At 43.2% G+C, this 144,179-nt stretch overlaps 1 protein-coding gene across 1 annotated transcript; it reads left to right on the top strand.

The window, feature by feature from the left end:
- Positions 1-1,818: 1,818 nt before the first annotated feature.
- STAG2 (STAG2 cohesin complex component) lies at positions 1,819-106,297 on the top strand. Its single transcript, XM_073641087.1, has 35 exons — positions 1,819-2,070; positions 55,303-55,430; positions 61,009-61,065; positions 61,890-61,968; positions 63,068-63,214; positions 65,834-65,930; positions 67,686-67,762; positions 74,649-74,853; positions 74,938-75,089; positions 75,966-76,039; positions 76,972-77,095; positions 80,399-80,497; positions 80,585-80,664; positions 80,916-81,023; positions 82,369-82,480; positions 82,648-82,765; positions 85,138-85,241; positions 86,129-86,221; positions 86,363-86,452; positions 87,024-87,227; positions 87,807-87,877; positions 89,075-89,162; positions 89,249-89,329; positions 89,417-89,509; positions 91,271-91,445; positions 94,684-94,823; positions 95,174-95,275; positions 98,235-98,383; positions 99,251-99,379; positions 99,488-99,693; positions 99,785-99,974; positions 100,067-100,180; positions 100,988-101,114; positions 102,404-102,481; positions 104,364-106,297. The coding sequence occupies exons 2-35, from the start codon at positions 55,387-55,389 to the stop codon at positions 104,385-104,387; spliced, it is 3,831 nt and encodes a 1,276-aa protein (XP_073497188.1). The 5' UTR covers positions 1,819-2,070; positions 55,303-55,386; the 3' UTR covers positions 104,388-106,297.
- Positions 106,298-144,179: the final 37,882 nt, after the last annotated feature.

The following is a 144,179-nucleotide window of genomic DNA, read 5'->3' on the forward strand; positions in this document are numbered from 1 at the left end:
ATAAACACCTATGGGGGCTGTAATACACCTGTGTGCATGCTGGCTGGGTTCAAAAGTCCCGATAGTGCGGCACAGACAACTCCCGCATGCGTGCTATCGCGGTTCTGCAGTACAATCATTGGCGTGATGTTATTTTCCAGATTAAATACTTCTCAGAGGGAGAAATGATGAAACTGGAAAACCATACCAACTTGCAGCTTTAGTAAAATGCTGGATGAGAGCTGACTCCACGCTGGATATGATGGAGGAAATGATGTCTTACCCCATAGTGAGGGGATTGTAATGCGTTCATTGTGGATGCCATACACTCCCTGGTCGCTGCCTCAGATCCCATTGTAGTGTAAAAGTCACAGAAAATCTCTCCCTGCATATTACACCAGCAAATAATAGAACCGCAGGGGTCTGGTGTACACACAAACATGGGACCTCTCTGAATAACACTGGTTTTGAGCCTCCCATACCCATCAGACTATAAGCTGCACTTACACTGCAAGATAATTGCGAATGAGAGTTCTAAGAAAAAAAACAACCCACGATTTAACGATTATTTTGCTGCTGATCACTGGATGAAATAGCAAACCTCTCGTTTACTGAGTGAAATGATCTTTTGAGCACTTCAGAAAGTACCGTTCTCAGCAGTGCATGGTCCTGTGTAAGCGAGATTCGTGCTGCCGAGAACATGGGGGCTTAACTGCACGGAGCGGTCTATGATGGATCTAGTGCAAATCGCTTACCCTGGTCTGCCTGTACACACAGTTATTAGAGGACCACTGATCAGTAAAGGGATACTGATTGGCGGCTGTATCGTGCCCCTGGTCGGTCTGTGTAAACTGACCCTAACTTCAGCTGAACCCATTGATACCAACGGGTTTGGCCGTCACTCTGATGTGTATGGGGACCCGGGCAGATGATATTCGGGGGAGTTAAGAATGGGGCATGTGTGATTTGGGACTGCAGATTGCTTTGTTCTCTCGGAGATAAGCTGCCATCAGGGATGTCCTAGCAGTGACTCTCTCATAGAGAAGACCGAAGCTCTCGGCAAAGGTAGAGCTCCGTGTATGGGAGAGTTGGATGATCAGCCGTCTAAATTGTATGGAGGGGGGCGTTTTATGTACACAGGACCCCCACCCCATACCAGCCACATGTACGGTGATCTCAGTTTGGTTGTAATGACCCACAAGGCTTTTGTAGGATGACATGCAGTGATTATAGCTAGTGTTGAGCCAGTATATTCTGTTAACCCTTTCGCCGAGTACGCTCGGGCCGAGCTCCGAGTATTTATAGCTGCTTGGTGATATGTTTGAATCGCTCCCACGTGCATGATTTGCAACTGTTTGACAGTTTTATTACATGTGAGGAATGTCCATTTCTTACACATTCCTTACATGTAATAAAGCTGTCAAACAGTTGCAAATCATGCACACGGGAGCGATTCAAACATATCACCAAGCAGCTGTAAATACTCGGAGCTCGGCCTGAGCGTACTCGGACAGAACATACTCGCTCAACACTAATTATAGCTGTATGACTCCTGCAGTGATGGAACACTGGGATTATACGGACAGTTCTATTAGGTGATACATGGCTCAATGATAGGCCTGTAGCCTTCTGATTGCCAGGTACAGACGTGTGCTGCAGACATACTCCTATCTGGCTGAGCACATGGAGCTTGTAGACGCGGATTTCCTACAGCTCTTCATTTCCGCCTCCATGTCTCAGCTTTTACCAAAACTTTTCTTCCTCCTGGCACCTCTAGAGTTAAACTGAACGCATTCGTCTGCCCGGAAGGTGGCGCTGCGACCCAGCAAGAGCCGGCCGATCCCTTGTGACCACCAGGTGGCGCCTGCGCGCCTCATTCGACTTCGAGCTGCCGAGGAGCGAACAACTCGAGCCGAGCGCGAGCCGCGTCCAAAGCGCGTCCTATTTATTCTGTCGGCCTGGATCCGGGCTCCGGGGCTTCTCCTTCCGTGGTCTTCCGTCTAGGAGCCGCGCACGGCTCTTTTAGTTGGGATTAAGAGGCGGCGGTGGGACGAGGCCCTCCCCCGGGAGGCGCGCTGTGTGGGAGACGAGGTAAGTTGTAAAATGGCGGATACGTGTGTTGAAGTTTTCTCGCTGCGGCCTTGTTGTTGAGGAGCTGAGTTGCTGCGGCGCTTTTCTCCGCTTCCTCCTGGTTTGGTGGAGGCGCTCGGAGGTGGTGTTTGGGCCTGAGCAGAGAAGCGGCGGTGTCCGGGGGTGGGGGGAGGCGGAGAGAGCGGCGGGGGGAGTGTGGAGGACGCGGCCTTCCCTCCTGGGCTCTGCCCGGTTTCCCGCTGCCCTCAGACGTAAACACTGAGAGGCCTGTGGCGCTGAGCGACGCCCGGACCACCGAGCGGGAGCCGCATTTTGGCGCCAGGGAATGAGATGGTGGCGGCGGCCGGAGGGTTGAACTCGTGTGGGCAGGAAAGCGGCGGCGGTGCCCTCCTCTGCCCGTGTGCACAGCAGCTGCTCCGCCGCCAGCTCCCGGGAAGCCGTCCCCGGCGGCCGCTCCACCTCGTCAGCTAGAAGCTGTTAGGCGCAGCCGCATCATTCATTCTCCCGGACGCCTCAGTGCTGACCTCTGTTATGGTGGCCATATTGGCCAAGCCTCTGCCCGGATCAGTGTGGAGGCACCATGGAAGTTCTCACAAGTTGTTGCGGAGACGTGACCACTGAGTGCTGTGTGCGGCCGTTACCCGAGTGGTCAGGGGGCACTATCTTGTATACTGTGTTGTTACGTCTCAGTATGGTGCACTACTCTGTTACTGAATTTGTCTGGTGGGGGGCGCTTCACTGTGCCGTTACCGGAGTTGGGGCGAGGGGGGCGCTTCACTGTGCCGTTACCGGAGTTGGGGCGAGGGGGGCGCTTCACTGTGCCGTTGCCGGAGTTGGGGCGCTTCACTGTGCCGTTACCGGAGTTGGGGCGAGGGGGGCGCTTCACTGTGCCGTTGCCGGAGTTGGGGCGAGGGGGGCGCTTCACTGTGCCGTTGCCGGAGTTGGGGCGAGGGGGGCGCTTCACTGTGCCGTTGCCGGAGTTGGGGCGAGGGGGGCGCTTCACTGTGCCGTTGCCGGAGTTGGGGCGAGGGGGGCGCTTCACTGTGCCGTTGCCGGAGTTGGGGCGAGGGGGGCGCTTCACTGTGCCGTTGCCGGAGTTGGGGCGAGGGGGGCGCTTCACTGTGCCGTTGCCGGAGTTGGGGCGAGGGGGGCGCTTCACTGTGCCGTTGCCGGAGTTGGGGCGAGGGGGGCGCTTCACTGTGCCGGAGTTGGGGCGAGGGGGGCGCTTCACTGTGCCGTTGCCGGAGTTGGGGCGAGGGGGGCGCTTCACTGTGCCGTTGCCGGAGTTGGGGCGAGGGGGGCGCTTCACTGTGCCGTTGCCGGAGTTGGGGCGAGGGGGGCGCTTCACTGTGCCGTTGCCGGAGTTGGGGCGAGGGGGGCGCTTCACTGTGCCGTTGCCGGAGTTGGGGCGAGGGGGGGCGCTTCACTGTGCCGTTGCCGGAGTTGGGGCGAGGGGGGCGCTTCACTGTGCCGTTGCCGGAGTTGGGGCGAGGGGGGCGCTTCACTGTGCCGTTGCCGGAGTTGGGGCGAGGGGGGCGCTTCACTGTGCCGGAGTTGGGGCGAGGGGGGCGCTTCACTGTGCCGGAGTTGGGGCGAGGGGGGCGCTTCACTGTGCCGGAGTTGGGGCGAGGGGGGCGCTTCACTGTGCCGTTGCCGGAGTTGGGGCGAGGGGGGCGCTCTACCGTGCCGTTGCCGGAGTTGGGGCGAGGGGGGCGCTCTACCGTGCCGTTGCCGGAGTTGGGGCGAGGGGGGCGCTCTACCGTGCCGTTACCGGAGTTGTTGTTGGAGGGGCGTTCTACCGTGCCGTTACCGGAGTTGTAGTTGGAGGGGCGCTCTACCGTGCCGTTACCGGAGTTGTTGGAGGGGCGCTCTACCGTGCTGTTGTTGGGAGGGGAGGCTCTTCCGTGCCGTTAGTGCGGAGTCGTCGGGGGCGCTCTATTGTGCCGTTAGTGCGGAGTTGTCGGAGGACACTTTGGGCTGTCCTATATTTGGGTGACGTACCCTGTCCTTACACGATGTGTGGCTTTCCTTTCCTGTAATTGAGGCGGTGGCCTGTCGGATGCTCCTGTGGTCACACGGAGCAGTTATCTGCATCAGTGGCCTGTGGCTCGCACCTGTTGGGTGCAGCTGTCAGGACACGCTGGGAGTTGTAGGCTTCAGGTCGCTGCTGTAGATGCGCTCACAATATTATACACAGATCAGTGTAATCTTAATTATGCGGATCACTCCCTGATGTCACAGGATGGTCAGGAGGATCAATTTCACACATGTTGGATTTTCTATCAGTGTTTTCTGTTTGTGCAGAAGCCTGTGGCCTTGTTAGTTTATAAGGTGTTTTTTTTTTTTTTATGGGCTCAAACTTTGATTTTGCCTACCTGATTGCTGTGTTACGCTGGCCTTCGAATAAGTTGGTTCACATTCATTAAGGGGAACATCCCTCCCTGTAGCCGCACCTTACTGTTTACTATGTGTTGTGGTCACCTCCCTGTCTCATCCTATTGTTATGGGATTAATTAGCAGCCTATTAGATGTAAATCCTGTCCCATATAGAGAAGTCACAGGTTCCCTTCCTGATTGTTCTTTGTGTATATGGATGGGTAGGCTGCATGATAAGCGTCTCCATCGGTGCTGGTTTTTGCTGCCATGAGGCTCTGAACTCAATGTAGCTTCTGAAATGAAATATTGTTTTTTCCATTCACTTAGCATTACTTGCAGCTGACTGATGTTGTCAAAGGGAGGGGGAGATCGGGCAACCTAACTGCGTCACACCACCAGGGCCTTCAGGGATGGTCTGCTTGTTTGCTGCCACCCTCCTGTTTTGCTTGCTATTTGTTGGCTGTATTGGGTGGGTGCGGTTACAAGTTTGTGTCTCTTCCACTTACTGGCTGGGTCAGGTTTCCTGAAGATTTGCTTGTTTCCTTGCTGAAAAAAAACAACACATTTTAATCTGCATAGAGTATTCCGAATGAGGAGAATAACCTGTGACTGGAGAAAAATGAAGGCTTTGTATGTCATATAGGCAAGGAGTGTGTTACAACATGTCTAATCAGAAAGTGTCTACCAACAGCATATTGTGTAAAGGGCAGAAAATGTAATTGTAGGTCACAGCGCGGAGCTTTTCACTCCTCTGAATTGTTATCCACAATCTCAGCATGCACTGGCTGCTGTTGGCAATGAACAATCCAGTTAGTGGCCTAATAGATGATTAGCATTGTGGAGTCTGAGAGCCGTATCTGGAGAGGAACACATGGACTCATTTACCATATTTGCCAAGGTTACCGTCATTTTTCCTTTTGAACTAAGTACTGGTCAGATTGAAATTATGTTCTTTAAATGTCTGTTTATACAACAAAATAGTTACATTGAATAATTTTTTCACCCATGTTGCTTTTTATAAGCAAAGAATTTTTTTTGTTTGTATTTCTAGACGTCAGCAGTTTCCAGGGAAAATAGTTTAAACCAGGGCTGTGGCATCGGTAAGCCAAACCTCCGACTCCTTAATTTCCATGCCTCTGACTCCCTCATACATAAACCCGGGCTGTGGCGTTTGTAAGCCAAACCTCCGACTCCTTAATTTCCACGCCTCTGACTTCCTCATACATTGCCTCATGTTTAAGTGCTAAATTTACTGTAGCACAGATTCATCTCAGCTGAAAGTCTAGACCAGTATTTCCCAAACTCCAGTCCTCACGGACCTCACAGGTCATGTCTTCAGGATTTCCATAGTATTGCACAGGTGATTGAAGTATCATCAAGGCATCAGGAATTCTCTCACCTGTGCATTACTATGGAAATCCTGAAAACATGACTTGTGGGGTCCGTGAGGACTGGAGTTTGGGAAACACTGGTCTAGACCCTTAGATTAGGAATAGGACAGACATTTATAGGACATTTCATAACTTTCCCAAATTCTTATGAAAAAATATTCCCCACAAACTGCATTGAACTACTGTACCCAATTTATTATATATTTTTGGAGTCGGTCCATTTTATACCTGCTCTGACTCCACCACAATGGGCGACTCCACAGCCCTGGTTTAAACATATGCTAAGGAGCTGAAAATGCATGTATGAGCAATCATCTCAATCATTCACATTAGTAGGAAGTTGGGCCCTCATTTAGACTTTTTTTTTTTCGTGTCCTGTAAGAACTGACTAATTTTCATTTTAGGTCAGATTTTTGCCCATGTGATTTTCTCCCATGTGAAAAAACAAACACTGGTTATAGATTCTTGTGCTTCTCCTCGTTAACTTGAAAAACAGATGGCAAAAACATGCCATCAGTGTGCTGCTGACTGGGGTTTTCTTGGACCTATAAACTTGAATGGGTGAATTTGATTCAAAAATGGTAATCATAAAGGGGCAAGTCTCCACTTTTTTATTGCAGATACTTTTTCACAAAATCCGCACACGTGAGCAGCACCATAGACTATATGAATCCGTGTTAACACGGATGACACCTCCATGTCGTCTTTCCGTTTAAAGGGTGTATGCAATCAATATTAGATTAGTGGGGGTCCAACAGCACTCTTCTTATCTATCAACTGTTTGAAGGTGTCATGACGCTCTAGTGAGCCCCCATGTCACATTCATTGCTTCTTACTGAACAATGCTTTAATACTGTAATGCTTAGTAGTGCCTGTGCTTGCTATTGCAATTTTGTCCCATTCACTTCACTTAAATGATTTAACTTGGTGGAAGTAGTGCTGGGCGATTTTAAATAAATTTAACCATTAAAACTTGGCTTAATTATCATTTTTGCCAGAATCTAAATATTAATTTTATTACTGCCCCCTCTTCTCCCAGCAGAGCTGTTTCTTATTAGTGGGGCAGGCAATGTAGGAGGAAAATCAGATCAAATCTGAGAGGTAACTATGCAGGGAGAGTGAGCTAGGAGAAGCCTTATGTCCACTGGGAAGCTCAGTGCAGGAGGTGAGATGTGCCGGACATGTGATAGGCAGCCTAGGCCACACAGTCACTGCCTGTATCTGCTGGAGAACAGCGTGGACAGTTGTTTAAGTGCCGGGAGAACAGCAAATAAGTACGGTAGTTGCTGCTTCTCCATAAAATCTTCTTTGCACCCCACCTCCTCTGTTCCTATTGTCAGATTTGGTCATCCTCACCTTTCTGGGGTTTTTTTTGTGTTGTCTGTCATGTTCAGAAGGGAAGCTGAGGGTTAAATTATTTCTGATCTTTTTCTGTAACCTCCCCCTTCCACTGTTTGACCAGTTGTCTCAATCATGAAAAAAAAAATAGAATGAAATTGTCACAATCAGAAATCTATTCCACTTTATGCTAAAGTAGATTACTGCTATAATTTACACTGTTTTCTGCCATAGATTATAGTAAATTTGTTGGGTTGTGAATGGTCACACCCTTCGACTAAGTCTCACCCACAAAAAAACCCAGATAAAAATCGAAAATCGTCCTAATTTTTATTTTTTTTTTTTCAAATTTAAGATTAGCTGACCCAGACGTCTGGTATTCTCGTACGAGTGCTATCCGTGGTTTTCATGGATAGCGCTCGTCCCTTTAATAGTCTACGGGCCATTCACATGTCAATGATTTTTCACACACTGAGCCATCCACGCAAAATCGCAGAGCCACTTCTGATTTTTTTTTCCATCAGACTATTGGGAAATTGGGTCAGTGAAAAAGAGTACCACACTCAAATACTATCCGAGTGCGGTCTGATTTTCATGGCGTGTCAGAAAGGAAAAGGTGGAGATAAATATTTTTTTCTCGACATACGAGTAAAACTGATGAGACTTGGACTACAATCTGATCAAAATAATTGCTCTGTGTTTCTTGTACATGAGAACATTGGACGTCTGAATGAGGCCTAACTTCTAAGTGTTAAACTCTGATGCTTCAATGACATATTTAAGAAGACGTTCCTGTAGGGTGGTTCTGGTGTGTAGTGCTTAATATTTACAAAAAAGTGGTCCAAAAAGATACCTTATCCTGATTCTTCAGAAAAGTTACTGTACCAACAATTCCTTTAAAATGTAAGATGCCTAAACAGGATTTTACACGTTTTAAAAATGTAATAAAACCATTATTTATCTATCCCTTGAATTTGTTGAATCTCCAACCACACTATGGTCCAAGGCTGTCTTACAGTGGTGATGACTGTTGAGCGAGCACTAAAATGCTCGGGTGCTCGAAGCTCGGGCCGAGCTCGACGTGATACTCGGGTGCTCGACCCGAGCAACGAGCCCAATGTTAGTCTATGGGAGACCCGAGCATTTTTGCGGCGGCACCCATGGCAGTCTGTAGAAAGCCTAAAAAGTGCCCAAAACGATAGTGACAGTGCCCAAAAGACATGGGGACCGCATTTGCATCGCCCCAGGAAACATTTCTGACCCCCAGGTCACTGCTGTCAACAACGTGGTCAGAGGTATTAAGCCACTTTTACTGGCTCACAATAAAACGTTCAAAAACGAAACTGAAACTGTTTTCCTGTGAAATATGTTAAGGAACTTCCTTTCCAGGGTAAAGACTTGTGTATAAGGTAAAATAAATAACCAAAAACAAAAAATACTCCTCCACACCTTGGGCTATGTTCACAAGTAGCATTTTTCATGCGTTTTTGCACTTTTGTATTGCTTTCAACCGTGACTAATGCATTCACCGGGAAATGTCATTTTACAACCTTATCTGGCCATGTGCTGTGTGGCACATGCATACAGTGCTGAAAAGACATGGGAACAGCATGGGGAAGACCCCTGGAAGCATCTCTGACTCCCAGGTCACTGCCTAAAAGTGTGCCCATCAGAAGTGATCCTTGCCACATCAGAAGATGCAGACTTGCAACTATCCCCGTGCAAGTCCTTGTCCCAGGGCAGTGTTCAATTGTACCTCCCCCATTCCTTGCAATGCAAGCACAAATATGCAGCCAACCACCCACCCACCCACCCACAGGCTGCAATACCATACTGCTAGCTTTCACTTGAAATGGGGCCTTTTAGTTTGGAGGAGGCCGAAGCTGGCCACTACCTCATGGCTGCTTCGGCAGCGAGGTATCCATACTCAGTCCCCAGGCGGCCGGGTGTCCACGCTCGGTCCCCAGCTGCCAGGGGGCGGCCGGGTGTCCATAAACGGTCCGCCCCCATTTCTCAGCCGACCCAATTTCTCCTTGGAACATCCCCCCACACACTTTTCTTAGCCCGGCCTGCTTTAGGGCAGCATTGGACGAGCCCACCAGAGAACCAGACTCCTCCGGTGGGCCCTGGCTTCTCCATCAGGGGAGTTGAGAGTGTCAAGATGAGGAGCATGATGATGATAGAAGTTAGCGTCTGCTTTGTTTTCTTGGAATGCAAGCGCATGTATGCAGTAGCGGCTAGGCCTGAAGTGGTCAGCGTTTTGGCGCATATCCTACCTCCTCCGAGGATTGCTGGCTGTTTTCCTGCTACTATCCCAGTTCTATGACTCCCGTTAAAACAAAGCTTCAGGTGATAAATGATGGATGAGGTGGTGGCAAAGGAGAAAGAGCAGGAGGAACAGGGACCATTCACATCAATATCAGGCCAGTCAACCAGATATGTCTTGTAGGATATGTTTCTGTACCAAAAGGAGCGGTTCGGCTACACCGTTAAAGGGCATACAGTGAGTGCAATGCCTAACAAAAATTTTGAGGCACTCCAATGCCCCTTGGAAGTGACATGGAGGTCAGAGGGCCTTAACTAAACCCGTTTTTTCCATTTATACCAACTGGGTCTCCTGTGCACTGTAGGCCTAAGCAGTGAGGCTGGGTGCCCACGTAGCGTTTTTTAAGCGTTTATGCTGCGTAATTTCCGCAGCATAAATGCTTGTGAAACGCTAGGTAATCTGCACCCCATGGTCCCCAAGGGGATTCCGCATGTTCTATGCACATGCTGCGGATTTTTCCGCAGCGTTTATGCTGCGTACAAAAATCCGCAGCATGTCATTTAATTTTGCGGAAGCGCAGTGGAACTCCCGCCATTGACTTGCATTGAGACGCATAGAAACCGCGACTGTACATTTGTACAAGCGGCTTCTATGCGTCTCTATGTGCGGATGGTACCCAGTTCTGGAGGAGAGGAGACTCATCCAGACCTGGGTACCATTGTACCTGTAAAAAAAAGAATAAAATAACAAATAAAGTTTATACTCACCTTTCCGAAGGCTTCTCTCTGAATGCCGGCATCACTTGAGGACCTGCGGTGACGTCACAGTCATGTGACTGCAGGCCTTCACCGCTCTGTCTCGCGATATGCCGGCATCCAGGAACCAGCCAGGAAGCAGCGCTGCAGCCACGCCGGGCATCGGGGGTGAGTATAGATTTATTTGTTTTAATTTTTACGGTTCACACTGTATAAATCCATGCTGTTTGCATGGATTTATACAGTGTGACCTAGTTGTCAAGCACTTTCCAAGTGATGCTATCGCCTGGAAAGCGCTTGTCAATCTGCATGCGGAAACGCATGTGGATCCGCATGTATTCTGCAGGAAAAACGCATGCACAATCTGCATGCTTTTTTTCTGCCAGGGAGATGCAGAAATGCTGCAGAAATTTTCTGCTTCATTTCTGCCTCGTGGTCACATAGCCTGAATGGAAGGCTTTCCAAAAATTATGAGGAACTGCAATGCCCCTTGAAACAGACGTGGATTACAGCATACTAAAAACCTTCTACCCATTATTGGGGAGTGGGTCTCCCTTATTGTTCACCTATGCACTGAAAAGCAAAAGCTGACTAAAATTAGGAGGAAATGCAATGCCCGTTGGAAGAATGGTGGAGGTCGCAGTGGAATAAAAAGACAATATCAATGCCCCTTGGAGAAGTGGTGGAGGTCACAGTAGCTTAACAAGACAGTTTTAATGCCCCTTGGAGAAGTGGTGGAGGTCACAGTAGCTTAACAAGACTGTTTTAATGCCCCTTGGAAGAGAGGTGTAGGTCGCAGTGGAATAAAAAGACTATCTATGCCCCTGGGAAAAGTGGTGGAGGTCACAGTAGCTTAACAAGACGGTTTTAATGCCCCTTGGAAGAGTGGTGGAGGTCACAGTAGCTTAAAAACATTATTCCCATTATTGGGGAGTGGGTCTCCCATAGTCTTTGCCTATGCCTTCCAAGCAAAAGCTGCCAAAAATTAGGACGGAGGAACTTGCAATGTTGGCAACACAGACCAAGGTCATCCTGGTGGTATAGTGGTGGTGGAGGCTGAGGATAAGGAGAAGAGCAAAATACAGCTGAAATGAGGAAGCGTATACCCATGTGTGGGTGTGAAGCGCTGCATGGGAATACACCTCCCGAAATAACACAGTGGATTTGACTTTGTTACTCTGCTGTCATTTGGTGGTGATGAGAAGTCTGGCCCAATCCAGCCCTTGTTCATTTTGATAAGGGTCAGCTTGTCAGCATTGTCAGTTGACAGGCGAGTGCGCTTAACTGTTATAATTCCCCCAGCGGCACTAAAAACACGCTCCGATAACAATCTTGGTGTCCTCACCAAGATGACGACTGACCATGCTCTCGTCCTCCTCCTCCTCCCCCCTGTCCTCAGGCCACCCACTCTGAACCGACGGTATGACAGTTGTACAGGTACTACCCTCTACAGCGCATGATACCAGCTCTTGTTCTTCCTCCTCCTCCTCCTTCTCTCCCTCATTGTCCCCCAATGCCTGTTGGGATGAGATGAGGCTGGGCTGTGTTATCGCCCGCTACGGCTTCTTGATTCATCTCATCATACTCTGGCTGCAATGCCTCCTCTTTATTTCTCTGCAGAGAGCGTTGCAAAAGACTGACAAGTGGGATGCTGACGCTAATGATGGCGTCATCGCCACTCACCATCTTGGTGGACTCCTCAAAGTTCGTCAGGATGGTACATATGTCAGACATCCAGGTCCACTCCTGAGGTCTTATGTGTGGAGTCTGACCTGAATATCGACGGCCTTGTTGCAGCTGGTACTCCACAACTGCTCTCTTCTGCTCACAAATCCTTAGCAACATGTGGAGGGTAGAGTTCCAACGTGTGGGGACATCACACACCAGTCGGTGTGCCGGAAGCTGCAAACGCTGCTGCAACACAGCAAGGGCGGCGGAAGCTGCAGCCGACTTGCGAAAATGAGCTGACTGGCGGCGTACTTTGACGAGCAGATCTGGCAACTCTGGGTACGATTTAAGAAACCGCTGAACCATGAGGTTAAGCACATGAGCCAGGCATGGTACGTGTGTGATCTCGCCTCGCCTCAGAGCCGCCACCAGGTTACGGCCATTGTCACACACGACCATGCCTGGATGTAGGTTCAGCGGTCTCAGCCACAGATCTGCCTGTTCTTTCACAGTTGTCCACAACTCACAAGCAGTGTGAGGTTTCTCACCTAAGCTTATGAGTTTCAGCACAGCCTGTTGCCGCTTGGCTGAGGCAGTACGGCAGTGCTTCCAGCTTGTAACTGATGTTATTTCTGAGATGGAGGCTGAAGATAAGAAGTAGGATGATGATGATGTGCAGGAGCTGTACATGTGGGGGCAACTCTGACTGACATAGGGCCCGCAATCCTCGGTGTGGGGAGGATGTGTTCCTTCCCAAGGTCCGACTGGGTCCCGGCTTCCACTATGTTTACCCAGTGTGCCGTCAAGGAGATGTACCGTCCCTGACCACAAGCACTTGTCCACGTGTCCGTTGTCAGGTGGACTCTCCCAGTAACTGCGTTGTTGAGGGCACGGCAGATGTTTTGGGACACTTGCTTGTGTAGTGCGGGGATGGCACACCGGGCAAAATCGTTCGTGTCGGCTGGGGACCGAGTACCGAGGGACGGCCACCGCCATAAGGTTGCGGAAGGATTCGGTCTCCACCAGCCTAAAAGGCAGCATTTCCAACGCAAGGTTAATAAGACGTGTATTTGGATAGTCTGACTGAGGGGAAAAAAAAAAATATTGGATTTAGATGAAAAAAAAAAATTTTTCCTGACCCCTGAGACCGGGGGATAAGTCTAGCAATTTGACCAACAAGTACACACAGGACTGTGATGCAGCGTTTGCTGGTATAACCACTGCGTCTCCTATACAGCCTGCCTGCCTGATATCTGGGATGGATCTTGGTCCTGAGAAGGACTGTTTGTTTGATTTGACAGGCTTTAGAGACCCTACACCTAACTATTTCGGAGTATAAATCTCTCCCTAACTCATCAGCACTGACCCTACACTGGCTGATTCGGAGCGTCTGTGTCCAAGATGGCGGCGCCCGGTTTTAAATACTTGAGGTGACGCTGTGCGGCCAGCCAATCACTGTAATGCCTACAAACATCATGGCTGTGGCATTACAGTGACTGGCTGGCAATCCTTGCATGTTCATTGGCTCTGTAAATAGCGCAAACATGCAGGGCGGAGACCCGAGCTCCCGCTCGAGTAACCCGGAAATGCTCTGTGCTCGCCAAACATCCCGAGTAGTGAGATGCTCGAGCGAGTACCGAGCAGTGTCGTGCATGCTCGCTCAACACTAGTGATGACTTGTCCATTAGTCACCTGACCACTGCAGCCAATCATTGGCCTCGGCGGTGATGTTTTCATTTGCAAACGGAGTGGCTGTCAACAGTGGTTTCCTGCAATGTTGAGATGACTTACAATTTCCTACATCTCAGTCTGATCAAACATCTGTGTAATGTGCTGGATAAATAAGTCCATTCATGATGGCTCCACATGGCAGCAAAACTTGTCATTCCTGTAAGTTGCAAACTTCTCGTTCCATATACCATAGGACACGTCCAAAGGTTTTGAGAAGTCAGTGCCTTGACAGGTCTCAGCCGTTAAGGAGGCACAAGGGCACTACCACCAATAGTTTAGTTGTGACCAGTTATAAAGTAATGATGTATTACATAATTCTTGGGAGGTTAAAACTAGCTATCTAGTTGCTCAGATCATCACTTCAGGTCCAGTATTGTCTGGTCATGTTTCCTACACTTCTAGTCCCTCTTCTATTGCTAACTTACATATGTTAGGTAGTGTAACGTTAAACGGGTTGTCCCTAGTAGTGGACAATGGTAGTCCCACTACTAGGACAAACCCTTCTTTGATCTAAATGTTTGGCACTGATAAAATAAAGCTTATACTCCCGTGCTGGCGCCGTTCCATTGGTGTCTGCAGTTGAGGTCCCGGGGCTCCCGTGCTGTTATGACACGGGAGCCTGGCGGCCAATCAGCACTGGTGTTACTGTCCCGCCTTCAGACATATGGAACATCAAGAGGAAGTTGGAGAGCAGTCACAGCCCTGATGTAGCGCCGGCGTCCCTGCCCTCTGCTAGGCAGGGACGCTGTTCCCCTCACCTCTCTGCTCCGTGCCCGGCGTCCTCCTCCCGCTTTGCTGGCAGCGCGCGCTCCTTCCCGGCCACTGTGCTTAGGGCGCGCGCGCTCTCCCTCCCTCTTAAAGGGGCCGCGCGCGCCGTCCTAAGGAGTCCCCGGCCAATGGCCGGAGGACTTCACCATATATAAGGCACCTCCTCCAAAATGGAGGGGCCCGAGCAATGTTGTTGCACTGTTCACTACTCTGCTTCAGCCCTCAGGTCCCGTTGCCAGTTACCTGCCAGATTCCTGCCAGCTTGCGGTCTTATTCCTGCCTGATATTCTGCTACCTGCCTGCTAGCCTGAGGTCCGATGGTCTGCCTTACTACTCCTGTCAGTCTGTCTAAGGACCAGCTTGCCCGCTCACCTGGGAGCGCACATCAACTACCTGCCTGCTTGCCTGAGGTCCGACGGTCTGCCTTCCAACTCTTGTCAGTCTGTCTATGGACCAGCTTGCCCGCTCACCTGGGAGCGTACATCTGCTAGCCTACCTGGAGGCTCTGCCGTCACGTGCTGTGACCACCTGCCTGTCCAGTGACTCCTGCCCGCTCACCTGGGAGCGCTCATCTGCTGCCTGTCTGCTAGCCTACCTGGAGGCTCTGCCGTCACTTGCTGTGACCACCCGCCTGTCCAGAGACTTCTGCCCGCTCACCTGGGAGCGCTCATCTGCCGCCTGTCTGTTGGTCTTCCTGGAGGCTCCGCCGTCACATGCTGTGACCACCCGTTTATCCAGAGACTCTCGCCTGCTCACCTGGGAGCTCACGTCTACCATCAGCCGCCACAGGTCGTACCAACCCTTTACCCAGAGACTGCCCCGGTCACTTGCCGTGACCATCTGCCCGTTCACCCAGAGACTGCCCCGGTCACTTGCCGTGACCATCTGCCCGTTCATCCAGAGACTGCCCCGGTCACTTGCCGTGACCATCTGCCCGTTCATCCAGAGACTGCCCCGGTCACTTGCCGTGACCATCTGCCCGTTCATCCAGAGACTGCCCCGGTCACTTGCCGTGACCATCTGCCCGTTCATCCAGAGACTGCCCCGGTCACTTGCCGTGACCATCTGCCCGTTCATCCAGAGACTGCCCCGGTCACTTGCCGTGACCATCTGCCCGTTCATCCAGAGACTGCCCCGGTCACTTGCCGTGACCATCTGCCCGTTCATCCAGAGACTGCCCCGGTCACTTGCCGTGACCATCTGCCCGTTCATCCAGAGACTGCCCCGGTCACTTGCCGTGACCATCTGCCCGTTCATCCAGAGACTGCCCCGGTCACTTGCCGTGACCATCTGCCCGTTCATCCAGAGACTGCCCCGGTCACTTGCCGTGACCATCTGCCCGTTCATCCAGAGACTGCCCCGGTCACTTGCCGTGACCTCCTGCCTGTTCTTCTAGAGACTGTCCCGGTCACCTGCTGTGACTGCCTGCCTGGTCGCCACCCGCTCCCTTACAAGGACCGCCCCCTTGTATAGTAGCTCAGAGGTTCCGCCTCCCAGACCCGTTACAGTTTGCTCGGGCCATGGAACCCGGTGGCACCCAAGCTCCCTCGCTCTCGGACCTGTGTCATGAACTGTCCCGTCAGAGGTCCCAACAGGAGTCCATCCTGGGTCACCTGCGGAATGTCAATTCTCGCCTGGACACTCTGACTGCTCCGCCAGCAACCTCCGCCAGTGCCATGACTCGCAATCCGGCAGCTCCGCTGTCCACTAATACCATGGTATCCTACCCCGGACCCCGGCTTTCTGCACCTCCTCGCTTCGGAGGCGACTCCGCCCAGGCTCGGGGCTTCATAAATCAGTGCACCCTGCCCTTTGAACTCCTGTCCCACCAGTTTAACTCCGACCGGGCCAAAATTGCCTTCATCATGTCCCATCTCACCGGGGAGGCCCTGGCCTGGCTAAATCCTCTATGGGAGAGAGGAGACCCCCTGGTGTCCGACTTGCCTGCCTTTCTCATGGCTTTCCGGAAAGTCTTCGACGAACCCGGACGGAAGACCTCATCCGCATCATCACTGCTACGCCTCCGTCAGGGAAGTCTCACCGTGGGCCAATATGCCATACGGTTCCGTACCCTTGCCTCGGAGCTGGCCTGGGATAACGACGCTCTGGTATCCCCCTTCTGGGAGGGTCTGTCCGGCCGTATTAAAGATGAACTTGCCGGTCGGGACATTCCTACCACTCTCGATGACCTAATAACTCTTGCCACCCGGATTGACCTACGGTTCCAGGAGCGTGCCAAAGAGGTCACCCGTGAGAGGAGGTTTCCACGTGTAGCTCCTACTTTTCAGAAATCCGTCTCTCCCCAGGTACACTCTCCTGAGCCCATGCAGGTCGACCAGACCAAGATGGTCAAAACCCGTCAGGACTTACGCCGTGCCGAGGGGAGCTGCTTCTACTGTGGCAGTAAGGAGCACCGGATCGATGCCTGCCCGGAGAGGTCGGGAAACGCCTGTGTCTAGGTTCGCTCAGAGAGGTCGACCTAGACAAGAATAAATCCTCTCCATCTCTGCTGCTGTCAGTCTCAATTGTCTGCGGGGAGAACCGTTATTTCGAACTAGCCCAACTTGACTCTGGAGCAGCCGGGAATCTTATTTCACAGTCCCTGGTAGAGAAATACCGCATCCCCACCAAACCTCTGGCTGTACCCTTGTCTGTTGCTGCTGTGGATGGGGGTCTCTTACCACGCCCCATCCAACTCATCACCGAATCCATTACTCTGCAGGTGGGAATGCTGCATTCTGAGAGTATCTCCTTTCATGTTCTGCCTGGACTCTCTCACGCCCTCTTGCTAGGTCTACCTTGGCTCCAGAGACATGCACCCGTGCTTGACTGGCAGACCGGAGAAGTCCTTCGCTGGGGACAGGACTGCCATAAGACCTGTCTGGTTCCCGTCCGTCCTTCTCCTACCCCAGCTAATCTACCTGGACTTCCGATTCCTTATTGCTCTTATGCTGATGTCTTTAATAAAAAGGAGGCAGAGACACTACCCCCTCATAGACCATACGACTGCCCTATCGACCTGTTACCTGGTACTACTCCTCCCCGTGGGCGTATTTATCCATTATCCGCTGCTGAGACCCGGTCGATGTCCGAATATATTGAGGAGAATCTGGCCAGGGGATTCATCCGGAAATCTACCTCCCCGGCGGGAGCAGGCTTCTTTTTCGTCAAAAAGAAGGACGGCTCTCTCCGTCCCTGTATAGACTATAGAGGCCTTAACCAGATCACGGTGAAGAATAAGTACCCCCTTCCGCTCATTCCGGAGTTATTTGATCGTCTGAGGGGGGCTAGAATCTTCACCAAACTGGACCTCCGTGGGGCGTACAACCTGGTTCGTATCCGTCAGGGGGATGAATGGAAGACGGCATTCAACACCCGGGACGGCCACTATGAATACCTGGTAATGCCCTTTGGTCTCTGTAACGCTCCTGCCGTCTTTCAAGAGTTGGTCAATGACATCTTCCGGGACCTTCTCTACTCCTGCGTAGTGGTGTACCTGGACGACATCTTGGTCTTCTCTCCGGATCTCCAGACTCACCGGAGGGACGTTCGTCATGTCCTGCTCAGGCTCAGGCAGAATCACCTCTTCGCTAAATACGAGAAGTGCCTCTTTGAGCAGACCTCGCTTCCGTTTTTGGGCTACATTATTTCTCAGACCGGCCTACGAATGGATCCAGAGAAACTGTCTGCCATCGAGAAATGGCCTCAACCGGAGGGGTTGAAGGCCATTCAGCGGTTCCTGGGCTTCGCCAACTACTACCGCCTCTTCATACCGCACTTCTCTTCCCGGACTGCCCCAATTTCCGCGCTCACCCGTAAGGGTACTAATCCCAAAGAGTGGCCGCCCGAAGCAGAGGAGGCCTTTCTTTCCTTAAAACAGGCCTTCTCTTCCGCCCCGGTGCTGCATCGCCCGGACGGCAACAAGCAGTTCTTCCTGGAAGTTGACGCCTCCTCCTCTGGAGCCGGAGCGGTACTTACTCAAAAATCATCTTCCGGGAGGATGGTAACTTGCGGCTTCTTCTCTAAACTCTTCTCCTCCTCAGAGCGCAATTATTCCATAGGAGACCGAGAGTTATTGGCCATCAAACTGGCATTGGAGGAGTGGCGTTACCTGCTCGAGGGGGCTCTTCACCCGGTAATAATTTACACTGACCACAAGAACTTGGCTTACCTCCAGCATGCCCAGAGACTTAACCCGCGCCAAGCCCGGTGGTCCTTGTTTTTTGCTCGCTTTGATTTTGTTCTTCATTTTCGCCCGGCTGACAAAAACGTCAAGGCGGACGCCTTGTCTCGATCCTTTCTGGTATCTGATCTCGAGGAAGATCCGAAACACATCATCGATCCCGCCAGAGTAATGCAGGTGGCTCCCGTGAGTCTAAATCGTCTCCCTCCCGGAAAGACGTTCGTATCAGTACCTGATCGAGAGAAGATCCTTCACTGGGGTCACTCGTCTAAACTGGCTGGCCACGCCGGTCAGAAAAAGACCCTCCAGCTTATTACCCGGCACTACTGGTGGCCTACCCTGCACAAGGACGTAATAGACTTTGTTTCTGCCTGTGTGTCCTGCGCCCGCAACAAGGTTCCGAGACATCTGCCAGCCGGTCGCCTCCTTCCGCTTTCTGTACCTGCTTCCCCCTGGCAGCATATAGCAATGGACTTTATAACTGACCTCCCAGTCTCTGCCGGTTGTACGGTCATTTGGGTGGTCGCTGACCGCTTCTCCAAGATGGCTCATTTCGTTCCCCTGCCAGGCCTCCCGTCTGCACCCGAGCTAGCGAAAGACTTTATTCGTCACATCTTTCGTCTTCATGGCCTGCCCCTCCACATCGTGTCGGATCGTGGGGTACAGTTCACCTCATGATTGTGGAGAGCCACTTGTAAACTGCTAGACGTCACCCTGGACTTCTCTTCCGCTTACCACCCACAGTCCAATGGTCAAGTGGAGCGGATCAATCAGAACCTGACCAGTTACCTCCGGCACTTCGTTAATGCCCATCATTCAGACTGGGTGGATCTCCTACCATGGGCCGAGTTCTCTTATAACAATCACGAGAGCGAATCCTCCTCCAAATCCCCGTTTTTTGTAGTCTTCGGTCAGCATCCTCGGATTCCTTTTCCTGTCTCCACCTCTGTGGACAACCCGGCTGCGGAATCTCTCGTTAGCAAATTTTCCTCCATTTGGGAGAGTACCCGATCCGCACTCCTTCAGTCGTCCGAACGGATGAAAAGACACGCTGACAAAAAACGCCTGGATCCTCCACAATTTCGTCCTGGAGATAAAGTCTGGCTCTCATCTAAATATGTCCGACTCAAGATACCTTCTTACAAGTTAGGGCCTCGGTTCATCGGTCCTCTGGAGGTCATCAGTCAGATCAACCCGGTGGCCTATAAATTGAAACTCCCGGCCACCTTACGGATCCCTAACTCCTTCCATGTATCTCTCCTCAAACCTGTGGTACTTAACTCTTTTTCCAAGTCTACAGGTACGCCTCCTGCTCCGGTTTCTGCTGAGGACGAGTTTGAGGTAGAGAACATTCTTGCCACCAAAAGGGTAAGAGGAAAGACCTTTTTTCTAGTAGATTGGAAGGGGTTTGGTCCTGAGGAGAGAACGTGGGAGCCCCGGGAGAACATCCATGCCCCGCTCATCCTTGCTAAATTTCTGTCTGGCCTAAAAAAGTGGGGGGCCTAAAGGGGGGGGTACTGTAGCGCCGGCGTCCCTGCCCTCTGCTAGGCAGGGACGCTGTTCCCCTCACCTCTCTGCTCCGTGCCCGGCGTCCTCCTCCCGCTCTGCTGGCAGCGCGCGCTCCTTCCCGGCCACTGTGCTTAGGGCGCGCGCGCTCTCCCTCCCTCTTAAAGGGGCCGCGCGCGCTGTCCTAAGGAGTCCCCGGCCAATGGCCGGAGGACTTCACCATATATAAGGCACCTCCTCCAAAATGGAGGTGCCCAAGCAATGTTGTTGCACTGTTCACTACTCTGCTTCAGCCCTCAGGTCCCGTTGCCAGTTACCTGCCAGATTCCTGCCAGCTTGCTGTCTTATTCCTGCCTGATATTCTGCTACCTGCCTGCTAGCCTGAGGTCCGACGGTCTGCCTTACTACTCCTGTCAGTCTGTCTAAGGACCAGCTTGCCCGCTCACCTGGGAGCGCACATCTGCTACCTGCCTGCTAGCCTACCTGGAGGCTCTGCCGTCACGTGCTGTGACCACCTGCCTGTCCAGTGACTCCTGCCCGCTCACCTGGGAGCGCTCATCTGCTGCCTGTCTGCTAGCCTACCTGGAGGCTCTGCCGTCACGTGCTGTGACCACCCGCCTGTCCAGAGACTTCTGCCCGCTCACCTGGGAGCGCTCATCTGCCGCCTGTCTGTTGGTCTTCCTGGAGGCTCCGCCGTCACATGCTGTGACCACCCGTTTATCCAGAGACTCTCGCCTGCTCACCTGGGAGCTCACGTCTACCATCAGCCGCCACAGGTCGTACCAACCCTTTACCCAGAGACTGCCCCGGTCACTTGCCGTGACCATCTGCCCGTTCACCCAGAGACTGCCCCGGTCACTTGCCGTGACCATCTGCCCGTTCACCCAGAGACGGCCCGGTCACTTGCCGTGACCATCTGCCCGTTCACCCAGAGACTGCCCCGGTCACTTGCCGTGACCATCTGCCCGTTCACCCAGAGACTGCCCCGGTCACTTGCCGTGACCATCTGCCCGTTCACCCAGAGACTGCCCCGGTCACTTGCCGTGACCATCTGCCCGTTCACCCAGAGACTGCCCCGGTCACTTGCCGTGACCATCTGCCCGTTCACCCAGAGACTGCCCCGGTCACTTGCCGTGACCATCTGCCCGTTCACCCAGAGACTGCCCCGGTCACTTGCCGTGACCATCTGCCCGTTCACCCAGAGACTGCCCCGGTCACTTGCCGTGACCATCTGCCCGTTCACCCAGAGACTGCCCCGGTCACTTGCCGTGACCATCTGCCCGTTCATCCAGAGACTGCCCCGGTCACTTGCCGTGACCTCCTGCCCGTTCTTCTAGAGACTGTCCCGGTCACCTGCTGTGACTGCCTGCCTGGTCGCCACCCGCTCCCTTACAAGGACCGCCCCCTTGTATAGTAGCTCAGAGGTTCCGCCTCCCAGACCCGTTACACCTGATTTCCTCTGGATGCTTGATTTGTCCAGATGTTGGGACAGTGACACCAGCTCTGATTGGACTTTAGGATCACATGTCATGAGAACCATACGGGAGCCCCAGGAACACGAGTGCCAACAGTTCTGGCACGGGAGGTGAGTATAAGCTTTTGTTTTTTTTTTATCGAGGCCAAGCGTGGGGTATGAGAAGGTGTTGTCCTAGTAGTGGACAACTTTAAGAACCGCACTATAAAGTGTACCTGCAGGATTATACAACATATAATTTACTGTATAGTCTGTAACAATGGCAACCATAAATCTGCATAGGATATAGATTATATGATAGCGATATTAGTTATAACCTCTGTCAGCTGACATCTGCTATTTTCTCTAAATGGGGGGTTACTAGCAGAATTATTAAGCAGGTTATTGTACCATAGATTTATAAGAATCTCTGAAATTGAAGCTAGAAGCTAAATCGTGGTTAAAGTTCACAGTCAGATGTACCATCATATACAACCGAAAAAAGGTTTTTAACTATATCTAACCCAACAAGAACAGTTGCAGATATCGTATAAATATAGAAGTATTGCTAGGCAAGGGTGATAGAGATAGTAGTAACACAAAGGGGTTAACTAGAAAAGTGTAACATTTTATTAGATGAAAAATTTAAGAACAATTGAACATAAAAAAGGCTAGAATAGCATTGAGTAAGGGGAAAGGTAGAACTAGAAACCTGATATGGGAAAGGATGGAAAAATTCCCATATGAAAAAGAGACAACCAAATCTCTCATAATGTGAGCTCCTTACAAGGTAGCATGTCTCATAGCATATGATAAAATATAACAGTAGGGGGGGTGGGGAACCTATAAGAGTCAAAAGGCTATAAGTAAAGATGGCATGTAAATAGGCCCATAGTCACAAAACTATACTGCAGACAGCATTGATCAGTCATAATGAAAATTGTAGACCCTAGCCCTATAGGCCATTTTGAATAAATAGTGGGGTATCTTGAGACGTGTCAGATAATGCAGGCGTACACGAGGGATGGTGCAAAAGCCTCGATGCACATTTTACCTGCTTGGCTTCGTCAGGTTGTATATCTTGGTTCAGGGGGATGTTCCACTTTGTGTAGTGGAACTTTTTATAGGTTAAGATGTACCATCATGATGATGAATATCTGAGTTTTGAACAGCATTGACTCTTCCTTTCTTTCCCTACCTGTTTTATCCCTTTACAGTCTATTGTTTTAGTGCTCCAACTAATCCTTAAATTTAACTGCCACACCCCCAGGATACATTCCAAGCATCAATATGATCAGACAGAGACTCTTATGAGCACTTTGCCCAATCACTAAAGGGTTTGTCCAGCCTGGTGCTACAAGTCTGCAGTCACACTGTATAAGATTTGCATACTTACTACCACATTCTGACTAGACTTGTTCAGCCTTGCTGCGCACATCTAGTCGACACATGACCACATGCATCACATTTTTGCAGTGACAAGCTGGTATCGGAGAATCCTCACTGCTTGCAGTAAGCGCAATGTGAGAATTCACAGGTGTGCATACTTGAAGCCTAAGGCCAGAGAACCCTATTAAGGAAGTGGTCATTCTCATTGACAGTCTGCTATAATGCGCTAAAAAATTGTGTTGTATAAAATTAAAGTAAACCATAACTAATTCCTGTAATGTAAAAAAAAAAAACCAAAAAAAAAACATATGGTATTCTCCCTTCCCTGCTCCACTGCTGTTTTCCCACTGTTGCTGTGGTCTGTGTTTTGGTTTTCGCTCGCATCACTGCTGCAACCGATCGCTGAGCTCATAAGGTCTGCCAATGTAGATGGCACTAGCTACAGAGGTGATGTGAGCTGTCAACCAGGGCTGTGGAGTCGGTAAGCCAAACCTCCGACTCCTCAATTTCCGTGACACAGACTCCATCTCCGACTCCCTCATACATGGCTCACGTTTAAGTGATATGAATCTGTGCTGCAGTAAATTTCTCAGCTAAAAGTCTAGACCCTTAGATCAGGAATAGGACAGACGTTTATAGGACATTTCATAACTTTGCCAAATTCTTATGAAAAAATATTCCCCACAAACTGCATTGAACTACTGTACCCAATTTATTATATATTCTAGGAGTTGGAGTTGGTCCATTTTATACCGATTCCGACTCCACCAAAATGGACACGGACTCCAACTCCACAGCGCTGCTGTCAACGTGATGTTATATGGAGTCTGTCTCCTCATTTATCCACATTACAGTTCAATGGAGCAACAGCAGTCTTACAATCCCAGCACTATGGTATGCATCAGTGATTACACCAGAAATCTGCCGTAAAACACCTTGAAAAGTCAATTGTGATTTTTTTTTTTTTCGGCCAGCTGTACCAAAATAGATAGGACCTGGCGACACCCGCTAATTCTCTTTTAAGAGTCACCTGATTCACTAAGACGTGTGCGACTCTTAAAGGGAATCTGTCACCACACTTTACCTATCTAAACTATTAATATGGGCATACAGGTTCTAGACTGCTGAGGAGAGTCCTACCTGTATGCCTCATATCAGATGTTGAAAAATCATCTTTTATCACTTTATAAATTACCTCTTCCAGGCTATGGGGAGGATGCTGCCTGGAAGATAACTCTGCCTCCAGAGATTATATTAAACCTGTAAGCCCATATTAATAGTTTAGATAGGCCAAATGTGGTGACAAAGTCCCTTTTAATGATTCTGACACATCTCACTCTCAACACGTCCCCTCATCTAGACCTGCATGAATGGGGACAGTGCCGATAATGTCTGTAAATTGTCTGAATTGTAAAGCGCTGCAGAATATGTTGGCGCTGTATAAATGAAAAGATTATTAAAAGAATTTTGAAAGTATAGGACTCTGCCTAAACCGATATATTGCACAAACTAAGTAAGGGTATGTGCCCACGATGCATCCAGGTCTGCGGCCCCGACGCTGCAGAGGAGCCGCCAGCGGCGGGTTCTTCCGCTCATCTATGCAAGTGAGCGGCGCCATTTTTTTTTCACATGCTAACTTTCTTCATAAAAGTTAGGTCTATAGGGAAAGCCGCAAGAGAAATTGACATGCAGTCTGGAAAGACGAGCCGCATGTCAGTTTCCGCGGGTGTGCTGCAGATGCATAGTGGACATGGGATTTCTACAAATCCCATCCCCTATGCTGTAACATCAGGCCGCTGCGGGTTTGACGCTGCATAAGTCCACAGTGTCAAACCCACAGCGGCTCCGGATCGTGGGCACAAAGTCTAAGCGGGAGAAAGGAGTTGGTCAGCAGGAGTGATGCAGGCATAATTCCAGGCCTGAACCCTGTTAATCACCCTATTTGGGTATTAGGTTGTCCATAAGTGTCCTGGGCATGTTAGCACCTTGGGTATTTGTCATGTCCGGTTTTAATTAATAATAAAATTACGTTTTTTTGAGGCTATATGTTAGCTGAAGCTCCGAGTTGTGCCTAAATTTTGCGACTTTTGGCAGTTTCACGGCAATTTCTACCAGCTCTGACAAAATGGGGCTGATGCCACAACGCTTTTAATTCATAATGAGCTGTGGCTTTCTGTATGGCAGAAATATCACTCCAGTCGTTGACTACTGGACAACCCAACTTATTCATAGTGCCCAATTTTTGATGAAAATAATGGAAACTCTCCTCCCTGGAGTGGCGCCTTTCCAGCCATGTCTGCGCCCCAGTTCTTGGCAGACCAGTGCAACAATAAGCATCAGCCACTGATCGGCTGTAGGACGAAATGGTAAGGGCTCCAGCCAAGTGACACAACAATATCACATGCCCCTGAAGTGATAAAGCTAGGGTTATCCAGTAGTGGACAACCCCTTTAAGTAGCCCACCTATTTGATAGCGCATTGAACTTCTTAGTTATCCACTGTAAACAAGAAATTAGCTGATAAACTTCAGAAACAAACGAATGTTATGGCAAGCGTTCTTGTTTAGTGTTGTTCATTGCAGACAGCAGTGGTAAAGCTTGTGCAGCCAGTCCTCCAAAACAGAGCTGTGTGTGTACTTGCGTTAAAGCTGAAGCAGTTTGCGGTATATTGCTGGAGTCTTTGATACAATTCTTGGCACAGATCAATAAAGAACATTCAGCTAAACTGTGCGTGGGCTCTTTCACATGCAGGTCAAGTTGATGGTCAGACTGCATCTAAAGAAAACTCTATACACTTTTACAGCTATATTATGCAGTTGTAATTGACCGCACAATTTTAATATGTGAAATTTGCTTGTTTTATGTTTCACCTGTAAAAGCATGTGTCTTGATTGAAAAACCACATTAAGGCTGTGTGCCCACTGTGTGTTTTCCAGGCGTTTATGCTGCGGAATTTCCGCAGCATAAACGCTTGGAAAACGCTTGTTAATCTGCCCCCCATGGTCCCCAATGACAAGCCGCAATGTCAATGCCCATGCTGCGCTCAAAAATCCGCAGTATGTCCATTCATTTTGCGGACACGTGACGTAATCGCCGCCATTGACTTGCATTGCAGATGGTACCCCAAGTCTGGAGGAGAGGAGACTCTCATCCAGACCTGGGTACCATAGAAACTGTAAAAAAAGAATTTAAAATAAAAAATAAAGTTTATACTCCCCTTCCGATGTCCTCCCGATGTTTTGTCCGGTCTATTGCAATGCTCGCGCTGTTGTGGAGGACCTGCCATGACGTCATTGAGTCATGTGACCCATCACATGACTCAATGACGTCACCGCAGGTCCTTCACAACAGCGCGAGCCGCCCAACACACCGGACGCAGCAGAGAAATCACCGGGAGGACAACGGAAGGTAAGTATAAACTTTATTTTTTTTATTGTTTACCTTTCTTCTTCTTTTTTTTTTTTTTAACTATTCACTTCGTCACACTATATAAATCCATGCCGGTTGCATGGATTTATATAGTGTGAACAAGTTGTCAAGCACTTTCCAAGTGATGCTAAAATCGCTTGGAAAGCGCTTGATAACCCGCATGCAGAAATGCAAGTGAAGAATGCTTCACATCCGCTTGTCCCTGGCAGGAAACCGCATGTACAATCCGCATGTGTTTTTCCTGCCAGGGAGAAGCGTAAAAAATATGCAGCATTTCTGCATCGTGGGCACATAGCCTAAAATGGATGCCATCTCTGTGCTATCCTCCACCCCTCCCCCCACAGACCACTTCACTTGAGACTAGAGTAGAACATGTGCCCACATTTTTATGCAAACTTAAAAAGCAAAAAAATCCTAAAAAACAGAGATGTGAAAAGCCCCATAGAGTATAATTTGACTGTTTTGTCCATGGAAAAAAAGCAGCCAGAACCTGTATGGTAAACACTGATGCCTGAAAAAGCTTTACTGCAGTTTATCATCAAGCAGCCACTTATAGCAAATAGATGTGCTGTCTTCTGTAGATCTTCCCGTAAGCATTCACATTAAGATTGCCTGAGCCTGCATCCTAATGTTCTTATAGGCAGGAGGGGGAAGTGCAGCCACGCTGCTTCAGTACCACTTTATCTCAGGGACAATTGTGTAGAGAAATCCAACTAATATTTCCCTCTGAGAAGTTTAGGCAAAAGATGCCGGTTTTATAATATCAGCATTGGCCCAAGCGTGGTGATTTTTATTAGATTGAATCAAAATAATCTAATGTTTGACATTTTGTGGACCAAATTGCATCAATTTGTATATCAAGGTCCCCAAATACACCATATAAACAAACCTATTAGGACACCTACCCATTAAACCAACAGGAACTTTTATGACATCACATTATAAATCCATAGGCATTCATTTGGAGTTGGTTTCACCACCCCCTTGCAACTTAAACATCTGTCTTCAAGATTTTGGATATCTCCCCGTTCAGCCAGAAAAGCATCTTTGAGGAGAGACGAGGGCTGTGGAGTCTTAGTCTGTATAAAATGGACCAACTCCTAAAATATATAATAAATTGGTTCAGTAGTTCAATGATGGATGTGCTGTAAATAAGAATTTGGGAAAGTTATGAAATGTCCTATAAATGTCTGTTCTGTTCCTGATCTAAGGATCTCTGCTTTTAGTTGTGATAATAAATCTGTGCTGCACTTTATGTACATGCTCAGTAGTGACCAGTGCTGTGGAGCCGGTGGTTTGGCTTATCGACTCCATAGCCTTTGGTGAGTCACTGAATTTGGACCTGAGGTCCTAGCTTTGAATCTCCAGTCTAGTTTATCTGAAAGATGTTCAATAGAGTTGAGATAGTGCTCTGTGCAGCCAGTCAAGTTCTTCCACACCAAGCCATTCCCTTATGGACCTTGATTTCTGCACTAGGATACAGACATAGAAGAACATAAAAAGTTATCCCCAAATTCTCCAAGCATATATTTTTTTTCCGAAATTGTCTTTAGTATGTTGAAGCATTAAAAGGGGTTGTCCACTAATGGAAAACCCCAGCTTAATCACTTCTGGGCCGCGTGATAACTTTCTTCCCACACAGGTGCTGTTCCAGTGAAATCTGTGCTATACCCAGTGGATCATGTGATGTTGTGTCACTTGACCACTGCAGCCAGTCTGACCAATGATTGGCTGCAGCTTTCAAGTGATACAACAGTCACTGGCCCATGATCGGCTGTAGTTCATCAATATTCAATTAGAATGGATGTTTCCTGTGACAAAATGGTATATGCGAACAGTTTTTGTGCTGATGTTAATCAGGGATGTGGAGTTGGTAAGCCACACCTCCATTTCCCTGACTCCACAGCACTGGTCACTACTGAGCGTGTACATAAAGTGCAGCACAGATTCATCTCCACTAAAAGCAGAGATCTTTAGATCAGGAACAGAACAGACATTTATAGGACATTTCATAGCTTTCCCAAATGTTTATGAAAAAATTTACAGCACATCCTGCATTGAACTATTGTTCACAATTTATATATATTTTAGCAATCTGAGTCGGTCTATTTTATACCAACTCCGACTCCATAGCCCTTATGTTAAAGGGAATCTGTCACCCCCTGGGACTTTTCAGACCGCTAATATGGGCATACAGATGATAGAAATGTGAGTCTATACTTACCTGTATGGCCCATATTAGCGGTCTGGTTGCTGTGTAATAGCAGAAATAATTTAATAATAAAGCTAAGCTTCTCATCCCCCAGACACCAATAAATGCCCGCCTACTATCCCTATTTCCATACTCGCCCCACCTCCCCTGCACAGGGCCCTGTGACGTGCAGTCCCTGGCCGGGTCCCGCGCCTGCGCTGTTTCCTGCCGTCAGTGTAATGTTTTGCAGCAGGGAATTTGTGCGCAGGCGCTGGGAAGGCAGTGACTCACCGCTAATATGGGACTATACTGGTAAGTATAGATTCACATTTCTATCATCTGTATGCCCATATTAGTGGTCTGAAAAGTCTTGGGGTGACTGATTCCATTTAATGAGAGGGGTCTTGGTGCTCTGACGTTATAGATTCAGCAGAGCGCTGATGATTTTTATGCACAATACTTCTCAGCACTCTTATAGATGCATTGGCACCACATATACTGTATTTTTCGGATTATAAGACGCTCCAGACCATAAGACGCACATAGGTTTTAGAGGCGGAAAATAGAAAAAAATGTAAGCAAAAAATGTGGTCATGATACCCTGTTAAGGGGGAAGGGGGTCTGCTGCTGAAACTGTTATAGGGGTAATGTCCCCCATCCTGGTATATATGGCCCCCTCCTTCCTGTTGTACGTGGCCCTCATCCCAATCCTGGTATGTATGGCACCCTTCATCCTGTTATGTATGGCCCTCCTCACATCCATCCTGGTATGTATGGCACCTTCATCCCTCATCCCTGTATGTGTGGCCCCCTTTATCCCTTTATGTATGGCCCACCTCATGCCTCATCCCTTTATGTATGGCCCACCTCATGCCTCATCCCTTTATGTATGGCCCACCTCATGCCTCATCCCTTTATGTATGGCCCACCTCATGCCTCATCCCTGTATGTATGGCCCCCCTCATGCCTCATCCCTGTAGTATGCATGGTCCCTTTCATCCCTGTATGTATGACCCCTGATACCCCTCACGCTGCACAGAAAAAAAAAAAAAACTTGCTCATGGGCATGGGGAGCAGTGAATATTCATTTTCTTTAGTAGCCGGCACAGTGTAGGCTGCAGCAGGCGGCTGCTGACTCCTGTGCCCTGCTACTCTGCCACTGTCGCTTCCCCCACATCCCCCACCACCCGCAGTATTTTATGTATGTCGGACTATAAGAACCCCCCCCCCCCCCCCCCCCCACACACACACTTTCCTCTAAAATTTTGGAGGAAAAAAAAGTGTCTTATAATACCTTATCTATTTTTAATGGAGAAAAAGGAGGTAGTTTGAATTTTTTTTTAGACTTTATGTATATTTAAAAAAAAATGTTAACTTTATTTTCTAGTTCCCTTAGGGGACTTGAACCTGCACTTACTCTATATACTGTAACTCAAATTCCTATGAATGCCACCCACAAGCTTGTCATCACAGGAGTAGTAAGATGGCAAGCACCTACAGCAGACCCTGGCTACTATGGCAGCCCATTAGCTCCTGCGATTGCGTGGGTCAGCACCCCTTGCACCTCCCCTCCCCCATACGTCCTCCTGGATTTTGTGCTTTAAATGCAGCTGTTAGAGGTTAACAGCAGGGGAGGGAGCTCATCTGTGCTTGCTGCTTTTAGGGAATGTACTTATACAACCCCTGGCAAAAATGATGGAATCACCGGGCTCGGAGGATGCTCATTCAGTTGTTTTAATGTTGTTGAAAAAAAGCAGATCACAAACATGGCACAAAACTAAAGTCATTTCAAATGGCAACTTTATGGCTTTAAGAAACACTAAAAGAAATCAAGATAAAAAATGTGGCACTCAGTTTAAGGGTAACTTTTTTTCAGACCAAGCAGAGGAAAAAAAAAATGGAATCACTCAATTCTGAGGAAAAAATTATGGAATCATGAAAAACAAACACACAAAAGAACACTCCAATACATCACTAGTATTTTGTTGCACCACCTCTGCCTTTAATAACAGCTTGCAGTCTCTGAGGCATGGACTTAATGAGTGACAAACAGTACTCTTTATCAATCTGGCTCCAACTTTCTCTGATTGCTGTTGCCAGATCAGCTTTGCAGCTTGGAGCATTGTCATGGGCCATTTTCTTCAACTTCCACCAACTGTCCAAAATATCAATGTAAACTTGGGCATTTATTGAAGATGTAATGACAGCCATCTCCCCAGTGCCTTTACCTGATATGCAGCCCCATATCATCAATGACTGTGGAAATTTGCATGTTGTTTTCATGCAGTCATCTTTATAAATCTCATTGGAACGGCACCAAACAAAAGTTCCAGCATCATCACCTTGCCCAATGCAGATTCGCGATTCATCACTGAATATGACTTTCATCCAGTCATCCACAGTCCACGATTGCTTTTCCTTAGCCCATTGTAACCTTGTTTGTTTCTGTTTAGGTGTTAATGATGGCTTATGTTTAGCTTTTCTGTATGTAAATCCCATTTCCTTTAGGCGGTTTCTTACAGTTCGGTCACAGACATTGACTCCAGTTTCCTCCCATTCTTTCCTCATTTGTTTTGTTTTGCATTTCCTGTTTTGGAGACATATTGCTTTAAGTTTCCGGTCTTGACCCTTTGATGTCTTCCTTAGTCTACCAGTATGTTTGCCTTTAACAACCTTCCCATGTTGTTTGTATTTGGTCCAGATTTTAGACACAGCTGACTGTGAACAACCAACATCTTTTGCAACATTGCGTGATGATTTACCCTCTTTTAAGAGTTTGATAATCCTCTCCTTTCTTTCAATTGACATCTCTCGTGTTGGAGCCATGATTTATGTCAGTCCACTTGGTGCAACAGCTCTCCAAGGTGTGATCACTCCTTTTTAGATGCAGACTAACGAGCAGATCTAATTTGATGCAGGTGTTAGTTTTGGAAATGAAAATTTACAGGGTGATTCCATCATTTTTTCCCTCTGCTTGGTCTGAAAAAAATTACCTTTACTGAGTACCACATTTCTAATCTTGATTTCTTTTAGTGTTTCTTTAAAGCCCTAAAGTTGCCATTTGAAATTACTTTAGTTTTGTGCCATGTCTGTGATCTGCTTTTTTTCAACAACATTAAACAACTGAATGAACATCCTCCGAGCCCGGTGATTCCATCATTTTTGCCTGGAGTTGTAGAGTTTTATCTAGACCCGTGTTTGTTTTTTTATGCCAGTGTTGATGAGGAGGGGAGAAATGCAAGGTGCCTGATTGATTTTGAAGTGACGTGCACCTCTCCACAAAACCTACTCTAGTCTTTGACTGGAATAAGATTTGTGACATAAGGAAAACCATCGCTCATCGTGAATTTGAGTATGGGTCATCAAGCCCCTGCTCCGCCTACTGCCAGAGCTGGTCAAAGCCAAAAGCTTCAACAATTTTTGTTCAGCTTCACATCTTTTCAAAAGGTTTGACATCCGTTTTCTAGCATAAAAGTTGTGATGAATCGGGACCTGATTCTTTTTGTTGAGTTTTTGGAGGAAAACGCTCTAGTTTTTTGAGGAGCATTTGAAGACTTTCCGCTCCAAAAACTTCTCAAGAAACTCTGTGTGCATATATCCTTTGAGACTGATGATGCAGGCTCGGCTCTTAGCCTACATCAAAGAGAAGGACCCGAAATTGGATATACCAGTTTTGGTAATGGGTTAAAAGGGATTTTCTCATGCTCTGAATTAGGAGTGCACTTCTCTCCAGCCTCCTGGCTTCTTGCTTGCAGGTGACTGGTGCGCTCCTTCTTGGTTGACATTTCGAGAATCAGTGACATTGTTTTACCCCTTGCGTATCATCAGGTGTTTGGCCGGTGTCCGAATACTGTAGAATGGCATGGCACATGAAAAAAATAATTCTGTACGCTACATGGGCATCTAGTCTGAAGCTTCTGTTTAGCTTAATATGATGTCCGGGAATGGTGAAAACCAAGCCTTTTTTTTTTTCTTTTTATGTTTTTGAACCTTTTTTGTTTGGAGACGTATTGTATGAATCTTTTTGTTTTTTGTTAAACCGATGGGGAAAGGATGAACCAGAAAAAAATGTCCACATAGTCCACACTACTGTACACTTTCATCTGAATAAAAATACAAGATGGACTGTGAGTGTCCTTCCTTTCATGAATAGCTTTTTAGCTAGGTAAAGTAAAATCACATTCTGCTAAGGCTGTGTGCCCTCAATGAGTATAACGCTGCATATTTTCACTGTTCAAAAAAATTGCAGCATCTTACAGTTCCAGCAAAGTTGATGGGATTTACAAAAATCTCATGCCCGCTGTGTTTTTTTTCATTTTTTTTTTTTACTCTGCGTACATTGACATGCGGAGCATGCTTCAAATCTGCAACATGTCAACTTCTCTTGCGGGTATGCATAGGTTCATGTGCAGATTATCCCCATAGATTTGCATTAGGTGCAGAAAATCCACAGGTTGAAAACACACATGCTGCAGAAACGCATTTAAAACGTATGTAATCCTCACATGACTGTATCAAAGATTTAGCAAAGCCAAATACCAAGAAGTATCAAAAACAAAGTAGCTTTATTTAAAACATGTCATCCCAAGAAGAGAGAAAAGTGTGATTAAAGGTAATAAAAAAAAATTTAAAATTTTTTTCAAAGGGCAAGTAATACAATTTACATTATAGATGCCGAAAATCTGCAACATCAAAAACTCTCCAAATACTCATCATATAGGGAACAGAGCTTAAAGGGAATCTGTCACCCCCAGGGACTTTTCAGACCGCTACTATGGGCATACAGATGATCGAAATGGGAATCTATACTTACCTGTATGGCCCATATTAGCGGTCTGGTTTCCGTGTAATCATATTTAATAAAAAATGCCCATATTAGCGGTCTGAAAAGTCTCAGGGGGTGACCGATTCCCTTTAAGGGAAAAATCACCTTGTACAACGGTAGCCTTCTAATGTGTACAGTATTTTCTCCATCCTTCTGTACCAGTTATGTCCATGAAAGTTTCATTTTTATACTTTGTGACAAGCTGATTCTTTCAGAGAAGTTACTGTCTGGAATAAGCACATGGTTATTAAGTGGTTGAATCTGGCATCATATTTTGTACAATGACAGATTTTTAGTGAATGCCACTGATTAAGTAAAGGGGTTTTTAGTGCTTTGTATCCATGACAACTCAATGATTGGGACGTGTAGCACTTTCATGGCATTAGAAATGTCCCTGACCTCTTCAACTGTATTTTTCCTACAATACTATCTCTAACTGTAAATGTCAAGAACCTACTGAAAGTCAAGGAAAAATTAATGGAGGTAGTAGTATTATAATCTACCATATAATAAACCTGCTCTGCATCACTTTGTTTCTTTAATGGTTGTCTTTCTTTGGCTTGAGATGTATCATCTAATACATCCTCTTATCTTGGATATTTTGTTTTCCCTTTATTTCTTGCCAAAAATTTCACTGAATTCCAGTTGGGGAAATAAAAAGGAATCCCTAACCTCCTGTTACCATTTGGAATTTCATCTGGTTGGGTTAATGATAAACGTTTGAATTGCCCAATAAGCAGCTGTTAGGGGAGATGGTGATTGAACAGGTCCTTTTTTTTTTTTTTTTTTTTATAGTTTTGGTCAATTTTTTTGCCTGCCATAAAATTAGGTGTCCATCTAGTCATCTGTAAAGGGGTTGTCACATCTGGGACATTCATGGCATTGATAAGACCTACATCAATTTCAAGAATGGGACCACTTGTAGTACAACAATACCATCCAATTGCAGACATTTCTGCAGTAAAATATTTTTGCCAACAAGCGCAAAGATTTCATTCAGATGAGTGGGATAGTTGAGGAAATTTCTGCCGCAAGATCTGTGTGAATCCTCTTTGAAGCTTTTATCTATTGGAGATTGGTGGCACACCAGTATATTATTAATTTAGTGGTTTCTTAATGTCAGAATTATGGATTTATACAGGAGAAAGGTTTCAGGGTAAGCAATGTGTAGTCAGGAGTAATTGGAGGGTACTATATGCATTAGAACATGTGGGTAGGAAAACACTGGTAGGGTGAAAACAATTATAGCAGGAAAGCCCCTTTTGGTAAAGTTAGAAAGTAAACGATGTGTATGCTGTAACTATTCTTTTTCATTTTATAAAGCTGTGGTCACATTAGCAGCCTCCATTTAATTGATGGGTCAATGCATACCATCTTACCTTGATAATGAGCACTAGCATTATTTTGCAGGATTTTTGGAGTATGCTTGAAACAGAAATCCAACTCCAAAACTAAGCCCTAGTTACTACCAGGGCTGTGGAGTGGGTAAGCCAAACCTCCACTCCTCATTTTCCATGACATCGACTCCACGACTCCGACTCCCTCATACATGGCTCATGTTTAAGTGATAAATTTACTGCAGCACAGATTCATCTCAGCTAAAAGTCTAGACCCTTAGATCAGGAATAGGACAGACATTTTTAGGACATTTCATTACTTTCCCAAATTCTTATGAAAAAATATTCCTCCCAAACTGCATTGAACTACTGTACCCAATTTATTATATATTTTAGGAGTCTGAGTCTGTCCATTTTATACCGACTCCACCAAAATGGGCTCCGACAGCCCTGGTTACTACAGTCAGGACCGGTGTTTGGAGCGGAACTGGTCCATTGCCCAGAGACCCCACTCTGTTCGAGGTCACCAGCATTTCTATTCAGAGGTTAAAACTGCTCAAGGACCTTTGATGACATCATGATCATGTGTCCATGATGTCACCAAAGGTCCTCCAACTGCAGGAGTCTAGAGGAACTGAAGAGGAGACAGGCTGTTTTGTGCAATGTGTGTGTGATGACATGTCTATATTTGAATAAATGTTGATTTTTTTTTTTTTTTTTTGTTTGTTCATGGGAAAAAAATAAGACATCCCCTGCAAATAAGCCCAAACCCATCTTTCGGAGCAAAAAAATATTATAAGACCCTGTCTTATTTTCAAGGGAAACTCTGTATCTGTCACAGCATTAGAAATGGAAGTCATGATACTAGTGTAAATGTCCTAATCTGCAGCGGAGAATTAATTTAACAAGTGAAAGTCAATGTATAGCAGATGTGTAGGAGCGCCTACCTTACTAAATGCTGTTTTTGTTTTTTTCCTCCCACTTTTAAAAGCAAACTGCTTTTTTATTTCACACATTCTATTTCTGCATATATTGTGAAATAAGATTATAGGCAGATTCTCACGTAGCATGGTGTTCTTCTATATGAGATCTTGAAACTCGGGGCCAAATGTAATATGTTCATTACGACAGACGCGTCCAACTTTTTAGTGCTCCAAACTTGAGACCTTCCTGCCCGGGCCAGAATGGTGAGCAGTTCTGCAGGATGGGTGTTCAGGCTAGCTGACTCCAGCTGAACTTTTATCAGACTGGCAAATGTGTATCTGAATGTCTGCCATGTACTACATTTGCTGGTTCGAAGGAAATGCCTCTGGCTGTGGCTTTTCCCTGAAAAATCAGCTGTTTGCTGGTGATGTCCATTCCCTTATGATGTTAATGGCCTGGAGAGTATTAACAGAAAACTGTTGACATATCACGAATATTTATATAGGATTTAATAAGTAGTTATTTACCCAGGAACTGATGACCGGCACTTTTGCATAAAACTAATAATATATTGATCAAAAAAGTAAGGTGTCTAGCACATAGCCACTGAAGGATCCTCTGTCTTGTTGGAGGGTGGTGCAGGTCTCAGTGTTTCTGCTCTTCTGTTGTAGACTATGCAGTGGGGGATGCTCCTGAGACCAGAGATCGGTTTGTGAGAAGGAAGGAGCCTGTATAAATATCCCGGGACATATATAGAATTAAAAGGAGATCAGGATAATGAGGAATATCTGGATTTTTTTTTCCAAATTGTGCATTTTTCTGTTTTTCTTTCCCTATATTGTCTAAGTTCACTGGTCCTTGCTCTCCGTGTCCTTCACAAGGCTGTACACACCTCTGTTACATTAGGCTGCCAGTGTTTTTGTCGGCTCTCGGAGGTAATCGTAGTCTTTGGACACCGCATCAGTTGTTTCCATAGTAACAGATGTTAATATATTAGCAGCTATCATTTATAACAATTGTCTTGTTCAGTTTGTGAGCTCAGTTATAGAATAGTGATGTTTAATCCCTGCCCTGTCTTTGACTTCATAGGAATTTCTCTCCTAATCTGCTGGGATAGGTAGTGGTCTATCCATGGTCTGTAGGAAGGAGGCAGCCAATTGGTTTACTTATAAGAGCTATTAACCTTTTCCCTGCCAGAAGATTTCCTGCTTTTGCTACCTCAAAACCGGACTTAAATCATATTATACCACCAAACCCATATACTTTCTGAAAGTAAAAACCTGACAACATGTGGAAATGCCACCCAGCAGTTTACACTTAGAAGCACCTTCATGCAGTTTTGCACCAAAGTAGAACAGTATGAAAGTAAAGTTGTAAGTTTGTGGCTAATATTCTTGTCTACAGCAAAACCTGAGATGCCCAATGTATCCTAAAAATAAAGGTAAATGACGTGCAGGTTTCCGTTAAAAAAAACATAAGATGGATGAACTTATCTTCACGTAGTCACAAGAACTAATGAGACCAAAAAATGTTCATGATCCAGAAGCTGATTACCATTTGAGACACCAAGCTGACAAATGTTTTAATTAGGAGCAGTGGGTGATCAGATTTGCAATTGCTTGTCTTTTATTTTTTCTTTACTACAGAAAAGAGGCCTCCCCCTTCATAATTGTAAGAATCAGAGCACACACATTCCCTGAGTGGTAAGCAGGGTGACAATATGAAGAAATGTCTTTATATCTCCCTCTGCAGCATCTGCTGTACTACAGCCACAACTTGTGACTATACCATAGGGGTTTACTTGTATAGACACTTTTTATAGTGCTACTCATTGATCTGCATCTTCATTCCTAAAGAATATATGCGGTTGTATATGATGTGAATTCCAGTTGACATTTGATAGTTAAAAGTCAGTCTGTAGCGCCACAAAATTAATTTCACCGTAACCCAAAAGTGAGGATTAAAGGGGTATTCTAGTGAGTATAATTTATCTCCAATCCGCATTACCAGAACAGCAGACTCTTCAGCCCAAGACTATGGCTAGGGAAGACCTACATCCCCAATTCTAGTGATCAATGGCGTGTCCGCTTTGAGACCTATACCTATCTAACATTTATCACCTATTCAGTGGATAGGTAATCACTGTTAAAGACTGAAATACTACTTATTTCAGCTAAGTGTGTGTGTGTATAATATAATATTTGTATGTACAAAATATATTACATAACGTGTGTGTGTAAATATATAAAAAAAATATATATATATATAAATATATATATTTTTTTCTAATAATATTACATCCAGATTCGCAAACCCTTTTGTGTTTATGCAGTTGACCCTAGTTGTGTAATTATAGTTACTAATTCACTATTTCGGAACATGGTATAATGTTTGTGTTTTGAAACTTTTCTTAAAGGGTTTGTCTACTACTAGGACAACCCCCTTCTGAATCCGAATGTTTCCACTTATACTCTTCTCCAGTGCCGGCTTTGTTCCAGTGGTGTTGACACGGTCTCTCCTGGGGATCACGTGACATTATGTCACGTGATCACTTTGGCCAATCAGCGCTGGCTTTACCCTTACGTGTGTAGGAGAGAAGAGTGAAGCCAGCACTGATTAGGCCTCGGGGATGGCGTGACATAATGTCACATGATCCTTAGCCGAGAGACCGTGCCGACACCGGGCTCAAGAATAAGTGTTATTGTTTAGTAGGAGGGAAACAGGGATTCAGAAGGGGTTGTCCGAGTAGTGGACAACCCCTTTAACCATGTAGGTGATGCTTCTGCATAGACAGACGCTGTGTCAATGGTTAGACATTGCTGTAGATAGGATTACTCCTATATATTCTGCTCTCAGTAGACTTAAGTGCTCAAAAAAATGAAGGGAACATTGAAATCACACATCTGATCTGAATGATTGAGAGATTCAAGTTGAGAATATTTACTATGTCATTTGTGGTGTTTGTTGAAAACAAAATCCTAATCCAATAGAGGGCTCAATACCAACTCGTCCCAAAAATATAAGTTAAAATGGAAATCACGGGTGAATCCAATTTGCGTGAATTTCATCACAGCAAATCATAATGTGACTGCAGAGTGTATGGCCCCTACACACTTGTGTGCACCCCCGACATTGTCACACTGTAGTGCCTTGCTTAGTTCTTTAGATTTCTCCTATTGATGCATTATACAGACCAACCTCATTGCAGTAACAGCTTAACTCCTTCCCTACCATGTTCAATGACCTGTGAGTAAGGCACTTAAAGGCATATGCACAAACTCTCAGATAAGGCTGTGTTCACATGTCCACTAATCATCCTTTAGAACGGATCCAGCAGCAATCCGTTGACAAAACAGTTATGCAGACACAAATTTTTTGTCCGTCAAAAAAAAAAAAAAATGATTTAAACTGGATCTAGTTTTTTTTTTAATATTGAAGTCTGTGGAAAACTGAAATGTTTTTTTCTTTTATTTGAAAAGGATTCATTTTTTTCTTACTGGATCAGTTTCAAAAGGAGCTAAATGGATGGCTAGTTAATGGTTCTGTTTTCCATAGACTTAAATGTTAAAAAAAAAAAAAAAAACATCCAGTTGAAGTCAGGGTTTTATAGCCTGACAAGGAGGTAGTGTCTGCACAACTGTTGTCAGCGGTTTGCAGCTGGATTTGTTCTAATGATTAGTGGACATGTGAACGCAGCTTAGAATGCAGTAGATGATTTTCTTATGGCTTTCTCTGTCCAGGTGGCTGTTAAGAAAGAACAAAACGTGTTTTTTTTTTTTTTTTTTTTTCCATGAATGAAAACCTGATGATTTTTTTTTTTAATTAACATGAAAGTTACAGCTGTTCAAGAACTACTACTTTTGACAGTAATAGATATACAATTTTTGTTAAAAACCTATAAAGCTGCAGTAGCCTGTCTATACATTGCTCACATCTGGTTGCTAACAGAGCAGATATCTGCTGATCAGTGGGATTTCCACCCCCGTTGACCTCCTGCCGTAAGCATCATACATGCATACAATACAATATACATCAGTATGTTGTGCCAAATAATTATTTTTGCTGCTGATTTGTTCCTTTTTGATAAAGGTTGTTTTTTAAAGCTTTTATTTTGCTCCATTCTGTTGTTTTTACGTTTCAAAAATAGTCAAGCTTGCATTTAATTTTTTTTTTTACTTTTCATAAATCTTTGTCCCCGCCTATCCCATCAAGCATACATTAATGCCTTAGGACATTTTCATACTCCTCGAGTTCTGGCTGACACATCATTGCAGAACAAAATCCCCGGAGACGAGAAGCCATTTTACTAGATATTTGCTGCTGTTGCCTAAGGGTACTTTCCCAGATGAGCTTTTGTTGAGTCTTTGTTGTTGCAGAATCTCTGCACCTATTATTTAAATTAGGTTACTCCCGTTTTTTTATTGCGTTTTTTGTCTGCATTTTCTTAATGTGTTTTTTTTCGTGTTTTTGTCACTTGTTGGTATGTCATGCTACAAATAAAGCTGCTTTGTTTTTGTCTTCCTAGTTCCTACTTTTTTAATTGGTTTTGACAAATTTTTATTGACATAGGGGCGGATTACATGTGTTTTTGATGCTTTTCCGCTGTGGAAACACACTTAAGTCACATGTTTTTTACCTGCAGAATTTCTGTACCTAAGTCAAGTCTATGGGGAAATTCTGCACAGAAAACTTCAAGAAAACTGCAAGAGAAATTGACATATTGCAGATTTAAAACATGCACCACGGGTCTGTTTACGCTGCGTGAAAAAGAAGCAGCATGGGTGTAAGATTATCAATGATCATCATCCACTTATTGATTATCCATAATGATCATCATCCACTTATTGATTATCCATAATGATTATCATCCACTTTGCTGGAACAGTAAGACTTGATGCAGCAAAAATGCACCAAAAGCTCGTTGTGGGAACGTAGCCTAACAGTTTGGGTTCCTTCTTATTTTAAGCGCTATTAAAGTCTGACTACATCCTGCAGTGATGGAACTTGGTTGTAAAGTCTACAGTATATTTTCCGCTGCTGAGCTACTTTATTTTATACGCAGATTCAAAATATTTTATGTTTGTAAATGTGACTTTAAAAAAAAAAACCTTCATGTCACCCAGAGCCACTACCTTACTTTTTTTTTCTCCCATCAACCTAGCCGTATGAGGGTTAATTTTTGGCTGGATGAGTTGCAGTTGTGATTGACACCATTCATTAAACGATGATGTTCTGAAATGTGGGGGAAAATCCAAATGAAAAAATGAAGAGAAACAGAATTCCACCATAGTGTTTTGGTTATTACGGCATTTAATGAGCTGTAAAAAAAAAAAAAAAAAAAAAAATGCCCAGGTCAGTGTAATAATTACAGCAAAGCCAAACATATAGGTTTTTTTTTTCTTTTTAACTACTTCAGTGGCTTGAAAAATTCTGAACATTGTTTATTTTCCGAGACTCATTTTTTGTGCTAAGTGGTCAATTTTATTGGAGTGATTTTGGGGCACATATGTTTTTGATCCCTTTTTGTTGAATTTTTTTGTGGTTACAGTCCTCACGAAACATCAGTTCGGCATTTTCTGTATAGGTTGACCAATTTTACAGATGTGACAATACCGAATGTGTGTATTGATACATTTTTATTTTATAGCATTTTCTTTATATTTAACTTGGAAAAATGGGGTCATTCAAATATTTATTGTATAGCTTATTGTAAAATATATATATACATATATAGATATAGATATGAGAGAGAGAGAATATGTATTACACTACACTTAAAGGGGTATTCCCATCTCCAAGATCCTATCCCAAAATGTAGTAGGTTTAATAATAATATTAGAGATGTAGTATAGTTTGTCTGATTCGCTAGGTCTCTTTCCTCATGTGCAGGCATTGCAGGACCTTAGGTATCCATGGTTACAGCCACTAGCAACTAGCTAATTATCACTGTATCAGTGGTCGTAACCATGGATAACTAAGGGCCTACAAATGAGAAAAGAGACACAGCGAATCAGAAGAACTATACTACATTTCTAATTGGAGTTAATTGCCAATATTATTCTTATTACACCTACTACATATTTGGATAGGATCTTGGATATGGGAATACCCCTTTAAGAGCCTAAAGTGGACGATGGGCAAAGATTGATAGCAGAATTCAAGGCTTTAACTGCAGCATTTGTAACTAATCTCTTACATCTGCTGTTACAAGCAGATGCTAGTTGTGTACCACTGCTGGCATTGACTTGTGTGGAGCGGGCTCTGTTTTTGAGCCCGCTCCATACACCCCGTGCATGGAGTAATAGATGGTCAATGTGTTAAAGGGTTGGTCACTTTTTCTTGTAAGGGCACCTTACCTAACTTGCACTTCTGCCTATAAAGTGGCTGCTGGTGGTGGAGCATGTAACCAGACCTGTCCCTCAGCCTCCTCAATTGTAAATCTCCTCACATGGGAATGCTGCTTTTCTATTGGATGAGGATGGTTTCTCCTCCATTAGCAGCCATTGTATGGATACCAGTGTTAGTCAGTTTGTGAGGTAAGCTGTACTGATGATAAAGTGACCAACCCCTTTAAATTACTGTAATTAATAAAAATACATGCTAATATAAAAATCCTTGCTATGAAATCTGCTTCTACTCTGACTCCTGAATTCATCATTAACTCCTTCACCCTCGGGCAATCTTTTTCCCCGTTTTTTTTTTCCATCGCTTCTTCCAAGAGCCATAACTTTTTTAATTTCGTTTGAGGGCCTGTTTTTTCGAGGAAGAGTTGTACGTTTGAATGACACCATTAATTTTACCATATAGCTTACTGGAAAACTGAAATTTCAAGTGCGGTGAAATTGCAAAAAAATGTGAAATTCCAATTGTTTTTTTATTTTTTTATTTACCATGTTCACTATATGGTAAAACTGACCCGGTAATATGATTCCCCGGGTCAGTACAAGTACGCAAGTACCAAACATATATGGTATATTTTTTATTTAACTAGTGAAAAAAAATCCTGAAATTTGTGTGCAAAAAGTTTTTGTTTCCGTATTTTCCGAGACCCGTAACGTTCTCATCTTTCGGGATCTGGGTCTGGGTAATGGCTTATTTTTTGCGCCCCGAGCTAATGTTTTTATTGGTACCATTTTGGGGGAGAAACAATTTTTTGATCGCCTTTTAATGCAATATTGTGGCAACCCATAAACGTAATTGTGGCGTTTTTGATTTTTTTTCTCGTTACGCGGTTTACCGATCGGATTAATTTATATTTTTTGATTGGATATATCGGGGCGCAGCGACACCAAATGTGTATTTCTTTTTTTTAATTGTCTGATTTTTAATTAAGCAAGAACTTGTGGGTTTTTTGTAAAATATTTTTTACAACTTTTTTTGTTTTACTTTAATAGTCCCCTTAGAAGACTTGAAGCAGCGATTGCCTGTGCTACACATAAAGCCCTGCTTTGTATAGCAAAAATCACAATCTCCTATGAACGCCGGCCACAGGTCGGCGTTTACAGGAGGATCGTGATGACAGGCACGAGGGTCTTCTGCAGACCACCAGCTGTCATGACAACCCATCAGTATCCCGCGATGTGATGGGTGCCCATGGGCTGGACTTGTGACGCACTTCCAGCCGGTGTGTGTTCAATGCTGCGGTCAGTGACAGCGGCATTTAACTAGTTAATAGCAGCCACAGGTGGATCTGGGATCCACCCTCAGCTGTTGGAGACACTTGATGGCTGATTAAATCAGCCCTCAAGTGCAGGGGAAACGTGTGTGTGCTCAGCGCTGGAGCCCGCATAGACAAGGCAGAGACAAGTCCAATGATGTAAATATACGTCATCGGTCGTGAAGGGGTTAAAGAGTAACCGTTGTGTTAATTTTTATTTAAGAAATTCATAGATCACATGAAAATAAGCAACTTTGTATAGTATCTTATCAGGGAAATCTGCTTCTTTCTCTGCCAAAATTGATCAGCCATTATCAAATTGTCATTTCTGAGGTAAAATCTGTATTCAGTGGAGATAGACTTTTTCATTTACTGCGATAGGAGATGGTAGCTGCTACTTATACAATTCTACATAGGAGGGAGGAGCTAGAGACAGAGCTCCTCCCTCCTCTCATTTGTATCTAGATATAATCTTATCCGTAGCAGCTGCCATCGCCTGTCTCAGTAATGGGAAGGTCAGTCTCCACTGAGTACAGATTTTACCTGAGAATTGAGAAGGACTGATCAATTTTTTTCAGAGAGGCAGATTTCTCTCATAAAATATTTCACAAAGTTGCTTATTGTTGTGTACTTTTGATTTATGAAATAAAAATTAAAATGACTATTACTCTTTAACATTATAAAGATGCTAAAATCTATTTTGATGAAGACAAGATAGACTCCCAACTCCAGTGATGTGTTTGACTGCTGTCTCTATGAAATCTTTGAAGTTGGGATGGAGTACAACAGAGGAGCAGAGTGAGCAAGGACAGATCGGTGCTGATGCTTTTCTAGTATAGGTTTCTCTCTCCCCAGAGATGGATTCTCAGTTACACTGCCCAGTACTCCTTCAAAATATGCTCCAGAGAGACAGTAAAGTAAAAATCCCTCATTAATGTGTGTGCTGTGTATAGGCGATTTCATAGGTGTCTATCCACTAGCTCAGGAAACTGGAAAATTAGAGAGATCCTGTAACCAGTAGAAAATGCTACTCTTAAACCACCCTAGGTGATGGCACAAGCTTCACTCTAGAAGAAACTTATTCTGGGAGCCAGGAAAACACTTCATGCTTAAACATGATATACCAACTGTAACATTTGCCAAAATAGGATTGTTTTTTTTTTTTTTTTTTTTTTTCCTTCCTTAGTGTGCTGTGCACTTTAATTTAGTCAGTGTTCACATGTGCAGGTGCAGAAATTACTAATAATTTCTTCTCGAAGTCTCTCAAGTCTAGATGTGGCATTGCAATACAAAACACAGCCATGCACAGACATGGCGGTCTTCCTTAACATTCCGTTTAATGCTGCAGCATGTGATATTTTATAATGACAGCTCTCATATAGGATGTTAATCCAAAAAAAGCAGAAAAAATGAGTATATCAGATCATAAAATGTAACCTTTATTGAATAAAGTCATGACACAATAAAAAAAAAAAACTTAATAAAAAACACTAGTAGCTTCATATGCAAAAGGTGGGTATCGTCAGAATACAAATGAATCACATGTACCATGCAAATGGATCACAAGACACCGAAACAAGAGTGTGGGGCTGGAATATATACACTGCTCAAAAAAAAAAATAAAGGTAACACTTAAACAACAGAGCGCCGCTCCAACGTTCTTTTCGTCAGCCTTCCCTGAAGAGCGCTGACGAAACGTACGTCGGAGCGGCGGGTTGTCCGGTTTGTTTACCTCCCTATTCTACCAGGTAATGGACATCGGCAAAACTCTGTTCATGTGACCACATGTGGGTTAAGTTCAACCTGACCTACTAATGTGAGCTACCAACACCAATCTTATTATCCATACACATTTTTGTGCAACTTTATATTTTGGTCTGTTATAGCCACTGGATCTAATCTACAGGGTGGTCGAAAAGTAGGTGGACAGAAAGTGTAATAAGGTTATGAAGGGGGAGATTTATCAAACAAAATCCAGTAATTTTAGATAACATTATGTGTGGAGTGATGAAGCTTCTTTCAAATTCTCCGGCCATATTAACAGACATAATTGTATTTACTGGTATAATGAGAACGTGCATTTAACATTAGAGCAACAACTAAATGAGCCTGGTGTCAATGTTTGGGGTGGTATTTCAAGTTTTGGTGTTTTAGGACCAATATTTTTTGATGGAACAGTCACAGGAGATAAGTATCTCGAAATTCTAATGAATCAAGTTGTTCCCCAGTTACAGCAACAGCCTAATTCAAATGACCTTTATTTCCAACAAGATGGGGCCCCTCCACATTATTCAAGAGTAGTCCGCGAGTATCTTGATGAAACATTTCCTAATAAATGGATTGGCGGGCATGTTCACCAGACTTGACCCCAATTAATTTTTTCTTTTGGGGAGTACTCAAGGACAAAGTTTATAGTCGAAAACCAAAAAGTGTCAGTGATTTGAAAAATTACATAAGAGATGCATTTCAAGAAATTAATACCAAAAGCGTAAGAGGCGACTTCAAAGCTGTGCAAATTGTAATGGAAAACAGTTTGAGCCCCTGCGTTGATAAAATTTAAGGTCTTATTATTGTTCAGAATAAAATGTAATTGTCAATGTTATGCTTGTGTTAGTAAATTATAATTTTATATATAAATCAAAATAAATGTTGTTATTTTCTGGCCACCTACTTTTTTACCACCCTGTATATATTCCAGCCCCACACTCTTGTTTCAGTGTCCTGTGATCCATTTGCATGGTACATGTGATTCATTTGTATTCTGACGATACCCACCTTTTGCATATGAAGCTACTAGTGTTTTTTATTAAGTTTTTTTTTTATTGTGTCATGACTTTATTCAATAAAGGTTACATTTTATGATCTGATATACAAATTTTTCCAGCTTTTTTTTGAATTCACATCCTATATGAAAGCTGTCGTTACATATTGTTATTTTTTGTGATCATTATCACTACATATGGGATACCATTGTGGGACTTTGGTAAGCTAGCATGTAATATTTTGTTGGAAATGGTGTGCTTCCATGATGTGCCTGGCCAGGATAGTCTTTACTGGCACTGGTGGTTTCACTTTTTCTTGCCCCACCTATACTCATTCAGTTGGTCATATAAGACCGTAGTTTAGGTTCATATTCAGATTGTGTAAGAATCTAGAAGCTATTAAAAAAATTAAAAAAACGAAGCAAGAAAATGGTGATGTCTGAATTGATGGGCACATACCCTTATGGTACTGTACTTATGATGCGTACCAGCCTGTGGCCCAAGCGCTGCAGGAGAGCCGCCGGCGGCTTCCGCTCATCGATGCAATTGAGCGGCGCCATTTTTTTCCCCCACATGCGGACTTTCCTCAGAGGTTAGGTCTATAGGGAAAGCTCGCATGCGGACCTGCAAGAGAAATTGACATGCTGCGGTCTGAAAAGACATGCCACATGTCAGTTTCCGTGGGTGATCCGCAGGTGCATGGAGATGCATAGTGGACATGAGATTTCTGGAAATCCCATCCACTATGCTGTAACATCTGGCTGCTGTGGGTTTGACTCTGCATAAGTCCGCAGCGGCTCCGGATCGTGTGCACATACCTTTAGTATTAAAATTTTATACTAGCCAGCTGAAGGTTCTTTCTGCTCCATGGCCTGAAAAGTCTGTAAGCAAATACACATATATTCACAAGGGGGAACTCTGCATCATTTCTGTGGGGGGTCCCTTAAAATGGCTTACTGCAGATTTTAATACATAGAGATGTTTATGCAGCAAGTTCCCCTACTCCTGGCTGCAGGCAGATGTTGTCCAAATTATTTCAAATGGCCATACATTAGGGAATTTGATTACCATACTTACCTGGTACAGTCTAACCCATCTTTCCCTGCCCTGTAGTGATGATATTTGGCACTTTAGAAGCAGGGAAATATCCTGGTAAGTGTAAGTTGTTGCTATATCATCACATCCCTGCTTTCCAAACATTTAAAAAAAAATAATAATTTTGGAAACCCCTTTAACACTTTCCTGCTATGGCTAATGTCCGATTTGTGCTTTAAATTTTTCCTTCCTTTATTCCAAGGGTCATAACTTTTCCCTTGACGTAACTGTATGAGGGCTTCTCTTTTGTGGGATGAGTTGTAGTTTTGAATGACACCATAAATGTCTGACACCTCAGCACTGCTAACATGTCCCATCTCACCTTGGACACTTGCTTGTCGAGGGCAGCGTGGCACACACACTGCTTATGAACTCTCTTGTGACAGGCGTGGCACACGCACTGCTTATGAACTCTCTTGTGACAGGCCTGGCACACGCACTGCTTATGAACTCTCTTGTGACAGGCCTGGCACACGCACTGCTTATGAACTCTCTTGTGACAGGCGTGGCACACGCACTGCTTATGAACTCTCTTGTGACAGGCCTGGCACACGCACTGCTTATGAACTCTCTCGTGACAGGCGTGGCACACGCACTGCTTATGAACTCTCTTGTGACAGGCGTGGCACACGCACTGCTTATGAACTCTCCTGTGACAGGCGTGGCACACGCACTGCTTATGAACTCTCTTGTGACAGGCGTGGCACACGCACTGCTTATGAACTCTCTTGTGACAGGCGTGGCACACGCACTGCTTATGAACTCTCTTGTGACAGGCGTGGCACACGCACTGCTTATGAACTCTCTTGTGACAGGCGTGGCACACGCACTGCTTATGAACTCTCTTGTGACAGGCGTGGCACACGCACTGCTTATGAACTCTCTTGTGACAGGCGTGGCACACGCACTGCTTATGAACTCTCTTGTGACAGGCGTGGCACACGCACTGCTTATGAACTCTCTTGTGACAGGCCTGGCACACGCACTGCTTATGAACTCTCTTGTGACAGGCGTGGCACACGCACTGCTTATGAACTCTCTTGTGACAGGCGTGGCACACGCACTGCTTATGAACTCTCTTGTGACAGGCCTGGCACACGCACTGCTTATGAACTCTCTTGTGACAGGCCTGGCACACGCACTGCTTATGAACTCTCTTGTGACAGGCCTGGCACACGCACTGCTTATGAACTCTCTTGTGACAGGCCTGGCACACGCGCTGCTTATGAACTCTCTTGTGACAGGCCTGGCACACGCACTGCTTATGAACTCTCTTGTGACAGGCCTGGCACACGCACTGCTTATGAACTCTCTTGCGTTTTCTCTCCAAGACCACTATTTGCATTATTATCTGTGACATGAACAGGCCTTTTGGGATCTGATACTCCATGGTCATTGAGACCAGTAGTGATGATTACAGAAGGAACTTGTTTGGAGCAGTATAGGTATTGCACATAATCACCATAATTACATCATCTTCCGATATCCAATTGAGTGTGATCTGCTCTATTGCATTTTACACTCGTCATTTCATTGATGCACTAGACTGCTGTAATGTTAGATTCTTAGCACAAGGTCATTATTATGCATCATCTCTATAGCAGAATGCCAAAAGTAAAATTCACCTATTGCTAAGCAATTATTCCAACAGTGAACGTGTGTGTAGTGTGTATATATAATATATAGCTTATAAAAGGTTAGGCCTTCTTCACATATCTTGTCATTCGTGTTTCCTTTTTCACCATCCGTGTGTCATCCAGTTGTTTTTCTGGTATGGGTACAGAAAGAATTAAATTATAAAGCTTCTCCTATACTTTGCTGTACTTGTTTTTCATGGACCCAGAGACTTGTATTGGTCCTTGTCATCCGTACTGCCTGAAAAAACCCAGACATGTCTGTGTGTTTTGCGCAGACACACAGTCCATGTAAAAACACGGACATGTGTATAGCACCGTAGGTTATAATGAGTACGTGTGGTATTCATAAAAAGAAATGGATACTGCTCTTACTGGGAACACGGACGTGTGAAGGAGGCCTTTATAATGAGCAGTTTGTGGATTCAGCTAGTTTATCTCCAGCTCTTTCTTGGAGAGCCTGGTAGCGTCTCATCACTTCCTGGGATGTGCCCTCCGTTGTAGAGGAGGGGTGCGGGATGTGCCTTCCGTTGTAGAGGAGGGGTGCGGGATGTGCCTTCCGTTGTAGAGGAGGGGTGCGGGATGTGCCTTCCGTTGTAGAGGAGGGGTGCGGGATGTGCCTTCCGTTGTAGAGGAGGGGTGCGGGATGTGCCTTCCGTTGTAGAGGAGGGGTGCGGGATGTGCCCGCCGTTGTAGAGGAGGGGTGCGGGATGTGCCCTGTGAAGTTCATCCATGGGCTAACTCAATCGGACTACACATGGCATTGGGCATGTGCACCCCCAGCCTGTGTTCTGTTACAGCATTAGATGACATGAGGCATGTGTCTGGTTCACTACACAGGAGACATTCATGGATAAATTGAATTTGACTAATCCGGGGTGAAGTCACATGACCTGCATGTATCATGTGACCCAGCACATGTTTTCTATAATCTGCTCTGTAAATGTTGTGAATGATGCATTCCACTAAGCGAATAGGATTTTGTTAAAGGTTTTTGGTTATTGAGCCGCACATAGAAAAAAAATATTTTAACGAGCCACATTCCTTGCAGGATGAGATGACCTTTTTAGTGATACCATTTTTTTTCTATACACCTTCATTTTTTTTAAACATTTTTGACTTATTGAACTGTTGTAAATGGCATTAATTGTATGGGTTATAGTACAGTAATATAGCTTCGGTCAATACAGATGTGGCAATAACAAATGTGCACTTTTTTGTTTACTTTAGTTTGTACATAATACAGCCTTTTTAGTGGCAAAATATTTTTTTGTACTTTTTTATTTTGAATTTCTTGTCCCCATAAAATATTGTCTTACAATTAGCACCTTATGGTAATTTCGGCTAACATCTTGTAGTAAAATACTCCATCCTGGTCCTCATATTGTAATAATGTCCCCCATCCTAGTCCTTATATTGCAATAACATCCCCCATCCTGGTCCCCATCTTGTAGTTATGTCTCTATCGTGTAGTAATGCCCTCCATCCTGGTCCTCCTGTTGCAGTAATGTCCCCCATCCTGGTCCTCCTGTTGCAGTAATGTCCCCCATCCTGGTCCTCCTGTTGCAGTAATGTCCCCCATCCTGGTCCTCCTGTTGCAGTAATGTCCCCCATCCTGGTCCTCCTGTTGCAGTAATGTCCCCCATCCTGGTCTCCATATAGCAGCCATGATCCCCTTTGTTCCGCTTTTCAAAATACACATTAAAAAAATCCTTCTCACATGTTCTCCACTCCCTCAGTGGACAGTGTCCTCCTCTTCCACAGGGAGGACAGCGCATGGCAGTGATGTCATACACTGCTGGCATGCTGGCGTCATATGCTGGCCTTTGATTGGCCAGTGGCTGCTATTGGCATTGCAACACAGAGAGCTCGTCCTTGCGTTGCGATACATTTCAAATAAATGTGCATCCGAGGAGCCACATTCAATTGAAGAGAAGAGCTGGCACATGAAACAGCCTGAGGGTCCACATGGGGCCCGTGGCCCCTGATCTAAATGAACATACCATAGTTTTTTGTCAGGAAAAGAAATCTGTCACGAGGATTGTGATGGTGACCCTGACTCCAAGCTGTCAGTGGTGGGAGCTGCAGTGTGTGATTACAGTGGTATGCTACTTGTACATCACTTAAGTTAGTCCAACATTTTTTTTAAACTATTATTTACCCCCTTAGCAGTAATGTGCACGATGCATGTAAGTAAATACTTACCAATTGCTTCCTTCCTTGATTCCCATTGCGGTACTGAACCTCTTCTGCCCTAATTGATCACCATTCTGTCTAACCGGTTCATGCAGTGTCTTCTATTTGATCTTATGGAAGGCTGGTCCGCACTGAAGACTCAGTATCGGCCCTTTAGTCAGAATGGTGATCAATGGTTGCACAAGATCAGAAAGTTTCTGGGAACAACAGAAAGCAGCAATCAGTAAGTGTTTTAATACTTGCATTGTGCTTATTTTAACAGTGGCCAAGAAAAAGGAAAGTAAAAACAATTGCCAGAGTGCTACTTTAAAGAGGAGCTGTCACCAGGTCAAAAGTGGCTAGTTTTTGCTTTGATTTTAATTTTGCTGCTCTCAAGTAGTCAATTTTTTTATTTTTTATATTAAAAATCCATCATATGGATCCACCAGGGATATGACCCTTTAATTTGTATGGTCTTTAGCAAAGAAGGGGGTGCGGATAACAATGCAGAGCACCCCTCCAGAGAATCTTGTAAGACACGCCCGCTTGTAAAGACCATAGAAATTAGTACTAATTATACAGACCAATATCTCTTAGAAATATATGGCGGATTTAAGTAAAAAAAATTGAATATTCATGGGAGTAGCAGGAATCCACTAGGAGCATAAGCTGCTACTTTTCACCAAGTGACAAGTTCTCTTTAAGCAGACAACAACTCTCAGTCATAGATGTGTGTGTTTGTGTGTCTCCACAAGGCTGGTAAAATATATATTTGATTGCATTTTCATTCTGGGTTATATGTCTGAAAAATTCGCTCTGTATTGCAGTACCAGCCTTGTGGATGAGATTTGAAGAGTGTCATCCACACGCACCATCCATTGAACAGCGCTGTTTGTGACAATCTATTGCATTGTGATGGTTAAATTGGTGGTAAATCTTTAGTGGAAATCCGTGTTTGGTGATGTTTCTACCACTGCAGAGCTGGTGTGGATTCCTGTAGTGTGTTACTGAGGCTATGTTCACATATCATGTTTTTTTTTGGCGTCAATTTTCTGCAGCAAAATCTAATCTTTCAAGGGCAGTTTGTTCAGGATTTTTCTTGCAGTTTTGGTGATTTTTTTTGGTTCGTTTTTTTTCACTGTCCTTCTGTCTCTTTTTATGCATGTACATAAAGTTCAGTGAAAAAAAACCTCATTCTATTTTGGCATCAAAAATGCTGAAAAAACGCTACCTGCATTTTTGGTGTTTTTTTTCAGCATTTTTTCATCACACATTACTTCCTATGGGTGAAAAATTTTTGAAAGAAGTGACATGCTCTATTTTCCAAAAAAACCCACAAAATCCTGAACAAAAAAAAAAATCATGATGTGTGAACTACGAATTCTGGAATCTCATAGACTTTGGTGCAAAACTTAAAACACAGCTGAAAATTTGCATAGAAAACTTCCTAAAAACCCCCTGAAAAAAAACCATGTGTTAACATAGCCTAAGGGTATACGTTAAGTATTTTGTGCAGAAATTTCTGCAACATTTCCACATCTCTTGGCAGGAAAAATACAGCGACAAAAACGTGTTTTTTGTGCAGATTTTTCCCCACTCATTAGTATGGGTGAAATCTGCAGCAAAAACCCTGAAAAAATTGACATGCTGCAGCTTTAAATCTGCACCCAATCTGCAGGTCACAAATAAACGACGTGTGCATGAGACTTCAGAACGGTCATTCACTTTGCTGGCATCAGGAAAACCTTCAGGTTTTGTGACAAATCTGCACGGAATAAAGGCAGCAAAAATGCAATGTGCAGCCTTTGGCTATGTTCACACATGTTGGGTTTTTCAACGTTTTTTTGCTGCAGATTTTTATGCAAATTTGCAGCTTCGTTTTGCAGTACCAGCAAAGTCTATGAGAAACCAGATTTCTCTGTTCCCACATCTTGTTTTTTTTGTTGTTGCGTATTTTGTGTCTTTGTTGAGTTTTTGGAAAATAGAGCATGTCACTTCTTTCAGCGTTTTTTCACCCATAGGATGTAATTGGTGGTGGGAAAAAAAAAAAAGCGCTGAAAAAACGCACCAAAATTTGCATCAGTGTTTTTGATGGCAAAATAGAATGGAGTTATAAATATAAATAGAGGCAGAAGGACAGTGGGGAAAAAACGCACAGAAACTGCAATACAAATACGCAATAAAATTTTGCTGCAGATTTGTGATGTAAAAAAACCACATGTGTGAACATAGCTAAACACTTCTAAATTAGCATGGCATACACACATATCCTCATACATAATATACATATATCAAAATGAAGGAAGGAAATGCTGTATTGCTATGGGATGCTTCTCATTTGTAAAATTACTCCTACAGCATCAGTACAGACACTGCAATTTAATCTGTAAAGTAGAGGTCCTGTCAGTATTAAATAGGTCCGAAATTACTTTTTTTTTTTTTTTTTTTTTTTTTTTTTTTTAAATTGAGGACCCAGTTGTGTGTTTTTGTCCTGATTTATATTGGCTGAGTTTTTCTTGTTTCCTAGTTTTTAACAATGTTTAATTATAAGCTGGGTGCATTGAATAGTGAGAACTGCCCAGAAAAGAATGCGCTGGAGGAATAACTGGGTCAACCTCTGAATGACCTGTCTTCAGCTTAGGTTTCCTTGGACTAGAGCTCCACCTTGTGATATTTACATAGGACAAAATCTGAAAGCTGAGAGAACACATTTGTTTCCCATTCCTGATGACAGAAATGTTTTACATCATTTATAAATGATGTAACATTTTGTTTTCATCTTTATAACCGGGAGCAGCTCAGATATATAGCCTTATTACTGGCCGGTTATGTATGGATGCGCACATTCTGGCAATATTCTGTGGCTTCATGTCATGGTTTTCAGTTGACCAAGAAACCAAACCTATTACTAATTTATTTATTGTAATATTTTAAGTTTAGGGAAAGTTTGTAGAATGTGACTTTATTCAAAACTGTGGATGGATGTATCTGTGCTTTTATTTTTTCCATTTGTCCTGATTTGACATGCACCATTCACAGGCTTTGTGTACAATATAGTGTTGCAAAGTTCAGATCACATCGCTTCTTGTGAAAGTGGTTTCCTTTCATTATTAATTCACATTACAGTGTACGTAATTGGCTTTTTGTATGTAGCTACTTCTGATGGAGTCGACACTTTGGACTTAGCAGGGGCTTCCATAAAGCTGATGTGATGTGTTTTGTGGCTGTTCCCATTACACCTACAAACCCTTCTGGTGTGTAGACTTCAGAAATGTTCATAGTGCTGGTGTAGGAGGCGGTCATGGAAATGTCTACTAAGGTACCTGCTGCCTAGCTGGTAACCTTGTAGAAGAAATGGGGTCTCGTTTTGGCACAAAGAATGTGTGTGTGTGTATATATGTGTGTCTGTATGTATATATTTTTAATATAATGATTTTGACTGATTATGACGGTGTCAATCTTATGTTTTGTCGTTTTATTTTTTTACTTGTTTCCCTACTTTTGCACAACTAAAAATACATCTTTTTCTTAGAGTGATAAAACAAAAAAAAAAATTGCTTTTCTATTTTAAAAGGAAAAACTACCATACTTTCATGTTTTTTTGGGGGAAGGGTTAATTAAAAATAAAAAGCAGCACTTTTTATTTTTATTTTTTTACCTCTACTACTTCTGCAGTGGGGTGTATAATGCTTGTCAGGTATAAGAGGCTGACAGGCCTCCTATTAGGCTCTGCCTCTGGATGTCACAGTCAATAGCTCCCTCTGGTACCCGATCACCACCTATATAGTGTCCTCTGCCTGTTCGAACCCTGGTCCTGTCCAGTGCCCACCCTCTTCCAGCAGTTGCACCAAGTGGGATAAATGGAAGTCTTAAATTATGAAAACTGTATTTTTTTTTTCATGCAACTATAAAATACTTTAAAACAGATATTCACATCCTTTCAGGATTTTTGGTATTAAAATCGTTCATACTGCCAGCCCCTTGAAATTCTTTAGCTATATAAATTCTTCCAAGGTAATTTTTTTTTTTTAATAAACATAACTCAGAAGTAGAAGTGAAGCTTGGAAAGTGTATAATCTTTAGTTTGTTAGGTGGAGGTTCTAGAGGCAGCCCAGATATGCTGCTGCAAGTTCTCCGGAAGCTGCACTAACATTCACAATCTCACATTATATAAAGCGCTGACTTGTGATCTGAAGTATATAATTTTTTCTTCTGGTTGGACTGCTCATAGAGGCATTTGTGATGAGCACCTGCATTCTACAACAGTTTTGATACTGCACCTCCAATATACTATTTAAGGCTTACTCGCATCTCTTTAGTTGGAGTTCTCCGTATAGTCTAGATTATTGCTAATATATTGTATTTTTTACTCTTTTATAGGTGAACGGTAATTGCTCTTCACAGCTGGGCGGTGTATGAACCAGATATTTCCGAAGCATTTGTTTTTCAGAAGATGATAAAGAAATGATAGCAGCTCCAGAAATCCAAGCTGACTTCAATCTCCTCCAGTAAGTAACCACCAAATCCGGTTTCTCTTTTTCTCATTTAGGATGGATAGTCACGACAACTTTAACCGCAGCAAGTTGATGGGGCCGTATTGCGACTCCTAGGGTACCGCAGCAGTGACAAGCAAATGGCAAAAAGAATCTGACCAGGTTGGATCTTTTGTGACTTGCTTGTCACGGTACCCTAGGGTTCATAATATGACCCCATTCACTTGTATTGCTCTGTGATGTAGAAGTTACGCATTGTGATGTTTGACCTTGTGACTTGCGTTGCCCTGCACTTTGAATGGCTGGGACACACACTGTGCAGAGAAATGGCTAAAGGGTATTACCCCTTTCTTTTTAGGGATCATTGTAGTACCCAGAGGATGGACCTCCATTTTTCATGAACTTATGGTATATCCTATTGCTATATTCTCATTTCTTAAAGGGATTGTCTGGGCCAAATTAAACTTTGACATTGTGTGAACAATAACAAGTTCAGTCATGCTTTCCTGTCAGTACCCAGCTGGATCCAACAGCTCCAGGGTTGTCACAGAGCGAGGAAGCAAACATCCGCCAGACTATTGCAGGCTGTGATTAGCTGCAGAGGTCAGGTGACTCTGAGCAGCATACCATCATAAAACATCCAATGGCGCACTGCAACCAGTCACAGGCTACAGCTGTCTGGCGGCTAGTGGACATGACTTCTTCCTCTCTCTGTGCAGACCATGGAACGGCCTGCATTGGATCCAGGAGGGTGACAGTAGTGGAGTATTCTTAAGTTGCTATATTCTTTACATATTTCTTCTGCTGGGCAAAGTTTGTCTTCCTGGTCAACCCCTTTAACCACTTTACCCCCAAGGGTGGTTTGCACGTTAATGACCGGGCCAATTTGTCCAATTCTGACCACTGTCACTTTATGAGGTAATAACTCTGTAACGCTTCAACAGATCCCCTTGATTCTGAGACTGTTTTTTCGTGACATATTGTACTTCATGGTTGTGGTAAAATTTCTTCGATATCACTTGCGTTTATTTGTGAAAAAAAAAAACAAAAAAACAGAAATTTGGCGAAAATTTTGAAAATTCAGCAATTTTCAAAATTTTAATTTTTATGCCCTTAAATCGGAGAGATATGTCACACAAAATAATTAATAAATAACATTGCCCACATGTCTACTTTACATCAGCACAATTTTGGAACCAATTTTTTTTTTTTGATAGGGAGCTATAAGGGTGAAAAGTTGACCAGCGATTTCTACATTTTCCAACAAAATTTACAAAACCATTTTTTTAGGGACCACATCACATTTGAAGTGACCTTGAGAGGCCTTTATGACAGAAAATACCCAAAAGTGACATCATTCTAAAAACTGCACCCCTCTAGGTGCTCAAAACCACATTCAAGAAGTTTATTAACCCTTCAGGTGCTTCACAGGATTTTTTGGAATGTGGAAGAAAAAAAATGAACATTTAAACTTTTTTCACCAAAATGTTAATTTAGACCCCATTTTTTTTATTTTTGCAAGGGTAACAGGAAAAAATGGACCCCAAAATTTGTTGTGCAATTTCTCTTGAGCAAGCCAATACCCCATATGTGGGGGCAAACCACTGTTTGGGCGCACGGTAGGGCTCGAAAGGGAAGGAGCGCCATTTGACTTTTTGAATGTAAAATTTTCTTGAATAATTAGCGGACACCATTTTGCTTTTGGAGAGCCCCTGATGTGCCTAAACAGTGGAAACCCTCCACTAGTGACACCATTTTGGAAACTAGACCGCTCAGGGAACTTATCTAGATGTGTGGTGAGCACCTTGAACCCCCAGGTGCTTCACAGAAGTTTCAAACATTGAGCCGTAAAAATAAAATAGGAGAAATTGCACCATTCAATTTGTTGTGCAATTCCTCCTGAGCATGCCGATACCCCATATGTGGGGGGAAACCACTGTTTGGGCGCACTGCATTGTTCGGAAGGGAAGGAGCGCCATTTGACTTTTTGAATGTAAAATTTGCTTGAATAATTAGCGGACGCCATGTTGCTTTTGGAGAGCCCCTGATGCGCCTAAACAGTGGAAAACCCCCACAAGTGACCCCATTTTGGAAACTTAAGGATTTTCCTCAAGGATTTTATCAAGGGGTATAGTGAACATCATGAACCCAGAGGTACGACACAGAATTTTATAACAATAGGTCATCATATTGAATAAGTTGTCATTAGTCTTGAGTGCAAGTGCTCACTACTTGAGTTTGCATCGGGTGCTCGGGTATGCACCATGTATCGCGGGTGCTCAAGTGACATGCTCGAGTCCCCGCCCGCATGTTTTACGGTTATTACACCCAAAAAAACTTGTGGGGATCGCTCGTGCATGGCAGGCAATCCCCGCAAGGTTTTTTTGGCTGTATAACAGCTGCAAAACATTTGGGGAGGAGACTCGAGCATGTCACTCGAGCACCCGCCATACTCTGTGCATACCCGAGCACCCTAGGCAATATCAAGTAGCGAGCACTTGGGATCAACACTAGTCGCTATATTGTCATTTTTTTTTCTTTACTTTCGAAAAAATCCCAACCCTAACCCTAGCACAACCCTAACCCTAGAGTTTATTTTTTACGCCGTTCCTCGTGCTGTATAAGTGATTAGACGTCTTTATTCTTCGGGTCGGTGCGATTACAGCAATACAAGATTCATATCGGGTTTTTATTATTGACAGCTGTCACACACTAAAAGGCCCTTTTTTATTGTTGCAAAGACTAGTTTTTGCATCGCCATATTTTGAGAGCTATAATTTTTCCATATTTCGGCCAACAGTCATGTGACTGCTTGTTTTTTGCGGGACAAGTTGACGCTTTTATTGGTACCATTTTTGGGCACATGACATTTTTTGATCGCTTTCTATTACGATTTTTGGGAGTGAGAATAAAACAATTCCGGAATCTTTTTTTTTTTTTCGCGTGAGGTAAAATTGATAAGGCAGCGTTATACTTCGGGTCAGTATGATTACAGCGGTACTACATTTATATTTTTTTTATGTTTTGGCTCTTTTACACAATAAAAACAATTTTCTAGAAAAAATATTTTTTTTGTATCACTTTATTCTGAGAGCTATAACTTTTTTTATTTTTCAGATGATGGAGCTGTATGGCGGCTTTTTTTGCGGGATAAGATTACGTTTTCAGCGGTGCCATTTTTATTTGCATTAGTCTTTTTGATCATGTTTTATTGCATTTTTTGTTTGGCGGTATGATGATAAAGCATGTTTGTTTTTTTTTTTTCTTTCTTTCAACGGTGTTCACTAAAGGGGTTAACTAGTGGGACAGTTTTGTATATGGATACTTTTATTGTGTTTTTTTTTCCCCACAGTATTTATTTATGGGTACAATATATTTATATTTTTTATTTTTTTTTTATTTTTCTAAATATTTTTACAATTTTTTTTTTTTCCCCCCACATCATGATTCTTTTTTTTTACTTTTACACCTTGTCCCACTATGGGACTTTCACATTTTTATTTTCAGATTGCCTGTATAGCATAGAGAGCAGCAGAAGCTTCCTGTGCTATACAGGCTGTCACTGCTGCAGAGGGAGAAGATACTTTGGTCATGCACTGCGCATGACCAAAGTATCTTCCTGCTGTCTGGTGACCCGGATGTTGTCATGACTACATTGGGTCGTCATGGCAACATCCGGTAGCCGCGGCACACCGCCTCAGACGCTGGCAGGAGAGGTGAGTATCAGCGATCACCTCCCTTGCCCCCGCAATGCTGCGATTGACTTCGATCACAGCATTGAGGTGGTTAATGTGCAGGGAGCGGTGCAGGACCACTCCCTGCACATAGTACCAGGTGTCAGCTGTGACAATCAGCTGACACCTGGTGGCGATCGCCCCGTACCGCTTGTGTGCAGCCACGATCGCCATATGACCTAATAGTATGTCATTGGTCCTATCGGCCTAGGTCACCATGATGTACTATTAGGTCACACGTCAGAAAGAGGTTAAGGTGGGATCTTGTTTTGCTTACTTTCCTGTTTCCAACTGTTCCAGTTTCCTGTCGCTCTTAGAATTGATGAAGGTTCCATTTTTGACATGTAATATAAAGATAAGTCATGAAATATTATGGTCTCAAAACTATTTATTATTTAAATGTTGTTAAATTATGGTAACATTTAGGATGAGAGCACACAATGTAGTTTTGTGAGCAGAAACCAGCTAAGTAAATGAAATTTTCCATGCATAAATTAACTTGTAGGCTATTTGCCCACGATGCAGAAATGCTGCATATTTTTTCCGCTTCTCCTTGGCAGGAAAAACGCATGCGGATTTTACATGCATTTTTCCCGCCAGGTAGAAGCGTTTGTCAAGCGTTCTTCACATGCATTTCCGCATGCGGGTTATCAAGCGCTTTTCCAAGCGATTTTAGCATCACTTGGAAAAGTGCTTGACAACTTGTTCACAATATATAAATCCTTGCAACCGGCATGGATTTATAGTAGTGTGACCAAGTTAGTTTAAAAAAAAAGAATAAGAATGGTTAAAAAAAAAAGAAGATTATTCTTACCTTCTGATGTCCTCCCAGTGTTTTCTCCGCTGCATCCGGTGTCTTGGGCGGCTCGTGGTGGTGTGAAGGACCTGCGGTGATGTCATTGAGTCATGTGACAGGTCACATGACTCCATGACGTCATGGCAGGTCCTTCACAACACCGAGACCCATACAGCAGACCAGACGGAGGGGAGAAAACACCGGCAGGACATCAGAAGGTAAGTATAATCTTTATTTTTTATTTTAAATTCTTTTTTTAACAGGTTCTATTGTACCCAGGTCTGGAGGAGAGTCTCCTCTTCTACAAACCCGGGTACCATCTTCACATTGAACCGTGTGATATCCGCATGTACAGACGCAGTGATGCGGTTGTCACGCGGTCCAGTGCGAGTCAATTGCGGCAATTACACTGCGTGTCCGCAAAATTAATGGACATGCTGCGTATTTTTCCCCAATGATAATCCGCAGCGGAAATTTCCGCAGCATGTGCACAGCACATGCGGATTATCATTGGGGACCATGGGGCACTTATAACCAAGCATTTTTTAAGCGTTTTCACTGCGGAAATTCCGCAGCAAAAACGCTTGAAAAATGCATAGTGGGCACGCAGCCTAAGACGTTAAAATGTGAATGCACTGAAAATTGCTGCTGATTTTTAGCTCTGAAAATTTGCAGATTTTTTGTAGTACAACACCTGTGTATGGTGTCTTAGAAATGGGAGGGGGATATGCAGAATTGAACACTTGCTGAGGATTTTACATAGGTAAAGACTCTGCACCAAACTCTGGTATGAATTCTATGCAGGCTTGCTACAAAATCCTCAATGGAAAAAGTCTGCAGCTTGTGGATTTATACCGTGTCTGCAAATTGAGATTCTGATTTGGCTTTTATCCTAAGTCATATTGCACGACTCGTTAAAGGGTTGATTATGACTTGTAGGATTGCTACTTCCAATAGGTGGCGCTATTGAGTACAAGTCCTCTTTTTCTCTGAAGAGGCAATTTGCATATTGTACATTTTCAACTTTCTATCTTTTTTTTTTTTTTTTTTTTTTTTTACACAGACCCCTGGATCCTTCTCTCCATGATATGGGTCCACTGTCCTGCAATGCAGGACCAAGGTATGTTACCCTACCTCCTGACACTTTGTGAACTGATTAATTTTATGTTGATAAATGTTTCCAAGCTAAAAGAACCTTTACCTGTCCGTTTTGATCTCATGTAAAATTGCCGTGTTGGGAAGACACATTTACTATGAATTTTAATTTTCGAAGTTGCTAAATACATTTTAATTTGGTAAAGGAAACCTGTCACCAGAAAAAAATGCTATTAACCTGCAGATATGGAGTAAGTAGCGTTGCTTAAATGCTCGGCGCCTGCACTTAGCCAAACGCTTTGGGGAGAAAATGAACTTTATTTCCCCCGCCAGTGTTCCGGGTTCAGTCACCGTTGTGTGTATAGAGAGCGGCGGCTGTAACAGCGCCCCTAACTGATACTGGTTCTGCATTGGGGCTCAGCTGCCAGTTAATGCGGGGGGCACAGTAACAGCCGCTGCTCTGTATACTCGCGCCGGTCAGTCACCCCCGTGACTGAAACTGAATGCTGCAGGGGGGAATAAAGTAAATTTTCTCCCCGCAGCGCTAAGCTAAGTACAGGCGATGGTCAGGTTCGTAACGCTATTAACCCCATATCTGCAGGTTAATAGCGTTTTTTTCTGGTGACAGGTTCCCTTCAATGGAAAAGACATCATAATTTATCTTTATCATACAGATATCCTGAAACATAAGATTTATTTGCACTTTGACAAACATGGAAAGGTTTAGGGAAAGTATTTGACTGCAGTAATGTTATAATCTACACTATACAGAGATAAGTAAGGATGGCAGGCTTGTTTTCCTATGTGAATATAGTTCCTTGTATACAAATTTTCTCTTTAAAATTTTAGGGATACAGACACTCATTTCTCATCAGATACCGACTTTGATGACTCTGAAGGAAAAATCCCAAAACAAGGCAAAGGAAAGGTATGCCTTTTTTAGATTTAAAAATTGCTGAATGATCATTTATGACACTGTATAATAAATTACTGTATTTTTCGGACTATAGGATACATCTCTCTATAAAATGCACCCTAGTTTCAGACAGCATAAAATAATAATTAAAAACTTTTCTGGTGATGTAAAGAAGTGGAAGGATCAATATAGCTAATTAAAATGCACTAGGGTGGAATAGGGAGGGAATAGATTTATTGTTAGTGTTTCTCTGCAGCATGTATTATACACACAGATTTACAGCATGCACGTTATATGCACTTTGCAGAGCACGCATATACTTATCAAGGCTGCATGCACAGTACATTCACAATCCGCTCTGCCACACACACACTGCTCTGTTACTCAAGCACGTGCACCTCTGCTGCACAGCCATGAGCAGCTCTGTTACTTGCACAGGAACGCTTCTCTGCTACGCGCAGCTTTGCTACACAAACGCAGCTCGGCTGCGCGCACACAAGCGCAGCTCGGCTACGGGCAGCTTTGCTGCACACAGGCATGTGGTCAGTTTAACATTTTAACAATGGTGGAGGGTCCTATTTAAATTTAGTAGTGCTACTCTAATTGTCAGTAGCCCTGGCCTAAAGTTTATGTTCAAATGTCTCTTGACGTACGTTTAACATTGTTTTTTTCTGGCTGTATACTAATAGACTGCTAATAGTTAGCTTTTATAGTGCAATCCATACAGCAGCCAAACAGAAACCACAGAGGAGGCATTGGGAGAAGGGAGAGGGGTCTCTGAAATTGTGGCTAGATCATAGCCCCATACATATGGTGACAGCTGAAGACTAGCCACCTGCTAAGGTCCGTAATAGAAGTGATTGATTTAGAAAGAAAACTCAGCAGAGCAATAAAGCAAGAAGTGCCTTCAGCAGAGAGACCTTTTTATTTTTGGGCAGTAATGTTTTTGTAAATCCTGTAACAGTCTCTAAAGTTTTTCATACAGATATTTACAAATGTTGATATTGTATGTGCCTGTGTTAGATCTTTTAGGATGTCTTTAATCAGATTAATCTGATGTCTGAACGACGACAGTGTGGTAAATGACAAAAATTCCATTTTATCATAACAGAAGGGAAAGAAAGTGACTGCAGAAAGAAACAGAGGTGCTCCCTTGAGAGGCGGGGGTCCCAATTGGATGAATGGACACCATCAACAAAATGGAGTGGAAAACATGATGCTTTTTGAAGTTGTTAAAATGGGAAAAAGTGCAATGCAGGTGACTTGTCTATTTGTTGCACCTTACATAGTACTACTAGTAGGTTATATAGCTTGTAGGCCTAGAAAAAAGCACAAGTCATTCAGTTCAGCCAGTTAACCTGCAGGGATAATTCAGAGAATACACCAGTATTAGTTTGCAGCAGGGCTGTGTACTGTGCAAACCACGGCTCCAATTCCTGTTTTGCCATAATCTGATTCCTTCATAAGTGGCCTTTAACCCCTTCACGCCGTAGCCCTTTTCTGTTTTTGCGTTTTCATTTTTTGCTCCCTTTCTTCCCAGAGCCATAGCCTTTTTATTTTTCTGTCAATATGGCCATGTGAGGGCTTGTTTTTTGTGGGACGAGTTGTACTTTTGAACGCCACCATTTTTTTTACTTTATAGTGTACTGGAAAACGGGGAAAAAATCCAAGTGCGGTGAAATTGCAAAAAAAAGTGATTTTTTTATTTTATTTTAATTTTTTTTTAACCATGTTCACTAAATGCTAAAACTGACCTGCCATTATTATTCTCCAGGTCATTACGAGTTCATAGACACCAAACATGTATAAGTTCTTTTTTATTTGAGTGGTGAAAAAAAAAAATCCAAAGTTTTTTTTTAACCCCTTTACAGCCTGTGACGTATTAGTACGCACAGGCTGTAATCCCCCAGTTCAGTGAGGGCTCCGGCGGTGAGCCCGCACTGATCCGAGCACATGTCAGCTGATTCTTACAGCTGACATGTGCCTGCAACAGCCGCGGGTGGATCGCAATCCACCCGCGGCTGTTAACATGTTAAATGCCGCTGTCAATCTCCGACAGCGGCATTTAACGCACGCTTCCGGGAAGCGTGTCCTAAGCCCCGCCCATCGGCGACCCCCCCCATCACGTGATTGCGGGTCACCAATGGGCGGGCATGACAACCCAGGGTCTGCAGCAGACGCCTGCGGTCGTCATGAGCTGGTCGGCGCTCATAGCACAGGACCATTTCTGCTGCATACAGGGGATCTGCTGATCCCCTGTATGTAGCAGAGGCGATCGGACAGTTGCTGCTTCTAGTCTCCTATGGAGACTATAGAAGCATGCAAAAAGTGAAAAAAAAAAGTTTTTAAAAATATAAAAAAAATTAAAAAAATATAAAAGTTTTAAATCACCCCCCTTTCGCCCCATTCAAAATAAAATAATAATAAAAAAAGCCCTACATAGACATATTTGGTATCACTGCGTTCAGAATTGCCCGATATATATATATATATATTTTTTATTTATTTAACAAAGTTTAGAATTTTTTTTCACCACTTAAATAAAAAAGAGCCTATACCTCTTTGGTATCTACAAACTCGTAATGACCTGGAGAATAAGAATGGCAGGTCAGTTTTAGCATTCAGTGAACGTGGTAAAAATAAAAAATAAAAAACAACTGTGGTATTGCACTTTTTTTGCAATTTCACCCCACTTGGAATTTTTTTACCGGTTTCCTGTACACAATATGGTAAAACAAGTAATGGCGTTGAAAAGTACGACTCGTCCCGCAAAAAATAAGCCCTCACATGGCCATATTGACCAAAAAATAAAAACGCTATGGCTCTGGGAACAAGGGGAGCAAAAAACGAAAATGCAAAAACGTCAAAACCCAAGGTTGCGAAAGGGTTAAAACAAAAGGCACCGTTTTCCGAGACCTGTAGCGTCTCCATTTTATGGGACCTAGGGCTGAGTGAGGGCTTATTTTTTGCGTGCCAAGTTGACATTTTTATTGATACCATATTGGTTCAGATACGATCTTTTGATCGCCTGTTACTGCATTTTATTGCAGTGTTCTGGCGACAAAAAAAAACACGTAATTCTGGAGTTTAGATATTTTTTATCGCTACGCCATTTACCGATCTGATTAATTTTTTTTCTATATTGATAGATCGGGCAATTTTGAACGCGGCGATACCAAATATGTGTATGTTTGATTTTTTTATTGTTTTATTTTGAATGGGGCGAAAGGGGGGTGAGTTAAACTTTTTTTTAATATTTTTTTTAAAAACATTTTTTTTTCTACTTTTCACTTGCGTCAATAGTCTCCTTAGGAGACTTGAAGCTGCGATTGTCCGATCGCCTCTGTTACTTCAGCCCTGCTATGTGTAACAAAAGAGCTCATAGCAGATCGGCTATGACAACCAAACCGGTCTCATCCAGACCCCGGGTTGTCATGCCAACCCATCGGTGACCCGCGATCACGTGACGGGGTTGCCGATGGGCGGAGCCAACAACGCGCTTCCGCGAGTTAAATCCCGCTGTCAGTTTGACAGCGGCATTTAACTAGTTAACAGCCGTGGGTGGATCGCGGTTCCACCCGCGGCTGTTGTGGGCGCATATCATCTGTAAGAATCAGCTGACATGTGCCCGGTAAAGTGCGGGCTCAGCTCTGGAGCCCGCACCAAAGGAGGGGGGGAGGGGCGGGGGGGACATGGCATGCGCCGTACATGTACGGCGCATGTCTTGAAGGGGTTAAGTAGTATAAGACAATTTTACTGTATTAAAACATCAGTTTCTCTCACTTATTTTTTTCCTCTTTTTTTTTTTTTTTTTTCTCCCCCCTTAAACTCACGCTTTCCCTTTTTTAATTATTGTCTTTTTATTCTCTATTTTTAGTCTGTTGTAGATGACTGGATTGAAGCCTATAAACACAACAAAGATGTAGCTCTTCTTGATCTTATAAACTTTTTTATTCAGTGTTCAGGATGTAAAGGTAATTTATCAATACAGTGTTTATATGTGTCTGTTTACATTCTCTTTTTTTCTGATATATGCATCACATAGAAGACACTGGAGATGCTGGGGCTGGCACATATACATCACATAGGAGACACTGGGGCTGGTATACATTCATCACATAGGAGACACTGGAGATGCTAAAGCCTATACATAGGAGACACTGGCGCTCAAGCATATACACTACATGGTTGACCCTGAGACTGGAGCATATACACTACATGGTAGACACTGGGGCTGGAGCATATACACTACATGGTAGACACAGGGGCTGGAGCATATACACTACATGGTAGACACAGGGGCTGGAGCATATACACTACATGGTAGACACAGGGGCTGGAGCATATACACTACATGGTAGACACAGGGGCTGGAGCATATACACTACATGGTAGACACTGGGGCTGGAGCATATACACTACATGGTAGACACTGGGGCTGGAGCATATGCACTACATGGTAGACACTGGAGAGGCTGGAGCATATGCACTACATAGGAGACACTGGAGAGGCTGGAGCATATACACTACATAGGAGACACTGGAGAGGCTGGAGCATATACACTACATAGGAGACACTGGAGAGGCTGGAGCATATACACTACATAGGAGACACTGGAGAGGCTGGAGCATATACACTACATAGGAGACACTGGAGAGGCTGGAGCATATACACTACGTAGGAGAGGCTGGAGCATATACACTACATAGGAGACACTGGAGAGGCTGGAGCATATACATCACGTAGGAGACACTGGAGAGGCTGGAGCATATACACTATGTAGGAGACACTGGAGAGGCTGGAGCATATACATCACGTAGGAGAGGCTGGAGCATTTACATCACATAGGGAACACTGCGACTGCTACCTGGAATGGGACAAAAGCGCAGAGTGCACTAACTCCGCCTGCATAGAACATTGTGCCAGCATCACAATCGATTAGCTGCTGACGGTCCTGAATGTCAGACTTTCGGTCTGGGGGTGTAGTGCTGCTCTTCTGACTACCCATAAGCTCTGTGCTGTTCTAGTGCTGCAAGCAGCATAGAGTCCCTGAGTGGGGTCCAACCCCTTATTCCCCCCACCAATTTCTAGAATGGGCTCTGAAGAGCCCAGTGTGAACGTAGCGGAGATCGATTATGCGCAATTGCTGCTACATTCATTCTAATGGGACTGTCAAAGACCACCCAAGCGCAGCATTTAGCAATCTCTCGTGGTCCTAAGAATAAATGAAATGGCAGTACTCATGAACCACCACTCGATTCACACAGGGCTCCAGTTCTAATGATCTGTTGGGACCCAAGGGGTCGGACCCCTAGTGATCGGATAGGCGATAACGTTCAAACTTGAGAATACCCACTTAAGTGTGTGCTTATGCTATGGATTTTCAGTATCTGATCAGATCTAAGTTACTTCCCCTCTTTATCGGTGCCTCTTGAACACTTAACTTTTCCGTTATGCCAGTGAATGTTTTGCCATCTGTCTGTTTACACCTGATTATTATTATTATTTTTTGGGGGGTTAAAAACGTGCACACAACACAGCCTTGAGTTGAGGATGTTGCCGCCAAACTGATCTACTAGTATATAAATTGGGCAAAATTAAAGAGGACCTATCACCGCTTGTGACATGTCTGTTTCAGTAAATTCTTCTTTCCCTCAAAATATTCTGAGTCCGAATAACCATTATTGTTGAAGATATTGATTCTTTTTTTTTTTTTTTAAATCCCTAGGTGTCGTCTCTGGAGAAATGTTTCGGCACATGCAGAACTCTGAAATAATAAGGAGAATGACAGAAGAGTTTGATGAGGTATACATTTATTGCATCAGCTTAGTGTTTAGATTTTAGTAATACTTCATTGTGTATTTCCATGTTATAATGTTAAGCCATGTCTCTGGAATACGCCATAACTGTAGGATCAGTGTGGGGATGGGTGTCTAATATGTGGGACCTATGACGATCATAAAAAGAAAGGACCAAGGGCTGTCTCTCCGGCATTTTTCCATAAATTGGACCTGATGTGGTGCTACTATTTATACTTAATTTCTGGTGTGGCACATTTATACATAAAACAAAATAGATGCTTTTAACCCCTTCCCAACTGTTGACGTACCCATTCATCATGGCCTGATTGGGTTCGCAACCTTTGATATATTGGTACGTCATGGCGATCGCTTGGGGCACAGGAGCTGTGCCGGTGTGATCGCCGCCGGGATCTCTTCTTAGGTTAAAAATAAGACTCTGCTGTCACTCCCAGGAGCGGTGCCTGCACAGCCTCAGGCATTCTAACCCCTTAAATGCTGCGATCAATCATAACAGTTAGAAGGCTGGAAAAGGGAGGGGGCTCCCTTCCGATATGCGCCTGAGCGACATCATCGCAAGGACCCGATCAAGGCCATGGAAACTCGAGGTCATCATGACGACCTCCGGATCATCCAGCTATGATTCTGTTGCCTGTGTGAAAATGTAAAATCTGGGGTAAAACAAAATTTCTGTGGTAAAAATGTAATACTTTTTTTTTCACTGCTCAATGCTATGAAATTCTGTGACACACCTGTGGTGTCAATATGATTGCTTCGCCCTTAGATTAATTCATTGAGAGGTAGTTGTAAAATGGGGTCTGTTTTTTTTTTTTTTTTTTTCTGTTCTGGCACCTCAGGGGCTCTGCCAATTAGACATGGCACCCACAATCCATAACAACTAAATCTGCACTTCAATATGGCGCTCTTTCCATTCTGAGCTTTCCACTGTGCCTGAAAAGTATTTCCTGATTACATGTAGGGTATTGGCACACACAGGAGAAATTGCACAACAAACTAAGGTCCATTTTTTCCTATTAACCCTTATAAAAATTTAAAACTTGGGGCTAAACAACATTTTAGTGGTAAAAATGTAATTATTCTTTCTTCACTGCCCAATGGTATAAAATTCTGTGAGGCACATGTGTTGTCAATATGATCACTGCACCCCTAGATTAATTCATTGAGAGGTGTAGTATGTAAAATGGGGTTATGTATGGGGGGGGGGTTTCTGCTGTTTTGGCATGTCAGGGACTCTTCAAATGTGACATGGCATCTTCTATCTATTCCAGACAAAATTGTGCTGCAGAATTCAGTTGACACTCCTTCCATTCTGAGCCCTGCCGTCAACCAAACCGTAGTTTCCCACCACATATAGGATATTGGTGTACTCTGGAGAAATTGCATAATATATTTTGGGCACCATTTTCTCCTGTTACCTTTGTGAAAATGAAAAATTTGGGGCTAAAACAATATTTTTGTGGGAAAAATGTTTTTTATTTATTTTTTATTTTTACGGCTCAATGTCATTAACCCCTTTAACCCCTTTACCCCTGAGGGTGATTTGCACGTTAACGACCGGGCCAATTTTTACAATTCTGACCACTGTCACTTTGAGGTAATACCTCTGGAACACTTCAACTTATCCCGCTGATTCTGAGATTGTTTTTTCGTGACATATTGTACTTCATGATAGTGGTAAAATTTCTTCGATATCATTTGCTTTTATTTGTGAAAAAATCGGAAATTTGGCGAAAATTTTGCAATTTTCAAAATTTTAATTTTTATGTCCTTCAATCAGAGAGATATATCACACAAAAGAGTTAATAAATAACATTTCCCACATGTCTACTTTACGTCAGCACAATTTTGGATCCAATTTTTTTTTTTATTAGGGAGCTATAAGGGTTAAAAGTTGACCAGCGATTTTCTCATTTTTCCAACAAAATTTACAAAACCATTTTTTTAGGGACCACATCACATTTGAAGTGACTTTGAGGGGCCTTTATGACAGAAAATACCCAAAAGTGACACCATTCTAAAAACTGCACCCCTCAAGGTGCTCAAAACCACATTCAAGAAGTTTATTAACTCTTCAGGTGCTTCACAGGAATTTTTGGAATGGGGAAGAAAAAAATGAACATTTAACTTTTTTCACAAAAATGTGCTCCCTGCACACAGCACCCCCCCCCCCCCGCTTGTGTACGGGCGCGATCGCATTATGCGTAATAGTACGCAGGGCTGTGGAGTCGGTAAGCCAAACCTCCGACTCCTCATTTCCCTTGCACCGACTCCCACATTTATTGCTTACATTTAAATAGATAGATAGATGGTCATAGAGGGATAGATAGAGGGAGGGATAGATAGTGGGATAGATAGATAGAGGGAGGGATAGATAGTGGGATAGATGGAGGAATAGATAGATAGATAGATTAATAGAGGGATGGATAGGTAAATAGAGGGATGGATAGATGGAGAGATCGATAGATAGATACAGGGATGGATGGATAAATATATGGATAGATAGATGATAGATAGCCATATGGATGGATAGATGAAGGGATAGATGAAATGATGGATAGATAAAGTCATAGATAGATGGATAGTGGGATAGATGGAATAGATAGATTAATAGAGGGATGGAGAGATAGATAGATACAGGGATGGATGGATAAATATATGGATAGATGATAGATGGCCATATGAATGAACAGCTGGAGGGATAAATGAAAGGATGGATAGATGGAGGGATAGATGAATACATGGAGGGATAGATAGTGTGATAGACAGATGACAGCTACAGACAGCAAATAGTACATCGCACATATAGTTCACACATTGTACAGAGAGCACATAATAATCACCTACAATATTAGCATTAGTTACCTTCCTGTGACCGAGATGAGTAGTAGTACTTTCACTTTCTCCAGCTCGGGGGCCCAGGAATCGAATCCTGTGCAGGGCAGGCACCCCTCCCCCTCCTCTCTCTGGTGAAGACAGCAGAAGACAGGACAGAGGAGGGGAGATTGCCCCCTGCAGACTGGAGCCGGTGCAGGACAGGAGCACTGCAGCATACAAATGAGTTTTGATAGGTGCGTGCCCCTGCCTCTGGGGGGGGGGGGGCAGCTGCCCCCCCTGCCCCTCGCGGGCTACAGCCATGATTCACACACAGCGTTTTTGCGGATCCGTTTTTTGCAGTGACTCTGGGCATCCCAGCAAAGTCAATGGGTTTCAAGATATGACATTCAGACATCGTTTTGTGAGGATCCGTTTTTGGGCTCAGTTTGTGCGGCGTTTTTCTAATCTGCTTTTGCTATTAAAAACATTATCTATGAGCTCAAAAACCTTTCAGGTGATGCGGTTTTTTAAAAAGCTGATCTGCTTTTTCAGCTGACAAACTTATCCTCAAAAACCGCAGCAAAAACGCTGTGTGTGAATGTAGCCTTAGATCAGGAATAGAACAGCCATTTATAGGACATTTCATAACTTTCCCAAATTCCTATGAAAAAATACTCAGCACATTCTGCATTGAACTACTGTACCCAATTTATTATATATTTTCGGAGTCTGTCCATTTTATTCCAACTCCACCAAAATGAGCACCGACCACGACTCCGACTCCACAGCCCTGATAGTACGTAGCTGGTCCATAAGTCCCAGGGCACAGCTACATACTATTACTGACGTCGTCGGAAAGGGGTTAAATTCTGTGAAACACCTTCTCACCACACATCTAGGTAAGTTCTTTGAGGTGTCTGGTTTCCAAAATGGGTTCACTTGTGGGGGGTGTCCACGGTTTTAGGCACATCAGGGGCTCTCAAAACGCGACATGGTGTCCCACTTTCTAATCCAGCCAATTTTACGCAAAAGTCAAGTGGCGCTCCTTCCCTTCGGAGCCTTGCGCCGAAACTGTAGTTTTTTCCACCACATGTTGGACATCGGTGTGCTGAGGAGAAATTGTATGGTCCATTCTCTCCTGTGTACCCTTGTGAAAATGCAAATTTAGTACTAAATCAATATTTTGATGGGAAAAAGTAACATTTTAATTTTTTCCTTACATATTTGTTTTAATTCTGCTGAAGCCCCTAAAGTGTTAATAAACTTCTGGTGTCACATTTTGGGTATTTTCTGTCATATAGGCCCCTCAAAGTCACTTCAAACGTGATGTGATGTCCTCACAAAAATATTTTTTTGGAAAAATGAGAAATTGCTGATAAACGTTTAACCCTTCTAACTTCCTAACAAAAAAAATTGTTTCAAAACGTATGCTGATGTAAAGTAGACATGTGGGAACGGTTACTTATTAACTATTTTGTGTGGTATAATGATCTGGTTTAAGGGCATAGAAATTAAGTTTGCAACATTTTTTGACAAATTTGTAATATTTTCATAAATAAGCGAAAAAAATATCGACCAAAATTTACCACTACCACAAAGTACAATGTGTCATGATAAAACCTTCTCAGAATCAGCGGGATCCGTTGTAGCGTTCCAGAGTTATTATCTCATAAAGTGACAGTGATCAGAATTGAAATAATGGGGGTGAAGGGGTTAAAAACTGAAAAAGTTGAAAGTATTTAGGGGTTCTACTGGGACTGGACACCTTTCACTCCTATGTCCCCTAGAGCTGTGACCCTAGACACCATTTTGGCGTGATAGCTCCACCACCTGGCAAATTATACATATTTGTTAATAACACTGGACTAACGGGCGCTAATATATAATCCAGGCAGTGAACTTATAGACCTGTGTGCTGGTGGTCTTCTGTAAGTGATTGCATGAATGTACCTAGCCTTGGCTTGGTCGCCACATACCAGTACATGGGGATGTTGTATTTCTTATGTAAAATAGAATTTATAAGAAATTCTAGAAATCCTGCAGAAAATACAGCAGTTAGTCTCCTCTGATCTGCTCCATTTTTGGCTGTGTAACATTTAGGTGGCGAGGTTTAGCCAAAAGGACAGACTCCACGGTCTCTTTGTAAACTGTATAGTGGGGATGTAGACTATAGCTTACTCACGACTACTGATTGGTTACATAGAAGTGGATCAGCAGTCATCTAGTGGCCTATTTAGTCATGATCTTTTGTTCTCAGCAGCACATGTTCAGTTTACACAAGATGATGTGCTGCCGAGACCTATGATGTTTAACCCCTTACTGCCTAAACCTGACATGTCACTTTATGTGGAAATAGCTTTATGATAGTGGTAAATTTAGGTTGATCTGTTTTGCGCTTATTTATGAAAATATCTAAAAATTGCAATTTTTGAACTTTGAATTTTTTATTCTATTAAAACAGCTAGTCATACCACAGAAAATGCTTAATAACATTTACCACATGTCTACTTTGCATCAGCATTATTTTTTTTTGTTAGGATGTTAGAACAGTTATGTTTAGCAGCCATTTTTCTTTTTTTTTTTTCAATTCAATTTACAAAACTTTTTTTTCACTTATGAAGTTTCTCGTCTGTCAGAAAACCCACAAACAAGACCCCATTTTAAAAATTGCACACCTCAAAGTATTCAAAGCCGCATTCACAAAGTTTAACCCTTCAGGTGCGTCACAAGAATTAATGCGAAGTGGGGGAAAAAAGAAAAAAAACATTTTTTTAAACTAATATATTGCTTTAGCCTCAAATTCTTCATTTTCAGAAAGTAACAGGATAAAGTGGGCCCAACAATTTATTGTGTGGTTTCTCCTGAGTACTCCCACACCACATATGTGGTGGAAAACTACTGTTTGGGGAAGAGAAGGAGCACTATTTGACTTTTGGAGCACCATTTTTGCTGAAATAGATAGATGGACACCATGTCCCCTTAGGAAAGCCTGTGACATGGCAAACAGCAGAAACCCCCACAAGTGACCCCATTTTGGAAACTAAACCCTTCGAGGAATTTACCTAGGGGTGCTGTGAGCATTTTGAACCTAAGGGTGCTTCATGGAATTGTAGAACTTTAAGCTGTGTAAATGAAAAATTACATTTTTTTTAACCATGTTTTTCATTTTCAAAAGGTATATTAGGAGAAAACGGACACCCAAATTGTTACACAATTTCTCCTGAATACCATATGTTGTTACAAACTACTGTTGAGGCACAGTGCAAAGCTCAGAAGGGCAGGAGTGCCAAACTGGAGGGCAGATTTCACTGGCATGGTTTGTGGGTGCTATGTCACATAAGCAGAGCAGCTAGGGTGCAAGAGGGAGCCCCTTACCTCTCTCACAACCTTCTAAATGCCATTATTGCTATTGATCATGACATTTAAAGGGTTAAACAGCCAGTGACTGTGCTGGCAATGGCCCTGGCTGTTACAGCAGGAGCTCGACTATCAGTTAAGCTGAGCTCCTGTGATAATCGCCCCGGGCTCAGCTCCTGTGCCTTCCACAATCACTAGGACCGACTTCTACTTGTGAGGACTCCTACAAAATACAGAGGTACCAATACGTCCAACATTAGAAAGGACCTATTGGGTATTTTCTTTTATTTTGTCTGTAATTCTAATTTGAGAAAACCTCATATCAAAAAGGAAAGGTGGATTAGGGGAGAAATTGCTGTTTTTTTGGTGTTTTTTTTTTTAATGCATTGGCGTTACTCCATAGAGATGCTTTTTCCACCGTATTTCATTTGCCGATTCCCTGATCCTGATGATAATAGGATCTTCCAGCTATTTTAGTGCTGTGGCCTCTGCTCTGCGACTCTCTCCCCTGCTTTCTGTGTAGCAAACTGTGAAAACAGCTTCAACCAAGTGAATAAAAAATAAATCTAGGAAGCTGTCTTTAAATGCAACACTTTATTGATTATGCATTGGGCAATACATATCTGTAGATCTTCCAGTGTTTCACTTGCCTTTTGCAACATTTCACTTCCGGCTGTTAATCCAGTGTTTTGTTTTTGTAGGACAGTGGCGATTACCCTTTAACCATGGCTGGTCCACAATGGAAGAAATTTAAGTTCAGCTTTTGTGAGTTCATTGGTGTTTTAGTTCGCCAGTGCCAATACAGCATCATTTATGATGAGTACATGATGGACACGGTCATTTCTCTCCTCACGGGCCTTTCTGATTCACAAGTTAGAGCATTTCGACATACAAGCACATTGGCAGGTTAGTCCAGAATATGTTATTGGAAATATATGAATGGACATTTCTTTTTTTCATTGACTTTAGCTTTGTTTTTTTTTCTTTTAGCTATGAAATTGATGACTGCTTTGGTTAATGTTGCTCTTAACTTGAGCATCAACATGGACAACACACAACGGCAGTATGAAGCAGAAAGGAATAAGATGATTGGAAAACGAGCCAATGACAGACTGGAGCTTTTACTACAGAAGCGAAAAGAGGTTAGGATTGATATATTGTTGTAACACATCTTTGGTCTTTGTACCCTAATCTTCTAGCTTGTTTATGATGTCTGTATTCTATACATGAAGTTAACGGTGCCGATACAATGATGCCTACTAACATTTTGCAGAAGCTCCAGAGCTAAGCAGCACAGATAGGGTTTACCTACTGCCAGGTAACACGTACGGAAACATGGAATCGGCCATGATCTCTCCATTTAGGATATATCCTGCTGTTCTCTACTAGGATTAAATCCCAAAGTAGGTCATCAATATCAGATTGGTGGTGGTCTGGCACACAGGACTCCCACTGATCAGCTGTTAACAGGCTCCAGCAGTGGTCAGCAGTGTACTGAATGGCTCAGCTTAATGCAGAGTTTACATCATGTCACTGCTGGCGCTAATAACAGCTGATTGTTAAAGGTGCTGGGTGCCAGCCCCCATTTCATTTGATATTGAGGACCTCCCTTTTTGGTAGGTCATCAGTATTTGATGCCTTCTATTTCTATTTGGCCTTTGCAATGAAGCATGTTGAAAAGCTGTTTTACAAGTGGCGTAGTGAATGTGGCCAGGATCACCGTATATTTCTGCTTGTATTTAGATATTACAATTTGACTCATGGACCTTATATCAAACACAATCCTTGATGTCACAAGTAGGACCCCCACAGTTACAGCTCTTTTACCATTGTACTGTGCAGAGAAGTGTATACTGCCACATTGAGTAGAGCTGTGCTGCAGTTCCTGCACAATGCTGCTCCAAATACTCACACGCGTCTGCAGACTCCTGCTCTTACCTTATGGCTCTGTGGAAAGGTATGCATTTTGTATATACATTTGAGTGACTAATTGGGTCACATTTTTTGTCTCTTAATAGTTACAAGAAAATCAGGATGAAATAGAAAATATGATGAATGCAATATTTAAAGGTGTTTTTGTTCACCGATACAGGTATGATCATTTTTTTTAAATCTTTTTATCAAACTTTCTTTAGTGGTAACACAATTTCTTGTCATTTCTAGCTATGCGAATATATATGCCCATAAACTATTAACTCCTTCCTGCTGTGTGCTGTAAATTTACAGCAGTGGCCCAGGTCTGTATGTTTTTATAGGAGGCTGTAATTATGCCGGCTTAGTGGCTCAAAAATGACAGCCAACAACAACGGCTAGGATTGGAGAGAACTCTGATCCCAGCTAATAAACTCTTGAGATGCGGCAATTAATGATGATTAAGGCATAAACCGCTACCCCAAACATCAACATGGCGGCTGCTAAGACTATTCTGACATGCTTGGTATGGACCTACCTTGGCATTTTAGGCATCTGTGTATCAGCTTTTGTTCTTATGGGAAGCTATAATGCTATACCTGATTTGTCATAGTACAGATCCCAGTGTCGCTTGATTAACACCACAGACTTATAACAGAGGCCTTTTACAGTAAGACTAGTGCTGCACACTGTGAAGTTATAGCTTGAAAATCTAATGGATTTGCTGATGGAGGCTTCTAATGGAGACTTCACCAGCGGCTTGGACCGGGCCTTATGTGCACAGGCTAGTATGCAGTGCAAAGGATGAAGTCTGCATCATATTCACTTGCTACATATACAGAATTTGACACCGGTTTGATATGAATTTGCTGAGCTCGATCTGAGGCTGAAATCATGTAATTTTTGTGGCAGTATTTGAGGCTTAAAAAAAAAAGCCAAAACAAGTAATAAATAGTACAAAAAATATCAGCCTTTTCTTTATACTTTTCCTTTGACCATCCAAAGCTATTTTACAATCTGGTTCTAACAATGTTGAGCTATTTGCTACCCATTACCTCTGCCAGGAACTAAACGTTAAGTTTTCATTTTCTTTTTTTTTTTTTGATCTCTCAGGGATGCTATTGCAGAAATAAGAGCAATATGTATAGAAGAGATTGGCGTCTGGATGAAAATGTACAGTGATGCCTTCCTGAATGACAGCTATTTAAAATATGTGGGCTGGACAATGCACGACAAGGCAAGTAACAAAAATACTAAGTTATAGGTAACTTAATACCATAACAATTTTAGCATGAAAGAAATTTGATGGAATAAAATCAACAAGCTACCATATTTTTTTGGACTATAAGATACTTTTTAACAAGAGTTTTTCTTATTAAAAAATGCATGTGTCTTCCAGTCCAGAGGCAGCTTCCAGTGATGGAGGAAGACGCTGACAACTTATCTTTCCCGATCACAGAGAGGACTGCTCTCCTCCTGCCCCACACTGATTTGTGTGATCGGTGCAGGGCAGGAGAGGAAGCTTACGGGAACCTAAATGGAGGCAGTATGAGCTGAGCAGCTGAAGGACTCTTCCACACGAATAATTCTAGGACCTTTCAGGTCATGTGACTGATCACATAACCTGAAAGGTAATTGAATTAATTTTATGGAAGGTCCTTCAACTGGTCAGCTCCTGCAGCCTCCGTTCAGGTCCCGATCAGGAATGGCAAGATGTGGTAGTGTGTATGTGTGTATACCTGCATGTAGCAGAGCTGTGTGTGTGTCTGTGTTTATAATGTAGGGAAAGGAAAGAGGCAATAGGTATCTGATTGAAATATAGCTTTTATTTCTTACTTCTAAAATAATTTTTTTGCTTTGAATTATTAAAATGAATATTAAGGCATCATATTCTCAGTACTTGGACTGAATGTAGATTGGATTACTGTTGCAGGCTGATCAATTTTATTATTTGCTATGCAACTGTGAGCCACTAAAGCCCCAGTATGCACGTAACAGGGTATTGTATAGCTTGTATAAATGTTAGCTAAGGTCCCTTACATCATACACTGCCCAAAAAAATAAAGGGAACACTCAAATAACAAATCCTAGATCTGAATGAATGAAATATTCTCATTGAATACTTTGTTCTGTACAAAGTTGAATGTGCTGACAACAAAATCACACAAAAATCATCAATGGAAATCAAATTTATTAACCAATGGAGGCCTGGATTTGGAGTCACCCCCCAAAATTAAAGTGGAAAAACACACTACAGGCTGATCCAACTTTGATGTAATGTCCTTAAAACAAGTCAAAATGAGGCTCAGTATTGTGTGTGGCCTCCACGTGCCTGTATGACCTCCCTACAACACCTGGGCATGCTCCTGATGAGGTTGTGGATTGTCTCCTGTGGGATCTCCTCCCAGACCTGGACTAAAGCATCCGCCAACTGCTGGACAGTCTGTGGTGCAACGTGGTGCTCAATCGGATTCAGGTCTGGAGAACGGGCGGGCCAGTCCATAGCTTCAATGCTTTCATCTTGCAGGAACTGCTGACACACTCCAGCCACATGAGGTCTGGCATTGTCCTGCATTAGGAGGAACCCAGGGCCAACCGCACCAGCATATGGTCTCACAAGGGGTCTGAGGATCTCATCTCGGTACCTAATGGCAGTCAGGCTACCTCTGGCGAGCACATGGAGGGCTGTGCGGCCCTCCAAAGAAATGCCACCCCACACCATTACTGACCCACTGCCAAACTGGTCATGCTGAAGGATGTTGCAGGCAGCAGATCGCTCTCCATGGCCTCTCCAGACTCTGTCACGTCTGTCACATGTGCTCAGTGTGAACCTGCTTTCATCTGTGAAGAGCACAGGGCGCCAGTGGCGACTTTGCCAATCCTGGTGTTCTGTGGCAAATGCCAAGCATCCTGCACGGTGTTGGGCTGTGAGCACAACCCCCATCTGTGGACGTCGGGCCCTCATACCACCCTCATGGAGTCGGTTTCTAACCGTTTGTGCAGACACATGCACATTTGTGGCCTGCTGGAGGTCATTTTGCAGGGCTCTGGGAGTGCTCCTCCTGTGAACCACTCCTTTATTGAGTGTGTCTTGATAATTGGCAATAATTTCCATCTATTGTCTATTCCATTTGCACAACAGCATGTGAAATTGATTGTCAATCAGTGTTGCTTCCTAAGTGGACAGTTTGATTTCACAGAAGTTTGATTTACTTGAAGTTATATTCTGTTGTTTAAGCGTTCCCTTTATTTTTTTGAGCAGTGTATAATTGGCCAGAGGTTGGGGATCTTATTATTGTCAGCTTTAATAAGCAAGGCAGTAGTTGCTGCAGTGAATTTCATTATTAGACAGCGCTGCATATCCTGATTATACACTGTATCCAGCTCATTGTATATTACACACTGCAGAGAGACAATACCCATAGATTTATTACCTCCCTATTCTACCCTAGGACATTAAATTAGTGATAATGACCTCTCCACTTTATACTGCCAGGGAAGTTTTAATTAATAAGAAAATAGTTTTTCCTGTTTTCTGCTGTCTAAACTGGGGTACGTACTCTAGTCCAAAAAATATGATAATGCGAGCCCTTATGCTAGTAATATAATGGAAGTATCTAGCCTGCTGTTAAATCTGAAGGTACAGTTATTGGCCAGTTGTGGTCACCTAAGCTTTCTACTGGCGAGAAATCCCATTATTCGCTCAGTGAGGAGACCTGTCACAATAAATCTGGTGACATACTGTTGATGTCAACAGAGATTTTACAGTCCTGCCTCCCATAACATTAGTAAAGATGACAAATCCATTCAGTGACTGTTTAAGATATAGCAATTATCATGATGATTAATACTAAACAAAATGTAGAACAGAGAGGAAAACATTAACCCTTCTATATCACTGACTAATGTATAGTTGTGAAGAACCTGACACTCCTTTAGAAATGTAGTGGGTATCTTCATTCAATTAGCAATCCTGAATCACCAATACAACGTTTCAGTCTTATATTGTCAGACCTACATCAGATACAGATAGCAGAAAGAGAAAAGATGAAAGGCTGAAGTAAAGCTGGCGTTCTAGCCATAAACCAATGAAGAAATGCGCCAGTGAATGGTCATTCAGCCCTGCTTCTCACGGCTTTCCTTTCTCTCCTGCCCTGCACCAATCACACTGATCAGTGTCGGGCAGGGGGCAAGACATCAGTTCTGTCAGTGTCCTACTCTATCAGAAAAGGATGCCTCCCGACTTTTAAGACGCACACTTCTTAGGAAGATTTTTCCGCACAGTGTGTCAGCCGTACATAATAGCTGATACTCTCCTGCAACAGCTTTGATGAAGATAAACCACTCAGATTGAATTTATTTGAGACTGTGACTAATGGCCACAAAGTATGCTCAAATGGATAATATATGTAGAGAGTTGTACGGTTTGGGCAACTCATTTAAAATAGAGCAATCTTTTTCTCTGTTCCTTCTTCTATTCACTGCTAGTAAACAGAGAATATTGAATTAATACTACTTCATTGAATTAATCTGTTTCCAGCAAGGAGAGGTTCGCCTGAAATGTCTGACTGCTCTGCAAGGCCTGTATTACAACAGAGAGCTGAATTCCAAGTTGGAGCTGTTCACAAGTCGTTTCAAGGTATTTTTTTCCCTCTCTTCTAATGAAATAACATTTTAATTTACTTAAAGTGTCTTCTATAACTGAGGAGTTTCTTTCTCTTTCCAGGATAGAATTGTGTCAATGACTCTTGACAAGGAGTATGATGTAGCGGTTCAGGCAATAAAGCTCCTGACTCTGGTTTTACAGTGAGTAAAAAAAAAATCAGATTTTGTCTGACTTTAATATGTTTTTGGCTAAGCTAGCCATGTATTAGAGAAGGGCTTCAGCTAGACCTGTTGAAGTAAAGCACCCCCCCTTTTTTCCGCTTGACTTAACCCCCTACCAGAGCTGTATAATAAATAATCATGGAAAGGATGAGTTGAAGGACCCTTAAGGTCATTTTATTTTTGTCTAATGTTGCAAGTATATAAGTTTGTTTTGCTGATTTTTCTTGTAGAAGTAGCGATGAAGTTCTAACTGCTGAAGACTGTGAAAATGTGTATCACTTGGTGTATTCTGCCCATCGACCCGTAGCTGTTGCCGCTGGGGAGTTTCTTTATAAAAAGTAAGAAACCTCTCTTGACCTCTGTCTTGTGTTCTGTACATGCTGTGCTGGCTATAATCATTAGGCTTGTTGCCCTGTTTGTAACATAACAATATCTTGCATTTAACTTGTATATTGTTTCTACTGATTCTACTGTGCTTCTTCAGTTTGTACCAAACTTGTTCTATGGTTTAAATCAGGTTCCTATGTGAAAAGTATTTTTTTAATGCTGTTTTATGTATATATTTTTTTCTTAAATATATATAAACGCCTTCTAGTAGGACAATCCTATGTTAGGTGCTCAGCTGAAACCCGCACCAATACTCTGCAGATGTTGGCTGTCTTACACTGCCAGCATCTTCCTTTAAAGGGAAGCTATCGTCAGATATTGCTTTATCATTTAAATCAGGTTTTTATGTTTCAAGAGTGTACAAAAAAAATGGCATTTTTTTTTCATATCGCAATTTTTCTTTTAAAACCCCCAAAAATTGTAACCATGCAATTTCACGCTGGCCACAAGGGCATTTTTAGACAGTCATGGGAAAGTTTTCAGTAGACTCCTTATCATCAGAGGAAAGATCACAATTACTGGTTATAAGCTATATACGCAGCTGATAACACAGGAATCAATAATCACAGTGGGTGATATCACAGCAGACCCTACTCTCCACCTCCTCCCCTCTCACAGTGACCTTCGCATACACTCATTAGATTCCTCAGTACAAGAGAGGGTCACAGTCTGTTCATTTTGGCTAATTACTGTCCATGCGAATTCCTGAAACAGGAAGTGGAGTCTAAGAGAGTCCCAATGTAAAAATTGCAAGATTTCTTAAAAAAAAAATATAATACAGATTGGGATATAGAAAAAAAAGCATTGCCACAATTAAAAAAAGAAATGCATTTGACACACAAACCTTATTTAAACAATCAACCATAGGTTACTTTCTGATGATGGATTCCATTTAACAGCAATGATCAGCGCCGATCGCTGCTGTTTAACCCCTTACATTTCGCTGTCTGACAGTGGCATTTAAAGCATGCAATCTTTTTACTCCTTGTAACCCTTGAAAAATAAATGAAAAATATAAATCTGTTTGGTATTGCAGTGCTCAAAAAAAAAAAAAAAAAGTCTAGTCTATCAAAGTGTAAATGTGTTAACCCTACAATAAAAGCATCCATAAGAAAGAAAATCAAAACTCTAGAATTGAGGTTTTTCGATCACTCACCTCTCCCGAAAACCACTATAAACCGTGATCAAAACCTCATTTCTACCCCAAAATTGTACAATAAAAACATCACGCAATAAACAATCCATCACACAGCTCCATCATTGTAAATCTGTTTTGTGGTTTGTTTGTTTTTTTAGACTGTTCAGTTGTAGAGAGCCGGATGATGATGGAATTCTGAAGAGAAGAGGAAGGCTTAGCCCAAATGCCAACCTTGTCAAGACGTTGGTCTTTTTCTTTTTGGAGAGTGAGGTATAATAATTTGTTATATGGTGGAGTGTTTCAGAGGACGAAATGTCGAAAATATTAAAGGATTTTTCTGGTTTATTATAAAGATTCACAAGTGTTATGTGAATAGTTTTCATTTGATATATATATATATTCTTTGTCTCACTGTAGATTACTATTTTTCTTTCTAGTTGCATGAACATGCTGCGTATCTTGTAGACAGTATGTGGGACTGTGCTACAGAGTTACTGAAGGATTGGGAGTGTATGAATAGCTTGTTGTTGGATGATCCGCTGAATGGCGAGGAAGGTAAGTGCTCCACAGTGGATCTTCAGTTTTCCTAGTGTGTACTTCTGTAAAAAGGTTGTTTCATGCTTACGTGAGAAATAAGCAACTTTGTACTTCATCTTCTTTAAATGATCTTATTTTGTTTCTACATCTTGTGCACAGACCGATGTATCTCCATCGTAGCAAACTACACAAAAACCTTAGATAGTCTTGTAGTCCTATCCCCATCAATATGTCAGCTACATCTCGATATGTTCTGTAGGGTAGTGAGGAACACGGGACAGATGGAAGGGAGTCTTGCTGTCGGATCAGACTACATGTGATTTGTTTGTGGTCTTTTGTCATGGAGACAGGATTGTGTACGAGATGTAAACACTAAACTGTCTGAAATTTTCAGTGACAACTATTTCCAGAATTGATTCATATAAGGGCAGATGCAGATGAGGAGTGTGATCAGAGTGTGATCAGAGTGTGATCAGAGTGTGATCAGAGTGTGATCAGAGTGTGATCAGAGTGTGATCAGAGTGTGATCAGAGTGTGATCAGAGTGTGATCAGAGTGTGATCAGAGTGTGATCAGAGTGTGATCAGAGTGTGATCAGAGTGTGATCAGAGTGTGATCAGAGTGTGATCAGAGTGTGATCAGAGTGTGATCAGAGTGTGATCAGAGTGTGATCAGAGTGTGATCAGAGTGTGATCAGAGTGTGATCAGAGTGTGATCAGAGTGTGATCAGAGTGTGATCAGAGTGTGATCAGAGTGTGATCAGAGTGTGATCAGAGTGTGATCAGAGTGTGATCAGAGTGTGATCAGAGTGTGATCAGAGTCTCTTGGATGAGGAGAAAAAAAGTCTCCATTTCCTCCATTCTGTCAGTTTGTTGCAATCAGACTGCAGTAAGATGTCGTCCGACTGCAGTCCAATGGTTTCCATGTACTCATTGTCTTGCATGGTTGAGTGTGATCTGAATATCAGATCAGACTCTGGCATGCAGCTATTTTTTACTTGCACCGACTCTGTCCAAGGAAAATATCAGGCATGTTCACCCTAATATAATATTGGTCCAAGTGCGATCCAATTTTATTGGATCACATTCGGACCAAAAATCCGGTCATGTGCACGAGGACTTAGATGCATCTGCCAACTACAATATGGTTGGGAAGGTGTACACAGCCTACATATTGCCACTGAAGGTCCTGTCATATTTTTGCAGATATTTCACAATCTGTTCTATTAGTAATGTAAAATGAAATTGTGACCTTTAGCAAACGTGAATATTGGTGTTAGAGGGAATGTATCATTAGTAAATTACATAATTTTTCAGTTAAACATTTATTTTTATCAACATTAAAATAATGGTAGACAAACACATTCTGTTTTGTATAAATCCTATTTCTGCAGTCCTCTCATTATGACAAGCAGGATTACAGTGAAGGGTCTCACCTGTAAAGTAGGAGGCAGGTAATAGAGGGTTAGAGCACTGACCGCACGTCATAACCACAGTTTATTCTCTACCTCTCCCTCTGCATAGGTCACAGGGCAGGCGTACAGCAATTTACCATGGAAGTCAAGAGGCTACGACCATGTGGCTGCTGTGTAATTCTGTAAACTTCTGTTCACAGAGCAGCAACTTGAGCAAGATTGCTGCCTCCATAGTCATGTGCAGATATAATCAACAATCACAAAATCCCCAATCACACAAAGTTAACACTAGATAGAAAAAGAAAATGATTTCAGTATCTGGTATTTATTAGTTAAGTCAAGAAACACTGAGACAATACATTTAAATTTAATATCATTGTCTAAAAGCTGCAAAAGTCTGATTTAGATTGCTGGACATGTGATATATTAAATCTACTTTTACTTTTTTCAGCTTTGTACTTGAAATTAAGCAATTTAAAGTTTTGTACAAATTTCGAGGTCATAGTTTAGCTGGTTTCACCCTCCGTTACTGCCTCTTTGGCTATCTTGTTCAGGGGCTTCCATCTGAAGTCCTGCAAAACTGGATTAACAGCACCATTTAGTTTAATGAGGCAAATGGAACCCAAAGTTTATAACATTGTGATCCATTTGTTATTTAGGCAGTGTCAGTCTTTTATGCCTGATACAGCAGGTTGTGCTATTTTGTCCAGAGCAAAAGATGGGAACTGCCCAAAAAAATGTCAAAGGGAGCCCTATGTTGCAGACTTTGGCCTCCAATTGCCTCATTATACTGAATGGATATATCAGGGTTCTGTCCTGATTTTTTTTTGGGCTACAGATCGAAGCACCCATTGTTGACAGCAAAGCAGGCTCAAATGTAGTGTGAAAGAGGCCTAAACCAGATTTTCCCCTTTTTATTTAGGCCCTGTATGTAATTATATATTATGTGCAAGTAACATTTTTTTTTTGTCCTGCAGCACTTACAGACCGCCAGGAAAGTGCGCTGATTGAAATTTTGCTGTGCACAATACGCCAAGCTGCTGAATGCCACCCTCCAGTGGGCAGAGGAACAGGAAAAAGGGTAGACTATCACTTTTTTTCATAGCAGTTTATTTATACATAGCTTATTAATCCCTTCATGACTTTTGGCGTGCATGTATAGCAAAAGTCGTGTCTCTGACTTTGATGCGAGCTCGCACACCTTTAACAGCCGCGGGCGAAGCGGAGAATCATATTGTGGGGTCAGTTTTACCACATAGTGAACATGGTAAATTAAAAAAAAAACTAAAACCATTGTGGAATTGCACTTTTTTTTTGCAATTTCAACACACTTTGAAGTCCCGATATGGCTAAAATCACCTGGGATTGAAGGGGTTAAAAATTGCAGTAAATGTAAAGTCTTGTCTGTTCTGTACTTTCTGTGCAATTTGATATTTTTAGTTATGTGTCAGTAGCAACTTCAGGATGTTGGAAGGTTGGTACAGTAGTCGTGATTCTTAAAGGTGTTGTCCGCTGTTATGACATTGGTGGGGTCTGACACCCTGCACCCCCACTGATCCATTTCTTACCAGTCCCGGCAGTGGCCAGATGTAAACAGTGCGCAGAGGCGTCATTCTGTTTTATTGGCTATTTCCAGGTCCTGCCGGTCTGAAGTAAACCCCCACTGATCATTTTTTCCACTTCAAAGTTTTGGGAAACTCCAATTATTGGAATAGCTAACATGAAAATCCAAAATGTTTCCTTTTTTTCCCATTTAACAGAACCTCCATAAATATTAATATTTGTTTTTCACTAACTTAATCTGCACAGGAATAAACTTTATAGCGATATTTACGCACATTAGAGACAATTTCCTATATGGCCAATTAACTTGCCAGGATGTTTTTAGGAGTGATTTTTACCTATATTATTCTACAAAGTTCCTAAACTTTTAATTCTTGATGATATTTAGCGTCCTTGTGTTTTTAGGTGCTGACCGCTAAAGAAAAGAAGTCCCAGTTGGATGACAAGACTCGCCTTACAGAACTCTTTGCTGTGTCCCTACCACAGCTTTTAGCAAAAGTGTGTACTATCGTATTTATCCTGATTTGTTCGTGCCATAAATGCAAACAATGTTACAGTACAACATCCGTGTTCTGAATATGAATGTGGTGAGGAAAAAAAAGATTTAGCATTTACAATTTTGTGTTTTCTTTTACGTAGTATTCTGTTGATGCAGAGAAGGTGACTAATCTTCTGCAATTGCCACAGTATTTTGACCTGGAAATTTATACAACAGGGCGTCTAGAAAAGGTAACTATTTTTCACTTTGTTCAATCAGGAGTTTTGTTTGGCTGGATTGGTGGTATTTTACCGCAGCAAAATATCGGGACATGACATGAGAATATTAGTGGAGTGTTTAATGTTACACTTAATTTTCGCTGTGCTGAAATCTATTATGTTTTTCTTTATTCTTATCTTGCCGCTATATTAGTACGAGAATTGCAGCCGGTTAAGAAATAAAAGTCTTTCTTTTATGTTTAATTCTAATTGACTTTGGCTCCAAAACTTCCAGAAAAACTGCATGTATGATTTTTCACTTTTAGTGAAGTTACAAACCCAAAGCCTTTACAAGTAAGATATTTAGACTGAGTTGACGACATCAATGTCATTATTTGGCGTCATCACTTTTAGTCCTCCAAAGCAGCTTAACTGCTGAGCTCTGGACTTTGTGAGTGTATACATTAGTTTTTTGTGTGTATGAATAATACATGGGTATGTGTGGTGTAGCTTGGCTATAATAACATAAAAAACTTTTAAACTTTGTTGTGTTTTATCAGTGATATTTATTATAACAGTATTTTTGTTTTTATTTTAATTCTAGCATTTGGAAGCACTGCTTCGCCAGATACGCAGCATTGTAGAAAAACACACGGACACGGATGTCTTAGAAGTTTGCTCGAAAACCTATCATGCCCTCTGTAATGAGGAGTTCACAATATTTAACAGAGTCGACATCGCAAAGAGTCAGTTAATTGACGAACTGGTGGATAAATTTAATCGCCTCCTTGAGGATTTCCTGCAGGAGGTTTGTATTTAATATTAATTTTAGTAGTAAGGATTTCTTTGTGAGTGCTGTGGAGATAGTTGTGCGGAAGTTTTACAAAGAAATCTAAAAAGATATTCCCACGATAACCTTTATCATCTTCCACATTGTTTGTGATAAATGTTCGATCGCTAGGACTTACCCCACCAGTTATTAGAACGGGGTCTTCAATCCATTGTTCTTCACCTTACAACCAAGGAGAGGATGCTTTTGAGTGAAAATCCATTTTAAGCCTATGAGCCTGTCACACTTGAACTTTCCTGATGTTGAACCAGTTGCCTAGGTGTTTTTTAATATTTTATTTATTACTATACTAGGATAAATCCTAGCAACCCTGATTCACCTGAACACAAGGCGGATCTGTTTTATGCTTTTCGGTTTCAAAATACATTCAGTTTATAGGTCATGGAAATTTGCCATCAATTGGTCAGTCTATATTTTGATATAAAACCACCTGCCACAATACAGGGTATTTTTTTTAAATTACTATTTTTCACAGGTGTACTGAAATATCAATATGAAGAAATGAAAATAATTATTTTCTCTAATGATCATTTCTAGGAAGAAGAACCGGATGAGGACGACGCATATCAAGTGCTATCTACACTGAAAAGGATAACCGCTTTCCATAAGTATGTTTTCATCACTGTGCATTTTTATTCACATTTAAAGCATACACTTGGCAAATGCATGTTTGAGTTAAGTAGACCTCTCTGGGTGCCCTTCATCCTAGAAATGTTATCTGCAATCTTTGCTTACACTTCATAAACAAACCATTCATGTTACAAACTACAGTAAGACTTTACAGGAAGCCATCCCTGCGACTTTTAGCGACTAGTGGGACATACAAAACTTTCTGGACCTTGCTCCTCTAAGTATGCTCTGAAGCCTCTGATAGTTTTCAGGTAAACCGTCCTGTTCATGTGAAAAGCAGATGAAGTACAAGATTTAAGATCTTCTAATAGGAAAATTTCTAATCCTTTTGTATTTCTTTTACTATCTAATCTATAAAATACATGTAAGATCTCTGATCATCTACCAGCAAATTTGTCAACATGTTATGTACTCTATGCTGAAAATCTACCAAGGCTGATCTAGTCGGTTTTTACTTCTGGGGCTATGCTACCACAACATTAAGGAAATATTCTTGCATGGCCTCATATTTACAATGGTATATTACCTTTTTTGTGCTGTATGGACTGGCTGAATGCTATACTACTGATAGACAGGCGGGCCCTGATTTATCGCTGTGTTTTCACCAATTTCCTGGTGTAAAACTCCTTGAAATATCTGGAAATATTTGCACAACTCAAAGTTGGTGTTACCCCATTTCCTACCAGCTATGCCAAAGTGGGCAACGCTATGACAGGACAAGGGCCCGCATGGAAATGTCACCAAAATTTACAACACTTTATTGGTGTAAATGACACTGGGAATGTGATCCAGTCACTAACTGAGTAACATTTCTGGCAGAGGCGCACGGCAGGTGTAAGCTGCTGTTCCTAATTTGTGCGCCTCTTAATGAATTAGACGCTTTTTACTCCAGCGATCCCTTCATTAAGACTGGGGTATAAAATGCCAGTGTTAATGAATCGTGTCCACTGGGCTAGACTTTTCGTTACAACATGGCAGACATTTACAGAACACTTTCATGACAAGGTCCTCACTTCATACATACCAGCTTCACCCATTTTTCTGTTTTGATATCGGCACCTACGAACAAGTGATGATGAAGGTGTTTATTGGATACGTGGGGATTATGTGTTAAAGTTCTGAAAATTAATAAAAGTGAGATAGAAAACATTGACAAAACTTTCTTCATTTTTCAGCGCACACGATCTTTCCCGGTGGGACTTATTCAGCAGCAATTACAAGCTATTAAAAACTGGCATTGAAAATGGAGACATGCCAGAGCAGGTCAGTTTCTTACACTTCACTTTATGGTCATTTTTTTTTCTTTAGATTATTCTTTAGTAATCTCATCTTCTTCTCTTCTGTGTCAGATCGTCATCCATGCTTTACAGTGTACCCATTATATCATTCTTTGGCAACTGGCAAAGATATCAGAGACTGGCTCAACAAAGGTATTTCCTAATTTGTGCCCTCTCACCCCTGTCTTTTTTTTGCGTGTTTTCAGTGTTCTTTATTCTAATTTAATGACTTTCTTACAGGAGGAACTAATAACGTTAAAGAGACAAATGAGGGTATTTTGCCAAATTTGTCAACATTACCTTACCAATGTGCACACTGCTGTAAAAGAACAGGTTTGTAATCATTGGAATAAGATATTCTGTAGTTCTAGTCATTCACTTCAGTAAGAGAATACAAGTCCCTGATCCCCCTTAGGTTATGTCTGTAAATAATTATTCTCCAGTGGTTATTTTCCTACCTCCCTTTGATGTTCTACCTTGGTCTTTTGTCATAACAGATACTGGGTAAAAGGATAAAGCAATCAGAAAAATAAGTTGAGTCAATCGGTAGCATAACAAGGATACACGTAGAGCTTTACTGCTGTTTGCTGTGGGCAATAACGCGGACTTACAAGAGTTTACCGAAATATAATATAATATACGTTTTCCTAGGTTCATAAAAAAAAAAAAAAAAAAAAAAAATGCTTTTTTTTTTTTTTAAATATATAACAAATGTTAAACAAAGTTTTTTCTTCTTCTTTATTTAGTTAACTTTGTTTATATTTTTACCCACTTTTGCAAGCTAAATTTCACAAAGAGCACAAAACTGCTACTTCCATGTCTTTGAATACACAAACATACTTGATATGTGACTGTCTATATCAGTGTTCTAGCTGAGCTAGGGTATATTGTCATTAGGGAATCCATCAGTACCACCTTTTGGTCTCATTAAGAGACCCAGGTTCCTTTCCTTAAAGGGAATATCTCAGCAGATTTGTACTATACAATCCGATAGCAGCATGATGTAGGGATAGAGAGCCTAATTCCAGTGATATGTCACTAACTAGGCTGTGTTTAGCTGTTTAATCAGTATTTTATCAGCAGGAGATGATCACTACAGGACTAGGTGTCTCATGCCTCCTAAACAAATGCTCTTTTTAACTCCACCCCTACTACTAATTAGCTGCTTTCTGTCAATGTTCAGTGTACAGAGAAAGCTGCCAATCAGTGGTGGGGGCGGGGTTATACAGAGCTCAGCATTCAGAGGACTGCTAGATCTGCAGCAGAGAAAACTTGTGATTTTACTAAAATGACAGCATGCAGACCAGACATCATGCTGCTGACAGATTCCTTTTAAATATGTGAACAAAATAATTTGGTCAACAAGTAATGTTAAACATGAAGTCTAATAAGTGCTCTCAGTCCTCATATTAGTGAAACTACAAACTTTTTTGTTGGTTTGGCTACTATGAGTATAGATCTTTTAACTTTATTATGTTGTTCATTGTCTTAAAGAGGTATTCCTATCTCTAAACTCCTATCCCATTATGTAGTAGGTGTAGTAATATTCACAAATACCTCCAATTAGAAATGTAGTATATTTCTTCTGATTCGCTATGTCCCTCACCCCATTTGCAGGTCATTGCAGTAGCTTTAGGTATCCATGGTTACGACCACTAACTGCTAACTAACTAACCCTATATGAGTGGTCTTACCTAAGCTACTGAAATGTTGAGCATGGGGAAAGTGATATAGCAAATAAGGAGAACTATACTACATTTCTAATTGGAGGTATTCGCTAATATTTTTATTATTACACCTATTACTTCTTGAGATAGGATGTTGGAGATGGGAATACCCCTTTAATGATTTTACACTTCATGTCCTTAAAACCAAATGTGTGCTGTAAAGCAGGATGACTGAGCTAAGGCTAGGGACACACTGCATTTATGGCCAGTGTCAGGCACATGCGCCGATTAGCCGACTTTTGCATAATGCTGTATGCATGCTGTTGTAGCATGGTCTGATCGCAATTATTGCATATTATCTAATTGGACATGAACATTTTGAATATTTTATGCATTATTTTTTGTGTTAAAATGATTTCTATTTCAGGCGTTTACTATTCTCTCTGATGTGCTGATGATCTTTAGCCACCAGATTGTAGTTGGGGGCCGTGACAATTTAGAGCCACTTGTGTACTCCCCCGACTCTTCATTACAGTCGGAGTTATTAAGCTTTATTTTGGATCATGTCTTCATTGACCAAGATGACGATAACTGCAGTACAGGTAAGTGGCTACATAGTGCCCCAGATTACACAGCTAATGAGAATGTAATGGTAGCATGGAGCAGTCATGCATAAATGATGTCTTCAGTCGAAACGTTTCAGTTCCAGGGTAATAAACCTCATTTATCAAAACCGGAGAGCTTGCCTAGTTGCTAGTAGCAACCATTATGCCCAGCTTTATTAATCTTTTCTGAAAAAAATGAAAGATCCTGTGTTATTGGCAGCCAAGGACAACAGCGCCATTTCAGTATGCGTTACTGTCCTGTTTCTTTATATTCTTGTATACTATTAAAGAGAATGTGGCTGAAAAAAAGTTTTTTTAGCATCTGAAAGAAAGGTAAAGCATTAATGTGTTTTTAATTTTTTTAAATACATTTTTTTTTTATATTTTATACCATTAAAATGTATTTGAAAAGTTTTGATATTTTCAACTTTTAAACACTAGGGGACATCAGCTGCTGCCATTTACCATGAAAACCTAGTGTCCAGCTAGCAGGCATTACCTCTGCAGTAAATGTGGGTGGGATCTGCTCGTATGTGACTGATCTCTCCCCTCCCCTTCTGGGTGTTTGCAGATGGATAAGGGAGAATGAAGTTGAGGATCACAGTGCAGGGCCTTTTTTTTTTGGTAACTGCAATTTAATACTAGAATATGGACCGTGTCACCAAGGATTGCTAGCAGCCCTGATTCTGGTATTGCTACTCTGCTCATAGGTCTTTCAGAGATCTGAGCGGAGAAGTCATAGCATTGTGGCTGCAGCGCTGAGATCACAGCAATTACACCGTTCAGCAGTCAGTATTGCATACATGGCTCCACGGACTGTATCACGCATGAGAAGATTAGGTGCACAGCGCGTTATATCACATGATAGGATTCAGTTTACTGTATGACACATGATTAGATTACACAGCTCAGCGGACTGTATCACACATAAGATTAGAGACACAGACTGTATCACATGTGATAGGGTTAGATATATGGCTCAGCGGACTGTATCACACATAGGATTAGAGACACAGACTGTATCACATGTGATAGGGTTAGATATACGGCTCAGCGGACTGTATCACACGTAGGATTAGAGACACAGACTGTATCACATGTGATAGGGTTAGATATACGGCTCAGCGGACTGTATCACACGTAGGATTAGAGACACAGACTGTATCACATGTGATAGGGTTAGATATACGGCTCAGCGGACTGTATCACACATAGGATTAGAGACACAGACTGTATCACATGTGATAGGGTTAGATATACGGCTCAGCGGACTGTATCACACGTAGGATTAGAGACACAGACTGTATCACATGTGATAGGGTTAGATATACGGCTCAGCGGACTGTATCACACATGATAGAATTATATAACACTGCTCAGTGGCGTATATCACACATAATAGGATTCGGTACACCGCTGAGCAGACTGTATCACATAATAGGATTAGGAAAACAAAAACAGTAGGAGCGCCAATGGTGAAGAGCCTGAGGTTTGGAGGGGGGGGGGGGGGGTGAAGGGGGGAGATGTTGTGACCACTCACCTGGTCCTGTTGTGCAAAGGAGCCCCGCACAACAAGGGAAAACGCTTCCAGGTGGGAGTCTGTAAGATGACCGCAGCTTAGCAGGAACTGCTGTAGGGAGCTTCTGTCTGCTTCAGCGGTCACATGACCTGGACCGTGTGACCGAAGTGGGCTTTCCACAATGACATCACGGCAGGTCCTGTAGTAGGCTAGTTGTAAACAGAGCAGCTTCCACCGCTCTCCACAGGGGAGATCAGCAATCAAGAAAGAAGGAATTCTGCGGTAGATCTACCTGAGGAAGATAGCGTCTGCTATCGAAACGCGTCGTGGCGTTAGAGAGCGTACTAAACAATAAAAGGTTTGTGTGTTATAACCTAATCCCCTGTCTAGTTGTTCTAGCGCTTCACTAACACCGCAGAATTCCTTCTTTCTTGACATAATAGGATTAGGCATACGGCTCAGCGGACAATTACTATGATGTGAGTGCCACAGTTATGTCATTGCGGTGGTCACATCACAATAGTGAGTGGTCACCAGGTCCAGGCACCAGCACTGTGGCAGTGATTTCAACAAGTGACGTGTACTAACTGCGTTATGGGGTCCCCACCACAGCCCTGGTGCCCAGAGCTGATGAGCGCTCACGGTTATTGCTGTGATCTGAGCACAGCAGCTGCAATGACATTACTGCTACTCTCAGATCAGAGTTATTACCAGTGAGCGATCATCAGGGCTGGGCTCCAGGGCTGCGGTGAGGACCTCATCCAGTGGTGAGTGTACGTTTCTGGATGAAATCAGCGCCGCAACACTTTTTGCCTGGACCTAGTTAGTGTTCATCGGTAACTACTGGTAATATAAGCTCCACTCAGATTACAGCATTTAAAAGTGGCGGAGAGGAATTGTAAGCCTGTGCACAGTGCTGGTCTACAGTAAAGTGGCACCAGGTAGCACCTATAGCTGTAAACTAGACAGCCAGGAGGCGTGCCCAACTCACAGCTGATGTGCTCACAGTACCGGATTACCGGTTATTTCCACTATGCAATAGGTAGTAGCTAGCAAGTTTTGGTTAAGGAAGGAAAACTACAGTGTACTGGGCCCCAAGGCTCATTACTGTTCTCTTCTGGTCCGTTACCACAGAATAACAAATGTTGTTCAAATGTTAAGATAAAGGGCTTGTCTGATGAAAATTAATTACCTCTATCTTCAGGATAGGTGATGATTTATTGATCGATGGGGGTCTGACTGCTGGGACTTGAACCGATCAGCAAAATGGGGAATTTTTATCCCTGTTACGAAATGGAGTGGGAGGCTGGATGCTAGACTTCCATGCTATTCATTCTCTATAGGGCTGGCATAAAAAAAGCGCAGCCCCATTGGGAATAAGTGGAGTGGGAATCAAGTTTGTGCACTGCCACTCTATTCTACAACGGTCATAAAAGTGGCCCCTCCTTCCTGCCGTCGGTACAGGTTCCTGTGGTCGGGATGGGTCATAGCGTGTTTCCACTGGACAATCCCTGTAAAGTTAATGCTGACTATAATAGAAAGCTGTCAGCACACCTCGCATCACTGCTGGCTGTGTATGGGTCTACATACCGCCCCCTGCAATGGGCATACGAATATCCGTACTGGATTATAGAGCAATGAAAGTAGTCGCTCTCTGCTCTTTTGCTTACCCTTGATTTTTTTTTTCAATTCAATTTTTTCCCCATTTGTTTTTAGATGGCCAACAAGACGATGAAGCTAGTAAAATCGAAGCATTACACAAAAGGCGAAATCTTCTTGCAGCATACTGCAAGCTCATAGTGTATAATGTGGTTGAAATGAATACTGCAGCTGACATCTTCAAGCAGTACATGAGGGTACGTACATAAACCAATTAATACATTTTTGATCTTGTACTTTTGCATTTCTGTATATGTTCCCTTAAATTTAACCACAGTCAGACCAACAACCAGAAATAAATTGCAAGAATAATTAATTTGAGTTGGGGTGCCGTTATATTCCTGTACAAGCCAGGTGTTCAAAAACTGGTAAAACCGAATGATTCTTTGCTGCATAACGCAGACCATCATTATGTGGCTTTGCCCTGTTCGTGGCATCTATCCTTGTTTCCTTGCCAATGATTGTCATAATAATTCACAGCTCTAGTCATAAAGCTACTTTTCTATATTTGTATTGAGGATACTAATGCAATATTTTTTTCTCTTAGTATTATAATGACTATGGAGACATCATAAAAGAAACTATGAGTAAAACCCGACAGATCGATAAAATCCAATGCGCAAAGACACTCATCCTCAGTTTACAACAGGTATGCTGCATTTTCAGTCACTTGTCCCTTTAAGCTATTTAACTTTAATTTATTTTTTACCTACAATGTATCTATTTTACAGTTGGTATAGATGCATCTATTGTGAACTAAGAAGTGTGTTGGTTTAGTTGAGTCTGATGTTATACAGCATACATGTCAAACTGTCGTCCATGGGCCATATCTGGACCGCAGGGTGATTTATATTTGACCCGCGACCCAAGAACCACCAGCCCTATGTGGGGCCCATTATTCTGTATGGAGGACTATAGGGGGCCCATTATTCTGTATGAGGACTATGCAGGGCTCCTTATTCTGTATGGAGGACTGTGCGGGGCCCGTTATTCTGTATGGAGGACTGTGCGGGGCCCGTTATTCTGTATGGAGGACTGTGCGGGGCCCGTTATTCTGTATGGAGGACTGTGCGGGGCCCGTTATTCTGTATGGAGGACTATAGGGGGCCCGTTATTCTGTATGAGGACTATGCAGGGCTCCTTATTCTGTATGGAGGACTGTGCGGGGCCCGTTATTCTGTATGGAGGACTGTGCGGGGCCCGTTATTCTGTATGGAGGACTGTGCGGGGCCCGTTATTCTGTATGGAGGACTGTGCGGGGCCCGTTATTCTGTATGGAGGACTGTGCGGGGCCCGTTATTCTGTATGGAGGACTGTGCGGGGCCCGTTACTCTGTATGGAGGACTGTGCGGGGCCCGTTACTCTGTATGGAGGACTGTGCGGGGCCCGTTACTCTGTATGGCGGACTGTGCGGGGCCCGTTACTCTGTATGGCGGACTGTGCGGGGCCCGTTACTCTGTATGGCGGACTGTGCGGGGCCCGTTACTCTGTATGGCGGACTGTGCGGGGCCCGTTACTCTGTATGGCGGACTGTGCGGGGCCCGTTACTCTGTATGGCGGACTGTGCGGGGCCCGTTACTCTGTATGGCGGACTGTGCGGGGCCCGTTACTCTGTATGGCGGACTGTGCGGGGCCCGTTACTCTGTATGGCGGACTGTGCGGGGCCCGTTACTCTGTATGGCGGACTGTGCGGGGCCCGTTACTCTGTATGGCGGACTGTGCGGGGCCCGTTACTCTGTATGGCGGACTGTGCGGGGCCCGTTACTCTGTATGGCGGACTGTGCGGGGCCCGTTACTCTGTATGGAGGACTGTGCGGGGCCCGTTACTCTGTATGGAGGACTGTGCGGGGCCCGTTACTCTGTATGGAGGACTGTGTGGGGCCCGTTACTCTGTATGGAGGACTGTGCGGGGCCCGTTACTCTGTATACTGGTTGGCCTGTGACTTTGTCCAAGTTTTTCATTTTGGCCCTCTGTGTATTTGAGTTTAACATCCCTGTTAAACAGTCCTGGCTGAAAGTGTCCAGCCCATTTTGTTTTGCCTATTTTTGGGGTTTTATGTGAAGTTATGTCCAATTTGCCTTTTTTGTGTTGTTCCAATACACACAAAGGAAGTTAAACGTGTAGAACAAAACATGTGTAATTGCAATAATTTTCTGGGAGAAATGCTGTCTTTTCGGATTATAAACTTTTTGTCCCGGAGTTTGGGGGAAAATAGGAGGGTGCATTTTATAATCTGAATGTAGCTTACCTGCTGCCGTGGAGCGGGGTCCCAGGATTGCTGCCGCATGAAGCTTCTGGAAGCGATGGCAGTAGTGGGGCAATGCTGCGGGCCCCAGGCTGGTAGGAGGTAGTGTCCTGCGGATTTAGGACTGGAGTGATGCTGCGGGCCCCAGGCTGGTAGGAGGTAGTGTCCTGCGGATTTAGGACTGGAGTAATGCTGCGGGCCCCAGGCTGGTAGGTCATTCGTCATTGGAGGTGGCCATTTTTCCGGAGTTCACCACAGTCAAAAGCATGGAAAGTGCTGGTGCTCTGAGCTTTCAGAAAATGTTGTTAGCTCCCTACACTGCCGAACACCACCTCCTACCAGCCTGGGACCCGAAGCATCACTCCAGTCCTACCTCCGCAGAACACCACCTCCTACCAGCCTGGGACCCGCAGCATCACTCCAGTCCTACCTCCGCCGAACACCACCTCCTACCAGCCTGGGACCCGCAGCATCACTCCAGTCCTACCTCCGCCGAACACCACCTCCTACCAGCCTGGGACCCGCAGCATCACTCCAGTCCTACCTCCGCCGAACACCACCTCCTACCAGCCTGGGACCCACAGCATCACTCCAGTCCTACCTCCGCCGAACACCACCTCCTACCAGCCTGGGACCCGCAGCATCACTCCAGTCCTACCTCCACCGAACACCACCTCCTACCAGCCTGGGACCCGCAGCATCACTCCAGTCCTACCTCCGCCGATCACCACCTCCTACCAGCCTGGGGCCCACAGCATCTCCTGCCTCTGCCATCAGCTTCCTGCAGCGGTGACTGTCACCTGGGACCACTGCCGCTACTGTAAAAGCGGATTATAAGATGCACTGCCATTTTATTACATTTTTTCCCCCCTATTTTCCTCCCGACAATTTGGGGTGCGTCTTATAAACCGTAAAATACAGTAGTTTGTTTTCTGTAACAATTGCAAGGGTGGAAGAAAAGAAAGGGGATTTAAGTCCGCTCACCCACTGTAGAATCTAAGGCACGGAGCACCAGCAGTGTGCGGGAAAACCAATCGATAGCAGAATAGATAATTGCAAGGGTGCCAACATTTTTGGCTATGACTGTATGCTTAGAGCATGAGCTGTATTAAATAAATATCACAATTGTATAGTTTTATGGAAAAGGAAGATTTTTACAGCCTATGTCTATAACGTGGGTTCTGCATGAATAAACTTTGAAAATTAATAAGTATGCCAAATCTTAGCTTATTTGTGCATTGTTCATCATCATTTACTAAGCATCATCTTGTCCCTTGTTTAGTAGTGTAAAATCTGGAAAAGTAGACTGGATGATTATACAGCTTGTACTATTTTATTTGTATTTTTTTTTATCTTACACAGCTTTTCAATGAGATGATCCAGGAACATGGCTATAACTTTGACCGATCATCGCCAACATTCAGTGGCATAAAAGAGCTTGCGAGGCGCTTTGCTTTAACCTTTGGACTTGATCAGCTTAAAACCCGAGAAGCCATTGCAATGTTACACAAGTAATCACATCTTCATTTTACTTGTTTTATGTAAACCCTAGCTATTTGTGTCAGAATTTATACATGCTTATTAAGAGTGACCAGTCATGTGAGTGGAGGTTTTTTTTTTTTTTTTTTTTTTTTTTTTAATTCAACTAGTGTGGGGTCGGTTCATGGAGCGGGTAGACTCTAATTCTAGTTAGAGAGGACCTGGTCACAACTCTTTTTTTCTCAAAACTCTGCCGTTCCCAGTGCCGCTCTGGTCCTACACCGCCATCTTGTGACTGCAACTTCTGACTGACCGGAAGTTAGACGTAATGGTCACAAGCTCACAGCGTAAGTCTATGAGATCCTCGTTATGGCCGCGTTCTTTTGCTCATAGACTTACATTGAGAAATGACTGGACCAATCCGGCAGGTCACAAACTGCAGAAGACCGACCGGAGCAGCGCCAAAAACTGAATAAGACGGCGGCTGGTAACCATGATACTAGGAGCCGGGAACTTAGTTAAGTGACAGCACTCCAGCGGTAAAATAAAAAAGATGCTGGAGTGTTGCTGTAAATGCTATTGTCAGTGTTCAGAGTGAAGTCTAGACAAGACTTCAGATGGATCATGAGACAGTTACCCGACAGCCTCCTAATGACCTGACATGTTTCTGGATGTGTCGTGCTTTCAGTGTAATTTCTCAGTATGTGAGTTGCTGAGCTTTGTTGTGTACGGTAGTTTCCCAAGTTGATTGGTTTTCTACCCATCTCCCATTAGAGTTTTTTATATGTGCATTCAGGGTAAAAACCTTACTTTGCTGCTGAATAGAATTTACCTAACTTATTTGAGGCTTTGTTGAGCAACTATTTCTAATATGTAATCATATTTCACATATTTTATAGGGATGGTATAGAATTTGCCTTTAAAGAGCCAAGTCCACAAGGAGAGGTCCACCCCCCTCTAAACATGGCTTTCCTCGACATTCTCAGCGAGTTTTCATCCAAACTACTAAGACAAGACAAGAAAACTGTGTAAGTACTGCCTGGTATTGGCCATTTCTGTGTACACTGATATATGCTCAATATTAATGGATGTATGGCTATTGAAACAATGCAAATCTTGTTTTTTTTTTTCTGCAGATATGCCTACTTGGAAAAGTTTATGACATTTCAAATGTCTCTGAGAAGAGAGGATGTCTGGCTACCACTCATGTCTTACAGAAACTCTTTATTAGCTGGGGGAGATGATGACACTATGTCTGTAATGAGTGGAATGAGTGGCAGGGGCTCTTCAGTAAGGAGTAAAAAGGCAAAACCAGCTACAGGCAAACGGAAAATACCAGAAGGTATTTCACAGCTGCAAAGTCTATGAAATTCTGCTTTTTTTTGTTTAAGTATTGTGTTTTTAAATGTGCAAGTATATATGTTTTATCTTAGCGGAAGAGAGCAGTAGCAGCGATAGCATGTGGCTAAACCGGGAGCAGACAATGACTACACCAGTCATGATGCAAACTCCACAGCTAACATCCACCATCATGAGAGAACCCAAAAGGTTACGGCCAGAAGAAAGTTACATGCCAGTTTACCCCATGCAGCCTGAGCATCACCAACCTACCATGGACTATAAGTAAGTGTTTGTGACCACATTATTATTTCTGGATATATATTATTATGAAGCAAGAGTGATGCTAACATTATCACGTCTCAAATTGCGCTCAGTACACAGGTGACGTGGATGCTTGCCCAGCGACAGCAAGAAGAAGTAGCAAGACAACAACAAGAGAGAGCTGCAATGAACTATGTGAAACTGCGGACTAATCTGCAGCAAGCCATGTAAGAAACATTTTCTCACCCACTTTACCCAATTCTGTAGAAATATACGCTCTATCGTTGTGATACATTTTTGGACATTGCGGTGCATGCAGTGGAGGGCATGGGCACGAGCTGTGCCATCATAAGTAGATGTAAACTGACAGTTAAAGGCAATATCCCAGTGCAGCGGCCAGAACTGGAGATCTGTCACCGAAGGGGCATCTGTGTCTTAATTGGAGGAAACATATGCATTACCTGGGCGGTTGGAAATTGTCCTATTAAGCTCTGCTGCCTTTACTGCCTAAAAATAGAAAACCATAAAAAATAACAATGGCAGTATTGGGTTTATTATTATTTATTTATTTTTTACAGGGAATGTGTTATTAATATTTAAAAAAAATAAAATAACATTTTGCTGTTTTCTCACTGACCACTGTGTCTCATAGCAGGCTGGTACTTCCTCTTCTATTTGAGATCATTTTTCAACATTGTCAGTATCCTCACAGCCTGGATTACAATTACTGAAATCCTATATACAGTATGTGTGTATGTATATTTTATACACGATCAAATATTTAAAATAAATGATGGTCACCGCTCACTTCCTCATTCCTCCTGCCTAACAATCTGCAGAGGCCACAGAGCATGCCTCGAATATTCTCCCACACAAGTCAATTAGTCATTTCAGTTTTTAATCAGAAATTTCAATTGGATTAGAAAAAAAAATCACTATTTGGTTAAAATTGTTTGCAAATAGCCTCTTCTGAGAGGAGAAGGACTTGACCTCTAGCACCATAAAATTCATGTCATGACTTTTCTTTTATAAAGACGGCGTAACCCTGGGTTAATGGAAGATGATGAAGAACCAATCGTTGAAGACGTAATGATGTCATCTGAGGGCCGAATTGAGGATCTTAATGAGGGCATGGACTTTGACACAATGGACATAGACTTAGTAAGTTAGATTTATGGGTGTAGACATTTTTGGTTGTTGTACATGTATATTATTTTTATATTCTTTTAACAAGAATAGTTTTATCCATATAGTTATTTTTGTTTAAAAGAATGAACAAAAAGTTAATCTCCAATTAATTAGTTTCTACAAGGGTTGTTCAGGACTGTGATATTAATGACCTATGCCAACATCGCAGTCCTGTACAACCCCATTAATTTTGGGGAGGTAAGAAAGAGACATAGTAATACAAATTCTCCTTCCAATTATATTAGTGACATTTTCAGGATTGATTCTGAATGTGTCTTTTCGGGTCTGACAGCACCAGTGAAAATGACCCTTGTATATGTGTTGAAGATTCACCCTATAGGTTTTGTTTGATTTAAAATAAACTTTTATTTTTGCACACCTTGCTGTTAAGGTGAATAAAGAAAAGTGCAGAGTTCCCACTACTTGATGCACTGTTAGATCACGGTGATTGCATAGGCATTGCCAGTGTGTGCCCCTGCCATCCTTGACGTGCGTGTTAGTATGTCTATTTACATGCACAGTTTATCATAGTAAATTGTAAGAGAAAAAAAATTAGAGTAAATAAAAAGCATTAGAAAAAAACTAAACTACAAAATATAATCCCCACAATACAAAGAACAATTTAGAATTGTTATAGATGTCTCCTGCAGTGTAATTGCTGCCCCACTAAAATACACTGTAGCCCTGTAGCATACACTGTAGCATAGCTGTAGAACGCACTGTAAGAAAACTATATATACGAATATAATAAATATATATATATATATATATATATATATATATATAATTGGTCGTGGTCGCCGGCCGCAACTAATCAGCATTATTCGCGCCAAATTTAAACCCCGCTCTGCTGATTGGTCGCGACCAATCAGCGACATTGGCACCAAATTTAAACACCATTTTGCTGAGTGGTCGCGACTAATCAGCGATTTTATCGCCAAATTTAAACAAGCTCTCCGGTCCTCACTAACACAGTTCGCTGATTGGTCGCTTGTGGGGGCCGCGACCAATCACCGATATTGCCGCCAAATTTAAACAACGTTCTGCTGATTGCGCCCTGTCGGCCGCATACATATTCTAGAATACCCGATGCGTTAGAATTGGGCCACCATCTAGTGTGTGTGTGTGTGTGTGTATGTGTGTGTATGTGTATATATATGTGTATATGTGTATGTGATTTTCTGCCATTGCACAGTATGTATCATGTCATTTTAGTTTTGTAATCAAAATGCTTATTCTACTTGCTTTTTTTTTTTCTTTAGCCGCCATCTAAAAACAGACGAGAGAGAACAGAACTCAAGCCTGATTACTTTGATCCTGCTTCAATCATGGATGAATCTGTAAGCTTAAAATACATAATCCCTGCCATTCTAAAAATAATGAAATAAATGTGCTTTGTAAGTGAATGAAACGCACTTCATTCTGGGTACACCCAATGAAAACTACCTAGAGAATGAAGTCATTATACACAATCTGTTTAGCAAACCTTGTAGCCAATCATGTACAGCAATGTATTGTCGTTGTATATTTTGTATCTGTAATCGCTAACCAGAAAACTTTATTCTGTAGTGCAAATTTTATTTTTTTAGGATTTGACTGTTCTATAATGTTGCTCTGCTGTAACAGACTGGTCCGAGCAGGGTTGGCTAATGCTTGGAAGCTGCACATTTACCTACTGCCCCCTTAGGGCTCATTCAGATGCAAAATGTCTGCGTTTCATCCGTGGTTTAGATCACAGTTGGTCATATTTTCATGTTTTTCTCGGATGGAGGGAAAACAAAATTTCTATTGCTAAAAACAGATAATGCATGGATGGCATCACGTCAGAGTGCTGACCCTTAGACTTGCATTGGTAATTTTCAGCCAACACTCTAATCAATATTGGACAAGTCTCCATACTTTTGTGCTGAAATCTGTCCTCCCCCCCCAAAAAATCGGTCATGGGAATAACCCCATATACTATTATAGATATGAGTGCTATCTATGAAAAAAAAACAGCGTAAAAATGGACGTGTTAATGAGCCCTTAGAGTACTGACGTAAATGTAACAGAGGTATGATTTACACCATGTGTGGGACCTGAGGGGGTGGCTAGTACAAGTCGCAGGGATTTATGATCACCAGAGGGACTTCTATTCCCTTTCCAGAAGCATAATCCAATGTATCTTTTTTTGCCCTAAGCCTTTGTGTGATCCTGGGAAAATGTTTGCTTAGTGTAACTAGTAAACCGATCACTTTATTGAAAACGTAACTGCACTTTTCGAATACATGTCAGTAGTTCTATTGAAGTTCTATTGCAACTTAATTTTAAGCTTTTTTTTCAAAAATGTGGGTGAAGCTAATTATGTAAGAGTGAAGCCAACAACTGCCCAACAGATTTACTAATAACAATAATCTTTTTATTTATACTAGAAATTTCCACAATAGTTTGTGCCAGACTAAACTGGTGTGGATTTTAATTTGTGGGGAATTTACAGCCCAAAATTTTGGTGCGTCTTATTTCAGCCAACTTCTGTGTAAGACGGACCTGTGAAATGCCAGTTTTAGCAAATTGAGAAAATGAGCGCATCATGTGGCTGAGCCAGTCTGTCACCTCATTTTAGTGATTGCTGTGGATCTCACAGATTCGGGAGTGTTCCACAAGTTTTCTGAAAGTGCAGTTAAACCTACTTTGGTGGTCTAGGGTTTATGCCCCCACTGATGCCACCTCCTGACATGTATCAAGTGACACATAAAGTTCAGCTTAAAACATGGGTGCAGTTCAAGCAGATGGTGTGAGCTTGTGTGAGGCCAGTTCTGTCTTCATTGACTGACTAGGAAAGTATTTGTTTGAAGTAGTATCTTTTATTATTTTATGGGCTTTACATAAAATGTTACCGATTATAAACGCATATTAAGAGTCTCTACAAGTACATTGATCTACTTTACACAAGAAAAGTTTGTTAAACCACCTCACGTAAAATAACGCATATTTTCCCAAGTTGTAAGTGAAAAGACTTGAGGATGCTGTCATTCACTAAAATAGACAGACGATGGCAGCAGAACACCTCTTCACAAATATAGATTTCTTCATAACATTTCATTATTTATTTTTTTTTTTTTTGCCATCATTTTGCCACACACCAACGTAAAGCCTCTTTTTTATGTTTTAGTTTTCCATTTCTATCTATCTACATGTTTACATACTCCTAACTTCCATTTGTTTTTTTTTTCTTCTCTCTAGGTTCTTGGGGTATCAATGTTTTAATACCAGTTCATCTATCAACTCTGTGGTGAAGTTTTTTTTTTTTTTTTTTTTATAAATGGAAGAGAAAGTTTTTAATGACAGATTTGTGGTAGATTAAAATGAAATTCTGTACAGAATTTTCTCTAAGGAGAATTTGATATGCTTACCAAGATTAAGTGCATTGAGGGGCAGTTTTTGAATGCCTGAAAAAAAACTATAAAGGACAAGTAAACAGTTTGCAAATAAGCTACAATGTATAATTTTGGAAAATAAATCTTTTATTTATATATATTTAGGTCATCCAATTATGCCCTTTTCATTTATTTTTTTTCCTTGTTTTTCTGTCGATTTCTGGAAAATTAAAAAAAAAAAAAAACTGCCAGTGAGTAGTGTTGATCTTTTTAACACTATAAGGAAACTGAATGGAGTTTTCTTTTATCTATGATCTGTGGAGGTCCTAGATAATTTTCCTTTATATTTTGAACATCATGACATTTTTAATGGGTACTCGAGGTGTTGCGAACAGTTATTTTTTATTTTTTTTTTATCTTTTGTTTTAAATTGTATATGCCCATTTTTTTTATACTGTGTAAATGGAAAGGAGCCTTAGTGAAGCCTTTTCCATATCTTACTTTTGAGGGTTAACTGCCCAAAGGTATTGAAACCATAACCATGCTTTCTCATTAACCATCCTAAAAGTTTGCTTGTCCTTTTTAAGAAACCTGTAATGTTGTGAAAAATCCTTCCAGTAGTGCCACTGTATTTTGTCTCCAAATAAAAAGAAGCTTATTGTAGTATGTTTGCAGAAAAAAAAACGGAAAAAAAAAACAAAAAAACTTTAAACAGAAATTATACAGCTTATTAGAGTGTGGGAATAGGGTTCTAAATTTTAAATAAAATTATATATATATATAAATTGGTGCTGATTTTATAATTGCGCAGTTTGTTTAGTTTTTTTCTTACTTTTAAATTCCAAGTTAAAAAAAATAAATAAAAAAAAAATAAAAATGAGGTTTCAGAAATATATTGAAAGTTTTAACAATGTTTAAAATAGTTGAAGCGTGAATATTCGCTTTAAAAATGATTTTTAAATTTGTATTTTATATTGTTTTAATCTATTTGTCTTTGCAAGCAGTCTTCAGGTTAAGTATACTTCCAGCAGGTTACAGTACATTTCTTCTTCTATTTTTACATTTAGTTTTAAGAACACTCGGCTTTATTCTATGAAAGCTTCGTTCCACACATCATCCTTAGTTCACAACTAATAGTTCAATATTCACCATCTGACATCAACCCATTTTGCCAGGCTTAGGCAGCTAGACATTAAAGTAAATTTTTAACTTATATTTCATGTGTATATTTTTGTCAGTTGTCTTTTCATTTTCTGAAGTTTTTTTTTTTTTTAAAAAAAAAAAATCATTCCATGCCTTACGCTTGCAATACACAAACTTCTCTTGTGTACAAAAAAAAAAAAAAAAAACAAATTATAAAAAAAATGCTGTTAAAAAATTGTAACAATCACATTTAGGCTGTGGTAGCCAAAAACCATAAATTATCTATAGAATTTAAAATATAATTTTTTTTTTTTTTTTTTTTGGAACATCCTAGTTGTAACACAGAACCTGAAATGTCTACATTAGTACTCAGTGTCTGAAATGACTGCCTCCCCTACCGTCACACCACTGCATTTATTAGAACTGCTGAAAAGACTATGTATATACCATTTTAAAGTTCAGTTGATTTCTTTCTAACTCTGAGCAGAGTATATCTTTGTGAAAGCAGTTCCTACAGCTTTGTTTTCAACCAGCTAAAATGTTTTATATATTTACCTAACCTGTTGTCCTCCACATTCTATTGTCCTCTGTACCGTTTTCTGATTTGTATTTATGTCTTGAGACAGTAACTTTTTGAATAAAAATAAACCTACAGTATATCAAGTTTAATTCTATTTAATTTAATGTGTTACAAGTACAGTATTTCATTTACACGAAGCATGACTTTATTTTAGTATATCTTATTCAAGTGGATTTTTTTTTTTTTTTTTTTTAGAAGGGTCCTGCCACATGTTTCTCCATTCTTCTATGTCAAGCAAATAGTCTGCAATTCAATTTTGCCTACCTGTGCGCATTGGAGGTATTCCAAAGAATTAGCACCTGGGTGTACAGACGCTGCATACAATTCACTCTTTAATTTTAACATAAAAGTGAAAAATTTTCCTTTAAACATGCACTTAAAGGGATTTTTCTTAGGATAGGTTAGCATGGTGGCTCAGTTGTTAGCAATTCTGCTTTGCCGCGTTGGAGTCTTGGGTTCAAATCCCACCAAGGACAACATCTGCAAGGAGTTTGTATATTCTCCTTGTCTTTGCTTTGGTTTCCTCCATGACTTACTGATAGGGAATGTAAATTGTGAGCCCCACTGGGGTCAGTGATGATGTTGTCTGTAAAATGCTGTATAAACAAATAAGATAAGTGGGTCATCAATATCACATCAGTAGGGGTCCTACAATGTGGCACCTCCACCGATCAGCTGTCATTAGCTTCGATTGTGGCAATGAACTTGACTGGACAGCACTGCTTTGTTTAAAGGGAACCATTCATGAAAAAGCGCTATTAACCTGCAGATATGGGGTTAATCTGCAGGTTAATATTGTTCTAAAGCCATGCGCACTGACAGCCCAGCTTCTGGGAAGAAATGAACATTAACCCTTGGGCTTTCAGTAATTGAGGAGCGGCTTCAGTCACCGCTTAGTGCACAGTGACTGGCGGCTTAGCACTTATGCCCTGAAGAGCTGGCTGTCAGTCATTGTCAAGGCGTGGTTAAAGCTGTCGGTCACTATGCACTTAGCGGTGACTGAAGCCTTGCCTTCATGACTGAAAGCTTGAGGCTGCCTGGAGGATTAAAGTTAATTTCCTCCTGGCAGCGGGGCTTTCAGTGCGGAAGGTGCTCTGCTTCAGAATGCTATTAATTTGCATATTATCCCCATATCTGCAGATTAATAGCATTTTTTCCCATGGCGGGTTCCCTTTGTAGCGGCCAGGTGCTTCAGATCAATTACCGTTGGAGTAACAGATGATAAGTCTGATTTCTAGGGATGAGCAGGCCCGTGGAAGTTTGGGTTCTGGTACCCGACCGAACTGTAAATCCAAAGTTCGGTTCTGGTGCCAGAACTTTATCCGAACTTGAACATGAACCTGACCTTTATTGAAGTGTATGTCGACCCGAATTTTGAAGCGGGAAAACTCTCTTGGTCTGTTTCTCCCTCTCCTTCCGTAACTCCAAACATTAAAATGGACTTCCGAGAGAAGTCCTCGTTTGGAGTTCAGCACCAGGTACTAAGTGTCCGATACGAACCCCGAACTTTAAAACTCGGTCCCACATCTACTGATTACCACCAGTCTGATATTGAAGACCTATTCGATAGGTCATCAGTGCTTTATGTCTCAGCAACCCCCTTTTAATTCAATTGAGATTTTTTTTCTAATAGTTAATGCAATCAGTTTTCTTTAGTCAGCCAATGTTTTCTTAAGTCTCTGTAATTTTTGAGAGGTGGTAAAATTAGATTTTATTCTTCCTTTTAACCCGTTTACGACCTATGGTGTATAGGTATTTCATAGGTCACCTCCACCTGTTTGATGCAGGCTGCGGTGATGAACTTGCATCTTTTCCGGCACATAACAGCAGATTTCATCAGCTGACTTGTGCCCCTAACAGCCGCGGTTGGAGTCATGATCCATCCACAGCTATTAATGTTAAATGCCGCTGTCAAACTCTGACAGCGGCGATTAATATGGCCGTGCCAGAAGCGCGTCACTAGCTCCTTCCATCTGCGCCCCTTTCACATGATCGTGGGGCACCGATGGGTTGGCATGACAACCCGGGGTCTGCAGGAGACCCCTGTTGTTGTCATTGCCGATCTGCTATGAGCACAGCTCTGTGGCCGGTGCTCATAGCAGATGAGCATTTTTTGCTACACATAGCAGGGTTAAAGCCCTGCTATGTGTAGCACAAGCGATCAGATGATGACAAAAATAATCCCGCCTGAAGAAGGAGCCTCTGTGGTCTGAAAACTTTCAAATTATATATTTTGTTCTGGTTAGTCAATAAAGGTATCACTCCGAGAATACTTTTGTCTCAAAAAGTAGTTACATCGGTTTGTTAAACTTCACAATTTTTTTTTGTTATTTGTCCTGAATATTGTTTATCTTCTCCTGAAATCTTGCAATTTTCATACTGACCTCAGAATCAATAATCCGGCACTTGCTTTTCTATTGGGATTAGTTTTCAGCATTTATCTCATTATCATCTCAGGCAGGATTACACTGACAGGTAACACTTGTATGTAGCTAACACAGGATCACTTCATCCACAGCTTGATGGATACAGCTCTAATCATTGAATAATGGCTATTGCCCTGAAAACCCAATGGCCATCTCCAGTCTATTTATCCTGTGGTCCATGTAGCTTCTGGAAGGCGTATCTCGGAACGCTGTTAACGGCAACTCAAGCAAGATGACCACCGCCAAACAATATTTGCAGAGAATGGAATAAAAAAATGTACATTTTCTTACAACAGCTGCTGTGCCTGTACCGGGGTCTGTTTAGTCAGTGTTGTTTTTTTATGTCACTTGCCCTGCACTATAAATGTTAATGTTATGTTCTGCGGGTTACTACGATTACAGTGATAGCAATTTATATATACAGTACTGTGCAAAAGTTTTAGGCTGGTGTGAAAAAATGCAGCAAAGTAAGAATGTTTTCAAAACTAGAAGGAATGAACAAAAAATCAATATTTATTGTGACCACCGTTTGCCTTCAAATCCGCATCAATTCTTCTAGGTACACGTACACTGTCAGGAATTTTGTAGGATTTTAGTCAGGTTTTTGAGTAATGAATTCTTACAAACAGGTGATAATGATCATAATTTTCATATGTAGGTTGAAACACAGTTATTAACTGAAGCAGAAACAGCTGCATAGGAGGCTTAAACCTGGGTGAGTAACAGCCAAACTCTAATATAAGGGTGAGGTTGTGGAAGGCTTTCTCTTGTCGCAATTCATACACATGGCATGACTGAGCAGAGCAACATGACACAAGTTAGTAATACTGCATCATAAAGGTCTCTCCAAGGACAAACTTTCAAAGCAGACTCTGTGTTCAAGGTGTGCTGTTCAAGCCTTTTTGAAGAAACACCAAGAAATGGGCAACGTTGAAGACTCTGGGCACTGTTGGATAAGGAAATTTAGTGTAGAAGATAATAGACAAATCATGCTGAAGTACAAAGGTAACTATTTTTGACATATTGCAGAATATATAATCAGAAAGTAACCTATTGATAAATTGCATTTTAATATAAAAAAAAAAGAAAACAGAAAAATATGTGCAGGTAACTGAAGTTAAAAAATATATATATATACCTTTTTATTAATGCACCTTAAGATCAGATAAACATTTGACAAAAATGAATATCAGACAACCAATAATCAGAAAATTAGCTAAAGACGTCCATTACTTTTTCATTGTTGACATCTCCTTTAAAGGAGTTTTCATTTCATTTAATCAATAGATCTTGGAATAAAAATAATTTCCACAATTTGATGTGTTTAAAAAAAATGTTCCTGTGCTGAGATAATCTTATAAATGTTCCCCTGTTGTGTGCTGAGTAATGGCTGTGTCTGACCGTGCAGAGACATGCCACATCTCCTGGGCTGGGGAGTAGAAAAAAAGTATAAAGACAGAACAGCATGGGATTGGAAATGATTCTTTCTTTGAAGTAAAACATTGTTTAAAAACAGGTAGGGAAGTGTTTTAACTCATAGAATCAGCTGTGATCCCCTGTTGTCCTGTCTGTATACTCTTTTGCGTCCTCCCTGCCCAGGAGCTGTGGTATGATCAGACCATGTTTCTGCACGGTTAGTCGCAGCCATTACACAGTACACAGCAGGGGCACATTTATAAGATTATCTCAGCACAGGAACATTTCCTTTAAATACATCCAATTGTGGAAATTATTATTATTCCAAGATTTATCTATTCTTTAATCGCCTCATTGGGGGACACCAGTAACCATGGGTGTATGCTGCTGTCGCTAAGAGCCTGACACTAGGCTAAAAAAAAAAGATTTGGCTCCTCCGCAGTATACACCCAGGTCATGTAAGGTTTACCCAGTCTACCGGCATCTTCCACATCTCCGAGTGTTCCTCAGCAGGATTCGCAGGCACCCAGCTGCCGCTCTCACAAGGACAGATCAGGGACTAGACCCAAGAAGCGAACATGCACCCCTTCCTCATTTAGATCTCCGTCCACGTCCTCCAAGATGCTTTCGGTTTTGTCCTCCCCCCGAGATGTCCCCAGATCCGATTCAAAGTCTGACTCAGTCAGGTTCCGATAAGGACCAGAACTGCATACTTCAGGACATGGTTGATAGCCTCATTACTGCGGTTAATCAGACCCTCAATATCAAAGACTACGAGTGCTTCCCTCCAGATCACTGTGTCCTTCAAAAAGACTAATCTCCCCTGGACCAGCTCATTTCGGACGCCACTGGCAGTAAAAGCACCTCTCTTTCCCAGCCTAAGCCTGAACGTCCGTTCAACTCCAGATGATCTCTTCAGTTTCGCCCCTTTTCCTCTACCAGGACCCCACCTCAGCGGGACCGATCTCTGGCCCAAAGGGAAAGACTGAAGCCTTCAATCAAGCCTGCCCTTTCCTGGCGCAGAAAGGGTCACCCTAACAGCCCTCAGGTTCCCATTCTAGCAGATTCACCTCTGCATGACTGGTCACTCCCACCTGGGAATCCTCTTAGGGTGGGTGGCTGTCTCCTCTTCTGGGAAACATGGCTGGCTGCGGCCGATGACGCCTGGGTCAGAGAAATAGTCTCCACAGGCTACAAGATAGAATTCTCCTCCCCCTTCCCGCCAAACAGTTGGTCTTTCATTTCTCACCCTCCAAGGGATTCGGCACACGTTTCAGTTTTTTTCCAAGCCATCAATTCTACAAGCGGGAGTCATCGTTCCCTCAGAGGAACGCTTCACTGGTTTTTATTCCAACCTGTTTCTTGTGCCAAAGAAGGACTGACCTCTCCACCTGATCCCGGATCTCAAGCTCCGGAACCGGCGCGTGCGGCTTCGTCATTTCAGAATGGAGTCCCTCCACTCAGTTATCTCTTCCATGGAATTGATTTTAAGCGGGGGTTGTAAACTAGTACCTAGTAGTTTACAGTCATGAACAACTTCTTGAAACTGTTTTTTTTTAAGAATGCATTTGCAGTAAATATGAAAGCTCAGTGAGCATTGAACTCGTACAAAGGTTTGTAAACTTCTTTAAAACTGCAGTTTTATCAATTTTAACTATTCTTTTAAAACTGACTGACTTACAGTAATGGTGCAAGTTGGCATGCTTCGCAACTGTATTAAAGGGATTGTCCAGGACAACCCTTTTTGAATGCTGCCGGTGTGCTGAATAAAATGTAAAAAAAAAATACGCCCGCACCGATGGTGCTTCTCTTCTCCGAGTGCTGTCCCCTGGTGACCTCATATTATTATTTGTCACGTGAGCACTGTATCCTAACAGAGGCGCTGCTGATAGTCTGCAGCCTTCATTTTACTGTCAGATGCTGCAAGACTGCAGCGCTCATAAGACATCAGCAATGTTATGGATAGCTAGGAACATAGATTGGAGCAGATGAGCAGCATTGGTCCTGAAGTACATATGCTTTTTCTAATTTTATTGAACACACTGGAGGCACAATTACATTAATGCCAGGCGGTAGCCTCTGTGTGTCTATACCCTGTCATCTACATATACTATTATTTTACATACAATTTTACAATTTACCAGTTGGTGCAGTAGATTCTAAGAAAACCAACAGACTCTGCATTCATGATCTGCAGGTTTTTGAGTCTATGTATTTGAATAACTAATTGAAAGGGAGTGTGTTCAAAATAATAGCAGTGTGGAGTTCAATTAGTGAGGTCAATCATTCTGTGAAGAAACAGGTGTGACTCAGGTGGCCCTTATTTAATGGTAAAGCCAGCCCATGGTGTACATGCATTTCTCCTTGAAAGCCTGAGAGATATGGGGGCGCTCAATACATTGTTCAGAAGAACAGCGTACTTTGATTAAAAAGTTGATTGGAGAGGGTAAAACTTAAAAAGTGCAGACAATGATGGGCTGTTGCGCTAAAATGATCTCCTAATGCTTTAAAATGGAAAGTAAACGTGAGAGAGACGTGGAAGAAAACTGAAGCCTACCATTCAAATGGATTGAAGAATAGCCAGAATGGCAAAGGCTCAGCCAATGATCAGCTCCAGGATGATCAAGGACAGTCTCTAGTGACCTGTGAGTACTGTGACAGTTAGAGGATGCCTTTGTGAAGCTAATCTCTTTGCAAGAAGTTCCCGCAAAGTCCCGCTTGACATTTACGAAGCGGATACAATTTGCAAAATAAGACATCAACTGGCCTAAAGGGAAATGGAGAAACATTTTGTGGACTGATGAAAGCAAAATTGTTCTTTTTAGGTCCATGGGCCATAGACAGTTCATCTGATGACCCCCAAACTCTGAATTCAAGCCACAGTACACTCTGAAGTCAGTGAAGCATGGTGGTGCAAGCATCATGATATGGGCATGTTTCTCTTACTATGGTGCCGGACCTATTTACCGCATACCAGGGATCATGGACCAGTTTGCATATATTAAAATACTTGAAGAGGTCATGTTGCCTTACACTGAAGAGGATATGCTCTTGAAATGGGTGTTTCAATAAGACAACGACCCTAAATACACCAGTAGACTAGCAAAATCTTGGTTCCAGTCTAACAAAATTAGGGTTATGGAGTGGCCAGCCCAATCCCCAGACCTTAATCTGATAGAACACTTGTGGGGTGACATCAAAAATGCCGTTTCTGAGGCAAAGCCAACAAATGCCAAAAAATTGTGGGATGTAGTCAAAGCATCCTGGGCTGGAATAACAGTTGACCGGTGCCAAAAGTTGGTTGACTCTATGCAATATAATGTGAATCAGTTCTAAAAAAAAACTGAGTATACAACTAAATATTAGGTTGGTGATTCACAGGAATGCTAAATCCTCAAAGAAGAGTACATATTGTGAGTTTGTAAAGACAAAGTGTTGTGTATATGGACTTTTCAAAAGCTTTTGATACGGTTCCCACAAAAGGTTGGTACATAAAATGAGAACAATGGGGGTAGGGGAAAATATATGTATGTGGGTTAAGAACTGGCTCGGTGATAGGAAACAAAGGGTGGTTATTAATGGAACACACTCAGACTGGGTCTCAGTTAACAGTGGGGTACCACAGGGGTCAGTATTGGGCCCGCTTCTTTTTAACATATTTACTAATGACCTTGTAGGGGGCATACAGAGTAGTATTTCAGTATCTGCAGATGACACTAAACTCTGCAGGGTAATCAATACAGAGGAGGACAATTTTATATTACAGGAGGATCTATGTAAACTAGAAGCTTGGGCTGATAAATGGCAAATGAGCTTTAATGGGGATAAATGTAAGGTAATGCACTTGGGCAGAGGACATAAAATGTATAATTATATGCTTAATTGTAAAACACTGGGCAAAACTGTAACTGAAAAAGACCTGGGTGTATTGGTGGATGACAAGCTCACGTTTAGTGGCCAGTGTCAGGCAGCTGCTGCAAAGGCAAATAAAATAATGGGATGCATTAAAAGAGGCATAGATGCTCATGAGGAGAACATCATTTTTTACTCTGAGGCCTGAGATGGGGACAAGGGGGCATCTTCTACGTCTGGAGGAAAGAAGGTTTAATCATAATCACGGACGGGGATTCTTTACTGTAAGAGCAGTGAGACTATGGAGCTCTCTGCCGCATAATGTTGTAATGAGTGTTTCACTACTAAAACTTAAGAAGGGCATGGTTGCCATTCTTGAAAAGTATAATATTACAGGTTGTATATACTAGATACCTTGATAGGGCGTTGATCCAGGGAACTAGTCTGATTGTCGTATGGAGTCAGGAAGGAATTTTTTCCCCCAATGTGGAGCTTAGTGTTTGCCACATGTTTTTTTTTTGCCTTCCTCTGGATCAACATGTTAGGCTATGGGTTGAACTAGATGGGCTTAGTCTTCCTTCAACCTTAAAACTGTTACTATGTTAAATGCAGACACTGCTATTTTTTAGAACAGCCCGATGTTTATTTTTTATTTTCTGTAAAGTAGTTAAACAATTATATACATTTCTGTTCATGTTTTGAATTAGAAAACTGTGCAATGTTCCCAATGCATGGAAATAAAAACTATTATAAAGATTTTGTGCTTAACCCCTTAAGGGCGGAGCCAATTATGTACTTAATGACCAGGCCAATTTTTACAATTCTGACCACTGTCACTATGAGGTAATAACTCTGGAACGCTTCAACGGATTCCACTGATTCGGAGATTGTTTTTTCGTGACATATTGTACTTCATGATAGTGGTAAAATTTATTTGATATCACTTGCGTTTACTTGTGAAAAAAAAATGGAAATTTGGCAAAAATTGTGAAAATTTTGCAATTTTCAAACTTTGAATTTACATGCCCTTAAATGAGAGAGATAAGTCACACAAAATGTTAGTAAACAACATTTCCCACAGGTCTACTTTACATCAGAACAATTTTGTAACCAAATTTTTTTTTGTTCGGCAGTTATAAGGGTTAAAATTGACCAGCGATTTCTCATTTTTTCAACAAAATTTACTAAACCATTTTTTAGGGACCACATCACATTTTTGGTGACTTTCAGGGATCTATATGACAGAAAATACCCAAAAGTGACGCCATTCTAAAAACTGCACCCCTCAATGTGCTCAAAAACACATTCAAGAAGTTTATTAACCCTTCACGTGCTTCACAGGAACTGAAGCAATCTGGAAGGAAAAAATGAACGTTTAACTTTTTTTCACAAAATGTTTACTTCAGACCCATTTTTTTTATTTTCACAAGGGTAACGAGAGAAAATGGACCACAAAATTTGTTGTGCAATTCCTCCTGAGCACACCGATACCCCATATGTAGGGGAAAACCACTGTTTGGGAGCACCATTTGACTTTTTGAATGTAAAATTTGCTTGAATAATTAGCGGACGCCATGTCGTGTTTGGGGAGCCCCTGATGTGCCTAAACAGTGGTAATCCCCCACAAGTGACACCATTTTGGAAACTAGACCCCTTAGGGAACTTATCTAGATGTGTGGTGAACACCTTGAACCCCCAAGTGCTCCACAGACGTTTATAACATTGACAAGTGAAATTAAGAAATCAATTTTTTTTCCACAAAAATGTACTTGTAGCCCCATTTTTTTTTTATTTTCACAAGGGTGACAGGAGAAAATGGACCCCATTTGTTGTGCAATTGCTTCTGAGTATGGACATGCCCTATATGTAGGGGAAAACTATTGTTTGGACGCACGGCAGGTCGTGGATAGGAAGGAGTGACGTTTGGAACGCAGACTTTGATGGAATGGTCTACGGGTGTCATGTCGCGTTTGGGGAGCCCCTAATGTGCCTAAACAGTAGAAAACCCCAACAAATTACCCCATTTTGGAAACTACACCACTCAAGGATTTTATCCAGGGGTATAGTGAGCATTTTGAACCCACAGGTACTACACAGTATTTAACAGGTGATCATACTAAAAAAAATGTCTTTTTTCACAAAAATATAGTTTTAGCCCCAAATTTGTAATTTTTGCAATGGATAATAGAAGAAAATGGACCCCATAATTTGTTATGCTATTTCTCCCGAACGCAATGATGCCCCATATGTCATCAGAATTACTGTTAGGCCACACGTCGGGGCTGAGAAGGAAGGAGTACTATTTGGATTTTGGAGCATAGATTTTAGAAGAATAGTTTGTGGGCGACATTTGCAGAGCCCCTAAGGTGCAAGAACAGCAGAAAACCCCCAAAAGTGACCCCATTCTAGAAATTGCACATCTCAATGAATTCATCTACTGCTGCAGTGACTATTATGTAACATCCCCGCCAGGCTTTATTCTTATGCCAGTTTAGTGCCCATACATTGTGCCCTCATAAAGTGTAGTGCCCCCATACATTTCTCCTAGTGACACACACCCCGTAAATTAAGTGCTCTCCCCGCTACAATAATGCCGAACTTGTGGCTGCTTACTGCGGTTTAGGCACAGTGGGGCTCAGAAGGAGGGGGCATTTGGATTTAGGAGCGCATAATTCACTGGATTTTATTTGAAGGGGCTGGAGCCATGTCGCTTTTCCAGAGTCTTTGTTCTACCAGTAATGTGGGACCCTCTATAGTCCCAGTAACAGATGATGGACCTGAGAGGGGGCTGGTTTTGTGTGGAATAAATTAGGGGTTTTATTAGTAACATTTTGGGGTACATAATTTTCGAATGCTTCCAGGATAAGGCTGGATCACATTCTTGTGTTCTACGCTGAATACTTGCCTCGGGGTTTCCGTGTATATCCCACAAAAATACGATTCAGATGAAACCCCCAACGGAACCACCCACCACAAAAAGGCAGATGGAGACACTTTGGGGTCGGTTTGGTGTCTGCTCCACCTTTTTAGGCGTGCACAGATCTGTGGTCGTCCACACAAAAAAAGCCTAAAATGATGGTTTGCCGCCAGAACAGAGACCAGTCCAAAAGGACTCCATCGGCCTCATAAGTGAGTGGTTCCATCTGGCTTTTTTGTCTGAATTGTGGTTTTGGTGACTTTACATGGAAACCCCAATGTAAGCGCTCAGCAGAGAGCGCAGGATAAATGTGAGCTAGCCTTATTCCGATTTTTTTTTGGAGGCGGAATGAAGAAATAGACAGCAGTACCAGAATAGTTCTTATTTTTATTTTTTCACGGTTCACCATGCGGTATAAGTGATAAGGCGGATTTATTCTTTGGGTCGGTGCGATTACAGCGATACCAGATTTATGGTTTTTTTTACGTTTTGCTGCTATCACACAGGAAAAATGCTTTTTGTTATAAAAAGTAGTTATTTTCTTCGCCATATTCTAAGAGCTGTAACTTTTTTATTTTTTGATGAATAGAGCTGTAAGATGGCTTATTTTTTTGCGGGATGAGTTGCAGATCTTTTTGGTACTATTTTGCGGCACGTAGTATTTTTGATCGCTGTTTGTTCAGATTTTTCAGACACAGAATGAACAAAAAACATCAATTCAGTTATTGTTTTTATTTTGCGCTGTTCGCCATGCGGTAAAAGTGATAAGACTGATTTGTCCACCGGGTTGGTACGATTACAGCGATACCAGATATAGATAGATATATTATGCTTTTGCTATTTTTACACGCTCAAAAACAGTATTTTACAAAAAAGAACTTGATTTTGCATCATCATATTCTGACAGCTGTAACTTTTTTATTTTTTTGCCTAATGAGCCACAATAGGGCTTTTGTTTTGTGGGACGGTTTGGCTTTTTTTTCTTTATATAATTTATAGAATTTTTATAATATTTATATAATTTTTTTTTTACGTGCGACTTTTTGATTGCTTTTTATTCACTTTTTACGCATTTTTACGGCGCTGAGGAATAAGTACCCTTAATGACCGCTGTGAAAATGCGTTACGGTGGTCATTAAGGGGTTTTTGAACACTACTGTACATAGCGCACGCATGCTGCACAACAAATGCTCAGTAGATACACACATTATACCCAACACGACAACAAATGTTCAGATAAACACATACAAATATCTCACCGTCAGCACACACTACACATGCCTTACATACACACAGTTGCAATGCTTTATGCTGGAGGAAGCTGAGATGTTCCACAGCACGAGCTGCCGCCTCCTCAGCTTCTCATGCTCACATCAGCACTGTCCCAGCAGACACCTCCCTGCCATCTCCTCTGCCAGGATGCCGACAAGAGCAGTACACACAGGTGGATACAGAACAATTTATCTTGCAGCTCAGACTTATAGGTGCCGGTGTTTCTCTCTCTCCTCCCCTCAGAGGCGTCGTGCAGGAGGACAAGAATACTGGGGAATGGGCCCTTCTATTATCCTGATGGAAGAAACGTTCATTGACCAGTGCTCTTGTCCTCCACTGCACACTCCTTTTTCATTGCCAGGCAGAGTGGCTGCATCACAGCTTCACAAAAGTTCCCAACCTCTAGTAACCATGCAGGGCCGGGATGTAATAAAAGTTGGGATTGTCTGCATCATTTATAGCTGCTTTGGCAATATTGTTATCTTCAATATGATCAGATGAAGGTGTCATTCTTATCCAGAATCTTGGAAAAAGCAAACAATAGATCTACAAATATTGAAAAACCATACCACGAGGAGGAAATTCTTTACTTATGACAGTTTCGCCTTGTCACAGGGTCTTTCTGAAATGCTGTACCATCCATTGAGACTTTAAGAGATGTGTGGGGGCCTATCCAGTATATTGTTTGCTACGTAAAGAAGGGCCTAGCCTCAAAGTGGTTGTCCACGATTTTTACATTGATGGCCATTCCTTAGGATAGTTCATTAATATCAGATCATGGGGCTACGAAACTTGGTGCCTGGTAGCAAGCCCTATGGAGACTGGATATAAACAGTGTACAGAACCAGTACACAACAAATCCATAAACTGCAATGGCCATTCTCGAGCACGGCAGCTCAGCTCCAGTCTAAATGAATGGGAGCTGAGCTGCATTACTTGCTGTGATCACTGCTTGTTGTTCAAGCTACATGGACTGTTTAGTGGAGTTATCGAGTGTCATGCAACATCAATCTTAACCCCTTAGTGACCTAGCCAATTTTGATCTTAAAGAGGTTGTCCACTACATACTATACTGCCCCCATTGATTTAAACCTGGTAAACAAGTATTTTTGTAAATACATACTTCTGCCAATTGTGACTGTGAGCAGCGCTATCGGTGACCGCTCACTCGGCATCACGTGACGCCGTCTGCAGTCTCCTCTGACATCCACTGATGTCACATCAAGTTCCGGGTTCATGCTGGCGTGACCCAGTGACACGCACCCCCCTGATTGATAGGTTGTGGGTGGGGATTCACTGCACGTCACAGCCCAGCATCCACCTCGCGCTTTAGTATTTTCTATATGCCTCTAACAAAAGAGCCTAAACCTAATCTAACACTACTAGACCAAAACCTAACACTACTAGACCTAATCTAACACTAGTATTTTTTTGTTTTGTTTTTACTTTTGAAAAAACTGTAAACTTAACCCTAATAACCCTAACTGCAAAGAATAAAAAAAAATATAAAAATTATACAAAAAAAATGTAATCTGACGAGGGAGATGACACAGAAGGGGGGCAGAGATGCCAAGTGCTGTCATATTTACTAATATTGGGGGCTGTTTATCAGTGTGATAGGGTCTATCACAGTAATAAAAAGCCATCAGCTAATGAAAAAAATCCCTGCTGTTGCTTGGTGCAGAGAGGCAGATCTTGGCAGTCGCACTGCACATGCAACCGCCATTTTCTTTCAGCAGAAGAAGAAAGAGGGCGTTATGTGATCACCATTATTCAGAGAATAATACCGATCACGTGCCAGGGGACCCTAAAAACCGGCCCTGATCATGTTCACTAGGGTCTCTGCTACCCCTGTTAGCTGAGACCCTGGAGAATTTCCGACTCTGGGTGGCGCTATATCCTTATATCTCAGCACCGTTAAAAAGCGGCGCTGAGGAATAAGTACCCTTAACGTCCACCGCTAAAAGGCGTATCTGCAGTCGTTGAGGTGTTAAAGGGTTTATCAGCACCTGAGTAAGGCTAAGTGCCCACGATGCAGAAATGCTCTGGATTTTTCCTGAGTGTTTACGCATCTCCCTGGCAGAAAAAACACATGCGGATTGTACATGCGGATTTTACATGCGTTTTTCCTGCCAGGGACAAGCGGAAGTGAAGCGTTTTTGCAAGTGTTTGTCAAGCGCTTTCCAAGCGATTTTAGCATCACTTGGAAAGTGCTTGACAACTTGGTCACATTATATAAATCCATGCAACCGGCATGTATTTATATAGTGTGACCAAGTTAGTTAAAAAAAAAAAAAAAAAGAATAAAAATGGTAAAAAATAAAAACATTATACTCACCTTCTGATGGCCCCCGGTCTCCTTATCCAATGCGTCCGGTCTTCCCGGTGTCTCCCGGTTGTGTAAAAGGATCTGCCATGACGTCATTTAGTCATGTGACGGGTCACATGACTAAATGACGTCATGGCAGGTCCTTTTAGACCATCGCGAGCTGCCGGGAAGCCAGGACGCATCGCTATGGAGACCGGGGGCCATCAGAAGGTGAGTATAATGTTTATTTTTTGTTTTAATTCTTTTTTTTTTACAGGTACTATGGTACCCGGGTCTGGAGGAGAGACTCCTCTTCTCCAAACCCGGGTACCATCCGCACATTGAATCGCTTAATATCCGCATGTGCAGATGTAGTCATGCGGATATTAAGCGATTCAATGCAAGTCAATGGCGGCGAAAACGCCGCGATTACGCAAAATAATTGGTAGTGCTGCAGATTTTTCTGCAATGATAATCCGCAGCGGAAATTTCCACAGCATGTGCACAGCACATGCGGATTATCATTGGGGAACATGGCAGGCCTTATACCATGCGTTTTTTAAGCGTTTCTGCAGCGGAATTGCCGCTGCGGAAACGCTTAAAAAACGCATAGTGGGCACACAGCCTAAGTCTCCTAATGGTGTATAAATTACATGCAGTGTTCAGCAAGCAGCAGGACTTGCTGAATACTGTGTGTAATGTACACTGTTAGGATTCTGCTCTACTTGCCAGTTCTATCGGTGATCACATGACCACAAGTATGCGATCTGCATGCTTGCCGGACCCATGGCAGCTAAGGTACCCCTGGCTTTGCTAAATAGAACATTTTAAATTTACTCATGGGCGGACAACCCCTTAAAGGAGATGTCATCAATATTTCAGTGCTGGACTATTCCTTTAAGGTTATGATTCTGATAATAAAAGTACATTAAGAAGTTCCTATAAATATGGTTGCCAAAGATGAACTCAGATTTTTAACTGAATTGGTATAGACACATTAGTGAGCAGAGTATGCTTAATTGCAAGCACATTACAGACTCTTGTTTTATCAGTCTTGGGACACATGTCTCACCTGACACGGGTGAAGAATTTCCATTCCGATTTGCATGGTCTTTGACATTATGTTTATGATTCATGTCAACTACTTTTTTTCACACTTGTTTCATCACCTACAGCAAAATGCAAATGGCCTTTGCTAAAAAAAAAACCCACAAAAAAACAGCAATCTCTACTTCTGAAGAGGGACCTTATTTGAAGATGGAAAATATAATCTGATATTTCTTTACAGATTTTAGCAATTGTAATACATTGTGGTGGAGAGTAGATGAGCAAAGTGTTAAGAGCTGTTCTAGCAGACGGGTGTGCAGCATGTGCAGAGGAGCTGTTAACCTCAGGAGAAGCCACATTAACATGATTGTGTGAACATCACCTATGTAGAGGTCGATAGGAATTGGCACAAGAAGAAAAAGACGTAAACAGCACATATCTACATTTCTTTGATAAATATGTGATTGTTCTAAATTACGTGTAACACCAATCATGTCCTAGTTAGAGGCCTTTCCAACATCCCAGCAAAAGAAAAGGCAACTGCCAGTGTTAAGTGGTTTGCCTGTTCTACATCCATCCCATCATAACGCCACCTGATAATCCGGAAGCTGCCACTGTAAATCAGCTCTTGAGGACTTGAAAGCAGAGAGAACTAGTGACCATATACAGTGGCTTGCAAAAGTATTAACCCACATCCCCCCCCCCCTCCACACACACACACCCCTTGGCATTTTTTGTATTTTGCTACGTCACAACCTGGAATTTCACTGCTTTTTTTTTCAGGATTTGCATCAGTTCATGTAAAGAACATGCCTACAACTATGAACATTTGGTTTTCTTTTTATTGTGAAGCAAACAACAAATAGGACAAAATAAATGTTCACCCCCAGTCAGTACTTTGTAGACCCTACTTTTGTGGCAATTACGGCTGCAAGTCGCTTTGGATAAGTCTCTGTGAGCTTTCCACATCTTGCCACTGGGATTTTTCCCCATTTCTCAAGTCAAAACTGCTCCAGCGCCTTCAAGTTAGATGGTTTTCTCTGTTGAACATCAATCCTCAAGTCTGACCACAGATTCTCAATTGGATTAAGGTCTGGGCTTTGAATACACCACTCAAAAACATTTACACGTTTCCCTTTAAACCACTCGAGTGTTGCTTTAGCAGTATGCTTTGGGTCATTGTCTTGTTAGAAGGTGAACCTCCGTCCCAGTCTCAAATCACTGACAGACTGAAACAGATTTTGCTCAAGAATATCCCTGTATTTCGCACCATCCATCTTCCCTCTAGACTCGGGCCATTTCCCCTGTCCCTGCTGCCGAAAAACATCCCCACAGCATGATGCTGCCACCACCATGTTTCACTATGGGGATAGTATTCTTGGGGTGACGAGCTGTGTTGGCTTGCTGCCAGACTTAGCGCTTACCTTGGTGGGCAAAAAGTTCGATTTTGGTCTCCTCTGACCACAGCACCTTCCTCCATACATTTGGGGAGTCTCCCACATGTTGTTTGGCAAACTTAAAAAGAGCCTTACAATATTTGTGAGTAAGTAAAGGCTTTTTTCTGCCCACTCTTTCATAAAGGCCACCTCTATGGAGTGTATGACTTATTGTGGTCGTATTGACAGACACTCCAGTCTCTGCTTGGGAACTCTGCAGCTTCTTCAGGGTTACCTCTGGTCTCTGTGCTGCCTCCCTGATTAATGTCCTCCTTGCCCAGGCTAACAGTTTTGGTGGGTGGCCCTCTCTTGGCAGGTTTGCTGTGATATCATGTTCTTTACATTTGATGATAATGGATTTGATGGTACACAACCCTAACTTGTGCTTCTCAACAACTTTGTTCCTGACTTGTTTGTAGATCTCCTTGGTCTTCATGGTGTTGTTTGGTTAGTGGTTCCTCTTGCTTAATGGTGTTGCAGCCTCTGTGGCCTTTAAGAAAAGATCTTTATATACTGACAGACCATGTGACACTTAGATTGCACACAGGGGGACTTCCTTTCACTAAGCCTGTGACTTATGAAGTTAATTGCTTGCAGCAGAAATTTTTAAGTCTTCATCGCAAAAGGGGTGAATACATATGCACATGCCAATATTTAGTTATTTGATCCCATAAATTTATTTTTCTCACTTAATTTCACCAACTTTGACTATTTAGTGTTGATGTATCACACACAAATCGGATTACAAAAATATTTAAACACAGGTTGTAATCTAACAAAATAGGTAAAAAGAAGCACCAAAAAATAAAGCAAAAAATAACATGAGGGTCCAAGTTAAAATTTGCAAAATACTTTATGGCACAAATTATGCACAATGCTTGTACTGGTATACCCACCTGATGTTAGCCTTTATGTTTTTTCCTTGTATGTGTCTTGAGTTGACTTCCTTCCAGGCTTACCCACCATTTTTTTCATCGGTGGTGAACTTGTTTTTTATGCTCATTCTCTTTTAATGTAACTAAATAAAGTATTTTGCAAATTTTAACTTGGGCCTTCTAGTTATTTTTTGCTTTATTTTTTGGTGCTTATAGTTCCTACTTGGCCAGAAGGATCCATTTATATACGTGTATATAAAATACAGGTGCTTCTCACAAAATATCATCAAAAATTTAATTTATTTCAGTTCTTCAATACCAAAAGTGAAACTCATATAGTGTCATTACAAACAGAGTGATCTATTTCTAGTGTTTTTCTGCTAATATTGATGATTATGGCTTACAGCCAACGAAAACACAAAAGGCATCTCAGTAAATTAGAATAATTAACAAAAAACACCTGCAAAGGCTTCCGAAGCATTTCAAAAGGTCCCTTAGTCTGTTTCAGAAGGCTCCACAATCATGGGGAAGACTGCTGACTTGACAGATGTCCAGAAGGCAGTGATTGACACTCCATAAGGAGGGTAAGCCACAAAAGGTCATTGCTAAAGAAGCTGGCTGTTCACAGAGTGCTGTATCCAAGCATATTAATGGAAGGTTGAGTGGAAGGAAAAAGTGTGGTAGGAAAAGGTGCACAAGCAACCAGGATAACTGCAGCCTTGAAAGGATTGTTAAGAAAAGGCCATTCAAAAATTTGGGGAAGATTCAGAAAGCGTGGACTGCTGCTGGAGTCATTGCTTCAAGAGCCACCACACACTGACGTATCCAGGACATGGGCTACAAGTGTCACATTCCTTGTGTCAAGCCACTCATGACCAATAGACAACGCCAGAAGTATCTTACCTGGGCCAAGAAGAAAAAGACCTGGACTGTTGCTCAGTGATCCAAGGTGTTGTTTTCAAATGAAAGCAATTTTGTATTTCATTTGGAAATCAAGGTCCCAGAGTCTGGAGGAAGAGTGGAGAGGCCACAATCCAAGCTGCTTGAGGTCTCGTGTGAAGTTTCCACAATCGATGATGGTTTAGGGAGCCATGTCATCTGCTGGTGTAGGTCCACTGTGTTTTATCAAGACCAAAGTCAGCGCAGCCGTCTACCTGGAAATTTTAGAGCATTTCATGCTTCCCTCTGCCGACAAGCTTTTTGGAGATGGAGATTTCATTCTCCAGCAGGACTTGGCACCTGTCCACACTGCCAAAAGTACCAATACCTGGTTTAAAAACAACAGTATCACTGTGCTGATCGCCTCCATACCACGCCGCATTGATGCAGTAATTGATGCAAAAGGAGCCCCGACCAAGTATTGAGTGCATTTACTGAACATACATTTCAGTAGGTCAACATTTCAGATTTTAAAAACATTTTTCAAGCTGTTATAAAGTATTCTAATTTACTGAGATAATGACTTTTGTGTTTTCATTGGCTGTAATCCATAATCATCAACATTAACAGAAATAAACACTTGAAATAGATCACTCTGTTTGTAATGACTCTATATAATATGAGTTTCACTTTTTGTATTGAAGAACTGAAATAAATTAACTTTTTGAGGATATTCTAATTTTGTGAGTAGCACCTGTAGGTAAAAAGCCAAGGGGGTGAATACTTTCGCAAGCCACTGTAGCTAATATGGCACCCACACCACAGAGTCACCTACTGGAAAGCTGCTCTACTCAGGCTTTATGTGCCGCACAGAAGGTATTTGCTTTAAACCTCTCATCCCCAGATACTTCTCCTATACAAGAACCAACAATGAGAGATGTTTTATCTGCAACTACTTCTAATAATAAGACACTCCACACTTTGACTATGAATGTAGGGTGCCTGAAAGAGGATATGAATCACTTCAGACAAGAGATGTGCAGCGTTGAGGGCAGTGTGGTTACAATAAATTAACTCCCCCCTTATATTGAGGGAGTTAAAGAGAACTGACCATAATGTGACTCTGTTAATCAACAAGGCTGGTGACCTGGAGAATAGGCTCCATTGCATTAATTTATTCCTAGTTGGTGATCCAATGGCCTGTGGTTAACTTTGGAAAATAAATATCTGTACTCTTTGTTATTAAAAGGGCTGATAGGGTCCCTAGTTGCTTGGTACCACCTGGATCACCATGTAGGCCAATCCTTATTAAGTTACTTCATTTCAAGGACAGGAACACTATCAATCGTAAGGTTAGAGACCACCAGTCCTTCATTATGGATGGCAATAAGGTCTCGTTTACCCAGACTTTTCGTTAGAGGTGCAGAAGAAATGAGCTACGTTTTCTGGATATCTAGAAATGACTTCAGGACTTGTCAATGCCACACTCTGTTGTAACCTGCAAGGCTTTGGAGAAGATCTGTATTTTTAATTTGGCAGCTAATGCATTGACATGGCTGGATATCAATGAAAGAACTCTGCGTGAAAAAAACCCTCTGATGGTGGATATTGCTGGAGTATATGATGTCTTATTTTTCTGCTAATGCTCCTTATAGCAGGCCTCTGACAGTTGCTGGTTCACTTTGTAGCTGGTTGATACCCTTTGATTCTTTTGGTGGTAACTCATTTGCAGGTAGTTGGAGTTTTTATATGATGGTTTGTCTATTTTAGAAACTTGTGACTATCTGCTTCTTGGCTCAGGATGTATGCTTGCCCATATTCTCGCACTGAGGAAGAAATGTCTGTGTTATAGTTACAACTATACCTGTTTTTAATAATACAGTAACACTTTTAGTATTATGGATCCTTATCTACATATTTCCATTCCATATTCGTATACTTTGCACTTCCTACTACTGTCACATTTTTACCCTGATCAATATAGCACAGCAGGTTGACATAGTAGCCTGGAACATTGGGGGCATGGGTAATGCAACCAACAGTGCGCTGTCTATTCCTGGTCCGGCTAGCTCCAGCATGCTGTGATGTGTCCCTCTGAGACCCATATGGTCCGTGACAGACTTCATTGGATGAAGCGGGCATGGATGGGGCATGTTTATCACACTGTCTACTCAACCCATTCAAGGAGCATCACTGTTATGGGTCATAGGAATATTCCCTTTATGTATGAGAAAAGTAAAATGGATGCGGAGCGTCGGTTTGTGGCCTAAAATGTACTTTGTTCGTAGGATAGCTCCTTTAAGGTATTAACAATTTTCTTTTGTTTATAGCTTGTCCCCCAAGAGCCCAACCACTTCTGCTAGACAGCAAAACACGTGCAGGGCTTACAAGTTCTTTGCTATCGAGCTTGTAAGCACTGGTTGGAAGCTGGCTGGGATTGTTGGAGAGCGCTGTTACCTTCTACTCCCAGCTAGCTTTAGTGAAGTGCTTACAAGCTAGACAGCAGCAGTGATCGGTCTCCTAGGCAACGAGTTATAGACAAAATATAAGTGGTAAAATCTCAAGATTGGTTCAATTTTTAAAAAGAAGAAAATTGCAAAAATGCTTTGTTTTACCAGCACTAATTGACAATATGCGTCTATGAAGATGAGAATAACCCTTTAAGGTAACTTTACAAGTACTAGGTAAATCATACAGAATTGTCACATATTAGTTTGAAAAAACGGCTATTAATACTTTTAGACATAATAATTTACGATTCATAAATGCAAATAATGGAATCCCGCTGTTTGGAAAATAAATTACTTTTATTTTTTCTAATTTACAGGCTGATTTAACAAGTCCTTCAATTAGCATGTAATTGATCAAGTAAGCCACAGTGTATCCATAGTGTTTAGCTGATTTACTTTATGTTAATTAAAGAAATGCGTCAAGATCAAGAGTGAACTAAATGTACAATTCAGCCTTAATTGACTTTTCATTAAACACTTGTGCGTATGGATTTATACAGGCAAGTGTATCCATGATGGAGTTCTGATAATCTGAATTCTTAATTTACCAGTACCCACCAGAAACTGATGCTATTCAGACTTGGTCTCCTTCTGCCCTACACACAGGCTTGGACTGACCCACAGGGAAATAGATGAATTCTCAGGTGGGCCTCCATGTAAGAGTTTGCCCCTGTCATGAGCCATATTTGGCATAGTACATTTGATGCACTATATATAGGCATCTGTGATGGTATTGTAATCCAGGTGTCAGAATGCAAAGCGCAGTCAAATAGCTATAAATAACAATTTATGTATGTACAGTTAGGTCCATATATATTTGGACAGAGACAACATTTTTCTAATTTTGGTTCTAGACATTACCACAATGAATTTTAAACAAAACAATTCAGATGCAGTTGAAGTTCAGACTTTCAGCTTTCATTTGAGGGTATCCACATTAAAATTGGATGAAGGGTTTAGAAGTTTCAGCTTCTTAACATGTGCCACCCTGTTTTTAAAGGGACCAAAAGTAATTGGACAATTGACTCCAAGGCTATTTCATGGACGTTATGTCATTCTCAATTAAGCAGATAAAAGGCCTGGAGTTGATTTGAGGTGTGGTGCTTGCATTTGGAAGGTATTGCTGTGAAGTAAACATGCGGTCAAAAGAGCTCTCCATGCAGGTGAAACAAGCCATCCTTAAGCTGCAAAAACAGAAAAAACCCATCCGAGAAATTGCTACAATATTAGGAGTGGCAAAATCTACAGTTTGGTACATCCGGAGAAAGAAAGAAAGCACTGGTGAACTCATCAATGCAAAAAGACCTGGGCGCCCACGGAAGACAACAGTGGTGGATGATCGCAGAATAATCTCCATGGTGAAGAGAAACCCCTTCACAACAGCCAACCAAGTGAACAACACTCTCCAGGAGGTAAGCGTATCAATATCCAAATCTACCATAAAGAGAAGACTGCATGAAAGTAAATTCTGAGGGTTCACTGCATGGTGCCAGCCACTCATAAGCATCAAGAAGAAAAAGGCTAGACTGGACTTTGCTTAAAAACATCTAAAAAAGCCAGCACAGTTCTGGAAGAACATTCTTTGGACAGATGAAACCAAGATCAACCTCTACCAAAATGATGGAAAGAGAAAAGTATGGCGGAGGCGTGGTACAGCTCATGATCCAAAGCATACCACATCATCTGTAAAACACGGCGGAGGCAGTGTGATGGCTTGGGCATGCATGGCTGCCAGTGGCACTGGGTCACTAGTGTTTATTGATGATGTGACACAGGACAGAAGCAGCCGAATAAATTCTGATGTATTCAGAGCTATACTATGTGCTCAGATCCAGCCAAATGCAGCCAAACTGATTGGTCGTCGTTTCATACTACATATGGACAATGACCCAAAACATAAAGCCAAAGTAACACAGGAGTTTATTAAAGAAAAGAAGTGGAATATTCTTGAATGGCCAAGTCAGTCACCTGATCTCAACCCAATTGAGCATGCATTTCACTTGTTAAAGACTAAACTTCAGACAGAAAGGCCCACAAACAAACAGCAACTGAAAACCACCGCAGTGAAGGCCTGGCAGAGCATCAAAAAGGAGGAAACACAGCGTCTGGTGATGTCCATGAGTTCAAGACTTCAGGCAGTCATTGCCAACAAAGGGTTTTCAACCAAGTACTAGAAATTAACATTTTTTTACAATTCTTTAATCTGTCCAATTACTTTTGGTCTCTTTAAAAACAGGGTAGCACATGTTAAGGAGCTGAAACTCCTAAACCCTTCATCCAATGTTAATGTGGATACCCTCAAATGAAAGCTGAAAGTCTGAACTTCAACTGCATCTGAATTGTTTTGTTTAAAATTCATTGTGGTAATGTCTAGAACCAAAATTAGAAAAATGTTGTCTCTGTCCAAATATATATGGACCTAACTGTATATATATTAAACAAAGCTGACAGGGATTGCAACAGGGGTTAGTAATGAGAACAATATCACAATACCAATAACACCCTATACATCACAATAGCAATAACAATAGCAATAAAATCCTTCTGTAAAATACTGAATCTAGCCCAAATATGGGATTAATCACTGAAGTCCATCGTTTCTGCAAATGGCCCTAGCGGGCGTCTCCGGTTATTCCCGCTAGGCCGTTAAGTCTTTTTCTGACAAAGTCAATTAGATCCGTCACCTTTCCCCCTCCCAACCTGATACCCTAAATCCGATTGTTCCCGGTACCGTGAGGGAGCGGTTGAACTGACAGCCCTGTTCAGTGATGACACTTGTCAGCTTTTGCTGATGTGATCTCTCCCGCACGACTCGTTTCTATCCTCTTTGTCGGGGCGGTTTACCATGTCATGGGTAGGAGGGTCTTGTACATTTCCTTAATGTCGTATCCAAGTCCCGGTCCTCTTCCGTAGCCGTGACACCCGAGGGACTGCTGTGTTGAATCTTGCACTCGTTCACCAGCCGCCACCAATCTTGCCTTATGGGTCTCTCACCCCAGTCTCTCTCGCTGTTTCCTTCAGCGCGTCCGGCCTGTATCACGTCTCTTCCTGTGTCTGGTGCCGAAATCACCTCAGGCACTGGGCGCTTGACCGTTAAATTTTTGAAATTCTCTGCTGGAGGTCACCTGACCGGGTCCAGCTTCCAAACTTGAAATGCTCACCAGATGGCGCTCTTTCTCCTTATTACATACATCTCGCATTGATTCTCTGAATGACTTTTCTCCTATTACATTCCTCCCTCCTTTTTGATCGCCAGTCCCTGGGCGGCGTAAGTTCAGACAAGAGTTGAGCACACTCTTCTGTTTTCTGTTGAATCTGAGACCAGATAAACTCCTCTTGAGCATATCGGTTAGGAAGGATCCCGGCATTAGCCCGTTCAGTTCTGCGGGGTTCCGCCCGTAAAGGTGATTCTAGGGTATTTGATAAATCAAGCTGTGAAGATAGTAAATTGCCTCCTGATCCATTTTGTATCTCACTCGGGACTGAAGGGCTCAATTGCATTGTAGCCCATCCTTCTTTGTCTTCCAGAGTCACTACATGTGGCACTTCAGTTAGTTTTTCCACAGGCCCAGTTCTGTTACAGTCCTCTGCTTCGGACGAACAGGGTCGTAGCATATTACGGTGCAACACCCTAGATGTCGTGGCATCACCCCCTTCAGGCCTAACATCCTTACACTGAATTCTTTTCTACTTCACCACTCAGTATGGTACCGCCTCCCAACGATGGTCTAGCTTACTCCCAACCAGTTTGGCCCTTACTAACACACGATCTCCTGGTCGGAGCGGGCTCACCGAAATCAGGGGCTGCCCTGTGTGCTCTACTTCCTGAAACTTCTGCACAACCTGCTTTCTCACTGTGAAGCCGCCATCTGTGTTCTCGAATCCAGGTACTCGGACTGTTGTACGGACCGGGATCTTCTGAGTCTAGCTCAGTAATCTCTCGTCCATTCCTTCCAAACAACAGCATATAGGGTGTGTAACCAGTAGTCGCATGAACGCGATTATTATACACCCACACCAACTCGGACATGAACTCGGGCCATTTCATTTTCTTGTCCTCTTCCAACGTCCGTAACATCTTCAACAAGGTTCGGTGGAAGCGCTCACATTTCTGCCGTCTGATCCCGAGTAGGTGTCACCACTGCAAACTTGGTGAAGTGATCGGTCATTACGAAACAATGCACGTAGCCTTTGTATGAAGTTCGATCGTCAGATAATCGATCATCAGAAACTCTAATGGTGCAGAAGTTCGGATGGTCTGAATGGGAGCTCTTTGTTCAGGGGGCTTGCTCAACTCACATTGCCGACACTTTTGGAAAACTTCTTCGATTTCTTGCCGCAGTTGGGGCCAATATACCAGTTGTTGTAACCACCGGAAGGTCTTCTCCACACCGAAGTGGGCACCTCTTCCATGAGCCTCATGGGCTAATTGTGTTACAGTGTTCCTGGGACTAATACCTGACAGGTCACGTCAAACTCTCGAGGTAGCTGGATGGATGGCATAGGAATGGCTGGAAGGATGGCGGGAAGGATGGCATAGCAAGCCATCCTTCAAGAAGAGTCTTTCCCACTGACCTAAGATTTGTAGGGTAGTTGGGAGTGAAGCTTCTCTAGCCTCCTGGTCCGGTCTCTGACCTACAGCGACCCATTCCCTAAGCTTTGCCAACTCCGGGTCGAACTGTTGCAACTGTATCCACTCGTCTCTTGAGTGACCCAGGATTTGAGAGGGCCTTGCCTTTACTTTGGAGTTCTGAGCATCGATTACAGCTGCAGCGAATTGGCAAAAATCCGGAATCTCGTCACCTTCCAGCTCTTCATCTATATCTCTCTTCGGCCCCATCTGAGTGACCCGGGACAGAGCATCTGCATGGATGTTCAGGGCCTTAGACCAATAAGCGATTTTGTACTGGTATTTAGACATCCTTGCAACCCACCATTGTTCCAATGCGCCCAACTTTGTGTTTTCCAAATGAGCCAAAGGATTATTGTCCGTCCACACTTGTACTTCTGAACCTAACAAGTACTCTGCAAATTTCGAGGTCATGGCCCATACCAGTGCCAGTAGCTCCAGTTTGAACGAACTGTAGTTATCTGGATTCTTCTCAGTGTCCTGAAGTGACCGACTGCCATACGCGATCACCCGCTCTTTTCCTTCTTGCACTTGAGCCAACACTGCTCCCAGTCCATGTAGACTTCCATCAGTGTACAATACAAAAGGCTGTGAGAAATCAGCATAGGCCAGTATTGGGGCGTTCGTTAGCGCCATTTTCAATGCTCAAAACGCCTCTTCTTGTCGTGGTCTCCACTGAATAAGTTGCCGCTTTGCTCCTCCAGCCATTCCCCTCAGTAATTCATTGAGCTGGACCGCAATCTTGGCGAAGTCTTTTATGAATCTGCGGTAATATCCTGCGAGTCCTAGAAATGCTCTCAACTCCCTTAAGTTGACTGGTGTGGGCCACTTCTGCACTGCCGCTACTTTCTCAGCAGTGGGATACACTTGCGCACTGAATACAGTGTGCCCCAAATATTCTATTTATCTTTTTGAAGAGATGACACTTACGAGGCTTGTTTTTCAATCCATGCCTCTGAAGTCATTCTAGCACTTGTTCCAGTCGGCGGAGATGATCTTCAAACGTGGCTGAATAAATAATTATATCATCCAGATAAATTAAAGTAGCTTCGAAATTGAGGTCCCCCAAGCATCTCTCCATTAATCTTTGAAATGTTCCTGGTGCATTTGTCAGCCCGAACGGCATCTGGTTAAACTCAAACCCATAGGAAGAACAAAATCCGTTTTTGTATGATCTTTCTCATCTAACAGGACCTGCCAATAGCCACTGGCCAGGTCAAGAGAAGAGAAAATTTAGCACTTCCTAATGCGGATAGAGATTCTTCTATTCGGGGTAATGGGTAAGAGTCTCGCATGGTACATGCATTCAATTCCGATAATCTACTCAAAATCTCAGAGTACCGTCTTTTTTTCGAACTAGCACAATAGGAGCTGCCCAAGGACTCTGACTTTCGCGAATTACACCATTCCATATGGGCTAAAAGTTCTTTCACCTCCTGGTACATTTGAGGTGGAATCTGCTGATACTTTTCCCAAATGGGAGCCGTATTTCCTGTGGGTATTTCGTGTTGAATATCTCGAGTGCACCCGAAATCATCTTCATGTTGTGAAAACACCCCCTGGTAACGCTGTGAAAGTTGCTCGATCTGCCTAACTTGTCCAGCCGAGAACTGAGTGAGATTAGACTTCATTTGATCTAAGAGGCTACGCCCAGCCAAAGGTTCCCTTTTGACTTCTTGCTTGTGAAGGGACACCTCTAGGGTCCATGGTTCTCCGTCCACTTGCTCCAACTCTATAGCATCCGCTCTGGTTAGGTCCTCTGGCATTATGCAAACCCGCGCTATGTCTTGGCTGGGCAACAACTGTAGGCTTGTGCCACTTAAGTTAATACAGCGTACGGGTACTTGACCCTGACGCACGGTAGCCAGTGTGCGAGCAACCGGAAGTCCAGCAGGTGCCTCTTCCCCTTCTATTGTTTCTATCTGAATGTCCATACCCTCTAATGATACATGTGCCAGCACCGGCAAAGTGAGTACAGTCTGTCCTACTGGCAATGTCACTGTAGCTTCAGATGGCATAGACACTCTACCAATATACTGAGAAGCAACAGGCAATTTTTTAATTTGACTGACTCGTACGAGGTGTTGAAAGACCCTCTTGCTGGCTTGGTCACGAATCCATTTATTTCTTTCAGAATCCTCAGCCAAGAACTGTCCGACCTCCTTAAGCACATTCATGCCCAGGGTTACAATGGGCCCATCACCTCCAGATCCTGTGGTCAGTATTATCCCCTTTTGGCCGAGGTTCTTTCCAATGCCCAGACCGACATCCACACTACCCCTGCCACCGGGATAGGTAATTGGTTAGCAGCTACCAATTTGACGGTAGGTTCCTTCCAGGAACGAGCAACTTCTGGAAAATCACTTTGAAAATACGCTTCAGGCATAGTGGTCACCTGAGACCCAATGTCCATTAAACAACGAATCCGCTGTCCTTTGAATTCAGCCCAAATAATATTCCTCTCGGAGACTGTCTTCGGAGGTTTTCCTTACACGCCCTGAAGTTTGGAACCCCACGGTATGCTCCACGACCGTGGGGCGTCTAAGTTTAACAACTGCCCTTGTCTCCTCTTTTCTTTATTCGGACAGTCTCTGAAGATATGACCTCTACCGCCACAGGTCCAACACTCCGGTCCTTACTCTACCGGTGGACTGAGTGCACGACTCGTAACCTGATAGGAGCATCTTCCTTTCTCTTGTCTCCATCCACGTGAGGCAGAGCGGTCCATTAACAAGGTGGCTGCAGGGGTCTCTCTAGTAGTGCTCAGTTCATTTTGAAGGTCTAGAATCTCTTGACATATCTCTTGTGCCCAATCGGGCAACTGACTGAAAGCAGCATGCTGAGAATTGGGCGGAGGAGGGGTTATTGCCTCATGACTTCTGACATTGGCCTTGAGAACAGGAACTTCTTCCTCCAAGACTCTAGCTTCCGCCGCAATCTCTAAGAAACCTAGGCCGGGCCTCAGGCTTAGCCGCTCCTTTAAGATCTGTCTCAGGGAGGGGTCTTTTAAGCCAACAATCAATTGATCGCGCAATATTTCATCTAATGATCCCAGTCCTTGATTTCCATCTCTACGTCTGAATGTTGCATCCTGCTGACTACGCCAAATGTAATGCAGGTGTCAGAATGCAACACGCAGAGTCACAAATGAGGGCAGTCAAATAGCTATAAATAACAATTTATGTATGTATGTATTTTAAACAAAGCTGACAGGGATTGCAACAGGGGTTAGTAATAAGAACAATATCACAATAGCAATAACACACAATACATCACAATAGCAATAAAATCCTTCTGTAAAATACTGCATCTAGCTCAAATATGGGATTAATCACTGAAGTCCATTGGTTCTGCAAATGGCCCTAGCGGGGGTCACCGGTTATTCCCACTAGGCCTTTAAGTCTATTTCTGACAAAGTCAATTAGATCCCGTTTGGCTTGTTCTACCTCACCCGTCCCCCTCCCAAGCTAATACCCTAAACCCGATTGTTCCCGGTACCTTGAGGGAGCGGTTGAAGTGACAGCCCTGTTCAGTGATGACACTTGTCGGTTTTTGCTGACGTGATCTCTCTGGCACAACTCATTTCTATCCTCTCTTTGTCCTCTCAATTGGGGCGGTTTACCACGTCGTGGGTAGGAGGGTCTTGTACATTTCCTTAATGTCGTGTCCAAGTCTCGGTCCTCTTCCGTAGCCATGACACCCGAGGGACTGCTGCCCTGAATCCCGCACTTGTTCACCGGCAGCCACCCGTCTTGCCTTACATTTCTCTCACCCCGGTCTCTCTCGCTGTTTCCTTCAGCGCGTCCGGCCTGTGTCACGTCTCTTCCTGTGTCTGGCGCCAAAATCACCTCAGGCACTGCGCGCTCGACTGTTAAATTTTGAAATTCTCTGCTGGAGGTCACCTGACCGGGTCCAGTGTCCAAACTTGAAATGCTCACCAGATGGCGCTCTTTCTCCTTATTACATACATCTCGCACTGATTGTCTGTCTCCTTCTATTACATTAGGAACATGTATCACATGCCACCTCTGTAATACTCACTTATCAGATGAGTGGTGGTCCATCAAATACACTCCATTGCATCCCCCATATATTTTATTGGAAATGTAGCTGCATGCACAATGCAGCCATATTTCCATTAGACTGTATGGAGAATGTGTTGTTTGAAAATGTGCAAAGAAGGGTTGATAATATATGGTGGACCCTTGGAATCCCAGTCCAACACAGCCTGTATTTCATGGTATCCTAGAAGCCCCTAAGTGGAGATGCCTCGGTATCATTGGTCAAAATAAAAGTGATAGGTGCCTCTCCCCACAAAAAGGGGGATAGTCAGCAAGGGCAGAGAGAGAACGGTAGGCCTTCACACTCACCCTGACCAGTGGGGCTCGCCCGAATGCTCTCAGACACCCAGGCCCATTCCTACCCTGTACTGCTGTTGGGTCATTAGTAATACCTACAATAAAGACCCTGGACTGTTTGAAGCGGACTCTGAACCCTTATTATTGCGGCCTGCACTATCACCCCCAGCATTCACATACGCTGCCCTGAGGCTACACTCTTCCCGTGGGGAGTTATCCCATCACTGTGCTGAACACCAACATCAGCCTCAGTGGTCTGCCTAGCAGCGGCGGTCATCCCTGACCGCAATCCACAGGTGGCGTAGTCGGACATTCATAACTCTACAAATAGACTGCCACAGCATTTGGTCTGACCACCCTGAGCCACGGGATCGGGTTGCCACTACTACCCCCATCATCGCACTGAAGCACAGTTCTGGGTGCCCCACGGCCCAGGGGGCGAGTCAGCTTTGGCGTAGTCAGCAGGATTGTGACCAACCCGCCACAAACGGGTATTGCGCGACTGAAAAGACTGTATACGTACCTTAAAAAGAGATTTCCCGCCATTCGGGGCCATTTCCCGCCATCCGGAGCCTTTTTCCGCCGTTTTCACGCCATCTCCGGGACGCCGCGCGGGAAGAAGAGGGGCGTGGACGTCAAAAACGCGCGAGACCTGAAGCTCCGCCCCACACTGAGACGCTGCGCAAGGTCCTGGAAGGAGAGAGAGCGACGCTGACGTCATCACCCCGCGACGCAAGGTCCTCACCCAGAGCATCGCGAGCGGAGCCGCGGCTTACAGAAGAGGATCGTCGGAAGGTAGTCCACGGTTAACTAATGGGGAGGAAGATGTCGGATGCGGAGGGGCCCTCTACCACCAGCGAAGCCGCTGCAGCTGTGATGCCGTTCTCCATGCCCTATATCCCCGGAGCGGCCTGGCTGCCACAGTATGCTGGCGAGTCGCATACCTTGGGCGACTTTAAAGAAAGACTGTATAGCTTATTCAAAGTTTATCCCCTGACAGAAGAACAGAAAGTAAGCATACTGATAGGGCAGTTAACTGGTGCTGCCCAGCGGGAGGTAAAGTCTTGGACAGCTGAGGAGAAAAGGACTGTAAAGGGGGTTCTGACCCGTCTGCGGGACACCTTTGACACCCGTACCTCAGCAGAAATCAAAATGCGGTTCTATGGCTGTAAGCAGCGAGCCCAAGATAGTATCAGAGACTATGCCTTGAACCTGCAAGAAGCTCTGGGAGCAATCAAGCAAGCTGACCCTGGCAGCGTGCAGGACACCGATAAACTGTTTACTGATCAGTTCATAGAAGGTCTGCTGTCCAGCGCCCACAGAACCCAGCTGCGCCTAATGGCCCTACAGAACCCCGATTTGACTTTTGCACAGTTCAAAGATAGGGCCATCCGGGTGCTCCGAGAACCCGCACCAGGTGGCGCTGTAGCTTCCCGGCGCCCTGCCATCACTTACCACCAGGGGGCGGCGCCCTACCCCGCAGACCTTGTGGGGGCTGATGCACAGGCCCTAAATCCATCCCAGCCTGCAAACCTGCACCATCAGGTCCAAAAACTAACTAAGAGTGTGGCTGCACTGACCAGGACCGTACAGTCGTTGCAGATGGAACCGTCAAGACCAATCAAGCTGGCTTCCAGTCCGGAGGATGTCCCGTGGCGTCGACAGAGGAGGATTCCGTCATTCAGAGGGAGGCCCGCCGACCGTTACACTGAGGATGGACAGCCGATTTGCTGCCGTTGCAGCCAGCCAGGACACATAGCAAGGTACTGTACTTTAAATGGGTCCGACCTGGGGCAGTGGGCCAACCCCCAGGCATAAGGTCACCAGGCCCGTCTAATTGGCGCGATAAGTACGTGGGGGGACACCCGGTCTTACCCGTAGAGCTGGACGGTATCCCCATGAGTGCACTGCTGGACACCGGGTCTCAAGTGACTACTATCCCCTACGTACTTTTCAAGCGGTACTGGAGTGACGCGGATATAACCCGTTATCCAGATGATGACTTAAGCATCATTGCCAGCAATGGCCAGCCCATGCCGCAGGTGGGGTTCAGAGATATGACCATCAAGATTGGTAAGGTTGAACTGCCGGCACAGGGAGTGATCATTGTGGACATTGACCGTTGTGAAAGTCACCCTAAAATAACCTTGGGTACTAATGTGATTGAAAACTGTCTTTCAGAAGTAATTGTGATTTTGCAGCAGGTGGCGATGAATGCGAGCTCCAGCCAACAGAGGGTCCTCCAGAAAAAGATAAGAGCCCTGATGAGGCGGCAACAGGTTGAACTGTCTGGTGGTGAGATCGGTAGCGTGAGGGTGAGCGACCCATTCCCCATTGCCATGCCTCCCAAAAGTGAAATGATGATCTGGTATCGAACTGCAATCGGGTTAAGAGGAAGAGACTACCAAGCCATGGTAGAACCAGTGTACTCAGACAGCAGGCCCACCATTTTGACAGCCCGGGGGGTGGTTGATGTCCGCCATGGAAGGGTGCCCGTCCGGATCTTAAACATCGGGGAAAGGGAAGTACACTTGCCCCGGTACGCTACACTAACCAAATTGTTTGCCGTCGAGCACAATGCTATCAGGTTCGTGGAACCCTTGCCTCCATCTCCCCCGGTGGAGGGTAATGGCTCCCAGAAACACAAGGAGGACTGGTGCCAGAAACTCCATGTGGGTGCTGACTCTACTCCCCTGCACCAAAAACAAGGAGTCTACCGGGTGGTTCAGGAGTACGAGAGAATCTTTAGTAAGCACCCGCTAGACTTCGGCCGAGTAAAGGGAGTGGAACACCACATTCCCACGGGGAGCCACCCACCAATAAAAGAGAGACACCGACCTGTTCCTCCTGCACATTTTTAGAACGCAAAGGGCATGCTGAGAGAAATGAAAGAAGCTGGGGTCATTAGAGATAGCTGTAGCCCCTGGGCAACTCCCTTAGTTTTGGTAAAAAAGAAAGGCGGTACCATGAGAATGTGCGTGGACTATAGAAAGGTCAATCGTATCACCCATAAAGACGCGTACCCGTTACCTAGGATAGAGGAGTCTTTAGCAGCCCTAAAATCAGCTAACTTCTTCTCTACTTTGGATCTTACTAGCGGGTACTGGCAGGTTCCTGTGGCAGAGGCTGACAAGGATAAGACCGCCTTCACCACCCCGATGGAATTGAGCGAATTCAACTGTATGCCATTCGGGCTCTGCAACACACCAGGGACCTTCCAGAGGCTGATGGAATGCTGTCTAGGGCACCTAAACTTCGAGACGGTCCTACTCTACCTGGATGATGTTATTGTCTATTCGAAGACTTACGAGGACCATCTAAAGCACCTGGCCGAGGTGTTCGAAGCCCTGGCAGGCTATGGCCTGAAGGTGAAACCCTCAAAGTGTCACCTGTTGAAACCGAAGGTCCAGTACCTAGGACACGTGGTGAGTGCAGAGGGAGTAGCCCCCGACCCCGACAAAGTTACAGTCATCAAGAGCTGGCCAAGCCCCTCTAACATCAAAGAAGTGAGGCAATTCCTCGGGTTGGTAGGCTACTACCGAAGGTTCATCCCCGGGTTAACTAAGATGGCAGCCCCTATGCAGGACCTCCTGATAGGGCAATCTAAATCCAGAAGTCACAAGCCACCCTTCAAGTGGGACAAGACGGAAGAGGAGTCCTTCGCCAGTTGATGATGGCCCTCATGGGGGATGAGATCCTGGCCTACCCCGATTATGGCCAGGCTTTTATCCTCCACACGAACTCCAGTAATGTGGGGCTGGGAGCCTTACTGTCACAGAACCAACAGAGTAGAGAAAGGGTGATCGCGTACGCCAGCCAGAAGCTGAGGCCCACTGTAAGAAACCCGGAGAATTACAGCTCCTTCAAGCTAGAATTCTTGGCAGTGGTGTGGGCCATCACAGAACGGTTTAAGCATTACCTGGCCTCCGCAAAGTTCACTGTGTACACAGACAACAACCCGCTGACACACCTGGACAATGCACGACTAGGTGCCCTAGAACAGCGGTGGATCGCCCGGCTATCCAATTATGACTTCACAATCAAATACCTGGCACGCAGGACCAACGCCAACGCAGACGCCCTATCAAGAATGCCTCACCTACCCGAAGGAGAAGAAGACTCGGAAGAGCTGGAGGAAGTAGAGCTCCCTGCATTCCACCGGTATGGGGCCACTCCGTATTCTCACCGGGTAAGAGACAAAGACCTAACCACCGTCATGTTCAACCCCTTACCCCACCACAGCTGGGCCGAAATGCAAGATAGTGACCCTGCAATTCGCCTGGTGAAAGACCTGTTAATCCAGGCAGACGCTAGCCCTGGCCCGGACGCTCCAGAGGAAGCCAAGCAGTTATGGAAGGAGAAAAGCAGGCTATTCCTCTACGAGGGTAAGCTGTGCAGAAGGCTTGTCAACCACCGGACGCACAAGCTGACCTGGTTGGTAGTGGTCCCAAGGCGAGATGCAGCAATGGTCCTGGAGGCCTACCATGACAGAGCGGGACACATCGGGTGGAAGAAACTGGAGTTCCTACTGAGAGAGCGGTTCTACTGGGTGGGTATGAGAGGGGCCATAGAGAAGTGGAGCAGGGACTGCGGCCCATGCCACCTCAGAAGGAAGGACCGTACCAGCCAGAAGACACCCTTGAGGCCCATCGTCACCAGGCAGCCTCTTGAGCTAGTAGCTCTGGACCATGTGAAGTTGGCTCCAAGCCGGTCCGGCTACATCTATGCCCTCACGATTGTGGACCATTACTCAAAGTTCCTGGTGGTGGTTCCTGTTAAAGACCTGACAGCCCAAACGGCGGCCAGAGCCTTCCAACAACACTTCTGCCGTCCACACGGGTATCCGGAACAGGTCTTGACAGATCAAGGTCCAGCATTTGAGGCTGAAGTATTCCAGGAGTTCTGCAACCTCTACGGCTGTAGGAAGATTCGGACAACGCCTTACCACCCGCAAACCAACGGGCTGTGTGAGAAAATGAATAATATCATCATTGATCTCCTCAAGACGTTGCCCCTGGAAGAACGCAGCCTGTGGCCGGAGAAGCTGCCAGACCTGATTGACTTGTACAACCATATCCCGGTGAATGCTACAAATTGCACCCCGGCTTACCTGATGCGAGCAAGACCAGGTAAGCTGCCGATAGACCTGGAGATGGGAGTCCTGACACCCGAGGACACCTCCCCAGATGGGGACTGGGATACAGAACGGCGGCTACAGTACAAGAAGGTACAGGAGTGTGTGGAGAGGAGTCTGGCGCAAGCAAGAGAAAAGCAAGAGAGGCTCTTCAACCAACACGCCCCTGCTGGTCCCCTGGAACCTGGTGAGCAGGTCCTGAAGCGGAAGAGAAGGCTTCACAAGCTGGACGACCAATGGTACAGAGACCCGTACACCCTACTGCAGTCTGACCACAACAACCCGAAGGTATGTGTGATTACCAAGGATGGAGGAGAAACCACTAGCACCTTCTCCAGAGACCACCTAAAACGATGCCCCGAGCAACTACAGAGTGCAGGAGAAGATCAAGATGGCCTTGAACCCGCAGAGGACAAGGAAGAAATGATCAGCACCGTTCTCGGAGAGTTCCCCCGGACCTGGACTCGGATAAATGTCTCGATAGTGGTACCCATCCTACACTTCCTTCAACCTACCCAGCAGGAACCTACAGGAGAGCAGGAAGAACAAGAGGAACAAGCAGCCCCGGAGGCAGAAGAACCCATGCCTGCAGCCCAGGAGAGTCAACCCTCTGCTGACAGTGAGCCTGCCATGCCTGCGGTAAGCCAAAGGACCCGCAGACAGCTGCCTGCCCTGCCTGTGAACCCAGCTAGTAGCTGTACCCTAAATGATAGTGGGAAAAGCCAGGGTAGACCACCACTAGACAGTGGGTTACGGAGGTCAACCCGGATCACTAGGGGTCAAATACCAGCTCGCTGGAAGATCTAAATGCACAGTGTATATATTTAATGTTCTATGTTTGTACCCTGGTTATTAATACTGTTTTCCTAGTTTTCCTAGATACAATGGACTGACAGGTTATGGACGGTGAATAACCGGAACTACCATGTAGATAGTTGCACCGGGTGCCCTCTTTCGAAGATGACCACGGAAGAAAAACCAGTCTGGCGTAGCTCCCTTGTGGCCCAAAGTAGTTAGCTCAGCCTTGTCGCCACGCCCAAGGCCAGGAACTTGGGGTTTAAGGAGACAGGTCCCCACACCGTTCAAAAACTTCACCTTGTTGGGTGACATGGACACCCGGTCACGGAAGCGCCGTGGCCTTAAGGACAAAATATACTTGTAAATATGTTATGTTATTGTTTTATACCCTGTATTTGTGTTTCCTGTTTAGTCCCGGAGTACTCAATTTTGCTAGGGGGGAATGTGTCACCCCAGGCCTGGGTGCCACAAACATTAAAGGCTGCGTCTGAGAGCAGGAGGGAGGTTCCCTGGTCAGGGACAATTAGCATACAGCACCTCCTGTCCCAGGCCAGTAGGGGGAGCTGGCTGCCCCTATAAAAGCTGGAACTGGGGGCAGGGTTAGAGAGAACTGGACGACCTAGCTCAGGACTGAGACTCGTCCCAGAGAAGGAGGGACAGTTCAGCTGTAGCCGAGGAGTCCGGGAGGCAGAGGAGAAGCTGCGAGCCAGGGACAGAGGCGACGAGAGCCGGTCCTGGCTGAGAGAACTACTCTACCGGACATTGGGGTCCGAGGCTGTCAGGGTTGCAAGCCCGGTAGCAGAGAACCAACCCGCGAGGGATTTCAGGTCCCTTGGCCTAAGAAGCCTGGAGGCTTCGCCACACAGAGGGACCAGTACAGCACGGAGAAACAAAAGGTACAGTTAGATGAAAATGTTTGGGCACCCCTATTAATCTTAAGCTTAATGTTTTATAAAAATTGGTGTTTTTGCAACAGCTATTTCAGTTTGATTTATGTAGTAACTGTTGGACACAGTAATGTTTCTGCCTTGAAATGAGGTTTATTTTACTAACAGAAAATGTGCAATCTGCATTCAAACAAAATTTCACAGGTGCATAAGTATGGGCACCTCACCTGAAAAGTGACATTAATATTTAGTAGATCCTCCTTTTGCAAAAATAACAGCCTCTAGTCGCTTCCTGTAGCTTTTAATGAGTTCCTGGATCCTGGATGAAGGTATTTTTGACCATTCCTCTTTACAAAACAATTCCAGTTCAATTAAGTTTGATGGTCACCGAGCATGGACCGCCCTCTTCAAATGATCCCACAGATGTTCAATGATATTCAGGTCTGGGGACTGGGATGGCCATTCCAGAACATTGTAATTGTTCCTCTGCATGAATGCCTGAGTAGATTTGGAGCGGTGTTTTGGATCATTGTCTTGCTGAAAGATCCATCCCCTGCGTAACTTCAACTTTATCACTGATTCTTGAACATTATTGTCAAGAATCTGCTGATACTGAGTGGAATCCATGCGTCCCTCAACTTTAACAAGATTCCCGGTGCCAGCATTGGCCACACAGCCCCAAAGCATGATGGAACCTCCTCCAAATTTTACTGTGGGTAGCAAGTGTTTTTCTTGGAATGCTGTGTTTTTTTGCCGCCATGCATAACGCCTTTTTGTATGACCAAACAACTCAATCTTGGTTTCATCAGTCCACAGGACCTTCTTCCAAAAAGAAATTGGCTACCCAAATGTACTTTTGCATACCTCAGCCGACTCTGTTTGTGGCGTGCTTGCAGAAACGGCTTCTTTCGCATCACTCTCCCATACAGCTTCTCCTTGTGCAAAGTGCATTGTATAGTTGACCGATGCACAGTGACACCATCTGCAGCAAGTTGATGCTGCAGCTCTCTGGAGGTGGTCTGAGGATTGTCCTTGACTGATCTCACCATTCTTCTTCTCTGCCTTTCTGATGTTTTTCTTGGCCTGCCACTTCTGGCCTTAACAAGAACTGTCCCTGTGTTCTTCCATTTCCTTACTATGTTCCTCGCAGTGGAAACTGACAGGTTAAATCTCTGAGACAGCTTTTTGTATCCTTCCCCTGAACAACTATGTTG

This window comes from Phyllobates terribilis, unplaced genomic scaffold, assembly GCF_046119375.1.
Source record: "Phyllobates terribilis strain yellow unplaced genomic scaffold, ASM4611937v1 Scaffold_7__3_contigs__length_470593459, whole genome shotgun sequence".
Lineage (NCBI taxonomy): Eukaryota > Metazoa > Chordata > Amphibia > Anura > Dendrobatidae > Phyllobates > Phyllobates terribilis.

What these genes read in the sequence shown, in the direction of transcription:
- STAG2 (XM_073641087.1), top strand. Translation starts at nt 55,387, where the DNA reads ATGATAGCAGCTCCAGAAATCCAAGCTGACTTCAATCTCCTCCA. An exon ending in TCCGCTGAATGGCGAGGAAG is followed by an intron (nt 82,766 to 85,137) that starts GTAAGTGCTCCA and finishes TTTGTCCTGCAG; the next exon opens with CACTTACAGACCGCCAGGAA. An exon ending in CAACCTACCATGGACTATAA is followed by an intron (nt 99,975 to 100,066) that starts GTAAGTGTTTGT and finishes AATTGCGCTCAG; the next exon opens with TACACAGGTGACGTGGATGC.